The sequence below is a fragment of the Xenopus tropicalis genome, chromosome 4, assembly GCF_000004195.4.
Source record: "Xenopus tropicalis strain Nigerian chromosome 4, UCB_Xtro_10.0, whole genome shotgun sequence".
In the NCBI taxonomy this organism is placed as follows: domain Eukaryota; kingdom Metazoa; phylum Chordata; class Amphibia; order Anura; family Pipidae; genus Xenopus; species Xenopus tropicalis.
The window spans coordinates 52,077,936-52,209,031 of record NC_030680.2 but is presented as its reverse complement, the minus strand read 5'-3'; the positions used below and the strand labels follow the sequence as shown (position 1 = coordinate 52,209,031).

Below are 131,096 nucleotides of genomic sequence, written 5' to 3'. Positions count from 1 at the left end.
GGGGCCTGGATGAGTTCTTGAACAAGCATAGTATCCAAGGCTATTGTGATACTAATATCTACAGTTAGTATTAATGATTGTATATATAGTTATGTATGTGTTGGTATAGATTGGTAAGTATGGGTTGTGTGTGCTGGGTTAACTTGGAAGGGTTGAACTTGATGGTCTTTTTTCATCCCTATGTAACTATGTAAACAACAAATATGTTTTAACCCTAATTGACTGGGTTTTAGGAATATCTAGGAGAGCAAATAGGCACTGTCCCCACATCTCCCACTAACTAGCCTTATGGAACCACTAGTGTAGGTTAATATATTGGCAATAGGCAGCTAAATCTACATTAATCTACATTAGAGAGTGTGGTTCACTGAAAATCGAAATGGAGCAACAGAATAATTTAATTGTTGCCAAAGAAGATGTATATGCTGTTTTCAAATGCAAAACTCAGCTGCCTTCAGCTTGTGAGCTCTGTGGACAGTTTGCTTACAAAAATTCCTTTTTTCCATTCAAAAGGTTGGAGCAGGTGTTGGCAAAACAAAACTAACCTTGTTTATTTTACATGCAATTTATCAACCTCCTGTGGGAAACACTATAGCTGTACTAATATTTGCCCACAATCATGCAAAGTTGGTTGGACTAATAAAAATATTTTCAGAAGTATGTTTTTTTAAGACAAAAAAGACACCAACTAATGTAACAACATGTAATGAGAGCAAAAAACACTTATTTCTTATCTCATTTGTACACTGTTTTTCATGGTTAGAGGGTATAGGGTTTTAGCTGCAGAAGGCAGGTATTGATGGGCAGAAGCAGGAGGCAGATGTCTGAGGATAATATGGGTTTGGTTGCGGTGTGCTGCTGACAAAGCCCAGCATCTCCCCATCTCGCCATGTGCTTTTGCAGTGATTATGCTAAATTTTGATGAGTCACTTTTGAGAGGACAGCAGTATGGGATTTCTTCTCTCTGGTCTGGTGACTTGTCTAATTGCTGCTTTATTCAAGGTCCTATTGTTAGGGGCTACCTGACAGCCAGTTAGTGCACAGGTAGTATCAGCGGTCTCTCCACTGGCTGAAATATGCTGATGGAAAAAACATTATGGCAAGATTCAATTAAATGACAAAAGCTCTCCTAATAGAATTCCATATTTTCCCATAGATTCACATGCAGTTCAATGAGAAAAACTTATATCATGGTTTATTACATGAAAAAACCTGGAACTGAATGTTTTGTTCTGTTCAAATTGAATTTTGCCCATCAGATTTCATATGATAAACCATAAAATAATTTGTTTATATTCTAGAGCTGCATTGGTGTTGTTTCGGCTATTCCTTTACATAACCTTTGACATTTCTCATACTGTTGTTTCTTAATTTTTGTGTTCCCATTTTCTCCTGAAAGGCACTGCATACACTGTGTAACATTATGTAAAGAAAATAACAGGCATGCATATTGGCCCAGATTCAATTTGATGAGATAAACTTATCCCATGGTATATCACATGAATACTCCATTGAGGTCTGGGGGGAAATCTGGAATACAATTAGAAGTTCTTCTTATCAAAGTGAATCTGGCCCATTGTACTACACTTTGCAACGGTGCTAATAACACTAGGATATAGGCTTTACTAGATTTGGTAAAATCCCTGCATGACCAGTTATAGTTTTGCAATAAAGCTATTTATAACTCCAAGTTATTTCCTGTTTGTTATTTTATTTCTAAAGTAAAAACTTTTGATTGGTAGAAGTTTTAAGATTTCAATTATTCTCCTTTCTTAAGTTTTTATGTATTAAGCCCTAAACTCACATTTTGATAAATCTTGTATTAAACCCCATATGTAGAAGCTCTGGAGCACCTATCTTTAAAAATAAGTATGTTAGAATTTACACAAAGGGGCAGATTTATCAAAATGTGAGATAAGAGCTCTCCACAGAAAAATTCACCTACTTTCTATTCATTACTATGGGATTTTGGAAGAAGGAATATATAAGGTAGTAATTCTCAAAAATCTGTACCATTTGTAAATTCTGGAGTTCTTAGCATTCTTGTAGGAGGGGGGAAAAGGAGAGTGGAGAGAGGGGAGAACTGTGCAGACTCGGGGGCCACGGGAATTAAGGATTTTTCTGAGAGAGGAAGTCAGACACCCGAACAACATGTTTACAAAAAAGGATACAAGAAATCCCGTGTTTCTTTAGAGGACTCAGTGAAGCATTTCTGTAAATGCTTATGGCTGTATTTACATAGACCTTTCTGATAAAGCTTACTTAGTTTCTACCTCTCCTTCTCCTTTAAATCACACTAAATTGACACACTAAATCCTTTCTCCAATTAATGGAATATATGTGTTATTGATTAGTATTTAAAACAGTAATTTCCTACACATAACTAAATTAAGCACTAACGCCCAACTGCTTAGAATTACAGTTATGCAACAACAAATAATTTGTAACATGCTCAAGTGCTATATAAAATCAGTGAGAAAAAAGTCACTTAATTTAAAGTTTGCACAAAAAAGCTGAAGCAATTCACTACAATAAAGTGCCACAGTACTTAAAAGGTGCAAATTCAAATAGAGTTGATAGTGCATCCATATTCCATTAACTCGTTTAAGCTCTCATTCTACTCACAGACTTGAGATAATTGCAGTGCATATCATATACGTTTTCCAAGAACCTTTGTTCCCCTTATAGATACTTTAAAAAGGTGCGCATCAAACACAGCCGAATCTTTACTTCAGAGTCAGTGCGGTTATATTAGCAGAGCTACCGGAGGAATCCGGTCCCCCTCTAATCTGCCCCAGCAGACCCAGATGCGGTTCGGGTTGTGTGCCTCCAACTGACATCTATCCAGCACCAACGCATTTCGCCCAATACGGCTTTCTGAAGGTAATCGACGTCATCCTGATCCAAGCCTCTTTATAGTCTCTACTAAAATTCTTTAAAGGAGAACTAAATCTAAGATGAATAAGGTTACAAATGCCATATTTTACAGTATATACTAATCTGACTGCACCAGCCTAAAGTTTCAGTATCTCTATAGTAGTAATGATATAGGTCACAGTAGCTTCCCATCTTGGATTCTGTTAGAACTGTCCCGGACAGTGCACATGCTCAGTGTGCTCTGAGCAGCTGCTGAGGGGGAGAGAGGAGAAGGAAGGAAGAGAGGAGCAAATGGAGCAGACTTGTGCCGTGCCCTAAAGGATTTTTCTGAGAGAAGGAACTGATACCGAAGAACATGTGTATACAAAAGAATAAAATAAATCCTGTGTTTCTTTTGATAGAGGACTCAGTGCAGCTTTTCTGTGAGTGCCTTTCTGATAAAGCTTACTTAGTTTTAAAGGGATACTGTCATGATTTTTATAGTATACTTATGATTTCTAAATTATACTTTTTACATAGCAAATAATTCACTCTACCATTTAAAATTTTATTCTTGAACCGACAAATGTATTTTTTAGCTGTAGTATTGGTGTGTAGGCAGCCATCTCAGTGCATTGTGCCTGAAAGAGCCGTCGCTACTCATTAGAACTGCTTTCAGGTAACCTATTGTTCCTCCCACTCCCATGTAACTGGAGGAGTCACAAGCCAGACTTGTATTTCTTACTATTGAGTGCTGTTCTGATATCCACTGGGAGCTGCTATCTTGCTCCCTTCCCATTGTTCTGCTGATTGACTGCTGGAAAGGGGGTGATATCACTCCAACTTGCAGCTCAGCAGTAAAGTGTGACTGAAGTTTATCAGAGCACAGGTCACATGGCTGTGGCACCCTGGGAAATGAAGAATATGGCTAGCCCCCATGTGAAATTTCAAAATGAAATATAAAAAAAATCTGGTTTCATTTTTGAAAAATGGATTTCAATGCAGGATTCTGCTAGAGAAGCTCTATTAACTGCGTTTTGAAAAAAAAAACATGTTTTCCCATGACAGTATTCCTTTAACCTTTCCTTCTCCTTTAAGACACACTAAGGGGTAGATTTACTAAAATTCTTAACACTTTTCATTTATTTTAAAATTCGAATAAACTTGTTTCCAAAAATGTCTTACATTTACTAAAAAATCTGAAATGAAAATGTCAGCGTGGAGAAAGTCACAGAAAAGTTGCAATTTATTGAACAAAAAACCCAAAACCTCTAAAGTTTTGATGCAAAGGATGGATCCTTCAGAGAAGAGAAGGAACATCTGCCATCTAACTTCTACATGATCACGGCAAGTTTTAACTAGCAGTTACTGGCCCCTTAGGTGCCAGTCCTTGGTTCTTTGCTTTTTAACTAGTTTATTAATGACCTGGAGTGAGTGGAGAGACGTGCAACTAAACTGGTCAAGGGGATGGAAGATTTAAGCTATGAGGTTAGACTGTTGAGGTTGAGGTTCTTTTCTCTGGAAAAGAGGCGCTTGCGAGGGGACATGATTACTCTGTACAAATACATTAGAGGGGATTATAGGCAGATAGGGGGTGCTTTTATCCAATAGAAACAATCAACGCACCAGAGGCCACCCCTTTAGATTGGAGGGGTGAGGGCAGTGAGGTTGTGGAATGCCCTTCCTAGTGATGTTGCAATGGCAGATTCTGTTAATGCCTTTAAGAGGGGCCTGGATGAGTTTTTGAACAAGAATAGTATCCAAGGCTATTGTGATACTAATATCTACAGTTAGGGGCACATTTACTAATCCAGAAATCCGAATCACGAATGGGAAAAAATCGGATTGGAAACTTGCGAAAATTGCGACTTTTTCGTAATTTTTGCGATTTTTTCGTCGCCGTCACGACTTTTTCGTAAATTGACGCGACTTTTTCGTAGCCGTTACGACTTGCGCGAATTGTCATGACTTTTTCGTAGCCGTTACGATTTGCTCGTATCTTGTCGCGACTTTTTCGTATTGAGCGCTCGTAAACGGCGGGCAAACCTTTCAGACTTTGCATGATTTTGGAAGCCTCCCATAGGACTCAATGGCACTCTGCAGCTCCAACCTGGCCTAAGGAAAGTCACGATACTGAAGCTTGAAGGAATCCGAAACTTTCGTACTCAGCGCGACGGCTACGAAAAAGTTGCGACAATTCGTGCAAGTCATAATGGCTACAAAAAAGTTGCGACAATTTACGAAAAAACTGCAAAATACCAACCATTACGAAAAAAACGCATTTGGACGCTTTTCGGACGTTCGTGGATTAGTAAATGTACCCCTTAGTATTGATGTCGGTATATATGGTTTATGTATGTGAGTGTATAGATAGGTAAGTATAGGTTGTGTGTGCTGGGTTTACATGGAAGGGTTGAACTTGATGGACACTTGATGGTCTTTTTTCAACCCTAACCCTGTAACATTTTTTTTTAAATATAAATAAACACATTTTCACAAAAATCTTGCATTTACTGTCACACAAAAGACCAGTGATAGAAATCCAAAACCTCTAAAGTTCTCTCCTCCATGAAAGGGACATCTGCCATTGAATTCTACATGATCTCGGCAAGTTTGAGCTGGCGAATTGTCAGATTCTGATTTTTAGCCATTTTGACACATAGTAATCTGAGAAAAATCACATTTTTTTTTTCTGCAACTTTTAGTGCTAAAAATCTGAATCACAAAAAAAAAATCTGACAGTAAATGGGTATTCTGATACATATCTCACATTTTCTGTACTGCATGTTATAAAATCTTTTATTTCAAACTCCTGTTTACTCAAGTTTGACCTAAATGTTTTCTTGTTATCTCTATGCCTTACAATCTCCACATTTCAAAAAAGCCCTTAAATAGGGGACCATTAAATGTATCCCCATCTCTAGTATCTGTCTTTACATAACTACTAGTTTAATTGCTAGGAGTTTTTACATAGCTACTAGTTAATAGGCTGTTCAGATTGTTAGCTCTTCTCCATGTCTCTCAAATACTCACCTCCCAATATTACGTCCCAGTGTTTCCTCAAAATATTCCTTATTTCGTATAAACATTATACTGGGAAACAAAGGTTATCATATTTCTTTCTGATCTTATCATACAGGATTATAATTACACCTGGCAGACAGATAGCTGTTGCTATCAACCTCTTTAAAATATGTTTTAGTGCAAATCCTATTACCCACATAGTTCTAAATCTAACATATTAAAATATTTCTGACTGTAATTTGCAGTAAATTTTAAATTCATATTAACCAAAAAGGTGTCTAGGCTTTCTTTATCCCCTTTCCAAAACAATATGATATCATCTTTCTCTCCTTGCATTCAAGTGCTGGTTTGTTGCAGTATAGAATTTTGAAGTTTTGAGGAGAACTTTATAACTGGCTTTCGTGTGAATTTTTGTACCCTTATATTTTATTACCTGTACTTTACACCACAACAGGGGTGTAACTTTGAGGGTGTAACAAAAATCTACAGAACACCATGAACAAATGTGAGTCACCCATGGCCCCCACAATGCCCCCCTCACAAAATACCCGTGCCTCCCCCCTCCAGGCCCCTGCACCCCCAGCCCCTCCCCCATGCCTCTGTGCAACTTTACATCTTTATATGTTTCCATGGATATTATACCAATTTTACTTGCAGCTTTACTCATGCTTGAAAAAGATATAAAAAACAAAAAGCAATTTTAAAAGAATTCAGTCCTATGTGTTCTGCCCTTCTCCCTTGTGGGTCACTCATGCTAGAAGATTCTATATAGAAGTGGCAACAGCTTCTTAAGTAATGTTATCACATACTATACGCTGAGCTGTCATAAACAAACAATTTAGCACTCATGGTGAGAAAACAAAGTTTATTGAATTTAAGCCATTTGCAAAACAATAAATAAAAATAACAGCATAGTGCAAATATGTCCAAGTAGTGCATCAGATTCAAGTTTAGTGTACATGAGATGTCAGGTGCAGCTACTACATGTGCAGCTCTCAGGCACAAATACTGTGTGTAAATTGCTCTCATGAACATCAGTAGCTGCACCCTGTGAGCCGTCCCTGGGTTTAACATTTTGTAAGATTCATGATACACAGCATATTTGATTTCTTTTTTTATCATACATACTAAATAGCTTGGTTCCAAGACAATAATGTGCATCTGATCGCCAGGGAATGTCATAAAGGATTTGTGTGATTGTAGAGGTATGGAATCCGTTATCCGGAAACCCCCTATCCAGAAAGTTCTGAATTACAGGAAGGCCATCTCCCATAGACTCCATTATAAGCAAATAATTCTGTGTTTAAAACTTTTTCTTTTTATTTGTAATAATAAAACCTTGTACATGATTCCATCTAAGATATAGTTAACCCTTACTGGAAGCAAAATAATCATATTCGGTTTAATTCATCTTCAAATGATTAATTAGTAGACTTAAGGTATGGAGAGACCCCTTATCTAGTGATGAGCAATTTTTTTTCATTTTTTTAAATTAGAATTATTTGTTTATAATGGAGTCTATGGGAAATGGTCTTCCAATAATTTGGAACTTTATGGATAATGGGTTTCCAGGTAATGGATCCCACACCTGTATAATAAATGAGTTCTCACTTAGTCAGAACTTGTCTAAATAATCTAACTATTACAGTGTTTGTGTGAGGGTGCATTTATATGTAAATATAAATTACTGTTACTAGGCCTTTTAATACTTGATTCTGATAAAATACATCTGCATGGATACATACTGTAGGAAACCTTACAACCATGGACATTTTTCCAGAGGGGCAGATATAAATATATATGTATATATATATATCCTCAATAAGTAGACAAAAATAAATAAATAGAATTATAGCATTCCAAGAAACCATAGTGGCCCATGGCAGGTTATTCAATACATTCAATGGACCCCCTACATTTCTTCATTGGGGTTTGCATATGTAAAAGAGAAAACTCATAACGGCATTATTAAAAATTAATAAGCGCTTGTGGGCGGAACTAATTACTGCCACAAGGCAAAAAAACCTGTGCAAGGGATTGCAGGCCTCTATACCTAACTTGGGAAAGGTTTGTTCTCATTAATTGACCTGAAGAATACCTGAATCCTTTTCTTCTCATACATTCATATATGTGCATGTACTGCACTTATATATTCCCTCCACCCTTATAACTGAAAATTATCCTACTGCAAAATAGTAGGAACATTATTAGTAAAAACACTTCAAATCAAAAGTATAACCCCCATAGTGTGCATTTAATGTCATTAGTGTGCTCTGAAGGGTCATTCACACCAGCATGCACAGTGCTGCCACTTTGGATACAAAATATCCTAGTTAATTTGTGATAACATATGTAAAGGTAATTGTGGAGAAACAATAGCTTTAAAGGTGACATACTGCTACTGTAAATGACACCTGCACATTTGGGAGCTGCTAATTCTTAAGATTTGATAGTTAAAGTACTGCTGGCTGAGAATTGCTTGTAAACACAGTGCTGGTACTTGTGTGATAAATAAAACAGGGGTAGGGGGCTTATTATATTTACCACTCTATTCCCTGACTAGCATCATTGAATCCTTTAAGTCTGAAGTTCCCATTTATGCTTCCCATACTCCTCCCTGTCAAAGACACGGTGGCTGAAATGAGCCACAGAATGGAAAAAACAAGAGGAAATAAGTAAATCAAATTTTGGAATTCTGTTCTCTGATCAGCAACACTGCAGCAAAGGAGACCATTCAGCAGAAGACGCGGATCTGTCTAATTTACCTTACACTAAGTGGCCCCAATCAATGCATGCAGTCATAATGTCCATAATAAACACATTGTTGATATATCACAAAGACAAAAAACAAAAGCTTCTGTATGGACCATTACAGAACTATTTGAGAATATGCAAGCAATTAAATGTAAGAAAAGGGTGGAGAGCCATGCAGATCTTGTTGAACTGGACTCCCTGTTGGGGTCTCAACAAAAGATGAATGGACATCCTAAAAAAGTCTTTACAAAGAATTATATATCTATCTATCCTGTATAAGCATCAGATTTTTAATTTCAGTTTATGTATTATGATTTCATTTTTTAATCATAAAATAGAACTGCAAATAAAAGAACATTCTTATAAAAATACACAATAATTACTAAGGAAATCTATACATATATATAATAATTGTAATAAATATTGCACTTGTATACCATAAATTAAATACGCAGCAATATTCTAAACACCAAGCAGCGCTTATTTCCCTTAAATAGTTTCTGTTTTTCAATCCATACGCAGCTCTTTGCTCAGGATCAAGATCAGGTTTAACAGGGATTGCAATATGTACATACAGCAAAGTTCTCCCTTCTATAGACATGGTAAAATTTGAATAGGGTTTACTGCCTCTGAACATGACTTTCTATAAATCCAGCCCTGTGTATTAACTATACATTGCAGCAGATATATTTTTTTACTATTTAAACTTGCAGTTCATGAAGGCATAGTGTAAAAGTGAAACATATACATGTATAAGTAAAAATGTATCACTCGTTTTGCTCATCTGGCTGCTGCAAGTTGAGGGAAGCCTCATCCACAAGGGCCCCTGAAGAGAGGTAGGACACAGCATTTTCTTCAGCAGCAAATAGGGAAGAGGATGCTGCCATATTAGCCATTTCATCTATAACGAATAGACCTAAGTTATCACTATTTCCCTTGCAAGAAAAAAATACAACATTACAACATTATGAACTCATTGAATGCATAAAATTCAGCATGTAGCATTCACAAAAACACAAAATAATGCAACTATGCTATGCAGTTTTGGATGTTAAGGTAGCCACGCTTGTTTGGTGAGGTCACCAAATAGGCAGATAGGCTAATTCGATCGGTTGGCCCATTAAAATGGCGGGTATATGGGCCATTGGGCAGAGGACGGCATCAACGAACTGATGCAGATGAATGTTTTCTAAACTTGCTTTCTACATTTTCTTGCTTTCTACGGTCTGTAGGTCTTGGTAATATTGTTTGCACATATATATAAGAAACTGGCTGAAGGATTGTGTGCAAAAAAAAGGGGCACATAGGAACCAATATGTAGATAAGTTCACCAAGTAGACAAAGTTGTCTGGGTGAACCAGCCCCAAACCCACAGCATGGGGAGCATCAAATTGCAGGCATCAACGAACTGATGCAGTTCCCAATCCAATAGGATAATTAAACCTGCCCGATTTGCCAATTTTATGCCAGATATCAGTCTGGTAGCCCATACATGGGCAGATAAGCTGCAGAATCGGTTTGAAGGGTCCAAATCAGCAGCTGAAATCTGCCCATGTATGCCCACCTTTACCCTACAATTGTAGACTAAATTACCCACCTGCTGCTTATAAATATATTGTATGAAAGTGTTTGGTGAATTTACTTGTTGGGCTCACAGCTCAGAACAGTTAGTTTAATCCAAACTATGAGTAGGATTTTAGAACTGTCCCCTTTTCCACCGTTACTTGGCTGATGATGATGTCTTGGCAAAAAACAATTACCCTCCTGAGTTACCTGGACAAGGGATGTTAAACTGTGTATTCAGACTCTTTGGTGGATGCTCAGAAACACTTTTCTCTAGATTTATGGCAAGCTGCTGCAACTGAAACAAAAATCATATTGTCAAAAATACACATTGTGAGGAGCATGCCCTGTGTCTGTGCCCGTCACTCTGCATCTACGCTGAGACATTTGTTGGCCACCTTTCATACTCGGAGAATGCCATTACCACAGATTGTTGTTCTGCAGTGACAAACCAGCTAAACCGTAAACAAACAACAATTACCTCCAAAAGCTTGAAAACCTGCACTGTTTCGAAACCCCTAAAGTTGTAGCCAAATAAGAAATATCTAGGGAAAGTTCATATTTTATAGTATATCCGGCACTACAGTAACTGAATTTCTAATTCTGAGGAGGTTCTTACCGGTGACAAATTTGTGTCCACATTTGGAAGACTCCACTCACTCACACACAGGCCAGAGCTGAACACCTGCAAAAATGTATTTATATGTTTTATTATGAGAACATTAGTATGTAGTGTCAGCCCTCCTATTCAAGAAATCAGGGGTGGTGCAACACTTGGAGAAAGATTAGGCTACAAGTAAGGGCCATGGCAGATGAGGAGATTAGTCGCCTGCGACAAGGGAGATTTGTCGCGGGCGACTAATCTCCTCATCTGCCATGGTCCTTACTTGTAATCTCCCCAATATGCCATCCCACCGGCTTGAATGTAAATCGCCGGTGGGATGGGTATATGATTTGTCGCGGGCGACTAATCTCCCCGTCTGCCACAGCCCTAAGCATGCTATGTTACTCTTCTTTGGTAACATGAAAAAGTAGTTGCTACTAGTAGCTCAGTGTGTCTTCACCCTAAGACTGGGCTGCTGAACATGCCTATCTGTATATAAATGCACACTATAGATAAATATTTTAATATGTAGCCTTATATCTTTTCTGCGAGGGAAGTATGCTTCCTGTTTCTTAAACATATGTCCTTGCACTGCTCCAGAAAAAAGGGAGCTGAACATTTAAATTATTTTAATATATATGCATATAGGTTTTGCTTCAGAACTGTGGTTGAATGACACATGGACATGGACCTCAAATAAACGCCAATACCCTAGAGCAGCATGTTTGTTTACCCAGACTGACATCAGAGTAAGATCTGATTAGATTTTTATGGAGATGGGCTGATAGGTTGACTGTTTAGTTAAGAGACACCACTGTGTTTGGGCATTGTTTGGACACTGATATAAATGTTAAAAAGGCTAGTGGTTTGCAAATCTTCAAAACAATAAATCACTATATTCTGAATCAACATAAAATATATCACACAAGGATAATGATCTTAGGCAATACCCGTTAAATTATACATATGTTTAACTCAGGAATTTGTATTTAATGTCATTTAAATAACACTGTAGAAACGTCTTCATATTTATACCAACCCCCCTAAAAGCGCCCTCAAGGTAATCCCCTGATGCACTAAATCAGTGCTGTCCAACTGGCGGCCTGCGACCCCCCTCTGTGTGGCCCCCCACCTATCTGGCTGCTTTGATGGCTTACCTTTGTGTAAGCTTTAAATGGTATCAGTACTGGCCCCCTGCATGGTTAACACCTCAGATTTAGGCTGTAAACCCCCTGTATTATTTAAAAATGTAATCCACCTCAGACTGTAGGAGCAGTAGAAACCCACAAATAAACCCTGCACACTATAAAAAGAACATATACTGTGGTGGTACTGCAATTAAAAAGTTTAATATATAGTTATTGTGCAGACTGTAGGAGCAGTGCCAGCATTGCGTCACCGTAGGTCTGTGTGTGCCATACTCTGCCTGCCCTATGCTGCCTGTATGTGCCATACACACAGGCAGCATAGGACAGGCACAAACAGGCAGGGTAGGGCAGGTAGAGTATGGCACACACAGGCAGGGTGGGCAGGCAGAGTATGGAACACACAGGCAGGGTAGGGAAGGCAGAGTATGGCACACACAGGCAGGGTAGGGAAGGCAGAGTATGGCACACACAGGCAGGAGAGGGAAGGCAGAGTATGGCACACACAGGCAGGGTATGGCACACACAGGCAGGGTAGGGCAGGCAGAGTATGGCACACACAGGCAGGGTAGGGCAGGCAGAGTATGGCACACACAGGCAGGGTAGGGAAGGCAGAGTATGGCACACACAGGCTGGCTAGGCAAGGCAGAGTATGGCAGGTTTTTGCTGTACTACCATTAATATGGCTATGGTCATGCGATAACATGGGTGTGGTTTCAAAAAGGGGAGTGGTCAAAACTAGCTTCCATTATCGGCCCTCCACCACGGAGGCTGGAAAAATTCCACAGAAGTTGGACAGCACTGCACTAATTGTATACTTACATCTAGTACAGCAGCAGAGTCCATGTTGTATTGCTGACTCCTTAGCAGTAGTTGCAATCCCTCCAAACTGACATCAGATCCATCCAATGAGTCTGACAGCCCAGACCTAATAACAGAGAAAAGACTGGAGGGTTGAAGAGAAATTCAAAATGCCAGAACCATTCTCTCCTATATAAAACATGCCTTGTGTAATTAAGGTTTCTTTCATCTCTCCATATGAATGTATTTTATTTTGTTTACAATGAGGTAAAATCTTCCCACTGTTCAAGGAAGTACTTGCATATCACATTGCACCAAGGTTATTGTTTACTAGTGTTTTGGTCACTGATTTCTATAGCAGTCTATAAAAGTTTGACCTTCTGCAGGTTGACATCTGTAGTCGGAAAGGTTGCTTTGAAGAATGGCATTATAAGTACTGCAGAAAGCATGGCTTTATAAAGTATTGTGGGAAATAGGTGTAATCTCTTATTATGAAGAAGTAAGGAGACATTTGGACAGTAGAGATGAAACAGATGTGATATTTTGCCAAAGCTTCTGAAACAATGCTGCACAAAATGAATGTTTTCTAAACTTGCTTTCTACATTTTCTTGCTTTCTACGGTCTGTAGGTCTTGGTAATGTTGTTTGCACATATATATAAGAAAATGGCTGAAGGATTGTGTGCAAAAAAAAAAAGGGGCACATAGGAACCAATATGTAGATAAGTTCACCAAGTAGACAAAGTTGTCTGGGTGAACCAGCCCCAAACCCACAGCATGGGGAGCATCAAATTGCAGGCAACAGCAGCATGGGCATGGACACTCCAAGGTTTTGAACTCCAGTACTTAATAGAGAAGGTCCAAAGAAGAGCCACTAAGCTGCTACAGGGTATGGAGGGTCTCAGTTATGAAGAAAGGCTTGCCAACTTGGGATCATTTACAGTGGAGAAAAGGAGCTTAATGTGGGATATGATAACTATGTATAAATATACATAGGGACCATACAATAAATTCTCTGATGCTTTATCTACCAGTAGATATTCCAGCAGACACAGGAATATCTACTGAGCTTAGAAGGAGGTAGGTTCTATCTTTTTTAGAAGTTGTGGAATTCTCTCACTGAGGCGATTGTACTGGCAGATACATTAGATAGCTCCAAAAAAGGGTGGTAGACACTTTTACAAGGAGAAAATGCAGGGATGCTGAAATTAACTTTTAGAAAATGTTGATTGAGAGACTGATCTGATTGCAATCTTGGAGCCAGGAAGGTATTTTTTCCCCCTCTGAGACAAATAACTCTGCTCCTTCCATACCCAAGTTCAGAACTATAAAATCCTTTACCTACTTTGGTATATTCCTCTCGGGACTACTCTGTCACTGCCATGTAGATTCTCCAAATACATTTTCATTACAGCATTGCATTTCAGTTTTCAAACCTTTGTAATGGCTTACTTGTTAGTCTATATTATGTTCCTTTTGGATAAAATCACCCATTTAGAAAGCTCCATACCCAACTATGTGCAGCCAATGACTAAAAGGTTTACCTAGTCACTCACCTCTCCTGTGAATTCCTTCTATTCTGTCCCTCCATCTGCTGGGATGTTGACATCTGTGGTGGGCTGCAGTTTTCCTTTCCTTCCAATATAGACTGAACCATTGCAACTGGGAGAACAGGTGGATCTGTGCAAATGCTACAATTGTTCAGAGATACATCCTGCCCTGCTGACCCATTGATGCTGGGACTGATGGGCTCCTCCTTTATCATGAGTAAGCACTTACCCCTGTACAAAATAAAACCATCAACCCCATTATACAGATCATTTTGTTATTACATTGGCCACTAAAGTTTTCAGTACTTTCATCACCTTACATATGTCACATACAGACCCTCCTCCAAGTGCTCTGGCTGCTTTGCCGGCACACTGGGAGCCATCTACATGCAGGGCATGAAGTACTCCAGCATAGGGCTGCTGTGCATAAAAAGGGAATGGGAGGGCCACCTGCATATGGACCCATCTACTGATGATGGTTCAGTGGAAGTTCTGAGTCACAATCTCTGAGAGACTTTGCTGAAATTACCAGGGAGTAAACAGTATTTTTTAAGTAAAAAAGTATGATGTCTGAGTTACTGAGGGCCACTGTGTGCTGATGGGACTCATTGCAGCTACTCCTGGTGCTATGCCCTGTGTTGTCAGCATGGGGGAAAAATATGGTGGGCCCTGTCAACCCAGACCAAATCGAATCTCTGCCGAAAAGTAGTTAGGCAAAGCAGTTACAGAGGTGCACAGGGGATGAGGGTCTGTAACTTTTAAAAACTGTACATGATCCTCCTGAATGACATGCAGTATGCCTATAGAATGCCCATGTCCCATTGATTCTCTGTTATTCAGCACAGGCATTAAGAGACAGTTGCAACTCATTATGCTCTATAAACATTATTTTACACTTTGCTTGCCATGTTTTAACTGAGCCCTACTATGGTCAAATATACTTTGTACTTAAATACAAACACATTCATAAATGTTGTTACCTTGCTCCATCTGAAGAGAGTGATCCATTAACTGCGTTAGTGGGTGGAGCATCTGTCACATCTGATATAATTGGACCAGCACTAAGGGCAGGGCTGTTCAGAGCTGTTGTAGATCCCATTGTTTGCTGCAGAAGAAGGAATGTGAGTGCATCACCGCAAGCGCAGGCCATACACACAGCTACACTTTGCAAACAATTTTCCTTCTAAGCTGCCATGCATTGTCATGATTTATTTATATAGCACCAGCAAGTTACACAGTGCTTTACATTCATCAAGAACAAACAGGGGTCTTACAATAATTTAACAAACCAATGTTACAGAATAAAAAATGTGATTAGAGGGTTCAGCTTTAAAAAGGGTTAAAGAGTTAAGGAATATTTGAAACATAAGAAAGGTTAAATCAGTTGGTGATTTAATATGACAAGTTGATTTCTAAACAATCAAGATGAAAGGAATATAATTCTATAAACGGGCAGGTCTTTAGGGAGAATTTGAAGGTGCAGAAGAAAAGGTAGAGTCTGGTCATGACAGGGAGTTCCAGAGGCAGACAGAAGCATAAGAACAGTGTTATTGAGTATTGAGTGGCGTATGTCAGAGGCAGGACTTGCAAAAAATTTGTGTCGGTAAGATAAAGTCGTATATGAGCTAGCTAGCAGAAAGGCAGTCTGTTACTTGGGTAAGGGCAGATGCAGAATATGTCAGGAGTAGACAGGTAGATATGGATATATTCAGGATAGAGTGGCACTGAAGTCTGAAAGACTGAATATGTTTTTCCAGAGTAGTAGTATACAGTAGTGAGAATGGCAGAGGGCCAAGCCAGAGCATTGAGGAACTCCAGCAGAGAGAGGAAATAAGGGGGAGGTTGAGTTGAGAGAAAACAACTTTAAATAAGTGATCAGAAAGATAAAATTTGAACCAAAAAAAGAGCAGTGTCAAGAATGCCAGCTGAGTACAAAATATCTATGAAAATAGGTGTCAAGGAATTGAGATAGATGAATATGGAATAGTGAATTAGCCTTTGCAGAGAAAAGACCATTGGTTACTTAGTAAGTATAGTTTCTGTTGAGTGTGTTGGGTGAAAGCCAGATTGCAGGTCATTAACAATGAAGTTGTGAGTGAGATGATACATAAGGTGGTTGTAAAAAGGCTTTCCAACAATTTGAAGGCAAAAGGAAGCGGGTAGATTATTGCTGGGGAAGGCAGAAATAATGGGGATGGTTTTTCAAGCACGAGCATAATTAGTGCTTGTTTGTATAAAGATAGAAAAGTACCAACACACACAAGTTATGACACTAGCACACACAGCAAATGATGGAACAGAGATAATGTTTTGCATTATAAATAGTAACCCTTTGCTCTGGTAAAAAAGTTTTAAATAGTGTGTACAAAAGGTAATTTTGTGCACGCTGTCTAGAAGAAATTAGAGGAGACTGAAAACAAGTCTTATATATATAACGATCCCTTATAACGATCCCTTATTATGTATCTTTCTTGTTTCTGCATTTTAGGGGTCTGCAGATTGAAACTCTTTCTACACGTATGGGATCTGTTATGTGGAAACCCAATATCCAGAAAGACTTATAGACTCAGTTCTAATAAAATAATATTTTTTAAATGAGTTTCCTTTTCCTCTGTAATAATAAAATGGTACCTTGTACTTTTGTCCTAACTAAGATATTATTTAATGTTTAAACTAATTTAGTGGAAAACCCCAGGTCCCAAGCATTCTTGATAATAGGTCCCATACCTGTAGTAATTTTCTGTACAGGTAATGGCGTCCATGTAACACACAATACATACTACTCTCAAATCAGTTTTAATAACTATACAACTTCACTTTTGTCTCTTTATGTTTGTTTACTTTATGTTGAACAATGTCTCTCTTATCAGGATTGCTTATTGTTTTGCAATGTTTTAGGAACTGTGTCTGCCTTACTTACTGCTTTGTACAGTATAAAGTATTGGTGCATTATGGTCACTGTCAGTTTGATTTGTTTGTATATATATGTGTATAGGGCTTTTTATACAATATTCCCATCAAACTGACTCAACCTTTTTGCCCAAAGTATCAAATGTCAATATTAGGTAACAATATCCAAACGTATGTTTTTTTCCATAGCACTCCACCCCTTTTGTTTGGACTAAAGCAATTTAGATATTGTGTACAAATTCCTGTAGAGTAACTAAAGTTCCAGAGACATAGAAAAGAGGCTGGCATGTGTTCTAGCCTTTGTAAGCATGTACTGTTGTCAATGTCTACAATGACAATAAGAATTTTAGTAATTTGAAGTGTACAAAAGTTATGCAACAGTTATGAAGGCTCTTAAAAAACAACATGATAGAATAAAGAAGTCCACATACGTAAGCAGAGTAAGAATGCTAAAAATTAAAAAAAAAAAAAAAAAAAAAGAAATAATAAAGACCAAGTTGTTTAAAATATGTCCCAGTAAAGGCTAATTTAAAGGTAGCCATCCTCTTTAAAATGCAAAACTATAAAACAAGCGTAAAGTATTTTCCTGCTGATAATTTTAATGTATTGTAAAAATTATATTTTGGCTAACTAGAGATTATCACACAGATTTCTGGAGTTCTAGGGGCAAATTTATCGAAATGTGAGTTTAGAGCTTAATACATAAAAACCTGGCCATGTTCTATTCATTCCTATGGGATTTTTAGAAGTGTAATCAATGTATAATCAATGGGTGAACTCTAACTTTCATTCAATGATAACAAACGTTTCCAAACATTTTTCTGTGGTGAGCTCTAATCTCACATTTTGATAAATCTGCCTCTTAGTGTTACAGGTATGAAATGTCTTATCCAGAAACCAGTTATCCAGAAATCTCTAAATTACAGAAAGCCTATCTCCCATTGAGTGCATTTTAAACAAATTCTAATTTGATTCTAAATGATTTTCTTTTTCTCTCTAATAATAAAACTGTACCTTGTACTCAAAGGTAAGTTGCATGGATCCATATTGGTGGCAAAACAATCCTATTGAGTTTATTTAATGTTTGAATGGTTTTTAGCAGACTTATAGAGATCCAAATTACAGAAAGATCCCTTATCTGGAAAACCCCAGGTTCCCAGCTATATAACAGATATATAACTTTTTCATGTAGTGTGAATATAATTTGTATTAATAAATACGTTACCAAAAGAATTCTTGATGGAATATTTTGCTCAGTATAATTGCATGAACAAGAGGCTAGTCAGACTGCCATCTTAAAAAATTGAAACCAGCCACATCTGTGTTATTTTGATACAAACGTACTTCAGCCTCTCAAGTATCTGGTCTTACCGACTGGATGTAATAAGGATCAGGAAGAGCATCTACTGGCAGGTGACGACTGAATTTAGACTGTGGGAGGGTAGAGTTTCCATCATCCAACATTAGTGGCCTATGAAAGGAATAGACAATTAAATATTACTTTCCTCTGGCCTGTATGTGAGCTTAAGTGATATGAATGGAATGAAAGAAAAAAGGTATTGATCTCTGTGTGGCTGCTTATGATATTAATAAGGATTGACTATAAAAGCACAATCCAAAACTAAAAGCTCCTGCAACCAGAAAGGCTTCTTGTTAGAGTCCTACAGAACCAACTAGCGCAATGCCAAGGCCATTAGTTACTTTCACCTCTGCTGAGACTAGTTTTTCTCAGATTCAAATAGAGATTATGTAACTACCATAACTACTTTATCCATCAAGTTTTAATACCCTTTCCCAACATGCAGTTACAATTACTTGTTTCTACAGGTGTAATTGCTTCTATCCATAATTATTCATATGTTTACTTAAAGCACTCATCTTTAGTTGATAAAGGCGCAGCTAAGTGGGATATTAGCACCTCACATCAATTACTTTTACAGATTTTCCCCTTTACATTAGACTCTAAGGGGCACATTTACTAAAACTCTAACATTTCTCATTTTTTTATTTTTAAAAATTCGACTAAACTCCCTTTCTCAAATGTCTGACTTTTTTAGTTTAGATTGTTTTTGTAAACACCATTTGTAAATGGTCATTGGTCATGTGACACTAAAGGCTGATTATAAACTGATAATATCACTAAGCATTAAGAAACTATTCAATAAAAGTAAAATGCTTGAGTGGAAGGGAACAAAAACTATTATTGCATGTTGTTATTGAGCCTCTGGCAAGCCAAGACAGGTATGAACACAACTCCAGACCAGTACCCAGTTTTAGGGTGTTTTGCACCTGGACAGTTTACATATTTTCAGCTTGCATGCGAAGAGTATACCATTGGGGGAGAAAGAATTATATGATAATGCAGTTCTGTGTAATGCACAGTACATTGTTCAGCACTGAAAACACATTTTAGCCCAGAGAACAATCGGTATAAAATTATGTACTGACCCATATTATTTCCCTAAGCCTAATCCTGGATATAATAACTGCCTTTCCAGTAAAGGATACAGTTTAGCTTATAAACAGATCTGATATGTAATAAGCCTGTCCTTTTAGGTTTTGATATGAGATGGCAAGTATTTCTGTACCACTCTTTTATTCTCCCTCCCCCTTTTTGTGCCCACACAATAGTCCTGAGAGCTGAGCGGACACTTTACACAGAAAGTCCGAAAGTCACTAGTCAGCAGGTCTGACTCAGCAGCTACATTCAATAACAGTCACTAGGGCGACCAGGTCAGATGATCCACACCCAGGCCTCGCTGAGCTTGTGATTTTTTTTTTTGAGAAAAAGGTTTTGTGTTGCACTCCCATTTTCAGGCACTCACATCTTTCGCTTTATCCCAGCACTGGTGGGTCCTGGAGGTAACTGTCCAAATAGAAACTGGATTAACTGTAAGGGGAAAACATAGAATAAGAATCAGGTGTTTGATACAGAAAACACATTCTGTAAGCCGTGACCTCTAAGCTATCATGCCTATTTAATGATGTAAAGAAACAATGACTCCCTAGGCAGAAGTGCAGCAGGTAACACATACCTACATGTAGTTGATCTCCATGCTTTTTATTGACAAACCTGTTTATTGTTCTCCGCATGTTAAACAGCAAATAAAAAAATAAATGTATGCACAGGGAAAGTTTAGACAACTTCAGATGGAGTATTTTTGCTCCTTTGGATCAGCTAGAAATAAGGTAGAATATATGTGTGCAAGGGCGAATAGCATAGTAACATAGTTATTATGAGGCTTATCTGCACATATTTCCAACCTCAATAATTGTTGATGTGTTGCTGTAAGGTTCCATAACATTGCCCACTGAATAATGTCTTTAAAACCATGCTTTTATCAGCCACAGCCACATCTGTATTTAGTCTATGCAATGTCCACCTGAAATTGCTAATTCTGATACTTTGACCCAAGTGAACCTGATTTTTCAACACTACCAACAATAAGAAAAAAGTAGGTTCAGTAATATAGTACACTTTTTAGGCAATCAATCAACAGCAATATATAATAATAACATAGTAGTATATAGCAATAGAGAATACAACTAAGAATGAAAAAATATGGTCAATAGCAACTTAACTGTGGGATGATTGGAAAGGAAATTCCGCTGATGTGGTTTAGGTTTTTTATATGCTATTTGATGAAGGACTGTATGTGTCTATATCATTTTTCTACTTGATTACCCAAGGAGTGTGCCTTAATTAAGTAAGCCGTCCTCCTTACATAAACACATAGAATAGGCTTCCAGCAAATGTGCTTGAAATTAAAACAGTATATAGATTCAATAAGTGCACAGTCCTGTCATAAGAAAAAAAGCTGCATTATATATATATATGAAGGAGATTAGCTGAAATAAGGTAATATACTTTTCTGCATGAAATTGTAGTTGTCTGTGTATGCATCGCCATTCAGTCATAAGGAACATCTGTAGTCCATTCCTAAAATATTTTAGACTTCATGAGGGGCAAAGCAAAGCATTTTTTTCTATTTTCTATGCGCATGTGGGGCTCTTCAGGGTGTCCGCAACTTTGGTCCACTCAGGCAGACAAGGCTGTAGCTGGGCCATGATGGTGTTTAAAAAGGGCTTACTGCAGTCACTATGTTGATTAGTTGTACAGAAATTTCTGATATTTTAAAACTAAAACAGTCAACAGTTCATTTGTGTGCAAAATCAAAAGGATGTAGTAATACAGGCTGGAAAAAGTTACAATGCCTTGTTGGGACGTGGTCTCATAATAAAGGAGCCCCTGTATATTTTACAGAGGAGTCTTACGGGGCAGGATTTATTAGGCATAGATCATTTGGGAGTGATACTGCACTAAATTGACAGAGTTACAGAAGTGGGGCCCTTTGGGACCTTTGTTGGCAATTTTGTTGTGGTAATGCCATATTAAACCATTTGCTAGAAAATATTAATCCATAATGAACAACAAATCTCTTAAAGGGGACATACCGTGTAAAAAAAACAAAAATGTGCATTAAAAAAAATTGTGTTTTGCGCAGATTTATTCCCTCCTAAAACCCTGCTAGTCCCGCCCATCAGTTCCACTTTCTGCTGCCTCCTTTCCCTGGCTGTTCAGAGGTTCTGGCAGCACTCAGCCCACTGCTCTGTAGAATAGGAACTAATTACCAGTTAGTCTGACCCAATAGGGAAATAAAGCCTGTCTTTGCTTGAGTGAAGGCAGAGCTGTGATTGGCAATCCACCTCCTACTGTGATTGGCAGGCACTGTTAGGACACAGCCACCCCTTATTTGAAACATTGACAGGGACCATATTGAATCTATGGGGAGCTCCATATATTAATTACTACTTCCTACAAGAATGGGGAAATTTTGGTTATGCTATATGTCTCCCTTAACACTAATAATAAATCTCTTTTACAAGTACTATGTAAACAAAATACTACAGTATAATCTATCTTTGTACCTTCCCAATTATGCAGCCTGTCCTCACCCTATAATACAAACATGAGCAATATAATAAAAGGGCCTGACCCTTTCACCACCTCTCCTTAATCCAAGTGAGTTTCTTGCATCCTCAGTTATAATATTAACATGGTTGTGTACACCACATCCAATGTATAAAATAAAAATCTGTGTAAACACCTTGGACTATTTGCCATATATTCATATAAAACAATGTATATTAAAACAAAGAAAGTCTGTTCATTGATAGCCTGAAACAATGTGTCTGATCCAACTATTTTTTCCCCATAAAACTGACTTCTTATAATCCTAAAAAAAAGGATTCTAGTTGTGTGTTTTTTTTGTTCTTCTTTACACGTAATATCCCTGTTAAACATATAGTAGATTGTGCACTTGAAGTAGGGTAAGGTAAAAACGAACCTAATATTTTGTCAAATGGTCATGGGCATCATTTACACAACAGTAAACTAGATTATAGATCCATACACATATACAGTTGGGATTGCTGGGATGCTTACCTTGTTTATTATCTTCTGCTGTTGCAAGTGGTTCTGTCTGAGAGAGACAACCTCACGCCACAGCACCTCATTCTGCCTGACAATTTCAGAAATTTAGAAAGAGACTGATTAATAACAGACAGGAAACATAAAGGAAATACAAGCACAGCCAATGATCAACAGATTAAGAAAATGAAGTACAATATTGCAGAAAAGACAACCAATTAACTATACTAGTTAGATATGGAATTGCTTTGGGCCAGTACAGTCCAATAATCTGCTGAGTCTGGGAGTTGTCTCTCTATGTAAGGGACACCTTATTATTATTACTTGTTTTAAATAGTGCCAAAATTTTCAGCAGCATGTACAATTACAAATTATATATATATATATATATATATATATATATATATATATATATATATATATATATATATATATATATATATATATATATATATATATATATATATATACTTGAACAGAAGGACCGCTTCACACAGGACTTATGAAGAAATATCGTTTTATTCACGCATCACAAATGGAGACTGACGTTTCGGCCGGACTCCCAGCCTTTCTCAAAGTAACATTTTGTGTAAATTGGACACCTAAATACATTCAGTGGCGGGAAACAAAGTGATGACGTAGGATGTGACGTGTATCCACGTCACATCCACGTGGATACACGTCACATCCTACGTCATCACTTTGTTTCCCGCCACTGAATGTATTTAGGTGTCCAATTTACACAATATGTTACTTTGAGAAAGGCTGGGAGTCCGGCCGAAACGTCAGTCTCCATTTGTGATGCGTGAATAAAACGATATTTCTTCATAAGTCCTGTGTGAAGCGGTCCTTCTGTTCAAGTATCTATACGGTTGTGATTTGGACTGCACCCAGGCCACTGATCCTCTACATTATTGTGAGTGCCGTTCCTTCTACAGTAATCTATATATATATATATATATATATATATATTATTTACATCTGTCCATCTTATAATTTAAGGTCCTTATAGCATTCGCACACTATTATTAATAGTGTGGGAAGAAACCAGAGTTTCTAGAGGAAAATTCTTTCTGGATCATTCTATCACTCGTAAATAAGGGCTGTATAGATTTAGCTTGTAAGGGCTCTGGCACATGGGGAGATTAGTCGCCCGCGACAAATCTCCCTGTTCGCGGACGACTAATCTCTTCACTGAAATCGCGCCGCCGTGTATGCCATTCCACCGGCGCTTTACATTTTCGCTGGTGGGATGGCATTTCGGGGAGATTAGTCACCCGCGAACAGGGAGATTTGTCTCAGGCGACTAATGTCCCCATGTGCCAGAGCCCTTAAGAGTGCTTGGAATCACATAATTATTTGGTGAAAGAGAATATTATCTGTGCTGAGATTCTAATCTAATGGAAATCCCCTCTGAAGTTCAGCTGATCACACTACAGAAAGATCCACACAGGATTTTTCTATGTGTACGATACATAAGGATCTTTGCATTAAGCTGGTACAAATTATATATATATATACACACTTTGTAAAATGGTGGATCATAAAAACCATAAAGTCGCTATGTAGGTATTACTCACTGCTTCATGTCTTGCATCTGACACTCGCTACTCTCCTGTTGTCCTCGTAGGGTTTGAAGTTCATACAGAAGCCTGTTGACATCCTCATGCCTAAGTTTTGTCTCTTCATTTTTTACTACAGAAACCTTAGAGCAGCAATAAGATAAACTATACTTACAAGATATGGTCATGCAGGGAGTATTATTAGTAATTATTTCTTCAGGTTTCATTTTCTACATATTTGCCTTGAAGCAACTCACAGCTACATCAAAGGGATAATTTTATAATAACATATAGAAAGTGAAACACACATAAACTTGATAAATAAAAATTAAGATATTATACTGTAGCTCGACACAGTGAGATAAGGAGCAACAGCAGTTCATTTAAATCCTCAAAATACTGCTTTCATTGCCTTATACCAATGAATTTTTGCATTGGAGTATTCTTCAGAGTCTAAAAAATGCATAACATTAGACTAGAGCTAAACCACCTACAGATGCAGAGTGCAAACGCAGACCCTTATGGGAAAAAAAAATGTGGTAAAAGGAAAAAAATAAAGAATAGAATTCTGTATAGAGAAGGAGCTCACCTAAACCTTGGACTAAGGTTTTAGTGAGCTCTTTCTCTTTAGGGAATTCTTGAATTTTTTATGACTGTTACCTAGAATGACTGGAATATGGCTCCTTTATATTTTTATTTAATGTAGTTATATAAAATTAGATTTAAAAAATTAGATTTAAAGATAATCCCCAACATGATATAATACAATGAAATATGCCATGTAAGGTTTTTTCAGAGAGTTTTTTATCAAGCTTAGCAAGAACTGTCTTTGGAGCTGAAGCCCTACCTTTCTTTTGATGTGTTCTAGCAGGTGCTCATGTCCCTGAAGGAAGTACAAATGCTGAAATTCAGTATCATCACGTTCTGGCTTCACCAGGCCACCCTGCTCAATGTTCACCACTTTCCTGAATCCATCTACAACAGAAACAATAATAATAATAATAATAAATAATCCCTCTATAAAATGATATTATGGGTCTTGACATAGTTAGTGGGCATAGTACATATGTTCATATGTGGAATAAAAGCACAGGAGGACAATACAGGTATAGGATCTGTTATCACAAAGTTCATGAAGCAACATTAGTTCAATTAAATTATTTCATTGTGAAATCACATGAACAACACGTAAAAAAAATTCCTGTGTTACCTTTCAGGAGTCTGGAGATCATGATCATATTATTAAAGAGGCTACAAAATGACCCAGGCGTATGGATACCTTGAGGTGTACAGCTTTAAGACTGGCCAGCCTGGCAAAGAAAGTAGGAAGGTGTGCTTCACCAAGGAAAAGCTCCCTGCAGTATCTCTTATTTGGTTCCAAAGGCAGTTGCTGCTACTGCTGCTCTCTACCAGTGGTACAAATAATGTTGGTACTTTAGAGCCAAACACAGTAAGCAGGTAAAAACCTTCTATGCTTAGTATAACCCAGGAATTCCTAGGCAAAGATAATTTAATGTTATCTTTGTGGACTTTCCGTATGCAAACACAGAGGTTTGTGGCTAGCGAATATGACCTAACAGAACAGGCTTTTACTGCAAGGGAAATCATTAGCACATTAAAAGAAAGCAGAGGAAGCAAGGTGAAATAACTATACATTCACCTCTTTTTTTCTCATAGGGAAATAAAAATTAAGGGTACTGTGTGCCCTTAAAATTCAGACTGTTGTACTCAGGGCTAAAAATGTCTACTACCAGTGTGTCTTGGAATTGCAGATCTGCATACTTACACATGTTCAGCTGTCTTACAAAACTGGCCATGTTGTTGTGCTTGAAATACTTGGGTAACACCTCTTTGGCAAACCTGCCCTGGTCAAACACATGGAAACTGGTCCCATTCTGGAGAGAACAGAAACAAAGACAAGTTGAATCTGGGAAGAATATGGCTGCTAAAAGAAGGGAAATTAAGAATCAGAAATAATTAGAAAGTGAGAAGGAGGAAGTAAGAATGTTATAAAAGAAAAAACATAACTGAATCTGCATGCTCCATTTGTTGAAAAAGAAAACAGCATTTTTATTTTTGCAATAAAACTTAGCTACTCTATTTTTTCCTTAAAAATGTTATATACTTTCTAGATAATGGGCCTTATATGCACTTTAAATTGTCCATGAATCCTACAAGTGTCAATTGTAGTTTGTCATGCATAAATTCTCTAACCTGCCCTAAGGTGTCAACAACAGTGTTTGTTTTGTAGATATCCTCACCCTAACATAGGAGCATCAGTAAATAGTTAATCTGACAGACTGATCTCTGCTGATGGTTTACGCACAAAGTCAGTGAATGTCCATAAAAAATGCACTATTTCTGACGCCGAGGGCTAGTTTAAACAAATTATGCTGAAGTTTACTGTTTACTAAACAAAATTAAGCAGGTTTAAGTCAGGTGAAAGGTTAAGAACTGCAGCAGTAATTGTAGATCATAAATGTAACTCTCATTGACATAGTAGGTCAAAAATTGATGTTTGTGCCTTTTTTCTTGACAAATAGGTATATGCCTAATTATATATATTGATATGGATACACATTATGTTAATTATTTCTATATCTATAAACAATGATGTCTATGTCGCTCCCCTCTTACCCACTCCACACTTACCTTTTCCACATTGGAGCAAGTCCTGGGGTGGGCTCTTAAAGTTACCAGAGGCAGCTTTTTGCCGGCCCTGGTATCTAGCTGCTCTCTGCCGTCTGAGGCAAGGTTCTATTTATAAGCCCTGTCTATAACTCATACAGTGGTGTAACATCAGCAGTCCCCCCAGCAAAAAATTTTGTGGAGGGGCCTGCACATCTGCCTGCCTGCCCAGGGCCATATCTATATATAGGCCCTGGGCAGGCAAAGGGCGGCAGCCTTAGGAGGGTTGGCCCTCAGGTGCCTAAATAATTGATCCTTTATTCTTAAAAAAAAAAAAAAACCCTCCCCAGCCACTGCCAGATACTAAATGGTCAAACTGGCCAGGTAGCATTTGTCTGCAGCTGGGGAGGGGCACAGGGTGGAATTAGGTCAGGTGCCTAGGTTCGCACCAGACCTAAATACAGCCTTGCACCCACCCACTAGTGTCCCCTGCTACCTGGCCACTCATGCCAAAGTAAGGGAGCAGCTGGGGAGGGTGAATTTTTAAAAACTACAGGGAAAGCAGATCCCATGGTCCAGGTCCCCTTTCCCTGGGCCCTACCACGGGGTCTGCTTCCTCTATAGTTACGCCACTGAACTCATGTTGAATAAGAGGGTATAATATCCATTTAACATCTCTGTATTAGCAGTTGCAGCAATTTCTATCACAAAGAATTTATATAGCTGCTAGTGATGCATGAGTTGGAATTTCTCTAACCCACACCCACCCTAGCTTGAAATACAATGCCTGAGTCTGGGCAACCAACAATATATTTAACCCTGCAAACTATGTATATATTGCTTTACCTTTCAGAGTGGGGGTGCTTTAATATAGTATATTTTGCAATTTGTATTACACTGATCAAACCTGAGCACCTTTGTAAATGAGGCCCAATATTCTTGGTCATTGTCTGGTGTACCCTCACATTGAATACTGCAATAATACACATAAATAATTTGTAATGAATGTGTATGCATTTAATTTTAACAGATGTTAGTGTTTTTCTGCCTTTACACACATGCTATCACATAATCTCTACATATAAAATTAGCACCCATAGAGAATACCAACATCTCATTCAAAAACCAGAGCTGCTATAACAGCTTCTAATCTTGTAGGCAAGGTTCTTACTAGATTTTAAAACACTGTTGGTGGGATTTGCTTCCATTTCACAACAAGAGCGTTGGCCAGCTGGTGCACTGATATTGGGAATCAGCCCTGGCATGCCTCGGCATTCAAGTTCATCCCATAGATGTACAGTAAGGTTAAGGTCAGGACTCTTTAAAGGTCAGTCATGTTCTTCAATTCCTATTTCAGCAAACCTATTCTGCATGGACAGTGCTTTCTAAGTAAGAGTATTCCCCAACTGTTACAGAAATAAGCATGGAATTGCCAAGAATGGCATAGTATGCTGTAGGTTCATGTTTTTAGTAGAGCCAAAGGACCTTACCAAACAATAAAAAATAGTGCAACATCATTATTCCTCCAACACCAAGCTGAACAGTCCGCATTACGCATTCAGGCAGGTAGTGCTGCAGATAAAGAAAATGTAGCCCTAAACTTCCAGCATTTCTTAAACCTGTGTCCCCAGACTTTGCTGAATTACATACCCCAGCATGACTTTCCCATTTAATTATACAGGTATTGAATCTGTTATTTGGAAACCTGTTATCCAGAAAGCTCTGAATTAAAGACATTTTATTTAAATAATTCTAATTTTTTAAAATGATTTCCCTTTGTGGAGCTGAAGAAAATTTGTAACAGGAGCAGGGAGCTGGCTTGTGCTTTTCAGCCCATAGAGACACGCTGGATAAGATGGCGGCGCCGTTCACTGAAACAAGTATGTAAGTTCTAGTATGTGTATCTCTGTAAATCTTTCATTAGGCAAGCCAGGAATATAGCGATTTTACACAGCAATAGTAGTACTATTTAATAGTGTGCTTAATAGATTTTGCCTTTCCTTCTTCTTTAAATAGTGCCTTGTACTGTTTTCCTTTTTGTTCTTATTGGAGGCAAAACAATCCTATTCGGTTTATGTAATGTTTAAAAGATTTTTTAGTAGACTTAAGGTATACATATCCAAATTACAGAAGGGCCCCTTATCCAGAAAACCCCAGGTCCCAAGCATTCAGGGATAACAGATCCAATACCTGTAGGAAATGCTAGTTGTACTGCAGGATCTGAAAAGCCAACAGTACACTCCTCTCAGAGCCTTCACCTTATTCCCCCATACTAGCATCATTTGAGAAATGTGAGCTAAAGCAAAGGCTAATGTAAGCAAAATCTGAATTCAGGCTAATGGCAGACAGGTTATTTGCTCTGTTGGCATATATACATATATAAGTTGATCCACTGCCTTACACTCCCTAAATGTAGGCATTTAAACAATTCATGGTAACTTAAAAAGCCAATTTATTTTTATACAGGAATACTGCTCTTTTAGCAGATACCACAATTGAGACAGTAGCCACAGAAATGGCAATCTCTGTATAGTAGTACAAAGGTTTTTCCAAATAGCGGGTCAGATATTCTACATACAAATAAGCTCCATTATATTAGTCTAAAGTAATTAAAAAGACCCAGCAGATTGCTGCAATGCCGTAAATAAAAATTAGCCCAGTATGCTGACTTTTATATGTGCCTCTAGATTTCACTTTTGAAATCTGGCAACTTTAATATAGTTAAGTTTAAGCAGTGTTCTTAAAGGCTAATTTGAATAATTGGCTCCAAATATTTTTTTCAAGAACACTGCTTAGAAAATCTATGTGGATACATTGGATCCATATACATAGTATACCAAGAATTCAATTGGGATAGTTGTGTAATTTCACACAATTCCATGGCCAGTAGTTACAAATGACTATTAAGATTCACAGAGCATAAGTAGTTTCTCGAGCACAAGGTAAACAAAATAAGAAAAACTGAGAGCACCAAGGGCAACTTCAGAATCATGGATTTTAATTCTCATAGGGTGGCTTTGCTTTTGGGCTGGTATACTAAGCACAAATGTCAGTTAAACAAAAATATTAAATAATTTGTATACAATACACTGTATCATTAAGTTGCAATGTTGAAAACTGTGTGTTATATTTAGAAACTCTAATATCTCTAAAGTCATTTAAATGACTAGGCTGTGTTACAGCCATGGGTGTAGTTATTTAAGTGGGAATAGGGCTGTAGGTCCCACATATGGATATAGCAAAGGATATAACAAGCGACTATTTAGAATACAAAAGTGTTATATAAACAGGTTTCATGGCTTCCTACGCACTGTGCACAACACAGATCAAGATGGAAAAAGAGACACAGTGGGGACACAATGGGAGCTGAAGATTTCACAGTTACGCCACTTAAAGGGTTAATCTCACAAATTATCTGTGTGTCCCCTATGCCTAGAGTGCCACCTAGTGAGCCATGTTTTTTTAAAACAACTTCTCAGATTTAACTTTGGTGATGTGAAAGAATTCCACTATTTTTTGCAAACCCCACTATCTAATGGGCAGTCATTTTGATAAACAAAGCAAACGTTTAATGTGTCTAAACTAAAGTGTGGCAAAACAGCACTTGTAATAATAAAGTGTTTCCTGAGTTTTGTGTTCAGCCTATTATATTGTGGGGCTTTGGCTTGAGTTATTGATACAAGTGAAAGCTTTATGATTGTTAATCTCTCACATTAAAAACATGTTTTTGGGGACTTTTAGTTTAAGCCCTACTTTGTTGTCCATTTTGCCTGGCACACTGTTATCTTATGATAAAGTTACTTCTGTATGTAAACAGCCCTTTAATAGCCCCCCTGCCACAACTTCCATACATATCCAGTACAGCAAAAAAAAAAAAATGACTAACCGCAGTTCTCACCTTAATTTGTGATAATACTAGACCCCCCACTGCTTTGGGCCTCCCTAGCTCCACAGGTGTGAAGCTCTGTATTAAATAACAACAATATAAGGATGAATTATATTAGTTATACAACAAAAACACAAACACATATATATGTATATGAGTTTAAGTGGGATACACATTATTGGGAGGTGCTACCAGTAGGATACACTTCAAGAGGGCCTATACTATTCATGCAATGGTATTAAGAAATTCAAGAATTAAGACGAGATAGTGGAATGCTATTTATTCCTAATATTAGAATTAACCCATGAAAAACTTTACATTTGTATAACTTCTGAATAGTATATGATATTTACTCACATATGATATTCACTCAGAGACAGCCATCCACACAATGTACCCGGGGTGCCTATAATGTTAACTGACATGCCCCCATTATCCCTAGTGTGAAAATACTGTAGAAACGTCAACAAATGGTAGGTAACTAATCAAGACCAGCACACTACTGCCAATGAGCTTTTACTGAGCTGTAAGTCCCACAATCTGCCAAGGGGGATGTAATTCAACAACAGAAAACTTTGGGAAATAAAACAACGTAAAGCATAACTGGCCTCAGACGTCCCCTAGTAATGATTACTGTAAATGAGCACATACAGTACATATACAGTATATTCTTTTTAAAAGAGTGCTGACAAACATACACACACAAGCATTTTCTTTATTAGTATCTTTAATTCAGGCACCAGCCGATTAAAATTATATTTACTCTGCGCTCCATGTACATTCATAATTATGAAAGAACCAAATACAAAACTATAACTGTGTGTACTTTGCCATTACAACTTTCAGCTCATGGGGGAAAAAAGAGACATATTTCCTATGTACATTTTATATAATTAAGTATATCCTGCCTTCTAGGCTCACTTATTAGTACTCACCACACTCCAGCAGATAAGATGGTTGGTTTCAGGATCCTCCACTAGTGTCCACAGTTTGGTAAGGAAGGCTGGCACATTGTTACAGTACCCATCCATTGCCAAGGAGCTGGCAGATTCCTGCATGGTGATGGGTGTTTGTTACTCACACTTCATCCCTCTGAGGTGGTTCACTTGTGGGGATAACAAAATGGGACCCATGTACAAGAGGTCACAGTGTCACAATGACAGCAAGTGCAGATGATTCACACAACCAGGTCACACTGTTAACCACTCAGCACTAAATTGTAAGCATCAAACCCCCACCCCCAGGCACTAAATAATATCCAGAGTGAGGTGGCGAGCACAAAGCACTGAATAAACATGCAACATCATGCGGAGAGTGCACAGCACCAGTTACAATAGCTACGAAACAACCAAAGTATGTCACACAGGAATGTATTTCTTTTCTGAAAAAGCAACTTGCCCTTTTAAGCTCCATGACAATATATCTATTTATGTGATGTTTAAATGTAACAACATTTACAACATTTGGGCAACAAGACTGTGTTGGAAGTACTGGCAAGGAAAAAGGTTTAAAAACACATACTAGTATAATATATATTAGTATCAGAGCACATTTCCTCTCACAGCAGTAGGCTCAGTACTGTGAAATGCAGCGTATTTTACTAGACACAAAAAAAAAACAAGAGTTAAAGGAGACCTAAGTAAACTTACCATTATTTAAATATCTTAAAAAAACTGCCCCAGATGCCATGACCATGCAATGGGGCAATACACATGACAAATTTGCCAGATATTGGTCTGATTCAGCTCCCACACACAGTTTAATTGCTCAAAATCAAAGTTTTTGGCAATTCCCATTGTTTTCTTTCCAATGATCCTATTTAAGAAAGGTTATAATAATGTTTACTACTTCCACATCAATACAGTGCTTGAATTATAAAATGTTTGTAAAATACAGTTATTTCAATAGCATTTATACAAGACTGACAAGAAGATGAAGTGGTAAAACTATAAGTGATTTGCTCAAAAAATGTTCTTTATTCTCCCAAAGAAAATGATGTGTGCGTATGAGATACTTTATGGCAGTGAACCCCAACCAGTGACTTGTGAGCAACATGTTGCTCACCAACCTTCAGATGTTGCTCCCAATGGCCTCAAAGCTGGTTTTCATATTTGAATTTCAGACAAAATTTGGAGGAAGAAGACCATGTGTAATTGTCAAGCAGAGCCTCCTGTAGTCTGCCAGTCATCACTGTGCTATCAAATAACCAATCACAGCCCTTATTGGCCATCCCCTAGGAAATGTTTTCATGCTTGAGTTGCTCCCCAACAAAAATGTAAATGTTGCTCACAGGTTAAAAAGTTTGGGGCCCCTGCCTTATGGGAATGATCAGAAATATTTCATGCAACACACTGTATAAATACATTTGGAAAAATCAGAAAAATCGACAACATTTCAGAAATTGTACTAATTCATTTATTTATGGTCATTCATTATTTATTTTATTTTTTTTACATCTGCTGGTGTAAAATACTACTACCCAGTTTCTAGGCTTGGTGCCCCATCAATCAAGCAACAACCGAATGACAGAGAGGAACTTAACAGAAAATGTAGTCACTTCTAGGAATGAATGGCTGAATGGAAAGTGAAAGTAATTAACTGCCCTGCACTATGCCTGACGCATAGAGGAGGGAAAGGCAATATATGACTGAAAGTTGAGCTTTTTAAATATGTTTATAGCAGGTATGGATGTTTTAGTAAGAAAACAAATTTGTGTTTCATGTTTAATTTGCAAAGGTCTTTTATTATACAGCTTTTTATTTGTGGGTGACATGTCCTTTTTAATACATAGCAATCAGGGGGTCTTACCATAGTTTAATGAACAAGGGTTACAGAATAGGATTAGGTGGGATGGTCTGTGTCATTCTGCAAAGGAATCCAATTTGAACCAAAACAGTAATAATTCCAAACACCAGTTGAGAGCTCTTTATAAAAGGCATCATCAAACTTTCAATAAACTTTTGGTCAAGCCAAATGACAGCACGACCACTCATCCATACCCAAAAGTCAAACAGTGCAAGCTAGCAATAATATGAGTTGCAGGTTGCTAAATCATTTATGTGGCTGGAAACAGAACCAGGACATGTGACTCAAGCTCATGCCAAGAGGATAAAAATGATGTACTCTTGTGAAGAGCATCGTAGTCATGCTAGACGATGGCTGCCATCAATTGGTCACTTTATGTAAAACAAAGACAAAAAAACACAAGTAACCCTTTCCAATAATTAATTTGACATTTTATACATCTGTGTATACTTTACTTTTAAAGGGTAATGCCAAAGCAAACAGAAGTGTTCAGAGCAAAATAAAAACAAAAACTAAGGAGTGATGAGAAATCCAAACAGCCCAAAGCAGATTAATATCCACTGAACAGATTCAATTACATAAAACAAGCTTGCAAATAATAAGAAAGAAGCAAGGGGTGTGACTTTCCGGTGCCTGATCAGAAACCAATTCTCTTTTTTTTCAGCCTACAATGACGGGAAGAAGGGTTTTCCTTTCCTCCTAATTAACTCACTATTATGGTCTGAAAATGCCTTTGTATATGGTTTTTTAAAATCACCAGGATGGTAGAATGGGGGTGGATGAATAGCAAGTTACCTTGTTACAAAACAGGAGCAGGTTTCCCAAAAAAAGGTTCTATATGGGTGTATGCCCACCAGATTTGCAAGTGTTACAAAATTCATATGTACAATAAACATCAAAGATCAATACTCTCCTACCTGAGTCAGGCATGAAACACTACTTCTGGTTTGTTCCATCTTAATTGCTGTATTGCTCCTTTGATGGTCCGTATTATGGTACTAAAGTCAGATTTTACAGTCCTCTTCCTCTGCTCATTGGGTGTGCCCTTTCCAGTAGGGATTCTGGGAACTTTATTCAAGTACAGAAGCATTTATTGCTTCTTGTGTGTTACAGTCAGTGAGTGGATACACAAAGAGCAACTGCAGAGCAGCTTTCCAACAAAAACCCAACTAGGATGATATGGCTTGTAATGGCATACCGTTTTATTAGAGAGGTTAATGAACTACATGCTTAAAAAAAAATTAGTGTTACAATTTAAAAAAAAAAACGTTATTAGACATTTAAAAACATGAAAACACACAACAATATATTATGAATATTCAAATTCAAGTATGGGATCCCTTAATCAGAAACTTGTTATACAGAAAGCCCTGAATTACATAGAGTTCATTATAGGCGTGATGAGCTCTAATCTCGAATTTTAATGTCAAAAGATAATATTTACTGATATATACAGTATATATTTCAGTATGGTAAGATTCTTTAATAGGCCACTTATTATGATAAAAACTATCTGTTGGTTAAGTATTCATTCTGGGGGTAGTTTTCCTTTAAACAGCTAGTTATAGCCAGGAAATTGCAATGACTCTTAAGTGCCCTGTTAAGTGCAACAAATAATTAAAACCCGTTGATATTTCCTAATAACTGAATACGCAAAAACTATTTTCACAACAACCCTTATTATTGAACTCATGTTAAAAACAGGATAACCTGCCCCTCAGCAAGTACAACAAAAAGTAAGGAAAGACAATTTTTATGGAACTACTTAACATTAGTCGTAGAGGACTCCTCTCCTTTTGTTTGTTTTCGAATTCAGATTCTTGCCATCTGCTCTAACCATTTCCACTGTATCTGCTATTCTGCTGGTCTAGTGGCTCAAGGACTACAGTAGATTCCTAAGAATGCTCACCAGCCACCCCTGAGGAGCCACAGACAGTTGGGGGCCTCCAACACAAGCTTAATTATTACAGAGGCATGGCCAAAGTCTCTTGTATATTACCATATTCTGAATTTTAAGTTACACTTGCTTTTATTAAACTGAAAGAACCCAGGGTCAGACTCAATCCCTGCTGGAGCTCCACAGGCTGCAGATCACTCTACGCCAAGGTGCTGATAAGCATGCTCGGCAGAGGGGTTCAGGCAGGTGACAGGGGCCCTGCGGGGGAGGGGGGCAGGGGCCCCTTGGGTGGCAGCCCTGGTCATACTAAAAGGCCATACTAAAAGTTAAACTGATGGTGAACCACCCCTTTAATGCTCTTTGTGAGAAGACAATTCCTCATAAGTCTTTGCCAAGTAATCATAAGCCTACAAAAATACAATAATTCAGATATATCCCTAACCAAGTTCTGAAGTTAACACATCCCTAGCTGTAAACCCCAATACACTATGTAAGTGCTAAGTGCAATCACAAAACGGTCCATTTTAAACCAATCTGATAGAGGTAAAGTGCTTTGCATTCCATATAGAAATTTATGTTGTAAATGTTACCAATTCTATTTTCAAATTTGATCAAAGCATGCACAGTGTATTTAAATATAAGCTATATGTTTCTTATTTAAGGAACCCTGTAAATTGAGCAACTGTGAAACTTCATTCACTGCAGAGTCAAATGGATTATCGTAAAGTTGGCTTCCAAGGATGCTTCTCTTTGATTACCTTTAGGGTATATTTTTTCAAATGAGGACAACAAGTTAGAAAAGCTTGGATCACTTCTTGCTTTACCACACAGTAGCAGTGAACCTCCTCAAGCCGACTACACTTGCCAGCCAAGTCAATTAGAGCAGAATCTAGTTCACTAGAGGAAGTGGTCTGTATCACAAACTTCTGCAATGTCTGTGAATAATGGCTGCTTACAAATCTAATTTCATTCATCATTTCATTAAACGTATTGAGCTGCAACGTATCGACAGGAATGCTTGGTTTTAAAATATGTGGAATTTTACGGGCAGGGATAGTGTGATCAAATGCCATATTGACATGAAGAGAGGGATGTCGGCAGCGAAGGTCTCTCCAAACCTCATCAGAGATTGCTAAGATATGCTTGTCCATACGTTCACAGAAAAGATCTAGGCAATTAAATGGGGGCCTGTGAGGCTTCATTATGTCCTTAAAAACATCTTCATTCAAAGAACAGTAAAAAGCACCAAGAACACATAATTTAGGACAAACCTCCAAAACCTCTTTAATGGCACTGGTAGAGATTTTGCAAACCAGTGTGCCATTGTTGATATATAAGCTCCGCAAGTTTGGGCTGCTAGTAGCAATGCATCTAACAAAATCATCAGTGAGAGTAAATGGAACGTTCCGGAAATCAACATGATGCAGGTCTATCGGACTGTCTCTGCACAAATTAGCAATACTCGTCAAGATCTCCGGGCCTGAATAAAAAAATGGGTTTTCTCCACAGCAAACAATATTCAAGCTCTCCAGTTTGCAGCTCTCCTTACATAAACAGTCAAAAATCTCTATAACTTTCATACGGTTTGTCTCCTTAGATTGGTTAAACACAAGCTTCAGATGTTTAATTTGACCTACATACTGGCGTAGTCCTTCCAGTAACAGCAAGTCTTTGTCAGATACCAGTCTGTTAAGAAAGAAAGAATGAAATGACATGATCAAGACAATGCTTTCTCTATTCTATCAACTGGTAATAAAGTTTTCTAAAAATATAACTAATGTTTATTATATTGTTTCTTACTTTAACCATGATATAGTTTAGCAATTTGATATAAAGGCATGTCCATGCTGGCCACTTAATTAAACCCCTCAGTAGCCTATATCAGCTATGTATCATAGGTGAGACAAGTGCTACTCCACTATGACATGATAATTAATTGTTTTGGTATTAAATGTAAGGCTGGTCCCATGTTAGTTATATATGATAAGGTTATGCTGTGAGTTATGCTGCATCTACTATCAAGATGCAGGCCCTGCCTGTAGCATATCCACCTTGTGTTATACCATGATGCCATCTCTGTGAGTTAATACATGATGTAACTAGTTAGTACTGTAATACAACCCCTTTGTTTTATATCATAAATCTGACCATAAGAGAAGGTGAAATTCAGCACTCTTGCTTAGGGTACCAAAGGTTTTTGCTCCAGCATGCACATCACTTTGTGGTGTAATTCACGTTTGCCCTTATCTGCAATTTTTATATAGGAAAAGTCTGCTAAACAAGCAATTACCTGATTTCTGTGTAGTGCCAAACAGGACTTGATGCCATCGCAATTGCCCACAACTGGCACACTTGTGATACTACAAATCTGTCATTCAAAGACAGGTGATAAAAAATAATTGCAAGAATTTCCTGAGGCATATGTTTCCAGAGGCCAGACATTGTTGTTCCGTTATCTGTATAAGGTTATTCTGTGTGAGAAAAAAGGAATATTGAAAATACTCCATAAAAATACTATAACAGGAGCACACAGTAAAACTTTGAACTGGGGAGAGGGGGAATACTGCTTGTGCCATAAACACACAGACTTTGACCACTAGTTATTATTAGCCATTAATATATATTATATTTGACCTAACTGGCAACTAAGTTACCATAAATCCATGTTAGTGCAAAACAATTCTATTATTTTATTTTTTTTGAAAACTGAAAGTTCTATGTAGCTTTAAAGGTCATCTAAAGCTTATTTTAGTGGGGAGTGCCAAAATGTTAGGCTACCCCTGTGAAATAAAGCAAAGTCTTTTCTCCGTGCCAGAGCACTAGTTTAGAGAAAATTGCATCAGCCTGTGTGTTACGATCTGTATTGCAGTAACTATTTGGTGAGAAGTAGAACCCCAGTCGAGTCTGAACTTTACCGACATCCTTTTGGGAGACCCTGAAATTTCTGCTGGGGTACTGACTGGAAATCTGAACACTGTTGAGAATTAGGGCACAATAAGTACAATAAGGGGCACATTCATTAAAGTACGACAGGTCCAATAACAAAAAATTTATATTTTTTCTAAAGTTTACAACTTTTGCATATTTTCTGTGATATGTTTGTTAATATGCATGGCTTTTTCGTACTTTGCGACAATTTGTGCGACAAAAACGTATTTGTCGTAACGAGTAAGCTTCCGAATTCATTCAAGCTTCGGTATCGTGGCTTTACTTTGGCCAGGTTGGAGCTGCAGAGTCCTATGGAAGGCTTCCAAAATCATGCACTGAAGGTTCAGAGTCAGAAAGGTTTTCACGCTGTTTACAATCGTTCAGATACGAACATTTCGTAAGTTTTGGATCGTACCACGATATTTTCGTCTAAGCACAACGCAACTTTTCACAAAATTATCGTACATCAGAAATTTGAGTATTTAATGCGAATTTTCGCAAAAAATTAACATACATCAGAAATTTGAGTATTTAATGTGAGTTTTTACAAATCGTACTCGTAATTTGTACTTTAATGAATCTGGCCCTAAGTGTTTAACAGAGCTGTAATCAAAGTCAGGCAAAAAGTATGGGGAGTCGCAAACACAAAAACCAGGTAGGCAGGCAGGAAATAGGTTTCAGCTGGGTACTTTGTACTAGTGCCTGATTTTGACTACAACTCTGTTTAACCCTTACTGTACTGTGCTTTGGATCACTTTTAGTAGTATTCAGGTTCCCAGTCTCATACACCTCTCCTCCCGCTCCACAAGTGCTGCCCCTCTCTGCCAATCCTTGCACTGGCTACCTGTCATGTACAGGATTCAGTTCAAGATTCTTGTACTCACCTTCAAAGCACTCACTGGTGCTGCATCACTCTATTTAACCACCCTAACCACCCTACACCCACAGATGTTACCTTCGCACTACACACAACCTCCTTCTCTCCTCCTCACTCATCACCTCCTCTCACTCTCGCATCCAGAACTTCTCATGCGCTGCACCCATCCTCTGGAATGCCCTTCCCTGTCCCATTAGGCACTGCCAGACTTTCGAAGCCTCTAAACGGTCTCTTAAAACTCACCTTTTGACTCAAGCCTATAACATAAACCCTCCTAAACATTTCCTAACCACTGGTTTTCACCTCTTACTCCGCACTTACTGTCGCTTTACACACCTACATGAATTCCAACGCCATGCTATTTACCCCTCCCTTTCAGAATGTAAGCTCTTTTGCGAGCAGGGCCCTCCCCCTAGTGTCTCAGATCCTCGTCCAATGTAACTGCAAACCATTTTTGTGAATTGTTTGTATGTATGTATGTATGTATGTATGTATGTATGTATGTATGTATGTATATGTATGTATATCTTTATTTATAAAGTGCTACTTATGTACGCAGCGCTGTACAGTAGAATACATTAATACAAACGGGATTATTAAGATAATAATAGATACATACAAAGTACAACAATAAATACAAGATAAATACAGTTGCAATAAGTTAAGAGTCAAAGACACAAGAGGATGAAGGTCCCTGCCCCATAGAGCTTACAATCTATATAGTATATGTACATGTTAACTGTTATATCTTTTGTACCCCTCTATTCTGCTGCATAAATTGATGGAGCTATATAAATAATAATTGTAACCCCGTAGTATTGCCGCACCTACAGTATGCGCAGGGTTTAACATGTAAAGGTAAGAAAACGACTAAGCACGTTTTTTACTGTCCAGTTCAGTTTTGTCTGAAAAGGAACCTCAGGTTTTGGAAGTGAAATAAGCTTTAGATGCCCTTTAAGATATGGTCCCAATCTAGCAAACATTCTAGATCTCATACCGGTATAATTGTAAATATAAAAAAGGAAAGTGCTAAAACCAGAAATCTGTCTTATCCCAGAAGTTTATGAAAGATTTAGATTTGTTAGAAAGGAATCCAAACCCTAAGCATCATATAAGCTGCATGTCCACAAAGCTTGTAAAGAACACAAAGCCATTTACAGAAAACTGACATTCCATCTGAAACTGATGTCACCCTCTGCAGTAGGTTGCCAAGAAAATTCAGGAACACAATGCAATCAGCTGGATTTTTTTTAGACGTGTCCCTGAATTTTCAAGTGATCTGGTCACCCTACTCTGCAGAAGCACAACCTGCACTAATAAGAAAAAAACAGCAGTGGGTACATAGGTCATAGGGTGGGGCTTCAACCAGATTCTGAAGCTCAATAGAAAGACAAATGATATTTACAAAAAAACTTTAAAAAAAAAAACTCTATTTAAAAAAATCTCTATTTAAATAAATGCACTTTATATGCTTTATTTACTTCCAATATGCAGAACTGATAAAGCATGTATACAGATACATCTTCCACAGGCATTCAAAGTAAGTCACTCCAGCTTATTTAATAGGCGGGGTGCAGTAGTAATACTACATATAGGCATATATCCTTCATTTAGCCACATAACTTGCAGCAAACTGATTTAGAAATTCTGTATACCATATATGATTATTGCTGAGCTCCACAACGCACTCCGGCTGCTTACCTCGGAACACAAGCAACTTCTCTTCCGGAAACATTGGCTCACTCTCTCCTGTAAACTTCGATTGGCTGCTAGGAGTCAGATGATTTTAAAGGCCTATCGGTAGTGAGAAAAGTCTACAGCAGGAAGATAATGTGTTAGTGCTGTGATCTGTGTCTGTCACAGTACCTCAGCTGCTTTGTATTGTGTTATTGCTTATAAACGCACTGTTTACAGTCAGGTGTTGGATTGCACTGTTGTGTTGCAGTAAAACAGATATTATTAAATAATGTCTGCTCTATCCCTTGCCTTTAAGTTCTATAACATGGTTGCCACATGACCAGTTTATAGTTATTTGGCATACAATACACAAAGTAAATACTGGAAGTTGTAGTTCCCATACAAGAAATGTGGACACTTGCACTTTGAAGAGACAAACTTCTAACTAACATAAGAGGGAGCTGCCATATTCAGGGTCTGACTGGGGGGTGCCTCAGGGGCCCCGCACCACCTACCCAAGGGACCCCCACCTAGGGTTTCCACCTCTGCCGGCTTTCTTCGCTGGGGAGAGGGGGCAGGGAAAAGGTGGGCTGTGACATCGCAGTGAACCATGACACCAGGGGACGCGCTGATAGGCTTTTTCCGATAGCTATGTCAATGCCAGTGAGTCCTGCTTGGTTTTTCTTATTTGGGAAACCGTGCAGGTTTTGACCCAGACAGCCCTGCCAAAAACCTGCCTGTCCCGGTCAAAATCGGACAGGTGGCAACCCCATTATCTACAGAGTGCTATTCTGAGACAATTTTCAATTGGTGGTCATTTTTTATTATTTGTGGTTTTTGAATTATTTAGCTTTTTGTTCAGCAGCATTCCCCTTCGGAATTTCCTCCACTATCTGGTTGCTAGGGTCCAAATTACCTTAGCAAACAGGGGGTGGTTGAAATGAGAGGCTGGTCTATGAATAAGAGAGGGCTAGAATAGAAAAATAAGCAATAAAAAGTAACAATAAAACTGTAGCCTCACAGAACAATAGTTTGGCTGCCGGGGTCAGTGACCCCCATTTTAAAGCTGCAAACAGAAGACGGAGGCAAGTCATTATATATATATATATATATAAATACTATAAAAAATAAATAATAAAGACCAGTTGAAAGGTTGATTAGAATGGGCCATTCTATAACATACTTAAAGCTAACTGCACTCAGGAATTGCTGTAACAGTGCTGCAAATATATATATTTGCTCCCACCTAAAAATCCTGGTAATCATCACTCGCTGGATCCATCACAGTCCGTCGGTAAGCCAGGTTATTTTCTTGGCGCGCATTATATTAATGCCCAGCAGGGTGTCTATTACACTGCTGATCAAAGGGGAAAAAATTTGAATAAAAAAGAAATAAAATAAATATTGGTCCATATATGTATATACAGTGGCCCCGAGTGTATCTGTGTGAATATGTGTCTATATTTGTGTATATGTGTGTGTATATATGAGTATGAGTGTTTGAGAGTATATATGTAAGTTTATGTATATATGTAAATGTATATGTGTGAGTGTATATATTTAAGTGTATGTGTGTGTATATATGTTAGTGTATACTGTATGTGTGAGTGTATGTATATGAATGTATGTGTATGAGTGTATATGTGTGAGTGTAACACTTACAACTTTTTAGAGGTCACATTTAACTCCCCCACAGTGGGGTCCTTTCTAGTATTGAGTACCCCCCCCCCCCAAGGAGCAATTCAATTACCAAGAAAGGGGGCTGCAACCTGGGACCAAATGATTATAGGTAGCACTCAGTCTTAATTCATTAAAATTCCTTTATTGTCACAATGCGTGCAGCAGCAACTTTTCAAGCCTAAGGGCTCTGGTACACGGGGAGATTAGTCGCCCGCGAGCAGGGAGTTTTGCCGCGGGCGACTAATCTCCCCGTGTACCAGAGCCCTAATTGGCTCTTTATCAAGCTAACAATCAAGTGTACATGTGCTCCTTATATCCTGTATAACACAGCACCACCTAGTGTTCAATTAATATATAATACAAACATACAATGTTGCAAAAACACGTGTTAAAAATAGTAATAACATGATATCCAGTCAAATCTAACTGTTTCTAATTATCTGTGATACAATCAAGGTGTCCAACTGTAAATGCTGTATAATACATTCACATATATACTGTGGAGAATAAAACCATTGATTAAAATTGAATAAATTTACCTAAAAACAGGAGACAAATCATATTCCATGTTCAAACCATTGGGAACTAAACTGTCTAGTTTTCGGATCCACCAGGCTCCTTAATTTGGGAACCATGACCCTTTTCTAAAAAATGCTTGGCCACTGGTTGATCCATTTTCTTACATTTAATCGCTGACTTATGTTTCCTAATCCTATCACTGGCCATCCTACATAAACTAGACCACAAGGGCATTTAATTGCATATATTACAGACATCAAAGTACATGAAAAATGTCCAAAGATAGGAATAGGGACCCCACTTCTAGGATAAAATATAACTTCCCCTTCTGTACATTAGAGCAACAGTTACAAACACAACAGGGAAAGGTCCCATTTTCTTGCATCTTCCTCTGTAAAAATACTGAACACTTCTACTTTTCTATGTCACGTCTTTGTTTTAGTACCACATCCTCAGGATAATTTCTAGATGTAAATTTTTTTTGTCATCTAATCCAATCTCACCCGTACCAGAATACTATCAGACACAATTATCTCTTCTTCAGAAAATTGAGATTTCAGTAGAGTCTGGAATGGGTGAAAAGAGGAGAAGGGAAGTAAGGTATTTCTATTTGCTCTTTAGTAAACAAATCAGATTATAATTTATTCCACTCCACCTATACCCTTGTATGCAAGAAAGCAATCTCTTGTGAATCTACATGGAGCATAAACTTGATAAAAGGGCAGACTGCATTAATTCACCAAAAAAGTGCCCCCTCCCAATCACAAAAATATTATCAATTTAATCAATACATCTCAAACAAGGATTTTTGAAAAACAAACTTGTAAAAACAAATTTTTCCTCAAATTTACCCATGAAGATATTTGCACAGGAGGGGGCCACGTTCGACCCCATTGCCGTTCCTTTGATCTGTAAATAAAACTCATCAGTAAACATAAAATAACACTAATTCTAAATAATTTATAATACAGTTGCAGCCTGGGGGACAGTTTGGGATCAGTGGGGACTACAGAGGAGCCTACACTTGGGACCCAAACAAACAGGGGCACAAGCAAAGGCTAGAAAGGCCTCCATTTTGGCTAATGGACCCATATAGGGAGGCAGCTGCGTGTTACCCCATTTTTCTAATGCCAAAACCCGATGCCATGTTTCCCCCCTTTCTGTCTAGGCAGTAATTCATTATTATTGGATGCCCTGAGATGAAATGGGGCTGAAATCCTTGCAATATGTTTTTCAACAGGCTATAATTAAACTAAATATTAATTACTGAAGAGATGTTGCTGAACACAAGATTGATGCACTTTAGCAACACCCTGCTGTGCCAGCGTATGAGCCGACCAAAAATCATTGGAAAAGTTCTATACTGAGCGTCCACTGAACTGGCTCAGGGGATACCTGAGAGCCAGGGGCAAGATGGCAGCGCCCAATCAGGACACAACTATATCAGGCCAGTGTGTAGCCTTTTAAAGAAGAGAAGACCAAGCCCCCAGTAGGACATAACAACAGATGATATTATGTTTTATGTCCTTTAATGTGACATTAGATATGTCAGTGGGTGTCTCCCTAATGAATGTCTGTGCTACTGGGCAGCAGCTTTGGGGGGCAAGGGAAGGACTGTGCAAGCTGTAATATAGAGTCTAATAAAGATACATGTGTCACATGTTTATTCCAGTTTGTTATTACAGTATATTATATTCCATTTTCTGCTTGCCAAAAGCATGCCAGGAATCAGAACCACTGTTGTAGCACCAAAGCCAGCTGGACCTGCTGGGCCATTCATAGCACAGAAGGTATCTGCACAGCAGCAGCTGATCTGTATGTCTTTAAGATTTTGAGGCGCCTATTTGGAGTGCATTAGGGGCCAGAAAACAGGTGAAATTAGGATGGTGCTGTACGATCTGTGGATGGCAAGGGATTGCATCAAAATAACAAAATGGTGGCGATTCCTTCTCAAGGCCGAGTTCTGAGGGGACTATAAATATATCAAAGCCCACCTAAAAGGCTTCTACGAAGACCTAGAGGCTGTCAACAAGGCTATACTGATGTGGAACAATGAGAGATATTAAGGTGCAATATAAAATCCATCCTTCTCTCTCTTCTCTTCTTTCTATGCTGTTTGCTCAAATGGAAATATTCCCTAAATTATGGCTATTTTGTAATGAATAGAGTTAGGGGCTGATATATTGAAATCAGTTGCAATTCTGAGATTTTGTACGATGAGAGAATAGAATAAAAAATAAGAAAAAAAATACCATAGTTTCCCCCCAAAAAATTGCGCTTGTGCAAATGGCTTTAAAATACCCAAAAAACTGTGATTTGCAACTTTCTTTGCAATCATAGAAAGTTATGGGAAAAGTTGCAACAACACTTTATTTTAATTTTACTTCAGCGCCCAATTAGAGATAAGTGTACCCCTAAGTGTTTTAGGGTTTCTCCAGAGATATCACCTGCTAAGGCAAAGATAAGTTATTTTGTTTGGTTCTTGCAGGTGGGCCCTTCTGAACATATTGAAAAAGGCACTTGCTGACAGCACCACCACCAATTTCATGGGTACCAAGTACAGATGAACCTGTCTGGGTACCCTCATTAGCAGAATTCAACCAACCTAATTCCACTAGCTGTGCCTTCACTACTGCCCAACACATTCCATCGCGGTGCTTCCCCTTCCAGCCACCACTATTCCACCTGCAGTGCCCCTAAAATCCATTATATGGTTTTATACACAGCATCATCATTAAATCACTAGGTAGAAATTACATTCTTTTTCCCTCCACCTCAGACTGCAGAAGTAGGGGTCTGCAGGCTGCCTGGGGTCCAACTGAATGTAAAGGAATGCAGTATTCACTCAGCAGCTTAATGATGGGAATTTTTCCCTCTAGTAAAGCACAAGTAAAGGCCCAAGCTTATCAGAGGTTTTTTGCCTTCCTTAGGATCAATAAAAATACACAATTTATTATGTTTATCAACAATAAAGCTGTGACTTACACAGTTTACACCTCCAAGCAGCACTGTGTGTCTTTATTTTCACAGGGGTAACACATATAAGGGGAGGAGGAAAAGTCCTTCTGCGGGTATGGCTGCAGCAGCTCTCCCGGGGTGGATGAAATGAAAGGCTGGTATAGGAGTAGAAAAATAAAACAGTGCCCTAAACATTACCATGCATCCTTATGTTTGCATGTCATCATTTTAACTGGAAAGAATGAATTCAGTCTGAAATACTGTTTTTAATAACAGACAAGTTTTTTTTCCAAATATTTTAGCACTCATCTTAGTGCTTAACTAGGAAGGGCATTTTGATACATAAATAAATTGGATTGGGACAGGGTTCTCTTTATCTCTTGTTTCTGTTATTGGTTATTATTTTTGTATGTAAATCTGTATGTACAGCGCTGTGGTGCTTTATAAATACACGATGATGATGATGATGATAATATCGTTCAGATGATAAATCTGTGCTTAAGAGGTACTGTACTCCCACACTGCCAAAAACAAGATTTCTTTCTTGCAGTTCAGGGGCTACAGCCAAGACAAACAGCTGTTTTCTATCACAGTAAACAAGTAGGGTTTTTGCAGAGGAGTTTGGTAATGATGCATTTTTTTATCTTGCTAAATACATAAAGTACATTCTTTGATACAAGGGAGTTTATGCTGGCTTCTGCGTTGGTGTACTATGTTCCAGAGTGTAAAAGAGAGGAGCACAGTGCAATCACTCCTTTTGTTCCAGTCTAATCCAGGTTTATATCATATAATAAAGTTACATCAAAGGGAAAATGTAGAGAAAATGTTTATATTACATCATAATATGGCACCAAATACTGTTATATTTTGCATCCATTACTGTGTTGTAATGTTTTCAAAAAAGTTCTCCTGGGAGTTAAGATCTGCTCAGGAATCCCCTTATAAAATTGTGTTAGTTTTTTTGTTCCACAATGAACTGATGCATTGGAGAAAAGGTTGCAATTCTATTTAAAATACTTTTGGTCTGGATCCTCCTGCACAATGCAGAACTCTTGAACTGGCATCCTGTCTCCAACCTCCCAGCAGCTCCTCTCACAAGTGAAAACAAGGACTGTTCCAAACTCCAACAGCACATCTAAAACATAAACAACAATCACATATGGAGTCTCTAATGTACACACTCAAAAATAAATTTACCTGATTTACCTGTTCCAGCATCCTGAAGCAGACTAACAAGAGCTGGCATTAGTTGGAACTCAAACACTCTGCGGCCTCCACACTGTGTACATGGTTGGGGTTCTGAGGCAGCATCAGGGGGGCTTATGTAAAGAGGGGTACCATTCCATGAATATCTGGAAGAGAGAGCAATGTTTTTAACAAAGAAAACACTTCAGCATATGTGAAATAATAACTATATAAATGTAACAAGTTCCTCTGATAAAATGAAAGTGGTTTTATTTTACTGGACAGGACCACAAGTACCCACAATGTGGAAGCTTATCTCCCAGGTCCCGTTTTCATATTGTCTGTCCTCTATCCCAAATCATGAACACAGAGCAGGACACCCAAATACCAGTACTTTAGGTCCCAAGCATTCCATATAATTAATTCTTATGATTTATTATATAGTGGAATGCTTGGGACCTAAAGTTTTTCAGATTATGTTTTTTTGTTATTTGGTTAACCATAACTTAAGTTTATTTAAAAAATCATCTTAAGTTAACATTAAACAAGGACAAATCAACTCGAATTTGCTGCTTGGTGCCAATGTGTTAAACACCCCCATATATACAATGCTTACTTTAAACTGAAGAGTTTGTTTTTGCTAATAATGGACTCTGGTAGATATTACTCCCATAATTTCTAGATATCAGGTTTCCACATAAGAGATCCTATATTTATACTTGGGAAGTTCCAACACTGCCTCTTAAGGCTAGAGTAAAAACCTAGTAAAAGGGATTAATTACATGGGAAGAGGCAAATGCTATTAGCAAGCCTGGATATTAAATAATATTATATACATTTATTAAGCATTGTTAAGGCATACAAGTGGTCACCCATTTTGTACAGTTAGAAGATTTGATTCCCTCTGTACAAAAATAATTTATTTTAAGGAGTGTTAGTTTGGAAGACTACTATTTTTGGATTGATAATAGATTTTACCTACAACTGTGCAGAACTACCACGAGGAACGAGAATCACACCCACCTACACTAATTTATGTTTAGGATATTGGGAGTCACAATATATATAGCTCCATTGCTGGGCGCGGGTCTCATACTGTAGGAAAGGTTTATCAATTATGTCACCATTGTTTGGAAAGGCAGAGAACAGGAACTTAGGAAAACAATTGATTTCCAAAATGATTAAACCAAAATGACAGGAACCTAGAGTTTACAGTGACTATTAGCAAAAATAGCATAACATACTTAGGATTTAGATATCTATATTAAAAATATGCAATTACATTATAAAACACATTTTAAGAAATAGATGAGTGTAATAATGTAGTGGCAGTTAGTAATTATCATCCACTTACTAGAATTAAAAAGAATTGCTCGGAAGAGACAGTATTTGAATAACAAAGGGACTTAATTTTGGATAGATTTACCAAAAGAGGTTTCACAAAGAGCAAAACAGAAAATAGAAAGTGAATCCCTTTGCCCCATTTTTTACTATCCCAATGGGGATTTTATTCACCCCAACGGTGAATAAAATCAAAAACATTATACAGAAACATTGCAAGGAGATGACATACTAAAAAATGTCATCCCAAAGAAACCTCTAAGTGTATTTCAAATATAACTAAGGCAGAATATACAATTAAACAATGCATTAAATGTACAATAAAAAATACTGCCTAGAGTGTCCATGTGGACTACATTAAGTGGGAAAAACAAACAGACCCCTCAGAGACAAAATAAAAAAACTGAAAAAGGTTTTGAGAAACACAGTTTCTAAACATTTTAAAACTCATCATGGCAAAAATCCAAACTGTTTAAAGTTCTGATGAATAGAGAAAGCAAAAAAAACAGGTAGAAAGGGAAATAAGGAGAAATAGAGAGACGCTGCCCATGTTTTTTTCTGCTGAATTTTAATGCAGTCAAAGGGAAATGTGCTGACTGAGCACTGAACTTGTCAATAAAGAGATATACCTATAGAGACTTTTTGGATTTAAGGAACAAGGAAAGGGGTAGAACCCTGCCTCTGATAAAGCCTGAATCCAAGTTAACCATTTTGGTGGAGCCTGTCTGCTTGTATTCTGTAAATTGAAGGGAAGTGAGAAACATATCCTACACAGCCTTTTCATTTTAGACAATTTGGGTGAGCATTAAAGCTATAAATACTGCACAATATTACTCCTATTGCTCTCTTGCAGCTGAAAGTGCTGTAATTTTCTATATATTACCACATGGGTTATAATATAGGTCATAAAAACTACTAAATGAAAAGTTCCCGGAGTAAAATGCTAATTTATATATTTTGTATAGATAATCATGATTAAGTCTAGATGGGTTAAGCGCATTCTGTATCTAAGATAATTTACAATAATAATCTTACTTGTGGTGGCCTGTGGGATCAAATGTGCTCCCCTTTCCCCAGTAACTGGTTCAAATACAGGTCACATGTTACCTGAGAATCTGCTGTCTGCATGTGGAGATCTTCTTCAGAAACTTGTAGAATAGAATATCACTGTTCGGCAAGTCACACTTCTCATACTTTTCAGATTCTCCTTTTCCCACACAGCTGCATGAGAAAAAAGAAGTTTGAGAATATTTGTATAATGTGAGAGAGAGGCCTAAGGTTGGAAAGCCTACAAAGTACATTTTAATGTTCAAATACAGAGCAATATTCAAATACTGCAGTATGAACCTGTGATCTACCAAGATAGATGCTATTGGGTTCTGAAACTGACTAAAGTGAGCCCCTCAGTAAAGCTCAATAGAGCTTCCTAAGGTTGCTGCTGTAAGGTTGTCCTGCCATTAATACTTAACGTATGAAAATGTATAACTTACATTGTGATTAGACAACTTTTTTTACAGGACGTCTGTAGTTGTAGTAGTGTGGTAAAATATATAATCTAAATTTGGTGCCAGATGTTTACTATTTGGAAACACTAACCAGTATTCATTGATGTTGAAACTGCCTTGAAAACATTTTTTGACTCATGGCTATCTTATATCATTTTACCAAATAACAAATCCTACACTGAAATGCATTCTCTGTAATGTTTTTATTTTACGGTTTTAAAGATAAGTGGCAGCCATACTTGGTGCACATACCTTTCTGGTTCATCTGATAGGCGCCCCTCTCTTTGCTCATACTCTTTCAGAAGTCTTTGAGCATGATTAAGATCACCTTTCCAAGTGCATTCCTCCTCTTCAGCAACAGCTATATAATAAGAGGGAAACACAGTTTCAGCTGTCTGAACACCATCCATTTTATCAGACAAGGTTAGGTGCTCAAGCTGAAACGAGAAGTCTGTGTGAGTAGGTGCTGCAGGGTTGTTTGTAGCCTGGAAATTAGCAGTTATAGGTGAAATCCGAACTACAGGCTCCTCATCTTCTAGGCCCCAATTATCTGCATCTTCACACCAATCAGTAGGTACAGCATTATCCTTCTGCAAGGACAGAGAACAAGATATATGTACTGCTGAAAATGATGAGAGTTAGATATGGACAGAAAGAAAGGTGGACAGTTAGAAGCATGCTAAATTCCATGTCATTTAATCAACCATTTCCAAAAGAGGCAACTCTAATTTCAGGGAAATCATAAACTCCCTCTGAATTAGGGAAAGAAGGAATATATCAATCCATTAACACAATCAGAAAGAAAACTGACCATTCAATAAAAACCAGCAGATGTCCCCAACCCAACCCTACATTTTAACAACAAAAAATGTGGCTTATAACAAAGAATGTTGCTTATAAAAGTACCTGTGGAACGGTGGTTTCTTTCATTTGTGGGCCATGACCTTCAAGACTCTGTGATCTTAATGCCACCCAGCTAGAGTGAAAGATAATGAATTGTGCAGAGAAAAATGACAGTGTTCTGTTCCTTAGTCCTTTAGTCAAGTGTATTAAGACAATGGCCACCTACCATGGGATGACCAGACATTTTGTAATAAATCTAGACAGGTTTTTTAAAAGTTTGTTTTAAAGGATATGTAAACCCTGAAAAAAATTAAAGGGAGAACTATAACCTTAAAGATTGCAGGTCTTTATAAAAATATGTAACACAAAACAGCCCATATGTAAACCCCTGCTTCATCTAAATAAACTATTTAGATACTTTAATAGTATGTACCATTAGATAAGCCTAAATAAAAAAAACAGCCATTTTCAGTGTTGATGGCTGCTCCCTGGCTCATCCAATTCACAGTGCACACAAACAAACCAAGGGCACACATGCATGTTAGATCTGATCAGCCAATTAATGGACAAAGTTCTGTCTTCTTCACTCTTCTACCTGTTACAGTTAGAGCTGCATTATTTCTGGTCATATGATCTCTGTGGGAGCATGCAGACCTGTACAAGGTGGCTCAATATAAAAGAGCAATATTACAAATAAATTACATTTATTGTTTTCCAAGAAATAGATAGTTTTAGACTATTTTAAATTTGCTAAAATAATGAATTTTGTAATACCACCACAGTCCAACTGCCTAAACTAAAAAGTGTTGTGTTGTTGCTTTGCTTAAAAATGAAGAAAGAAATGTATTTTGGTATTTCTCTAGTCATTAGTAAGCAGAGCAACATCAGAAAACCTTTCATGTTTTTCCTGACTCCTGTATATGGAACAGCATACCCAGCACAGATTTACCTCTCACGTTTACCCCAGCACAGATTTACCTCTCACGTTTACCCCAGCATGGCTTCCTGGAACAGGCAAACACATGAACAACACGATGGAATGGTGAGCCTTCCATTGGGCAGTACACCTGGACAACATGGCATAGAACTGCAGAACACAGACCACAGGATGGTAATAGCTTTCTCACAGAAGGGAGGGCATCCTGTTAAACACACCAATAGATTCTACATATTATACACTACTACAAACTAAAACAAATTACTTCAGGTAGAAAAATAAAATATCTGGGGCACCAGAAAGGGACAAGTGTTTACAATGCATTTTCCTTTCTAAATATATATAATTTCACTTTTGCAGATTGTTAGTGCCTCACTCCCAACATAAACACATTGTGAGTACAGAGTGTATATAAAAAACATTCTTTACAAACAAATATGCCTTTCAAGCAGGCCTTACTAAATTCACAATTCTAACTGTATTTTCACATACAGATACGCAAATCTTATCACAAAGAAATGCTCAGAAAGTAATTTGCAGGTAATCTAGCAATATGAACTATAAAGAATAAGAATATCCTTTTAAACTTAAATGTCCTTTTATTTTCCCGGTACGATCCCACAATTAAATCCACTACATCAAGAAATGAACAGAATAAACCATTTCCATACAAGTTAAAGGACAAGCAAATGTGATATGTGTGTCACTGAATATAACTGATAAGCTTATATTGGGCTGCAATACTATTCCTGCCACATTGTGCTGCCAGCTGTGCCGAAGTCCTTGCAATCCTAGCACATGTGCAGTGCAGTAAGATTTGGACTTTAAAATCCAATTTTACTCTACTGAGCATGCTCACTATCCGGACAGTGCATATATTTTTAAAATTTCGGAAATGATGGCAGGCTGGGGCAGCAGGATTAGTACACAATTCAGTGGACAGGAGAGCCAGCCCAGGTCTAACATTAGCACTTTTATTTACTAGAGGGTGCCTAAAACATTGGCACCCCCTCTAGTGAATATCACTATAATTGTCCTTTATCCAAATACAGTTATGGGATTACCATTATCCAGAAGGATCTGAATTACAGGAAGGCCATCTCCCACAGACTCCATTTTAATCAAATAATTTAATCAAATTTATTTGAATAATAATTCAAATTAATCCCTATTGGAGGCAAAACAATACTATTGGGTTTAATTCGTGTTTAAATTATTTTTTTAGTAGATTTAAGGTATGAAGAGCCAAATTACAGAAAGATCTTTAATCCAGAAAACTATACCTATTCAAACAAATTGCAGCATTGCAATTTAATGTAAAACCCAGTGCATCCGCTGCCCACAGCACTACTAGCAGCATGGTTTTAATAGACATAATCTCTTTAAATTAATACATCTGCCTGGTGTGCTATCCTCTCATCTTTGGGGCAAAGGGTGGCTTGATCAATTATACAGTAATTAAAAATGAGAGGGTAGTCTCTGCTTCTGAAGAAGACCTTATACCCCAACAAGGGAGCTGGTAAAAAGAATAACTGGACATTCAGTATAACCAAAAATTTTAAGATACCAGAAAGCCATAGGAAGGATGTTTCCCTAATACTGACAGTGTTGCAATAACCATATACTGTACATGTTGTCCTGCAAATTACAATTATTTTCTTTTGCAGCTCTCTTTTTCTGGAGGTCCAGCTGTCTTTCTAAGCTTAACTCTTTATATCTGAGACAAATTGGCTTCTTACACCCAGTTAGCATTATGTCATTAAAGCACATTGTGGTTTTTGCATACAACACTATGTTGACACACGTATTTCTTTTCTCCTTCTACTCACAGGCAGACCACCTATTTTGCTCACATCCCATGAAGAGGCATCACTTTCTTGCAAAGCATCCTTAAACCCAAGAAGAACACGTGCAGATGGAGGAGCCTGTGCCATATCATTAATGTGGTGCTTCTAGTCCAATACTATTCACAAACCTGCAGGTGGAACCTAAAGAAAAACAGCACAATTGGGCCTCGGATTAAAAGAAATGCCTACATTTTACCATCATTACAACATACTTAAATTTTAAAACACACCAGATACCAGATCACTTCAAAATTCTAATAAATGCTTGTTGCAGGCATTTATTAGAATTTTCAAGTGATCTATTATCCTTACGGGGGCGATTCTGCACCCTTGGCCACCCTAAAGGTGCCCATACACTATAACATCCGCTCGCTTGGCGATGTCGCCAAGCGAGCGGATCTTCACGGATATCGGGTAGCAAGGGACTTGAAAAAAAAATAATCCGATCGTTTGGCCCTGGGGCCAAACGATCGGATTACATTAGATCTTATGGGGCAGTCGGTTTGGGGACCGCATCAACGAGCCGATGCGGTCCCCGATCCGACCGGATTTTCTAACCTGGCCGATCAAGATCTGGCCAGATATCGGTCGGCCAGGCAGCTCTGTTCTGCCCATACACGGGCCGATTAGCTGCCGAATCGGTCCAAGGGACCGATATCGGCAGCTATAGTCGGCCCGTGTATGGGCACCGGGGCTTCCTGATGACACCCCGTCACTACAATAGAACGTTCTGCACTAGAAGAGCTAAACCGCTCTTCTTCCACCGCTCACCTATAGAGGTAATGGCGGAACCACGTTGGCACTGGCTTAACACAGGGTTAAGCCATGAGAGATTCCTTCTGACAGTGGGAACACGGAAATGGCTATAAGCAGTCAATTTATAGGGCCTGTGGGTAAATCTGCACACACAGAATTTACTCCTTAGCACACATATTGGCGCATCATACACAACTGTGAAGAATGCAACTTTGCGCACTGCAATCTGCAAAAAGTAGAGTAAAACATTACTGGTGATGTTGCTTTTCACAGACAATCAGATACTTTGCTTCGGTTTTCTAACTGTTGAAATCTAATTGCTGATTGGGCAACATCACTGGTAATGATTCACTCCACTTTTTACACAGCACGATAAATATACCCCTAAGTTTTGAGCTTACTGTCTGACTTCGAAACAGTTTCCCTGTAGCCTAGGCTGCCCACTACCATAACCTGAGGAATTTGCTTGTCATGTCATTGGACCAGCGGGCACTTTTACAAGCTGTCAAAATGAACCAACTCAGAAAAAGACAAGAATAGACAACTCAAGACAGGGGGTCACTAACAGAAGAAGAAAACGGCCCCCAAAGTCTCTTACTGCAGTATTTCACTGGTAACCAGTCAATACTAGCATGATGTCAAGTTGTCAGGGAACAGCGAATCTATGCCAGGGTGCCCTTATCCCTGACAATTGGGCATCATGCGAACAGCGGACTGTCATGCTGTACTAGATAGGAGACACTTACGGGGAAACACATATTTTTGAACAAGATTTAAAACCACTTTTCAGCGGTGGCGGAAGCTATAGCCATATACACTACACGCACTACCTAACATTTCCCAGCATCCTAACTAGTTACCTTTTTTTTTTTTTTTTTTTAATTTCCTGCACGGGGTAGTCAGACGAGTTCCTCCCCAAACACGTGTTCTCTAGAGCCGGCCATACTAAGAGAAGTGTATGCAACCTAGCCGACTCCTGATTGGCTAAGTTCCGACCAAGCGCCACACAGCTGATCATTTTATTGACAGCTGCTCGACCAATCAGCAAAGGGCCATTGTTTGGCAAGCGTGTGTGATAAATGGGTTTAAACGCAGCTATTCAAAACTGGGTCAGGTTGGGAGTGTAATTAACATTTTTTGCTGCTGATGCTTGAACTGAAAGGCATATCTTGTAGCAAGAGTACCGTGTCGTAGAACGTTTAGGTCCTTCACTTCCTGCCCTAGTCCATGGTAGTGCATGGGTTAAAGGGGCGGCCGCGCTAGGTGTGCGAGAATTGCGCAGTGCCGGAAGCACTGTGGCAGTGCCAGGAACTGCTGTCAGGTACATTTTTCTTGCATTTTTCAGGGGGGCGTACAGTATCGTACCGCAGATTGTTAAGTGTCACAGTTTCTAAAACTTTCTTCTCGCCGGGGTAAGAGGTACCTGCTGGCTGTCATTCTGTTTATGTGGTGCTCGATTGAGCTGACCGCTTATAAAACTACAGTCATTCTAACTGGGTTTCGGTGAAATGATTCTGAACTGCCGGAAGACGTGTAGTACAGCAGTCAAAGTAATGCCGAGCTTTGCAATAATATTAATCTAGATCGGGCTAGTCTAAGTTGTTTTCTATTTAGAGGGCCATATATTGTGTATGGCACATATTTGTGGGAAGTAGTGTAAGAAAGAAAGGACCTGGTAGTCATAAAATGCCTTTTGATGCCTATAGATTCAATTCCTAGGCTCACAGTTGGGCAGCCCTGCTTTGGATTACTACTAGTTCCTACAAATTATACAGATTATTCAAAAATACTGTCAGACCAAGGATGACATTATGCCAGTTGTCTTGTTGCCTGTTTTTGTTTTTATCACTTTTTCTAAATTTAGTTTTTGGCTTTAGGGATTTTATTTTACAGTAATTTAAGTAGTATGCCCTCCAGTGTACATGAAGTGCTTCAACTGAGGGTCTGTAATGGCACATGGGTATTTTTATGAAATGGGATCTACCATTTTAAAGGAGAAGGTATAAATGTTTTCAGTAGCACTTCAGTCAAGTGTTTTTCTTCACTGTGGATCCCGGTGAGTGAGTGTTAGAGGGCATAACCAGATACATTTTTATCAATTGAATATAGCCTACCAGATCCAAAAGTAGACTCTGTTTTTGGGGAATCTATGGTATAACGGTGTCAGTATTAGAATTTATGAACACCACCAGGTATGTATGTATTTATGTATGTATATCTTTATTTATAAAGCGCTATGGTATATGAAGTTATCAGATATCTGCATAGTGCAAGGGATTTATCTGCTTGGGGGGTCATAAAGAAACAGAGCCAATTTACCTTTATTCATCTTCAAACCATACAAGTAGCCAAACTTTTTACTTATTGTATGATCAACTTACTTGTCAGCAACACAAACTTTTTACCACTTTTAAAAAACAGATCTAGTGCTGCAGGCAAAGGGTGGTAGGTAGTACTATTCAGGACCTCCCCTACATCCACAATATGCCCACCTCCCGTGTGTATTCCTAGTTTTTCTACGTCTCAAGTCATTGTTGGCGTCCAAGTGCTCCTTGTGTAAGCAGGAAAAGCTTGAAATTGTTTGTTTGTCATTGTTTCCAGATACATATACAACCAAACTGTATTATGCATCATGATCATATTGCATTAGTTGTCGTGATAAGGATTATATTATAAAAAAAAAAAACATAATACATGTCTTTCAGGACCTAGAGATATGGCAGCTGGATCTAGTATGTGGGTTGGGAGTGTGTACCTCTATATAAAGTCAGATGAGGTTTCCCTTCCCAGAAAATATACAGACCAAAAGGCACTGATCTATGAAGCACTTAGGAGTGCAATATCAGGCAAGTATAACAGTGTGTTTGAAAAGTGAAAGTCATGAAAATGTATTTTCTAATGTACCTGATTCAAACTTTCAAATCTGTCTTTATAGTTTCCTTTTCCTCAAGACTGTAAGAGTCTTACTGTTTAACCAACTGGAATCTTTACTTTTTGATCTGTTTTACATATTTATGTTATTATGAAGGTGTGGATCTTGTCTTTCTTTTTGGATTTCTATTTGCTATTACTGCCTTTTGAATACACACAACCAACACTCTGCACACCCTTTAAATATAATACATAGGAGGTGGTGAGATTATTACAAGCAGTTTTTATTGAAGGTTTAAAAGGATACAATAGTGCAGTATTAATCTCCAATGGCAAAAAAATCCAACAGTGCAAAGTGTTAATACACACCATCAGTAGGAGTTCAATGAAAAGAAAGCGGTTACCTTTGGATAAAGTGAGAATCACCCCAGCATTTCAGCACAAGCCTTTGTCTAGGGGAATTGTATTGGTGCAGCACATCAGAAGGGTATATATACCACAATATTTTAAAGAAAATTCTTTCCAAATGCCAATTCCTGCGTGCTTGCATCATGTGACTTTGCTTAAGCCGACACGTTAGCAGAAGTTACTCGGCTCCTGTGCATAAACATTAACATCACTTCACTGAAAACATGGCAGTTACCCTCCTGTGTGTGGAATTTACAATGCATATTGCTCACTGCTTGTACACAACCCAGGTTACCATGGCAGCTTCACATATAACCAGAATTCACTATCTTACTTACTGCAACAGGTGGTTTCCAAATCTTATAAAAGTAAACAACCATGGCTACCCTGGGTTTGTTATGAGGTTGACAGACAGATTTTACCCATATCACTCATGCCACTTCTAAGCCAAATCAAATACATATATTCAAATGGTGAATTATAAAGTGTATACATTCATATTCAAAAAAATCTATTCAAAGTGCTATCTTAACTTAATAAAAATGCATCTTAATCTAAACAAAGTGTATCTTAACTTAGTAACAATACATCCAAGGTACAACAACTTCATCTTCAGGGTGTATTATCATAAACTGCATATCTAAGTGCCATCCATAATTCAGATGTAGCCAGTATATCCCAACCACATAAAGTGCTATTATTGTATGTTCAGAGGATACCTTTATATATTGCGACCAAAACAATATATAAAGGTATCCTCTGTCTGGGGCGCAAACACACCAATGCAATAATACTTCAGAAATTAGCACTTATATGGTTTTACCCCAGACTAAAGTTACCAGTCAATAGTTTTCCAAGGAGTACATTACACTGAAGTTTTATCCCTTTTCAGAATTTCCATTTATAAGGTCCCCTTTGCAGAATAATTTCTTACAACACCTATTTACCTCAATACATTGCCTTTGGCCTGTCTGGATCCTCTTCCATTGCTTTCTCTCTATTAAACTGGAAGTCTGCAACCATGGCAACATTACCTTGGCCCACTGTCCTGTTCAGCTTTCCTCTTTAAATTTCACCAATTCCTGGCACACTCAGACCTGTGTGTTTGCTTTAGAGCTTGACTTTCTGCCTCATATCTAAACAGAATCTACCGGAGGCTGCAGAGATTCCATTGAAATCCTTAAGATTCATTCTAGTGACCAGCAGCTTATCCTGTACCTAAAATTCTGCGGCCTGGAACCATGCCAGATATTTCTGAAGGATTATAAGGAACGCAAGCTGCAGATGCAGATCCAGAACAAATTGGAGAATTGTTTTTCTGTGGCACAGCTTCCTATTTTTACAGAACTCAAAATTGATACAGGAGAAATGGACAGTTTACTGGAGAAGGAAGAGCAGTGCCTTAAATATATTAGCCAAATGAAGGTAATATCTAGTCAGAGGCAGTTTTGCCACGTGCTACACCATGCCAATATATCTGTTTCAATGACTGGAGGTGTAATGGAGTTATATAATCCATATTCAATTAAATTGATTAAATGTAAACAGTTTATAATTAATATGTTCCAAAAAAGAAGTATATGCTATAGAGCTTTGTGTGTGGCGCATGTTTTTCCTTGGAAATATATATTTTCTATTTTTTTTCCATATATTTGGGCTTATGTCATAGGACAGGTAAAGGACCTGTTTTTCAGAATGGTCTGGACCTGGGGTTTTCCGCATAATGGATCTTTCTGTAATTTTGTTCTTTAAGTCTTCTAAAAAAATAACTAAACCCAATAGGACTGTTTTGCCTCAATTAGGATTATGTATAACTTAGTTGGGATCACATATAATGTACTGTTAACACAGAAATGTGAATTATTTGCTAAGATGAGTTCTTTCTGTAATTTGGAGCTTTCTGAATAACTGATCTCATACCAGTAAGTATAGGAGGGCCCAAGAAGAGTTCTTTTTTGGAAATTTTTAACCGTGTCATTGCAAATAAGGTAAAAATATTAGTATCAATGTACATGCCTGCACTAACTCCTTAGCAATGCTACTGTGCTTGTTAATAACTGCAGTAAGTAATGAGGCTACCTCATAAATAGCTCTAAATCCCAAAGCACAGCAACTCTGAAAGTTCTTGGTAGCCCACATATAAAAAAAACCCTGATACTTAGAGTAAAAGATTAGAAAAGGTTGTGCTTTAAAATAACCAAAAATCCTGTAGATCTTGCTACAGGCATCAACACAGAGTACAAAATCTGCAAGCCTGAGTGACACTCACTGTGCATGAGGTGCATTTTAAGCTTTAAAATGACTCAATATCTTTTTCCTGACTTATCCAGCCTACTATCCAGAAGGATGATGAATTTGCTGAGATTGATGAACGGTTAAAGAGCCTTAAATTGGTTCCACCTTCTGCCCTAGACAGTGATTTGTCTTCACAGAACTCCAGTCAATGCTCCCTACCACTTTCGCTCCATTCCAATAGGAATTCCCATATTGAAGGCAGCACTTTTTATTTTCAAGGCGAGGAGTTTGGTGAGTTTGATGCGTGTATGTGACAAAAAGCTCATGAACTCTACTATAACCTTAATTCAGTTCCGATATGGTTGTTAGACTTTGGGTTTGAAAATCGAAACATCAGGCCGTTGCTTACTCCCTTTAGGTGGCTGTACCTTGTAAGATACACTCTTTTGATGAGATTGCCAAACAAGCAGATCTTTTCCGGATATTGACCGGATACAGGCCATCGAGACAAGGGTGAATCAACGCTGCTCACTCCAAAGGGATTTTTAAACCTACCCAATTGACATCTGCCCAATTTCCAGCCAGATATCAGTTGAGTAGGCACAGTAGGTAATCGGGGCAACCCTGACATACCTGGCCTAAAATTGGGCAGATCTTAATCAGGCAGATTTGATTTTCCTGCAGATTGGGGACCACATCAGCTCTTATTTTTTTCTTGTATACTAACTGTTTACTATAACTGGTTACAATATGCAACATCACAGTTTTAATACCACTGACTTTTTTTTTTAGTGGACAGGCCTTTGACTTCTACTCATATCCAGCACTTCGCCAAATCAGTGGGCAGGAATTGGAAGCTTGTGGGAAGGTCATTAGGAAAAACCTGTCGTGCATTGAATGACACAGCCATTGAAAATCTGGCATATGAATTCGACAGAGAAGGTCGCTACGAGCAAGCATATCAGTTGCTGCGTCTTTTTAAAGACAGTGAGGGAAAGAAAGCAACTGTACAAAGACTTGTGCAAGCTCTGGAGGAAAATGGCTTGAACAGCATAGCCTTTGATCTGTTATCTCTGAATGAAAATGGACTTGAATAGTGGAACTAAAAATAACATGGCACCCAAGAGCTGGCTACAGGGTGAGCTTTGAAAGAGAACAAGCAGCTTTGCACCTGGATAATATGTGTAGTTTCCTTCAAAATTATATTCTACATTGAGAACAATGATGTTTACCCAAAAAGTCCCAATGTTCCATTAACCTCGACCTATAGAAGGGTAATGTACAGGTGTTGTAATTACAAGCAGCGCTATCAGGTTTGTGACATCCATACGATTTCCAAGGTATCAGACTTTGGGGACATTGCTGAATGTATAAGGGTCTTTACAGGAGCTTATGACCCCGTTGAACTTAAAAGAATTTGTCAGTATGTGACTTACTATATGTGTGTCATTTTCTGTCAGTTCTGGTTTTACAACATAGGATTAGTGATAAGCGAATCTGTCCAGTTTGGTTTTTAAACGTGCTTTTTTTTTTTGTGGCCATTGAGGTCTATGGGTTTTTTTGTGGCGAAACCTGGCAAAAAATTTCACTCATCACTACATAAGATCTTATTTCAGGTTGGGTACTGGGGCATTCATTGTGATTTTGTGGATAAATACAACAGATGTGTGCATTCACATCAAACCTATATTGCCTCAAGGTGTTATAACCTTTTAACAGTAGAACTTTTACTTTTTTAAAGAGCAGATGTAATATTTGCACCCTTCAATTCATTTTCATCACAAGCTGCTCTTGGCTCCTGCTTTGGGGCTATAGTAAACCAAGCAGGACAATTTAGGTTTCCTAAATTTACAAACATATTTATTTGGCTCTAAGTTCTGGAAATACATAAAAATAAATACATTTAAATAATTAAACAAATACTAATTGACACAGGTTCAAGATTGGTATTTAGGTTTACTTTTCATTCCACGTGTAGAAATAGGTGTCTTCTAGCATACTTAGTATACATACATTCATAGTGCAGTGTCCATTATGTTAATTTTTTATTTGTATGATCAAAAGCCAAAACCTGGTGCAATAAATATTAAAGGGATATATGACCTTATAAGAAAATGTATTTCTTATAAAGCCCTTGTTTTGATTTCTGCACATTTTGCCATGTGCCAACAGACACGACCTGTGCAGCTACACTGTGTGGTATTTTCTTTATTCATTGCAGATGGATGTCTCCTCACCAAAAGTATACAGCCCCCTTCTCCTCCTCCTCATCTCTGCTGATTTTGCGGTGAGTGGCCTAGGGGCTCACAAAAAATGGGGGTGAGATATTTTTAAAATATATAAGAACCAGTGGGCTACCACTATGAAGCTGGCACCCTAGGCACACGCCCTCTAATGCCTAAATAGAAAATGCAACCCTGCAATTCTCCACTTTTCATCTTGGATACCTACTTCCTGGCATGCATATATTATATTTGAAATGGACACTTGTTGGAGGGTCTAAAATTTACAATGTGACAAAAGGTACCTGCAGTTCAAGTGCTGGTATATGCTGTATCTACCTGTGATCACACTATAAATGCTGCAGTAAAACAAATGCCCAACCATACCCCCTGGATTTTCACCTCTGAAGCCAATGGTCCCCACTGGGGATCCAGACTGAATCTTGATTTGGGTGACATTTGTTAAATGACATTGTTTACATAGAAAATAATTCACTCTACCATTTAAAATGTTATTCTTAAACCAACAAATGTATTTTTTTTAGTTGTAATATTGGTGCGTAGGCAGTGCATTGAGCTACACATTAGAACTGCTTTCAGATAACCTATTGTTTCTCTTACTCCCATGTAACTGGAGGAGTCCCAACCCGGACTTTACTTTTTACTGTTTAGCGTGTTTCTGATATTTACCACTTTTAGCAATACAGTTGTCAGGGAGCTGTTATTTTGCTACTTTCCCATTGTTCTGCTGATTGGATGCTACGTGGGTAAGGGAGGGAGGGTGATATCACTCCAAATTGCAGTGCTGCAGTAAAGAGAGACTAAAGTTTATCACATCACAAGTCACATGACTGGCATTCTGGGAAATAAAGGATATGGCTAGCCCCATATGAAATTTCAAACTTAAATAACTTGAATAACAGATTTCAGTGCAGGATTTTGCTGGAGAAGCTCTATTAACTGATGGGTTTTGGAAAAAAATATGTTTTTCTATGACAGTATTCATTTAAAAGAGAAGGTAGCAGCTGCCATTTTAGCTTGGCGTGATGTCACTTTCTTCTACACTCTTGTGTCTCTGGCTGGTGTGTAGCTCTGGGTTCAGATTACAGCAGGGAGAGGAGGGGCAAAGGGGGAAGAGGGAGAGAGAGGCAAGTTGTCCAAGCTCATGCCAAGGAGGTTTGAACTGAAAGAAGGAAATCTGATACAGAATTCCATGTGTACACAAAATATAAGCAAATGAATGCCATGTTTCTTTTGACAGAGTACTCAGGACCTTATTACTGTGTGTTTGTTGTTGTATATACATAGCCCTTTCTGATAAAGCAATCTTACTTTTAACTTTTCCTTCACCTTTAATATCCAAGTCCAATGAGTAGATTGCCTTAGAGGATCTTCTGCACGTCAATTTTGATCCTTTATGGTTTTTGAAAAGATTCGCAAACCAAACATTATTGCACTTTAAATATTTAAGAATAATATTAATGTTTAAGAATGTGTTTTTTCTGCACTTTCGTATATAATAATATAAGACAGCTGATTAGAAATGCCTTCAAATGAACAGGAAAGCCCTTTTTTCTCTTAGAGAATAGTGGACAGAAGGAAAAAAATCACGAAGGAAGAGCATCTACAGAAATACCCTGGGCTGGTGCAGGTTTCTGCTAACAAGAGAACAAGTTTGGGGTATCGGGTAAGCAGTTATAATCACTGCGGGGTGCCTAACATTAGTTCTCCTTTAAAGGAGAAGGAAAATGTTAGGCACCCGCAGTGATTGTAATCACTTACCTTATGCACCGGGTTGGTGCTCCTTTTAGGCGAAAATTGCACCAGCCCGGAGTAACATAGTAAGTTAGGTTGAAAAAAGACATACATCTATCACGTTCAACTATAATGCTTATATATAACCTGCCTAACGTCTAGTTGATCCAGAGGAAGGCAAAAAACCCAGTCTGAAACCTCTCTAATTTGCCGCAGAGGGGAAAAAAATTCCTTCCTGACTCCAAGGTGGCAATCGGACCAGTCCCTGGATCAACTTGTACTAAGAGCTATCTCCCATAAGCCTGTTTCCCTTCACTTGCTAAGTAGCCATCCAACCCCTTCTTAAAGGACAAGGAAAGGCAAAGTCACTTGGTGCCAAAATGTTGGAGCTGAGGCAACAGTGCAGCTATTGAGTGGGACTTGGCCCACTGGCTCCTCTACTGTATACACAGAAGAAAAGAACTGGTTAAGCACCTCTGCCTTTTCTGCATCCGCTGTAACCATATTGTTACTATAACTCAGTGGGGCCACACCCTCAACCTGCATCTTTTTACTATTAATATACTTTTTGGGGTTAGTCTTGGCCTCGGCCGCAATGCGCTCCTCATTTTCTATCTTTGTCTTCCGGATTGCTGTTTTACAACACTTGTTATAGTGTTTATATTCATTAAATGCATCTACTGTCCCCTCTGACTTATATTTCTTAAAAGCTTTCCTTTTTTCCCCTATTAACTTCTTTACCTCAGGGTTAAGCCACATAACACTTCTACTTTTTCTTATTAATGGAATAAATTGAGAACAGTAATGATTTAATATCATTTTAAATGACAACCATTTCTGCTTTTATCAGAAAACATAATGCCCCAATGTATGCCCTGAAGTGCTGCCCTTATGGGGGTAAAATTTGCTTTTCTAAAATTCAGTGTCTTTGTTGCCCCCGTGTAAATTTGTTTCCTGCACCAAACATCAAATGAAATAACATTATGGTCACTGTTACCCAGGGGTTCAACCACTTGCACATTTGCTATACGTTCTGGGTCATTAGAGATCACTAGATCTAGTATAGCATGGTTCCTGGTTGGCTCCTCATAACTGTGACATAAAGTTGTCATGCAGCAAGTTTATAAACTTGTTCCCATTTACTGTCCTGGCAGTACTATTGCCCCAGTCAATATCAGGGTAATTAAAATCTCCCATTATTATCACTTGCCTAGGGGGTCTATAGCATACCCCTACAATTAATTTGGTAGATTCTTTACTATCTGTGAGAAGCTCAACCCATAAGGATTCAGCTCCCTCTGTTACCCCCACCACTTCCTTCTTAATATTTGCTTTTAATTCCTGCTTAACGAACAGACACACTCCTCCAACTTTTCTATTGCCCCTGTCCCTCCGAAATAATGTATAACTCCCAATATTAACTGCCCAGTCATGCAACCAAGTTTCAGCAATGCCAATCACATCATATTTCCGCTCCAACGCTAGTACCTCCAGCTATCCCATTTTACCAGTCAGACTCCTTGCATTAGTAAACATACATTTAATACTGGTACCGGCGTGAGAATGCAGCGTAAACAACTTCCCTGCCATTATCAGTACCCTGAAGCAAGTCTCTTCCCCCATTTTCCCTTACTATGCCCACTACCTCATCTATCCGGTCTACCACAGAATTACCCGCTGCACCCTCCCCCCCCACTTCTAGTTTAAAATCTCCTCCAACCCTCTAGCCATCTTTTCCCCCAAAGCAGCTGCACCATCATCATTGAGGTTCAGCCCATCCCTGGCAAAGAGCCTGTAGCCGATTGAGAAATCAGCCCAGTTCTCCAGAAACCCAAAGCCCTCCTCCCTGCATCTCTCAGCCACGCATTAATCTCCCTAAGCTCCCGCTGCCTTCTTACGTTGCTCGTGGCACAGGTAATATCTCTGAGAAAATTACCTTTGAAGTCCTCACCCTCAACTTTTCACCTAGTTTTTTAAAATCGTTCTTGAGGACCTCCCCCCCCCTCTAACTTTGTCATTGGTACCTACGTGTACCAAGACCGCCCCTCCCAACAATTTGTCCACTCGTTCCACCACATGCCGAACCCTAGCACCAGGCAAGCTACACACAGTTCGGCATGTAGGGTCTTTGCAACAAATTACCCTATCCACCTTTCTAATAATTGAATCCCCTACAACTATAGCCTGCGAACAAGCAACCCTAGGGCCGAACATGCAGTTGTTATAGTTCCAGCAATGGTAGGGGTTAATCTTACCTGCACCTCTCCCCCAATAAGCAACAGGAAAAACCTTTTTATAGACCCTGCCTTGCTTTGCTGCTTGCCTGAGCAAACAGGTTCTGTTTAGCGTTTGTGCTTTAGTTAGAAAATAGTGTTATGAAATCTGTCTGACCCTGCTAATTCCTAATCCTCTGGTATTGTGTTGTTGTTGATTCCTGTGCATGATTTTGGTATGTTTCCTGACTATCCGCTTAGTCTCATCCCTTTGGGCTGTGTGTCTTTGATTTCTGTGTTTGAGCCGGCTAGGCTTCTTAAACTGCTCTGTTGTGTGGCCTGACTGACACTGTCCCCCACAGACTGCTCTCACATCTGAACAGGTGCTGCCTTTCTGAGTTACTGCTACTTATTATCTGTGCCTGCGCAGTTCTCTAGCCTGTAGTACTCATTACAGGGGTGTATTCAGTGTAAGTACCCTACAGCCGGTTCTTGGGTGACACAGCCACTGGGGTCTATAACACCCTTTATGTGATACCTAACAACAGTAGAGTGAAAAAGTTGGCTTTTTGTTGAAGTTCGCTTTCTACTCTACTGCACAAGCAATACGAAGACAGAAAAAAGAAGAGCATTGCTGTCTAGCAACTACCCCGGGCTGGTGCAGTTTTATGTGATTAATCATTAGGGGGCCCTAACATTTTGGCACCCCCCATTAAATGTACCTTTCCTTCTCCTTTAAAAGGCATTCACCTTTAACTCTTATTATTTCATTTTCTATTCAGTGACTCTCCAGTTTAAAATTTCAACAGGTATCTGGTTTCTATAGTTAAAATTAACTTAGTGACCAGAGTGTGGTTTGAATAACCCACTGCTATATAAATAGAAAAGGACCTGAATGAAAACAGTAATACAAAGTAACAATAAAAATAAAATTGTAGCCTCACAGAGCAATAGGTTTTTTGGCTTCTGGTGCCACTAGCCCCCATTTGAACGCTGGAACAAAGAAGGCAAATTATACAAAAACTGTAAAAAAAATAAATAATGAAGACCAGTTGAAAAGTTGCTTAGAATTGGCTATTCTATAACATACAAAATGATGGTGAACTATCCCTTTAAGATTATATGATACATTCAGTTGATTAAGATTCAACCTTTGTGCCTGCCATAACTGTAACATGTCTGTGACCTCTGGTGGAGAATACAGCTTACATCTTTCTAAATAAACACACCTTATATAAAAAGGGATTACTGTAAATTTACAACTATCATTTTAATGGTTTTGTAAATGTAAATTGAGATACATTTCTTCCTTTGTAAAGTGCCTTTCCTACATATTGATTTGTCTTATATATAAAGCTTTTATCTGGTAATGTTCATTATGGCTAGAAACCTCCAATTTCCAATTGTGGTATCTGGTTTTATAAACTAAAATATTTTATCTTTATAATATTGCATAATATATACCAGTGATTTATAGCTGTGACGTTGTTGCATGATGTCACTTTTAGTACCAGATAGAGCAGAAACAGTATGGCCGGCCAACAATTTGAAAAAGCCTGTTGTAGACAGGGATACCAAAGGATATATCTGTTGAAAGGTAAAAAAAAAACAAAAAACAAAACCTCGCTTTTGGAAAATAGCTAATTTTGAGGGATTCTAACAGAATTCCTAAACTTAGTGAAATTACCCTTCCAGTTGAATGTGCATATGAAGTAGAGAATGATTGCTATCTCCAGACACTACTGCATGTCCAGTCCTGCTGAAAGACCTCTGGGCAAAAACACTTCCTTTCCTGTAGTAGAGGCTGTGGAATGCACAGGCTGAAACCAATCCAGATGTGCTTATTTGGCAGTCTGAGTCAAGCACACACACAGAGCACAAGACACAGAAACCTAAAAAGGCTCAATACAAGCATGAAATATATTGGGATTGTATTGAATTCCTCTACTTTGCTACAAGATTGTCTCTATCTCTGGTGCCCTGTCTGACAGATGAACTGCCCAGTATTCTGCAACTTTCCTTGGCTGCACAGCACTCCTTTTGCTGCTCCAGGAGGGGGAAGGATTTCATGTTTGTTGCCACATCATTCCCAGCACTGGTTCCACTTTCAGAGTCTAACAGCTCTCCATGGCTCGGTTCCGTCTCTAAGACAGTTTGTATGTGGGAAATCCATGAAATTAGAGACAAAAGGATTTGGGAATAAGTAGAACTGTGAGGGTAAGTGATAAACCTTCCCTGGTAGGATTTGTGAGGTGGAGTAAGGGTTGTCTTTATGTCGGGAAACAAAGAGCAATAAATGCACGCATCTGTCATTGATTCATTTCCATCTTTCACTATAAATGGAAAGAATAACTGATCTCATTGCATTAGTGAATATTAGATCCAGCTGATGCACTGTCAGCCCCAGAATCTTTTGTTACAAATGCCCTATTGGTTTGTTGTTTGTTAGTAGGCTCAAGTTTTACAACAAAAGTATATACATTAATGAAGGCTCAAAAGTAATGTATGCTTTGCCCTGGACTATTCTGCCTTTTCCCCTTTGGAAGTGAGAAAACCTTACTGGTCCATTCTATCATCTTTCTATTGCATGTTATTCTTGTAAATTCTATTAAACCAGAATAAATGAATATATAGGAAATGTCTTGGAGGTTCAGCCTAACATTTTCTTTTTTGCAGCTGCAATATCCACACTCATTCTGTGAGTTGCTGACAGGTTTACCCTTCCCTTACTGGCTGATTCCAGCATGAGCTAGCGATTTCTAATGCACTACTGAGAAACAGACTGGCTGTAAACCACCGCAGTTTGGTAGATTTTATAACAGCCATAACCGGCAAACATCATTATACAAAAAGTTTAGTTTCCCAACAGGAACAGTGCCAGCCATACCGTGGCTAACAGCAGAATAGAATAACTTCTTCTGTTACCAAAATATGAATAGGAGAACACCTAAATTGAAAGTTAAGTGTTGAAAATGACAACAACAATAAAATTGTAGCCTCACAGAGCAATAGTTTTTGGGCTGCTCAGGCCAGTGGCCCCCATTTGGATGGGTCAGAAGAAAAAAGCAAATTATACACAACCTATAAAAAATAATGAATAATAATTATTGGCCATATGCTGCCTGTGTGTGCCATACTCTGCCTGTCCTATGCTGCCTGTATGTGCCATACTCTGCCTGCCCTTAGCTGCCTGTGTGTGCCATACTCTGCCTGCCCCATGCTGCCTGTGTGTGCCATACTCTGCCTGCCCTATGCTGCCAGTGTGTGCCATACTCTGCCTGCCCTTAGCTGCCTGTGTGTGCCATACTCTGCCTGCCCTATGCTAACCATTTCTTTATAGTGTTCTGACATCTTTTCACTCTAAGTATGCTATTGCATTTTGGAAGCCTTTACATTAAAAAATTATAGAAAACAGAATTTGCCATACCCAGGAATGCTATAAATATATTCAGTATCTTATTAAGGCCAAATCCAAAATGTAACTTGATCTTTTATGTTTCAATTCGATTATGGATATATTGTTTATATAATATTTATCTGAATATATGTTTTAAGCATGTCCTTTTTTTTTTTTTTTTGAACTATGTTTTTATTTATTTTCCAAAAAGAAAAAGGAAAGACATTATAAAATCAAGGTAACGGTACAGTATCCATTTTTAAAGTTGAGTCAGTACATATGTTCATAGTGATCATGGTAGATATATGTGTTAAATGGCACTGTGAGATAAAATACATATTTTTATTCTTACATTTGTTTTTGCCACGGGTTCCACTTATCTTTCTATCTTAGGTCTGCTAGGTAATCATGGTTAACCTTAAATTCTGTAATTTTATTGGTAGCTGCCCTGTACTCGTGCTGCAGTTCAGCATTTATGTCCTTTTAAGTCTGTTCTAATCCTAATTATTCCACTCCATTTTGGATCTTTACTAATGTTGCTAAAACATGTTTATGAAAATGGCCAGTTATACAGCCAAATCTGTGGACAAAAAAAACAAGGCTGCTGTGTCTTGCTTGGAGCTCTTGATAACAGCCCACACACAAACATCAACCCGCCCTAGAACGTCACCCATTTCCACTCATTTTCAATATTTATAACCAAACATTTTCACTCCTCCACATACATTTTCTGTTTGATTGATAGGCCCAGGAGATGTTCCTATTAGGCAGAACTGGAAAGGAAATAAGGACATAAACTGATACCACCTCACCCACACCAAACGCAACTCAACATGGCAAAGTCACATAATTTTCTGCCATTGGACCTCTAATTTACTGATTTAGTTCATTGCAGCAATTCTGAATAGTGACAGACCTAAATTGTAGTTTGCTGTTAGGGGTATTTGGACAGATTTTATAATGACATTACTAGATGATAGGACTGGTAAAGACTTGTTTTTCCCATAGGGACTTATGATCACATGATTCTCAGGGCAAGCTGTACAAACAGATGCTTCTATTATTAGTTAAATATGAGAAATAAAACAGGAAATTCCAGATAGCAATAGAAGACAGCAATACTGAGCACTCTGCTGCTGGGGAGTAACTGAATGGTGTTAACTTTGCCTGCCTGTAACTCACAATTACAGTAAAACCAACGGGGCTCATTTATTAAAAGTGGGCAAACTTGAACCTGGGCAGTAACTGATAGCAACCAATCTTTGATTAGATTTTTCAGCCAGCTGCCGGTAGAACAATAAAAGCAAACTTCTTATTGGTTGCCATGGGTTACTGCCCAGGTGCAAATTTGCCCAGTTTATAAATGAGCCCCAATGAGTCAAGTAACAACAGGCATGCCAGTGTATTTCCTAAATGTGACTGATTGTATTCTCAATGAAAAGGAAACATATGCTGTAATTTAATTCTACCAAAGGACTATGTATGGAATGGAGACTCGGGCCATCGGCTAGTATCCAGTAAATGCCAAATACCGAGGTCTTCTACTTAAGCGGGGAAGATATGCATTCTTACAATTATTATTTGGGTAGTTTGGAATTTAAATTACATTTTTCCTTTTGGTTTTGAAGAAGAGGTGGAGAAGGTGATATTTTATAGTAGAAAAGGTGTTGCCAGAGGCTTGGGGCAGCCTGGATGCTTATGTCTGCAGGCACTGTTAGTCAAAGCATTTGCCCTCACAAACCAGTTAGAAGGGGAACAGGAAGATAGGTTTGTTGCTTTGGGGTAATTAGGATGATGTTATAGAACTACCCAGAATCCTTACAAAAGCGATAAGATATGTGAGGCAGTTATAGTTATACAACATCTCCTGTGACAGACTGTGCCGTTTATATGATGATCTACACCTAATTGTGTCTGGATGGGAACCATATTTCCATTATGAACACACCCCTTTTGACTTAATGAAGAACACACTGTTACACTGTTTATTAAGCAATCAAACCTAGGAATGACTCCAATATCCATTAAATCTGAAGAATTCCACCAATATAATTTAACAGATTGTAAAAAAAACACATAATAAGAACATTTCCTAAAATTTGTAGTTTGCCTCTTACTTGTGTTTGTAAGTAAAAATGTAGGTTTTTTTATGGTTTTACTACAGACCTTGGCTGTCCATCACTTTATAAGGGGGACATGTCAAATACCAGCCTTCCTGTGTCTGCTCTTTTCCTCCCCTACCAAATTGGCATTAAAGGACCAGTTTTTTTCCCCATTTATCATTTGTATCTCTTGACTGTACAAATAAGAAATTACTATTTTTTTTATACAAGACAGGCATTTAATGACCATTTAAGAACTTCTCATTCTGTTCTAGAGAGCTTATCTGCTATCTGCAATGTAACTTGTGCGTTTTCTTTTTCAGATTGAATGGCTGCCGTCATGGCTACTCAGTTGCTTATTTATATAGATTATATTTTCTATTCTAAATCACACCAGTTTTACCAATGCAGGGCAACACTACATTAGATTTGAATTACTTTAAAACACATTTTTTATGTTACTGTTCCTTTTAGATATCATTTTTACTACTATTAAAATATAATTTACAGAGACCTTTGAACCTTACTTGTTCAGCATTTGGCTAGGTTGCCACTTAATTCATCACAAGGCTATATGATGTGTCAGTTACCCAGTTATAGTAACACAAAAGTCCAGGACAAGAGTATTTATGCATTCACCTCAGATCTCACCCATCCACTGTTTAGGACACCCCTCTGGGGAATATCTAACTCGCAGTAACAATGTATACCTAGTAACCAAGCAAGGAAGATATCTACCAATGGTCAACATAATCCAAATAAACATGACTTGGGTTGGAAATATTACTGCACCAGTAAAAATATTAATGCAGCTCAGGGTTAATGCTTACCAATAGCTTTCCTCTCACTAATTTTTCCTGTTATTATTCCACAAATATTTTTTATCAGATTTTGTGGGACAGATTTAATCTGATCCTCCATGCAACAGCATGAGATTTTGTATGATTCTATGAAATCTGATCTTCATCGCCCATCTAGGAAAGTGTTTGCGACACTCACATTCTGATGGTAATTTTAATGGTTTCTGAGCTGCCATGTAGTAATTATCAGCCTTATATTGTGACATTTATATTCTATATATATATATATATATATATATATACTGTATATTTATATATTGTGCATGAGTCCCTTAGCTCAGTAACTGACAGCAGCACAGCACAGATCATGTTCAGGGAATCAGCAGAAAAGAAGATTGGGAGCTACTGGGGCATATTCAGAGGCACAGATCTTCCTTGTGGGTTGTGGTTGCCTTCGCAATCACATTAGATCTTTTATACATTGATTGAAACTATTATTATTAAAGCCTGAATCTAACCTTGTATGTGCCTTGGGGTTATTCAGTTTGTACAGCACTGGTCAAATCTCATGGATTTAGAGGTACTGGATACAAAATATTAGTATAACACTAATATTTCATAGGGCTTGTAACAATTATAAGGTACCAGAAGACAACATCTGATTTGTTTTCTCAAAAAGCATATTGCAAAATTACAAGGCACACCAGAAAACAGCCCTACATATATTGCCCAGTGCTAAATAAAAAAAAAAAAAATGTCTTACCAAAGGCTCCTGATAGCAAAGACGCAGGTGTCCATAGATAGTGGGTGGGAATCATTTAGTCAATTAACTGATTCTTGTAGAAGAATACCCGAGAAAAACCTCCAGAGGATGCTGGGAACAGGAGTTCATTAACAACTAGTTAATTACACATGACTGTTAGGCAGTCTCTCCTAGGCAAAATCCCCAATAATTGTTATTATTATTAACATGTATTTATAAAGTGCCAACATATTCTGCAGCACCGTACATACAAAACTACATACAGATTAACATACAAAGCAACCAGTTACCGTTAACCAAGAGGTGAAGAGGGCCCTGCCCCAAAGATCTTACATTATTGCTAGTATAGTCTAGATATGGCGTTTATAATCTGGATCTTCACCAAATGTTTTTTTTCTTGCAGCCTGGGTGCATATGTACACAGATACCTGGCTAAAGCCCAGTGGTGCATTTGTTGAGCAACTGGGAAAAATGTACAAATCCTACAGGGAGGACTTTACATGATACACATTCACTATTCAGGTTATATAGACTGCTGCCTTTCCAGCATATGGTTTTCAGGGAAACAGAGGAACACTGCAAGCAACCCTGTGAGGCAGTGGCAATTTAATAGCACATATCTTACCTTGGTTCAAAGACACCTGAGTTAAGGGTAGGGTATTAGTCTTTTACAAAGCAGTTAGTGGGAGCAGTTGGGGTAGGGGTAGTTTACCTTTAAGTTGACTGAATGTTAAAGTCCTATTCTTAGCAGTGTTTTTATTGGTCTTTTTTTATAGTTTTTCAAAATGGGGGTCACTGACTTCCGCAAAACTGTTGCTCCGTAAAAATATATTATAATAATAATAATATTGAGTAATATATAATTACTCAATTTGCATCATACTAAAACTCAAATAAAGATGATCTTCCCCTTTAACATTATTATTATAATCATGAAAATTATTGTCTGAATATAAACGTCAGAAGTTTCTTTTGTTAATTCGTATTTATTATTATTTAATCCTGTAAATAAGAGCAAATAAGCAAGTCTCTTATACCTAAGCAATGGTCAGCACAGTATAAAGACTTGTTTGTAAAATAAATGCATTGACATCCATTACACAGAGCAGCTCTTCATAGAAACAGCACTTCCCACATGTGCTTTACAATGACTGAATGGTTGCACATCCCTCAAGCACAGTAACATTGCTTTTAAATCCCAGGAAGTGCTGCTGGCCTGCCCCTTAGATCTCTATGCAAGCCTCCATACTCTGCTGGATCTCAGCTATGGTAATGCTTCTGACTTTAAACCTGCAGTGGCTATAATACTTTTCAGAGAACTGCAGGAGGTCAAATGTAGTTATAATAATGGAATCAAATGTCTGGTTGCCAATAGCTACTACACTGGAGCAAATCTAAACCATGTTAGTAGGTGTGCCTTCATTTCTATTGTATACCCTGCTCAAGTAATAAAACCTTTCTATTTTTGCATTTTCATTTTGCTCACAATTCTTTAAATCCTAGGAGTGCTGTATATATATATATATATATATATATATATATATATAAAATGTTTTTCATTGTAGTAGTATTATAATGGCATAAATCATAGACAAATGAATATCTGAGCAGCACTTAGAAGATATTGACTGATAACACAAAATGATGATATATTCAGGTTTGTATGTTGATTTTGTTTTAGATGGGATCGCACTTGTTGCTCCATGAATCAAGGAGTCTTTAATCCTTGGCAATTTCTGTAAACAATGAGAGTTCGAATAAAGGGAGATGTCCTCTGCACCCTTCTCCTAGTGATCGTTCTCTGTACCTTACTGTACAGTCTGATGAGACCAACCAATAAACAAGAAACTGCTTACTATAAGAAAAGCAAAGAATCAAAGAGCCTGATAAAGATTGGGAAAAGTTACTTGGACAAACAAACAAAAGGTTACGTGGACAAACCTAAAAGCATGGGTAAGGCCAAACTTCTCTCTGATGATTATAAGGTGAGCAACAAGGAACCCAAGGCTTCAATTTCATCGCCAACAACAGAGCCTCCCTTTGACTTCCAACTGTACCTCAGGAGTAAAGATTTTCGAAACTTTAGTCTCATGATTAACCAACCAAATAAATGCAAGAGATCCACAATGGATCCATTTCTTCTTATTGCTGTAAAATCCATAGTAGAAGAATTTGACCGTCGTGAAAGTGTACGGAAAACCTGGGGTCGGGAAGGTATGATTAGTGGGGTAAGGGTTCAAAGAGTGTTTCTTTTAGGAACTCCAAAGAATAAGACTGCCGTGTCCATGTGGGAATCCCTTATGCATCAGGAGAGTCACTACTACAAAGACATTTTGTTATGGGATTTCGTCGATACTTTCTTCAACCTTACCTTAAAAGAGATCCATTTTCTTAGCTGGGCAGAAGAGTTTTGTGGAAATGTTAAATTTATCTTTAAAGGGGATGCTGATGTTTTTGTCAATGTAGAAAACTTGATCAATTATTTGCAAAACCAAAATGCCTCAGAAGACTTATTTGTTGGAGATATTATAAATCAAGCAAGACCAATACGCTCCAAAAAAAGCAAATACTACATTCCAGAAACAATGTATGGTCTTGGGTTGTACCCACCCTATGCAGGAGGGGGAGGATTTTTGATGTCAGGGATCACAATGAAAAAGTTGTCCCACGCCTGCCAAGAAGTAGAGCTTTTCCCTATTGATGATGTATTTCTGGGCATGTGCTTGCAAAGAATAAACCTTAAACCAGTTATGCATGAAGGTTTTAAAACTTTTGGAATCACCAAGCCCTCAGCTGCTCCTCATATGGAGACATTTAATCCCTGCTTCTACAGAGACCTTATGGTTGTGCACAGCCTGAAGCCAGCAGAGATATGGCTGATGTGGAATCTCCTCCATGGCCAGCAGTTACCCTGCTCCCAAAAACAAAGGATTAAAAAACCATTTCATTGGAAGAAAGCAAAACAGAGGGTGAAAGCTGTCACCAGCTGACTTGCAACAACTGCAAGAGAGTCATGCACTAGCCAAACATTTGGCCAAACATTACAAGGCACAGTTAACAGGTTTTGTTTTTTTTTAATAAAGGAGAACCTCTTTTAGACAGTTTCATAACACACAAAAGTGTTGCTCTAAAGCATTTTTCAAAAACATATACAACCTTTTGAAAATATTTAGTTCTTCCATATAAAAAACACTATACATCTAAGCAGGTCAGTCAGTGCTTAGTTTTCTCAGGGTGCGTAAATATATCATATTGGATCAAATATGCACAATGCTTAGAACCTTGGGTTTTCTAGAAACAGGGTCTTTCAGTGATATGGAGCACTATGCTTAAAGGGGAACTCCACCCTAACACAACTTGAGCTTTTTGAAAAGTAAACATAATTCCAAGCAACTTTGCAATAAACGTCAGTTAAATAATATGCAGCCTTTTATGATTGTTTAATGTAATAATATGGTTTGGAACAGTTCTAAGTCCCTAAGTCCGGCCCCCTGTTCTCCTGCTGATCTAGCTGACTACTTTGAGACTCAAATAAAATGTAACACTAATCGACTGTCCTCAGCCTGCATCCTCCAAATCCGCACAATTCCCTGTACATGTGATGTCAATAAGGAAAGAAACATCACAGTGCAATGCATTGTGGGTTATGTAGTTCCTGCATGCTGTCTGTAAGATATGGAGACATTTTTACAATCTGTGACATCAATGTTTAAGTCCCTCCTCCTCAGGATTTCAAAAGATGCAGAAAATTAAGAACTGGTTTGCAGCTGGATTTCAGCATATAAAAGTTGAATTTATTCATACATTTTGAAGGAACAGATTACAGTAATAGGTATATTAGGGGTTTCTGTGTTGTGTGGGGCTCTTTAAATGTTGGTTCAGAAACCGGAGTTCCCCTTCAAGGGTAATGGCATACATGGAGATTAGTTACCTACGATAAATCTTCTTCTTCTTCTGAAGGTCACCTTTAACTTTTAGTATGTTATAGAATCACCAAATCTTAGCAACCTTTAAATTGGTCCTCATTTTTTTATTCTGTGTAGTTTTTGAATTACTTGCCTTCTTCTGACTCTTTTAAGCTTTTAAATGGGGGTCAGTGAGCCCCCCCCCCCCCCCAGCAGCCCAAACACCAACTGCTCCATGAGGCTACAATTTTTTTACTTTTTATCTTTCTATTGATACTTCTGTCTCTCATTCAAATCACTGCCTGGTTACTAGGGTAATTTAGACAATAGCAACCATAGAGGTGCTGAAATTCCAAACTAGAAAGTTGCTGCACAAAAAGCTGAATAATTAAAAAAAATGACTGATTGCAAATGGTCTCAGAGTATCTCTCTCTTCTCCACACTAAAAGTTAATTTTAAGGAGAACAACCCCTTTAAGGAAAATAAGACATTGGAACAGTGTAATAACCCATAGAATTATTTTGTTTTTAATGTGGATTTATGCTAACTTAGTTCCGATCAAGTTAGTCTGAAATGAAGACTTGCTAGTTTAATTAGAACTTGATGGGGTTTCCAGATAACAAATCCCATTGTTACATTACAGGCCTCAGTTTTGAAGTTGTATCACTCGTGGTATCCCCCAGATACAAAACCTCAACAAATCTATGTGAAATTGTTCAAAGTGCTCATCTAAGCGCTTTTGCAATTTCTTTTTTTTCTAATGTTCAAGATATTCCCAAAAAACATTTTCTTGCAGCATCAGTACACTCTATACGTATAAGTTACGATAGCCTGATTGTGCTTGTCTGCACAGTATTAAGCTAAAAAGCTTGGAGGAAAGGGTGCCCTGTACAAACCCCGTACAAACAAAAAAAAATAAATAGGCCAAAGGCACAGTATTTTGAAGTGGCTAAAAAGAATCCGCATAACCAGCATGATTTTTACCTAATGCAGAAACTTTCAGTCCCTAACCACGGGCTGCTTAACCCTAGGCTCTCCAGATATTGAAGAATTAGATGATGCATATAGCATATAATTACATGTGCTGCAAGTCATCGTGCAACAACATCTGGGAACCAGACATTAGAAATGAATGCCATAAGCAATGTTGAAACTATTAAGGAAGATAAATATAATCCGCCAAGAATTTTGTAGGATCTTTTCCCAAAAGCATTCCATCAATTTAGAAGAAAAGGTTAAAAAATGTACTTTGCTGCAACCATATAGATGTTTAAGACACAGCATTAATAGAGAATAAAGCCATGAAACCCCAGCCCCCACCACACCAGGTATTAACCAAACATCAACAATAACTGTTTGCAAGTCTTTGGCTTCAGGTTCTGTTCACCGCAATCGCTGACATGAAGCACATGCAGTTGTAGCGCGGTCTAGATCAGCATCAGCTGCCCCTGTGGGGAGCCTGCAATGAAGGGCACTGAATCAATTGAAAATAACACTGACCAATCCTGCTGCACTACTTTAGCCAGGAAAAGCAAATGTAGCTGCTAAAGAGTGTCACGTGGTTTGGGAGGGGAGGTGTCCTCTGGAGGGGGCAAGGGTTGTTCACATGGTTTAGTTCTCCTAATATTTTAACATACTAGTAAATGTAGTATGCCAACTTATAGATCCAGCTTCACTCCTATTAGTAGTACAATGGCTAATCATGAAGCAAATTTATCAGTAAACATACAATTGGCTACACTTCACCAAAGGAGAACTCCAAAGTCCCATCCAAGTGAATGGAGCTGTGAAGTTCTATCTTGGCAAAGCTCCCTTTTAATCATTATGTTCCCTAGTTCTTCTCAGTCTCACCACCAAACTGGAGAACTAAAGCAGCTTGTGCTGTGACTGCAGACAGAAGAGAAGAAAGGGAAATCCATTCGGTGAAAGCCAGTAGTGCCATTGTCTGTCCCACTCTGAATGATACAAGTGGTCCCGTCGTACAGTCAGGCCGAGTGCCTTATTCTTACCAAAGCTAAGCACTTGCAACTTCCTGCCTCAGAGATTTTCCCAGTTATCCTCCAGAATGTTCATATGGTCTAAAAGCCTGTGAATATATAGAATCTGTTTCTTATTCTATCCTCTGTGATCTTTGTGCATATCCCATGATTATTGGGTATCTCTCTACAGTTTGGGGAGAGCTGATTGTGTGCCCACATGTCTGTGTGCAAATTGAAGACAAAGTCATGCAGTAAAAGGGAGAAAACTCTTCGAGAATCCGATAGGTGACCTAGCATAATTTGTATTAAATACGGCCAAATGCTATACAATTTGTAAGCATGAATTATAAAGATTTATATCACCAAAGGTTAATTCAGTTGTCAATTAAAGGGGAGTTCACCTTTAAGTTAACTTTTAATATGCTATAGAATGGCCATTTCTAAGCAACTTTTCAATTGGTCTTCATTTTTTTTAATCTTTTATAGTTTTTGAATTATATACCTCCTTCTTCTGCCTCTTTTCAGCTTTCAAATGGGGGTCACTGACCCCAGCAGAAAAAACTATTGTTCTGTGAGGCTACAGTTTTATTGTTTAACTTTCTATTCAGGCCCTCTCCTATTCATATATCAGTCACTCTCTCAAACCACTCCCTGGTTACTAATATAAATTGGACCCTAGCAACCAGATAGCTGCTGAAACTCCAAACTGGAGAACAGAAATAATTAAAAAACTACAAATAATAAAAAATGAAGACCAACTGCAAATTGTCTCATAATATTACTCTCTACATCAGGGCTGTCCAACTGGCGACCCGCGGGCCAACCCCCCTCTGTGTGGCCCCCCCACCTGTCTGGCTGCTTTGATGGCTTACCTTTGTGGAAGATTTAAGTGGTATCAGTACTGAGATTAAATGTTCCATTGTTCCCCTATTCACACCTTAGCCAGACAGTAGAAGCAGTGCCAGCATTGTGTCAGTGTATGCTGTCTGTGTGTGCCATACACACAGGCAGCATAGGGCAGAGAGATTATGGCACACATAGGCAGGGTAGGGCAGGCAGAGTATGTGCCATACTCTGCCTGCACTATGCTGCCTGTGTCCCATACTCTACCTGCTCTATGCTGCCTGTGTCCCATACTCTACCTGCCCTGTGTTGCCTGTGTGTGCCATACTCTGTCTGCCCTACCCTGCCTGTGTGTGCCATACTCTACCTGCCCTATGTTGCCTGTGTGTGCCATACTCTGCCTGCCCTATGCTGCCTGTGGGAGGTCAACCTGGCAGGGGTTTGTTCTGCGAGTTTATTAGCAGTTGGAAATAGCCAATAAATGGTCCCTAAGGTGTGTAATTATGTGCTGGGGGTTGCTGTGCTATACACAGGGGAAGAGGAGGCATAGGGATTTAAGGTTGTGTCTTAATATGACATAATATAATTCTTTCAGATATGAATGAAGGGTGATATCCCTACAGTGAGCACCAAGCATTTGGGGTTTTGCTGCGCTACCACCAATAATGTAGGTATAGTCTTAAAAGCTCTTGTGATAACACGGGTGTGGTTTCGAGTGGGTGTGGTTTAAAAGGGGGAGTGGTCAAACTGGCTTCGATTATCGGCCCTCTACCGCGTTGTACCTAATTCTGGCCCTTGGTACCACAGAAGTTAGACAGCGCTGCTCTACATCATACTAAAAGTTAACTCAAAGGTGAACAATCCCTTTAAGCAAAAACTACATTTGGTGCTTTTGCATGTCCTTAAAGGGGAACTGTTGAAAAAATAAAAATGTAATATAAGCTTCATCTCATGGAAATAGGAATCTTTCCAAATATAATCAATTACAATTTTGTCATGTTTCTAAAATATTTAAGTTACTCTTCACTATCACTCTCTCAGCAATCTATCTCTATTTATTTCAGTATAATGATATTCAGTTTTCCTTACAGTTCCCCTTTAATGAGCATAACAAGATACTTTAAAATTTTATTATAAGAAGCCTAAATTGTGAATGTAAAATATATATTTCATACAACAGTGTGGGCATAGGCAGATTTTCAATAAGACTAGGGGAGGCTAAGCCTGCTTGGCACGTTAAAAAACAAAACAAACAAAAAAAAAAAACCTCACTCTGTTTCTGCACTGTCCTGGAAATCTTCTGTTCCTGCAAGCCCGTTCTGCTGTGCTCTGATTGGATCTTTCTTATTGTGGATTCTCCAATCAGAGCACAGCTTTCTTGACAGACAGTAAAATTGACCAATCAAAGCACAGATGCAGACAGGGCTCGGGAGATATTACAAACTGAAGGCAGTGCAGAAGTGAAGACTGAAAAGAAGAATCTGCAGACTGTGAACTTTACCTGAGAACCAACTCTGAACTTTTGCTGCAGATTTCATCCCACTCCCACAGGTACTATACAGTTCTGAAGGCTGAATCACTAGCTGACATTAAATTGTTTTTTGCCTGACCTGACATTTACAATAATTTATAATCTATCACCTGTCCTAACAGATGGATGGTAAGTTAACTCTTTCCCCCTGAAAAAGCTCATTGTGCCTTTATATACTTGTTTTTTTCACTTACTATTTTTTTTACTTTTGTCATTGTCTAGTTAGTTCAGTGGGGCCAATATTGTGTATCCGTGCCCGTGTTATAGTGCCAGGGCCTGAATATCTGCCATCAGTACCTACTGCGCCTCACTGCATATAATGTGCTGGTTTTGTAAATACAGACTGCATCTCACTGTATATAATGTGCCTGGGGTGTCAGTACCCACTGCTATAAAACTAACGTAAACACATCTAAAGGGGTGGTTCACTTTTAAGTTAACTTTTAGTATGTTATAAAATGGCCTATTCCTAGCAACTTTGCAACTGGTCTTCCTAATTAATTTTTTTTTTTTATAGTTTTTGAATAATTTGCCTTTCTCTTCTGCCTCGTTCCAGATTTCAAATGGGGGCCAAAAATTATTTATATTATTAAATTAAATTATTTTATTTTATTTTTTATTACTTATTTTTCCATGCAGGCCCCTTAACTATTCATATTCCCATCTCTTGTTTAAACCACTACCTGGTTGCTATGGTAAATAAGACCATAGCAACCAGATAGCTGCTAAATTACCAAATGAAGAGTAGAGATGTAGCGAACTGTTCGCCGGCGAACTAATTTGCGCGAACATCGGGTGTTCGCAAGTTCGCGAACTTTTCGCTAATGTTCGCAATTTGGATTCGCGTGGCGTTTTTCCGCTGCGTTTTTTCTCGGCCTAAAAACGCCGCACAAGCCACGCATGGCGTTTTTCAGCAAATCCCATTTCCATGGTGCTAATAGTGCGAAATAGCAAAAAACGCCGCATATTTCCGCTAGGTCTGCCAGCTGCCTTTGCGGTTTTACGCAACGCTGTGTCAACAAAGTATTTTTCAGATAAATTTTTGCCCTTGATCCCCCTCCTGCATGCCACTGTCCAGGTCATGGCACCCTTTAAACAACTTTAAAATCAGTTTTCTGGCCAGAAATGGCTTTTCTAGGTTTTAAAGTTCGCCTTCCCCTTGAAGTCTATGGGGTTCGCAAAGTTCGCAAATATTCACACTTTTTGGAGTAAGTCCGCGAACGCATTCGCAAACTTTTTTTTTTGAGGTTCGCTACATCCCTAATGAAGAGCTGCTGAACAAAAAGCTAAATAACTGTAAAACCATTAAAAATAAAAGAGGACCAATTGTCTCAGAATATCAGTCTACATTATATTAAAAGTGAATTTAAAGGTGAACTACCCCTTTAAGCTAAACGATCACAAACACTAATGTTTGCAGATCCCCTCACAGAAGTGCATGTATGAATACTTTTATATCCTAAGCATTTTAGGGTAAAAAAAAAAAAAAAAAACTCCCCCACCTGCACTTTTGTACAGAATCCTTGGAAGTCAGTGGGAACCGCAAGAGGTAGTCGGGAGGTTAACTTTTCGTATGTTTTGCGATTTTTTCGGATTCTGTACGGATTTTTCGTTACCAATACGATTTTTGCGTAAAAACGCGAGTTTTTCGTATCCATTACGAAAGAATCCGAAAAAATCGCAAAACATACGAAAAAATCGCAAAGTACCGATCATTACGAAAAAAACGCAATCGGACTCCATTCGACCCGTTCGTGGGTAAGTAAATCAGCCCCTAAGTCTCACATTAGCTGTAGGTCAGTCTATGTATGGCCCATTTTTAGCCTCCCCAAACAAAAAAGTCACCCTCCGCCTATTAGTGTGGGGAATAAAAAAAACATACACACACACACACACACATGATGGGAAGAGTGAAATACACCCATACAGAGAAGCTTCAGACATGCATAAAGTGTAGCAACAATTCACTCACATACAAAAAAAATTTTTCAAGACCTGTGACAAAGGGTCTCCCTTTATTGGCCTATAGGTACACATGCTGTTTAGGGCTACAGATTCCAAGAGAATCCTTATAAAACCAACAAAATAATATGAACAAAAAGGCAGGATAACAAACATCTTAAAACAGCGTTTCTTTAACCGGCACTGCACAAAACAGCACCCCTTAATGGATACCGTACACTTGGCTGAACAGCTCCAATATTAATCCATAAATATACAGTTAGGCTTCTGTCTTTTCAGGCAAGGCAGCCCCAGAGAACAGCAGGCTGTGCTTTTCCTGTGCAACCAGTTAGCTGGGCAGGTAATGTCATATGACCTATAGGACATAATACTATAAGGGATGAGCAATGTAAACAAAACAAAGAAAAGCAGCAATTTCACCATAAGAGGAGTCTACCCGAGGCCTGCAAAGTAAGTGGACAATAAGCCACAGGACAATGTGCAGCAGAGAAGATGCAGCTTTAGCTGCAGAATCCCTTCAGCTGCCATGGCAAGGTGACATTGTAGAAACGTTCAGTACTAGTCCACTAGCAGGTATAACAGGAACACAATTTTTGATAGGAGGAAGACAGAAATTAGTGAATTGCCCTCATCACATTATCCTGGGGGTTGGTCCTGGTGCTCTCCTCTATTGTTTTCCTGTTGGTTCTGTCTCCCTACTAGTTGATATCCCCTTAACACAAGTTACTTGTACAAAAATGTCCGTATATACAAAGTTCTGTACACAATATTTGGGAAACATAATAAATTTGTCCATGTATCACAAGTTGCTACACCAAAATATTACAAGTGGGGTATGTTATTGTTTCACTGCCTGTCTACCACCACACTTGTATGGCTACAAGACATACAGGATTTTCCACTATAACCATATATCTTAACCAGCTTAAGCTCTTAACCAGAGAAAGGTAGTCACAAATTCCAGTAAATTACACAGAGTTTTCTGGGAACAAACATTCATGGCTTAAAAGGCCAAGGATGCATTGCTCAGCGCACAGACATCCATTTTATTAGCAATATTCTGTGTCTCACGTGGCTGAATGGCCATTCATCTCTTATGCTCACATTGCTGCAGGACCTATCCCTCAGTCGTATTCCCATGAGATTCAGATTGCAGAGCAATGCATTATACTGCGCCTTTTAGTCACTGCTCTATTTCAGCTGGAAAAAAAAAAAAAATATTCCATGCGCTGAGCTGGTCTTTGGCTGCTGTATAGAATGGAGAATAACATTATCCCACTAAAATGAATGCATTTTTGGGGAATTTGGCCTCAAATGAAACACTGTAGCAATAGGTATAAGACTTTTGACAAAAAATCCAGTACAATTTTAAAGTGATAGACAAAGGAGGCACATATTCGTTTACAATTTAAATTAAAATGTTTAGTTTAAATTGTTGACTTTACCTTGAAACAAAACCATTTTAAAGAAGCAAGAAATCATGGAAATCATATTGAAAGTGATTAAAAGAGGAAAAAAGGACGCTGAAAGAGAATAATGATTTAACAAAACAGAGATGATTTGAGTTGTTCAGAGAAAAAAAACTAAAATAAAATTATTATGTAGCTCAAGTAATTATTAGTGCAGGAAAAAGGGGAAATCGTCCCTGTCACATAAATATTTCTCGCAGCGTTATGTCTTCTGGGTCCACGTTCGAAGACTTCCCAGTGGACAAGATGACTGATCAAGTAAAGTGTATGTAGTGCAAATGGTGCGACCAAGTAACAAGCAAGTTCATCTTTGTGCTCACATCTCAGAGGTAACCTGCAGAAAATGGCATGCTTACATGAAGTAGAAAAACACTCGCAGGATACTTCTGCAGTGAGGATAACTAATACAGGGTACACCCCTCACAGGGTACTCACATTCACCAGAACCATATGCCTGGGTCCCTACTCTTTACAATGTCTGTAGTGCCCTATGGCTACAATAGGAGTGAGACAGACACATTTACTAATGTTACTAAAGAAGTTTCACTGCTGCAGCAGCACGCAACATCATGCTGAAATTCCCAAACCAGTCCATGCCATTTCTGCTTCATATCACATACACTTGTCTATTCCTGCCAATAAAATAAGTGAAAAAGTGAAGGGCTTGTACGTTTATTCACAGAAGCAGGAGAAATGGATGTTTAATAAGAAATGACAGCAATATGTTGTGCTCTGCAGAAGGAATAGCCAAATTGTTTTTCTCCTGTTAGTGCTGAAAAACAACAACTCCCAGGATCCTCAACCAGATTCTGTCAATTGTAGTGCTGCAACAGCTGGGGAGCAAAAAGATGCCTGCCCCGTTTTACTGCATGGCAAGAAACGTATTATTTCTCTGCAGAAGATATGCAAGGATTCTGCATGTGTTCTCAGTTTTTGGTCACACGATGTGTGTATGTATCTATATATACACACATAAATATATATATATACACATATATTATATATATATATATATATATATATATATATATATATATATATATATATATAAAATATATATACACACATATATATTATATATAATGTATATACACACACACATACAAGCAGGCCAGTTGCATGTAAAGTTGTAAATTATCCAAAGCCACAAAAATCATAATGTGTTTACATCATACATGTATATATAATAGCATACAGATATGACTCAGGTGAACAGAGTAACATTAAAATGCAGGCTCCTCGCTTCCTGCTTCTGTCTCACACATGTGCTTGTGCTTATTGATGCAGCATACAGCGCTCTGCCAGCCAGGACTTCTCACATCATTAGGCTTGAGGAACACTGATGACACTGACTCTTAGGAGGCCTTTTGCAGTACAGAGAAACATGGAAGGGAAGTTGAAGATACCCACAATCGAGTAGCACCCCCTGTTATGCCAACAGCAGACACAGCATGGTAATTCAAGCTGTGCTTTGTGTGGGTATCAGGGTGCAAATCAAGGCACACTGGACTATAATTCCCCACTAACTGTTTCAGGTTTATTGGCTTGGCTCGGAAGGTTTCTGCTGCCCACCGGATCTTGTGGCTCCATACAGAGTAACAGATGCTATGTGATTATTCTGCATCACCTAAAACACAAAGGCAGATAAATCAGGAAGTGCAGGAGACCATTCAGCTATGGTTTTTACCCACAATGCAGTATTTTCTTCAGAATTCCAATGCAATAGTGTGTGCCACAACTTATTTCTATGTTGGTAAATTGCATTTTCTCAGTTTATGTGAATAGTGTTACTTTTGGTATGCAAAAGTCAATAAAGGAATTAGTGTGCAATTCACTGGGTGCAAGTCATTTGTGTGTGTAGTCTCAACATGCTTATGGAACACTAAAAGGCTCCTCAAGGCATGTATTAATTCCAGAGATAAGTTGCTCTATGGACACAGTACTTTGCACTATAAGCATATTTGATCACAAGCAACTGAGACAGTGTATTGGCATTATACACAGTTTTTAAAAGAGTAGGAAAGGTACATACAGAAACATATATTTCTCCCTGATTCTGTATCACAAGCAGCTGAACTTCACGTCTGTCTGCTGCTGCCTAGTCTAGTGTTAAGCTGGCCATACATGTTAACATTTTTAAATTTAGTTATTGTAGGACCAGGCTTATCCTGAAATGATCGTTTAAAAGTAAAATTTGTCCATCGACAAAAATGACCATTTCAAGCGATATCATCTAGATGAAGCTACGGAACTACCTGCTTAGTCCCGCAAACAATTGGACAATGGGAAAATGCCATTGCTAATGCCGAAAATTTTCAAACCTGCCCAATCAATTTTCCGACCAATGTCGCATAAAAAATTGGTAGATGTGCGATAACCTTACGATAATTTGACGGATTTGTCGGATTTCAGTGAAATTGGTCATTAGGGAAAGAAAAATCTTAATTTGTATGCCCACCTACAAACTACCTTTCTGAGCTCTCTTTCTCTCTCTGACTCTGAAGATGGTCCAAGAGGTGTCTACTGCACATACTTGCTGCCTGTGCTCAATTGGAAATCAATCAGGCAAGTGCAGTAGACACCTCTTTGACCATCTGCACAGTCAAAATGAGAAGGAAAGCTCAGAAAAGAAAAGTATGCCTTGTCCTATCAATACTGGAGTGCAAGCACTAACTCCAGTCTAGGCAGATGGAAATGATGTGGCAACTAGCCTTCACAAAGCCCTTGAAATCCCTTCAGCTTCTATGTAATTATGCATTTACTTTTAAGGGCCAGTAGCACCAAATTTAACACAGAATACTTTAACTTTACTTGCGAAATGCCTCACAGGAAGTCAGCTTTGCATCAATTACCTAAAGCACCTAAGCTTTTTATCAATGTCTGTGTTTATATTTATGCTCACAACATTACTCCTAAAGCTGTCCAAAGAAAGAGAAACATAAATTTAAACTGCATATGCTAATAAAAAGCTTAGGTGCTTTAGAATATCAGTGCAAAGCTTACTTCTGTTTCAGTGCACAGAGGAATTCAAGTTGCCTGTCGCCTTTCTCCAACGGATCACTTTGCAAGTCATGCAAGATTTATGGGGAAAAAAAAAAAAAATCCAAGGGGAAGTAAGCCTTACCTATCATGTATTAAAAAATGATGGTGTTACTGTTCCTTTAGGGTTAAGACACATGGAGCTAGTAGTAGCAGCTACTTCGTATGGCTACAGTTCTTAGTATTGTCTATGGTAGGGTACTTTCTGGCATTTAGTAGCCATGACAAGTAGCAGCTACTAGGTAGCTCCATGTGTCTTTGTCCTTAAGGTTTTGATGGGAATCAATAGATCATTGTACACCCCCATAAAAAAAAATCTGGGCAATAATGTTGTTTTTTGAGTTGCAAGCTTCTTTGTAAATCTGAGACATACAGACCTCAAAAATCATCCTCTGGAGGCCAAAGCAAAAAGTGGATCCAAAAGGGTTTGTGTTGTTTGGAGAAGATGACCTAAAATTGAAACACATTTTTAATAACAAGTTTACAAATTGTTAAATAGAGTTAATGGATTATTTGCTACTTATTTCAATTCAGTCAAAGTTATAAGTGGCACACAAACCATATTCAGGATCTCCCCAGTCTAACTAATCTGTAAATCAGTTTGAGTCTTTTATTAACTAAATAAATTTTCTTAAGCCTTTCCTCATTACATAAATAAAAACTGATGATTTAATGTTCTTTCTCTCAGTATAATAGCATCAGTATTACATGTTACAGACAGTAGTACAGGATGCTCCTTTCTTTTTATGGACATTATGCTTTGGGATTAAAGAGGAAATACTTTTATAAAATATAAATAAAATATAAGTAATAAAATAAAAAGACTAGGTTTTGGCCTGCTCAGAACACTTATTATTTAAAGGTACCAATGAAGCCTGTAACATTACTTGCCTTAGCTAAGCCACTGACCAGTGCAGAGCAGTTTTCTTAAATAATAATCCATTGTCTGTTGAATGTTCATGGAGAATTCCTCTGCAAAAATGCGTTGTCTCCCACCCGGAGGGTGACTTTTTTGTTTGGGGAGGCTAAAGCTGGGCCATACATAGACTGACTAAAAGCTAATGTGAGATTTAGTTGGGAAGTTCATTTTTACGCCAGCAGCAAATCCGCTACCTCTTCTGGTTCCCACTGACTTCCAAGGATATTGTGCAAAAGTGCAGGTGGAAGTGCTTTTTTTTACCTTAAAATGCTTAATATATAAGTATTTATACCTGCACTTCTGTGAAGGGTTCTATATTGATTTGTGTTTGTGATCAGTTAGTTTAAATGTGTTTTAGTTAGTTTTATGGAGAGAAAGGCAGTAGGTCCCCAGCACATTATATACAGTCAAATGCATGAGGGCCCCACTGTAGTTGGTGAGGTTCTTAGGTTAAGTTTACAGCCTGCAGATCCTTCTCATCATTTCTGCACTGCCTTCAGTTTGTAATATCACCCCAGCCCTGCCCATATCTGTGCCAGAGCTTCAAGGAATGCAAGAAGATTCCCCGATGATAAAGGTTCCAGAGCAGTGCAGAAAAAGAATGGACCAAATATTTCTAGACAAAATCACTCCTTAAACAGTGTACAAATCTGGGTACATATTAACCCCAGAAAGCTTTAAATCTGTTTTGCTTTTCAAAATATACCATGTAAAATGTAAATACAAAATTTAAATCGCTGGTGGGATGGCATACGTGGCAGCGCGATTTCAGTGAAATCGCACTGCCGTGTATGCCATCCCACCAGCGATTTACATTTTCGCAGGTGGGATGGCATTTCGGGGAGATTAGTCGCCCGCGAACAGGGAGATTTGTCGCGGGCGACTAATTTCCCTGTGTACCAGAGCCCTTAAATAGCTACCCCATGCCTACACATGTAGCTTTGTTTATATAAAAAAAGGGATCCCCAACTTTTTATACCAGTGAGCCACATTCAAATGGAAAAAGTTTTCGGTTTGCAACAGAAGCATGAAAAAGTTCCTGGAGATGCCAATGAGAGCTATGAAATTGGCTATTTGATAGCCCCTATGTTGACTGGAAGCCTACAGAACATGTTGCTTACGAGCCACTGTTTGTAGATCACTGATATAACTATAGTAGTCTTTCAGAGGCGAACACACCAGTTGGAGGGCAAGAGTACATTATATTGTAATTAATTTTATACACTTTCATTTTTGAGGTAAAAGCAGTTTCTGAAATTTTCTCATCTTTTACCTGTGAAGTACAACTGGCTTCTCCACTGGGTGGCCAAGGAACTCCTGAATAGTGTCCCACTGAAATCAAATCACAACTTGTCAGTAGAACCAATAGCAGACTTAGAAAAAAAAAAGGTATTTATCAAATCAAACCCCAGCTGATCTCATTTCCTTCATATATTCAATAAATATTTTTTGATCTTATCCAGATCTAGTATCCCCAGTGCAAGAACTATTAGTTTTTGCTGCTTAAAAATTGCACAACAACTTATTTATAGTGATTTTTAAGGTAACATCAGTAGTTCCAAACTTCTTTAGGTTGTGACATGAAAGTGATGCAACTGATATAGGCAACTTCTGTATGGCAGTAAGGATCTGTGCATCAGATTACTAGTAAGATTTTGAAAGGAAAGTATAGGCATGGACATATATGCATCATATGCAGTATGACTAAACTCTTGACTCTCACTTATTTACACAAATGTATAAACACTGATGCTCGGTTTCTGTTCTATCTTCGCAGCATATTTGCCAACAATACACACATAAGTAACAATCTGGAGGGCTTGTCACTCAGTCCTACACAATCAGAAATACAGTGCAATTATTTTAACTTAATAGCATCCTTGGAAGGCTGCAAAGTCTAGATATTCTGTCCCAGACTTGCGTAAAACATGTCCATTTACAGCTTACCCAGATAACAATTACTACATAAAAAATCCCTCCTGGTACCTACATTGTGAACAGCATTCATTTGTAGGCATTACGTTAAATGAGTGTATATACCCAAAAGGATTATTTTGGAGCAGGTGAATTCTAACCTTGCTGTATGTGGAACAGATTTCTGTTTGGGTTTCTGAATTATCTGTGCAAAGAAAAAAAAAGGCTGGTGTTATTACCTCTTAAATGGTAGAAACATAAAAGGTAAATCCACATTCAACCCATCAAGTGCCATAGATAATAGAGTATGCCAGCACCATAGAGTCCATGTTTCAGGGTTTGATTTTCCCCTCTGGGGAAAAAGCTTGTATTTTGTAATGATTTTTAATGATTTACCTCCTAGCTCTTTGAAGCTTACAATTTAAACTGCAATCTAGTTGTCAGGCCCTGCATCCAAAAATACCTGATGCTCTGTAAGGTAAATGTCATATGTATCGATTTGTCGCTTGCAAGAGATCACCTCTCCCGCAAATTACAAGGGATCCAAAAAAAACTTTTTATCCAGATTAATTGGGTAGCCATAGTTAGAACACTTCAAAGGTGGTGATGCATCCTAATCACAGGTTAGTGTGGAAAAGGATGTTTTCCTGTGTTTAAGCTTGATTGCCACATGTAAAGTGCTTTACATGCAGCTCTCCCCATTCTGCTCAATTAAATTGTATTTTCTGACTCTTTCATGTCTGCGGGAGCTACATCTGTCATTGCCCTAAGGCTCCTCATGCAACTTAATTTTATATTCAAACCATTACCTTACTGCTAGAGCACGTGGGACCCTAGCTAACAGGTGGCCATAAGAGAAAACAAAAATATGTAATTCTTCCATTACAGGACACAAAACTTAATAATGATGCAGTATAGTAAAAGGTGCTTTGTTTGCTCCAGGACTGGTAACCCAGAGTGACAAGATATTTGCTTCTAAATATTAGACTTGGAATAATCTTTGTGCCTATAATTACTTTCCCACCAACTGTTGGAAGGGCGGTTCCTTAATTGGGAAAGCATTTTGGCTTTGCTCTCCTGACTTTCAGCTGTCTTACATCACAGTTATCTGGCTGACAGTTAAGCAAATAGTGCAAAGTACAACTGCATTCCCAATCTAGATAAACGACAAAACAAACATGGTTAAAACTAGCCTAAGGGCTCTGGCACATGGGGAGATTAGTCGCCCGCGACAAATCTCCCTGTTCACGGGCGACTAATCTCCCCGAGTTGCCATCAGTTGCCATCCCACTGGCGACAATGTAAGTCGCCGGTGGGATGGCACACGCGGCGGCGCGATTTCGGCAAATCGCCGAAAATGCCTCACGAGGCAACTTCGGCGATTTGCCGAAATCGCCTGTGCAGCATGTGCCATCCCACCGGCGACTTAAATTGTCGCCGGTGGGATGGCAATTCGGGGAGATTAGTCGCCAAGCTAAGAAGCCAACACTAAGGGACACATTTACTTAGCAATTTTGAGAAAAAGTCGCTTTTTCTTTTTTTTACTTAAATATTTTAGATATTTTTGAGACTTCCGAATAGGTTTTTACCAGTACTCAATTTTTCCAGTAGTTTGTTTTTTTGAAAAAATTTTTAGCCGCGTGCAGCAAATTTGAACCCATATGCTAATTAGGATTCGGGTTTGGTTCGGGGTTCAGCCGAACCCAAAAAAGTGGGTTCGGTGCATCCCTACCATTGAGTCTTATGAAGGCTTAGAATAGTGGAGGAATAGAATAGTCAGTGACAGTTAATCCCCTAGTTGTTTTTTGTTTCACCCAGTTTCACATGAAATTAAAACACAATATTGTTTTCCAGGGAGTGCCAATGCTCCTAAAATGGTTGCTGGAGAAACTCCTGTTTGGGAAAAATAAAGAGGATTCATGGAAACAAACATCCACTTATACTCAAATTTTTCCTCCAAACAATTCAAGAATTATCGTGACATTTTATAAATACAATGATTACAGAGTTTAATTCGAATTTATACCATGACGAGTTTATACATCTTTCAAGGCCAGAAAAAAATGAATTTTAATTTAATTGTGAGTATAAAGGCAAACAGATTCACCAAAGGTGCTTTATACAGCAGAACAATGGCTTCAGCCCTATAACCTTATGTCTTTGTTTGTTACATTATTCATATTTCCCATTTTCCAAGTGCTAAAACTATAACAATCACAGTAATTTTAACTTGGTCCTTGTTTCAGTTCATGGCAAAAAACTAACCTCGCTTTACTGTTAAAGGGATATGGAAATCACAACGATGGTAGCTGTGGAAACAGAAAGTGAGCTTGTTATTTCACCGACTACATACATCATTAGTTTTATGCCTAGTTGTTTGCAACCAAAGGGGTTTATAAAATTTCAACACATAATTAACATAAACACGTACAAAAATTCACTCGATCTTCTGCCTTATGCCTCTGTATGGTGACTAAACTCCTGGGTGCGTTGTTTGCTACATAAAATGGCACTTAGGGAGGTCATTAATTATAAAATACTAACAGTATAGTACTACTATCCCAATAATATATGAACTATACTCATATAACAGAACAGTCAATAATATCTCTTTTTATTTGCATTTAAAAGATGGTTGCCTTTATTTTTTATGCATTTATTTGCTACTAATTTTTTGGCTGGGATTTTAAATAATTTTTTAAATCTTTTAGTTATGATTTTAGGTGGTACTAGGATATTACAATCTATTAGACAGTGGCAAATAATTGATAATGCTTTATTTATTATTAAATCTGTGTCTAGAAGATTAAGCCTTTTAAGATATTTATCAGGCAAATCAATAAAGAAACAACAAGTTATATATTAACTGCTGGTGTGAAGTGTAATGAAATACTTTTAGATGTCTCTCTAATAATGTTATTGTGAATCATTTGATTGTAGGGTATAGTGTTGTAAGTATTCTTTCAATACTTATTATAGATGCAAACTATTTTTTATAAAGATAAAGCTATATTGTTTCACACCCCTAGGGTAACAACCCACGGAACAATTGAGTCGCCTGTGATAGATCTCTGCTACCGTGGTCGACACACTGCTCCGAAAAGGTGTGACTTTGGTTAGTGAAGCGTTGCCAAGGGCTTTCTACTGGCAACTCCTACTGTTGCCAGTGGAAAGCCTTTTCAGAGCGGTTTGTCGCCCGTGATAGCAGAGACAACCGCTCGTTGGTTCTTGCCCTTAGATGTAACCATGGAGTGCCATGACCTTTATAAAGCCTGCGGTCTTGTGGCTTTACATTGCCATGTATTTTTTGTATCTTACAACAGAGAGATAGATCATTACTCCATGTACACATACAATACTATTTAAGATTAGTTCTGTAACCTAATCTTAAACCATGTCACATGCTTTAGCATTCTTCAGATCGACTTACATGTTGAAGTTGTAATGTCCAGGATAATTTGTGTGCAAGACAAACTTCTTGACCCTGTGTGTGTTTGCATCAAAAAGAATATCCTGCAAACATTAGATATATGCAAAGAATCAGTGCCTGCTGAGCTCTCAGTCATATTGCATGATAACAGAACATAGCCCCCCATTGAACTGAATAGCCAGGTTTATTACCATGCTAGTATAGTGGCCAGACTTACCACTCCCATGGTAAAGTAGTTGTAATAATAATCATTGCACTTAGAAGGAACCTGTTTGTGAGGAGATGGGGAATGGATTTTCATCTGTAATCACAAGAAAATAGAATTTAAAAAGAGAATAAGTACTCATTGGTCACTTCTCTTCCACTTATAATGAGATTTTTAGTCAGTATAATGCTCAGTGGTGAGTTTTCTTGCATCTATAATTATGTTTTCCGACAACTTCTATAGCAAAACTAGGGGCGCAGTGAGACACTAACCTCTCTACTGTGATCCTTACCTTGTCTTCTGACTTGTAGAATACTTTATGAGGTGCCCCTAGAGTGCTCAGCACATCTTGGCAAGAATCTCCAAAGTGTATACATCGTTCTGAAACTCTTAACTTAGCATCTCCCATCACACCTGGGCCACAGCCTATTGAGCAGAGTAGAAAGACATGGACTTAAAACAGATTTTAAAAAAAACAAAAAACAAAACTTTGTCTCTATATTTTACCTAAACATCTAAACATATATCCTCCTTGCCATCCACCTAACTGTTGCAGAAGGGCTTGTAGTCACCATCTTGAAAAAATCTTTCCATCCAGCACAGATATGAGGCCATCCACCATGAGTGAAGGCTATAAAAGGTCAATTATGTCATGTACCTCCACACTAATATCTAACTCAATAGGACAGGCCTTTATTATGGAGGTCTGTGCATGCTGTGCAAGGGTGAGCCCTTCTGGAGTGGAGGCTGATGTCTGACCATGCTAAACATAGGCACAGCATTTTTGACTGGGAAACCAATGCATGGGGACAAAAAAGCAAGGCAAAGTACATTACATCATGATTTGGTATGGTCTGTGGCTAGCCATTTAATGGTCTATGGCTAGCCATTTAATCACAAGAGCTTTAAACATAAGTGGCTCTCATTTACCAACATTTGTGATCATTATTCGACCTGCACTTGACTGACTATGTGAACTACTGATAAATTGCCATGGTTACTGCTCGGATGCCAAGGTCAAGAATGTCTAAACAGCACAGCAATATATTAATATGTTTAAAATATGCATACCAAAGCAAAAAATGGTCCTTATGGAAAAACTATAAAGATAAATTATGAGGGAATATAAGATTAAGTAAAGGGTTTTTGAAAGTTTGTACTGAAACTATATGGGTTAATATATATATATGTGTTCCTTTTTTTTTTTTTTCTTTCTTCTACACTCTTGCTTTGCTCTCTTTCTTTCCCCCTCTCCTCCTTTCTCCCAAGCGTGCTCTGCAAAGAGCATAAGTTATGGTTCATACATAGGTGTTTAGCCTTAAGTTACTTACTATAACGATAACCTTGTCAGAGGCTACTTCTATATCATGTTGTTGGTTGTTTGTGATGATAAAACAATAAAAATTGTCAAATTTTAAAAAAAAAAATATGCATACCAGTACTAAGTAGGCGAAGTCGTAGCCCCAATGGTCCAGATTCATCACGAAGAACATCAACACTCTCTGTGTATACATTGCCATGGTAACAGCCAAGTGGCATACTGGGAGCCCTGCAAAGGAAAAAGCAAAGATAGGAATGGAAAACAACTAAAGTTTGAACTAAGCACAAGATATTATTTATTCCACTAACTGCAACTTACTTTGTGTCCTGGAGACTATTTCCGCTGTAGATGAACATTCGTTTCACCATGGCCCCATGTGGGATTTGGAGGGAAGCTAATCCATGGGCAAAGTTTGGCTTCATTAAAAAAAGAAAATAAATGAATCAAATCAACCAATAGTAACATCTGCTTACATGTGATCTAGAACCATCTATGTTCAAACCTCACTAATAAAACTCTGCTAATCATTTTAATTTTCATTTAAGCCAAATCATGCCTATTTTTGCAGTACTATCACAGCTAGTAACAACATGGTTCTACTCTTTGATCTGGCAGAAAAAGGTAGTCTAACCTCATACTTTGGAGCTTCTGTCCAGGAATCCAATTGGAAAGAGAAAGAGAGACCACGAAAATTGAGGTGGAACAGTTGCTCTGCAGAATTGTATACTAAAACAAGAAAGAAGTATAAATACCAAGACTAGTATATCAATCCCAAAACTGGCAAAATTGTACCATCTTACCTCCTGGGTGTGTTGCTCCAAATGACTGATCTATTTGTTCTATGGTAGGTGCGATGGCTTGTGAATTGAAGTGAACACCACTGTGAATGCGAAAGGAGAAGAAAAAAAAGTGGTGATAAAATAAATATCACAAACCATATGCCACTCAAATTCAGGGAAGCACCAAATCCATAATTTTTTGTGTCATCTGTGAACAATTTTTTTTTTTTTTTTACCAGACACAACTTTACCAAATCCTGCATAAAGCACCACAAATTGATCAACTTCCAAATCAAATCCTACATTTGGTGCATTCCTATCAACATTTGTTACACAGTTTTGCAAACTGTTATTTAAGCATTCCCATTCTGATCCAAACCATAAGGTGACTCTTACCAGTATTTTAATTTTACTTTGGTCAAATCATAGACTTCTATCACCTAGACAAAAAGGGAAAGTTGTGTATTAAAATGTTGGAAAAACCTTTTGTATGCTTCTTCGATTCTGCATTTGTAAATAACAACTCACCTTTAGTCTCTGATTAAAGGCATCAAACAGCAGTTTAATTCCATCCTGAGTCAGGCTAAGGATGAGGTCATGGTTTAAAGGACACTGTAAAACAGATAGGGAACTTATAAGGGTATAAAGACATATCACAACAGTTAATTACAAAGTCACAAAGTCATCTGTACTTCAGTATTTCCAAAATTTTTCTACTAAAAGCGCCAAGATATAGTCAAGTACACCCTTCGAATTTGCAGGAGGGTTGGCATTCAGTACTAATAGGTACCAAATGGCTTTGCAGGGTAATGAATAGTTTTCAAAAGTAAGTTAAATGACACTCTTCTATAAAAGCTGTAAAAAGTATATATTTAATAAGAGAAAATAAGATTTATTTAATCTGTTTCAGGGGCAATAAATCCAATAAAGGGAGCTTGGCCATGCAGTACAGTTGTTTGTTACAATTAAATTCCTTAGTATTTGTTGGACTTAACAGGGCAATTGAAAGCACTTTTGATTCAGGATGTACGTCAATATCGAAAAATAATTTTGGGTGGGATAAGGTTGATAAAATAATCCCTTATTAAAGATAAAGTAGAACACATGGTTTATGCAAGCCCTATGTATTGAGCACTTGCTGAACAAAATGTAGATGACAAAGAAAAGAAAAAAACTACATCAGGTAAATGAGAACAGCTCACTGTATTGAATATACTCCTCCAGTTGCTTAAATACTGGTGGGGAGCAAGGGGGTAACATTACTGAGAGGTCATCAGCACAGCGGTGATGCTGTCAGGAGACATGTCTGGTAAGGAGGAAAAAAGGCAAGCATATCTGGACCAGGGCCCACAGAACACTAGTTATGTTGCTGTACTCCTACATTGTACATTGTAGTATTTGAGCTTTATAATAATAGTATTTCTCATAGGAATACTATTAAACACTACTTGGATACTTGGAATTAAGTTCAATATTCCATTGCACATAACTTGGTATACCATACTCCTGCCAGTGGTCCAAATTTAGGCAGAATAGTTCTGATGCCCAAACAGGCAAGGTTTACTGGAAAATGGATGGGGTATGGGGCAGACTGTGTTACAATTTGGATGCAACTGCGTATGGCCAGGAAAGCATTTATTTACCTTTCACAAATGAGTCTTCCTTTGTGGAACAGTAGGGATATATGATTGATTAATGTTTACTAGCTTTATGACCGATACGTATATAAGGGATAAGCAGCAGGTGTCACAAGAGGCTCCTTTTATAACAGGATGACTATGACAGGACTATATTTATCTGAAAGTACTTTATATATACAGTGGTGTGAAAAACTATTTGCCCCCTTCCTGATTTCTTATTCTTTTGCATGTTTGTCACACAAAATGTTTCTGATCATCAAACACATTTAACTATTAGTCAAAGATAACACAAGTAAACACAAAATGCAGTTTTTAAATGAGGGTTATTATTATTTAGGGAGAAAAAAAATCCAAACCTACATGGCCCTGTGTGAAAAAGTAATTGCCCCCTGAACCTAATAACTGGTTGGGCCACCCTAAGCAGCAATAACTGCAATCGAGCGTTTGCGATAACTTGCAACGAGTCTTTTACAGCGCTCTGGAGGAATTTTGGCCCACTCATCTTTGCAGAATTGTTGTAATTCAGCTTTATTTGAGGGTTTTCTAGCATGAACCACCTTTTTAAGGTCATGCCACAACATCTCCATAGGATTCAGGTCAGGACTTTGACTAGGCCACTCCAAAGTCTTCATTTTGTTTTTCTTCAGCCATTCAGAGGTGGATTTGCTGGTGTGTTTTGGGTCATTATCCTGCTGCAGCACCCAAGATCGCTTCAGCTTGAGTTGACGAACAGATGGCCGGACATTCTCCTTCAGGATTTTTGGTAGACAGTAGAATTCATGGTTCCATCTATCACAGCAAGCCTTCCAGGTCCTGAAGCAGCAAAACAACCCCAGACCATCACACTACCACCACCATATTTTACTGTTGGTAGGATGTTCTTTTTCTGAAATGCTGTGTTACTTTTACGCCAGATGTAACGGGACACGCACCTTCCAAAAAGTTCAACTTTTGTCTCGTCGGTCCACAAGGTATTTTCCCAAAAGTTTTGGCAATCATTGAGATGTTTTTTAGCAAAATTGAGACGAGCCATAATGTTCTTTTTGCTTAAAAGTGGTTTGCGCCTTGGAAATCTGCCATGCAGGCCATTTTTGCCCAGTCTCTTTCTTATGGTGGAGTCATGAACACTGACCTTAATTGAGGCAAGTGAGGCCTGCAGTTCTTTAGATGTTGTCCTGGGGTCTTTTGTGGCCTCTCGGATGAGTTGTCCCTGCGCTCTTGGGGTAATTTTGGTCGGCCGGCCACTCCTGGGAAGGTTCACCACTGTTCCATGTTTTTGCCATTTGTGGATAATGGCTCTCACTGTGGTTCGCTGGAGTCCCAAAGATTTAGAAATGGCTTTATAACCTTTACCAGACTGATAGATCTCAATTACTTTTGTTCTCATTTGTTCCTGAATTTCTTTGGATCTTGGCATGATATCTAGCTTTTGAGGTGCTTTTGGTCTACTTCTCTGTGTCAGGTAGCTCCTAGTGATTTCTTGATTGAAACAGGTGTGGCAGTAATCAGGCCTGGTGGTGACTACAGAAATTGAACTCAGGTGTGATAAACCACAGTTAAGTTATTTTTTAACAAAGGGGGCAATCAATTTTTCACACAGGGCCATGTAGATTTGGAGTTTTTTTTCTCCCTTAATAACGTAAACCTTCATTTAAAAACTGCATTTTGTGTTCAATTATGTTATCTTTGACTAATAGTTAACAGTTTTTGATGAGCAGAAACATTTAAGTGTGACAAACATGCAAAAGAATAAGAAATCAGGAAGGGGGCAAATAGTTTTTCACACCACTGTATTCTAAATACAGAGCTGCTATCAGACTAATCTCTAACTTCTAGCTAGAACAGCCAGGCCTGGCTGTCCTGCACTAGCTTGTATTAGCTGGGGGGCCCCACTGCTGTCAGAGAGCTGAAGACTTGGGAAAGGAGGGCAGGAGCTCGGGTGCCTGCATTTTTTCCTCCTACACAGCTTTCTCTATGGTTTTTGGTTCCCTGTTAAGCCCCGGTAAAGCTGTATGGTGATTGGGAGGGAAGTTTAAACTTCACTCGCCCAATCCCTGTGCAGCTTTATTGGGACTAAAACTTCAGCAACAAATGAGCAATAAGGAAGGCTGTGTAGGGGAAAGAACCTGCAGGCACCGCTCACCCTTTCCAAGTCTGCAGCTCAGTGACAGCAGGGGAAACCTTGTCCAAGGCCAAATTTTTTGGTACTACGCACTTGTGTTCATGCAGGGCCCTATATAACTAACTTGTATGTGGGCCTCAAACTTCCTGATGGTGGCCCTGGGTATGATGGTCATCATGTATTAATAACGCACCAATATATTCTGCAGTGCTGTACAAAAGCCTGGGATAGATATATCTATATCTATATATCCCAAATATTTACCAATACAGGAGGTAAAGCTTGTAATCTAAGTTTTTGGCCAAAATGCATTGATTTACCTGATCGCTATAAAGGATCTGAACATTTCTGATGGTCCTGCAATTCTTTTGGAGGATGGCTACTCCCTGAGCAAAGGGCATTCCTGTAACCAAGATGGAAAAAAAGTCAGTTACAAAACAAAGGCAAACATACTGGCTGCTCCTTTTACTGTCTAATTGAAGATTAAACCTAAAAAGTAAAAAAAAAAATAATAATTAACCCTCAGCAACTTTCCACTATACATCAAACATGTCCAGTTATAGTGAGGTTATTTAAAAATGAAGGAAGTGAAAGTAGTACTTGTTTATTCCTTTCAGTACTGACTCTCAAATCCAAAACAATGCAGCAAAAGTTTGTTCTCCTACACGTCTTTTCAGCAATTAAGAGCCCCAGCCCGGGTCTGGCGTTAGTTATTATATTTACTGGGGGGACCTAACAACTTGCCACCTCTTAGTGATTAAAGGGGTGGTTCACCTGTAAGTTAACTTTTAGTATGTTATAGAATGGCCAATTCTAAGCAACTTTTCAACTGGTCTTCATTATTTACTTGGTATAATTTTCATATTATTTGCCACCTTCTTCTGGCTCTTTTCAGCAAACAAGCAAGCAGCCAAAAAACGATACTGACACTAATAAACTACTCTTCAAAATATGAATGTACATTAAAAGTTCCCTATAGATCATGTTGATCATAGATTTGCTTTTGTAAGTAATTGTTTCTTGAAGTCCCTAAACCTGACTGTTTTGCCAGCCTGACTATCCCTTCTCAACCTGTCAGTTATAGCTTCTAATGCTAATGGACTCCTGCTGCACAAATATGGCAGCCCCCTTATAGAGCAACATGGGGGATCTGATATGTAATGTAAAATACTTTTAAGGCAAAATTATAAATTGCATGCAGGGACTATGTTATGATAGATGTAAAAAGGTTTAATTTCTGGTGTCAGTATCTCTTTAAGGCTACAATTTTATTGTTATAGTTAGTTTTTATAACTTATCTTCAAACCCTCTCCTATGCATATACCAGTCTCTCATCCAAACCAGTCCCTGGTTGCTAAGGTGACTTGGACCGTAGCAACCAAATAGCTGCTGAAACTCTAAACTGGGGAGTTGCTAAACTGAAAATGAAATAACTAAAAAGAATATCGCTCTCTACATCATACTAAAAGTTAACTAAAAGATGAACAACCCCATTTTCTCCTTTGGTTCAGGAATAACTGAACTGGTTCTAACTCTTCCAGCCAGCGATCTACAGGAAATTAAATTTGCTTGAGCTCCACAAAGTAGAGCAATTAGACAACAAGCCAAGCACTAAACTGGACCACAAAGTGCAGTCACCAAACCAAACATCAACACAAGTACATCAGCACAAGTGCTTTTAGGCACGTAGAATCATTACGAACATTTCTCAGTGGTTCAACAGTGGCCACTGTATGGCCAGCTTTACTTGGCTGCCAAATTGACCACTCTTGTGGTGATCGAAACGCGTAGATGGTATGCTGAAATAATGATTTTCTTCTAGTGGTTTTGCATAAAGTGATCTGACAATTTAGCCCAGGCATCAGCCACAGTTGACTCACCACCTAGTTGGCAAAACTGGCCAAAGATTAACTTGCAAGGGAATGTTTGGGTGCATGACTAGCTTTAGTCTGGCTAACTCAGAACAAAACAGCAAAGTACAATTTGTGTTACAGGGTTATGCAATAAAACAGCCTTACCAAGGTTCAGTAACTCAATAACAACAATTCATCAGATAGCATTTACTGGTCACCTAATTAAAAATGACCATCTTATTGGCAGCTTTGGGTTACTGCACAGAGGCAAGCTTAGTGACTTTAATTACATATGGGGGTTAGTGCCCTACTTTCTTAAAGGGGTTATTCACCTTTGAGTTAACTTTCAGTATGATTTAGAGAGCAATATTCTGTGATAATCTGCAATTGATGAACATTTTTATTATTTGCAGCTATTTCAATTTTTGTTTAGCAGCTCTCCAGTTTGCAGTTTCAGCAGCCATCTGGTTGCTAGGTTTAGCCTCAGGCTGCCTTAGGACAGCAAGGACCCCTGAGAAGTTGTTGCACACCCTTCCCTTGCCCTACACATGGGAATGCAGTGATCAATGTGGAGGAAATCGGAAGCAGTGCCAGAATAGGGTATCTGGGCCCACTGAGGATAGTTACCTCCCATGAACCCTTCACCCCATCTGGCACCACCCGTTGCCACCACACAACCTAACTTCCTCCATCACCATTCTTTTGCACCCCACAAGCTGCAAACACCCTGCCACCACCATTCCCCCTGGAGATGAGCCTAGGGTGACTGGGACCACAGATATTTTTCTTGTACCCTGGTGGGTCAGTCCAGCCTTGATCAGAAGGGACTGTGATGTGGTCAGTGCAGTGGTGATCAGAAATGGACAACAAAGGAAAGCATCAGTGGGGGTCAAAGAGGACTGGAGAGTGTCCAATGTGGTGGTATTAAAAGATGCATGGCAGGGGAAGGCAAAGGGCTAGGAACAATAGGCTTGAAAAAATAAGCATTGAAAACTATGATGATGATGTGGTACGTCGGGTTGTGCCAGCGCAGCATCATGCAAAAATAAAATTTGCTAAAATTGTTTGAGCAGATTTCAGGAAACAAGGACTACATGTGCTAAAAAAACATAAGATGACAGGAAATATTTAATATATGTAGATATTTTGTCTGTTTGTCTTTTTTTCTTCTTCTTTATAGTCATTGGTACCTCTGCATGGCTGCTTTCTCTACAGTGCTCTGTTCCTCAGAGCTCAGCTAGTCTACAATGATAATAACTTACTATAAACAGCCTTCTCTCCAGCACTTCAATGAACAAACCACAAAAACATTTTTATATTGTGTAGCAAACCAATATTCTGTAAAAAGCTCATGAATATGTATCTCTTAACAAAGCATCTTTAAATATGCACAACCATTAAAAAACCCTTGTATAATCTAGCACTATCTATTAACTTCTATTATTATTCACAGCCCTCACCTAGTGTAAATTCCCATTGCTGGTTTCCTAAAGATCTCTCTGGTACAACCTCCAGATCCAGCATTGGCTCAAGGCAGGGAGTCTCCAGGGATCAGCTGAGGTCCCGTATGTCACCAAGGAGAAAACTGTCAGGGAAACAGAGCAACAGAAGTTCATTATGTGTCTATAATGATTCTGCTTTACAGGTACAAAATAAAACAATTATATGCGCGTATCTCCTTTTTCACAACAAAACATTTTCTGCACTAGTGGCAGCAATGCAGATGTGAATAAATTCACTTCTACACACTGTCAGATTCTACACATTTTATATAAAAGCTTTTTACTAGGTTCTTTTTTTCAGATTTTGTTGTGTATACACAATATACAACAGAGCAAGGTAACTTAAAAGGAACAAAAAAAAAAAATAGTGATGTAGAGGCAGGAAGAGTTAAAATCCTTTTTTCTGTAAAGTCTTGTGCTTACCAGCAAATCTACAAAATATAGAGCAGTATCCTTCCCACAGAGTATGTCAGCTGTGTGGTCAGGGCACTTGGAGTTAACAGTGTGTTGGAAATTATGTTTTCTGGCAGTTCGGCAGCAAACTGCTTATTTTTATTAACTATATACAAGTTTCTGAAGCAAACACAAAATTTTGTACCAGCGAGGGTACATCATAATTAAATGCAGAAAAAACCCTTTGAATATTTTTGGTGTTACTGGTCCTTTAATCAACTGCCAAACAGTATAGTGGCACAGTGGCTTGCTGTGTGTTTTTCTGACAGGGAGTGCACTGCGTGTAATATGCACAAATATTTGTCAGAACCTGCTCAATGGTAGATTAAGGAAGACATCCTCTACTGACAAAATAGTTTGTTGTATTTTTTCAGAAAATCTGTAGGAGTATTGTAACTTTATGCTACTATGTATTTGTAAGCTTGTATGTAACTAAACGTGTCTGTATACACAATAGATTAGATTCTGTTTGACCAGTAATATATGGATATCATGTTATTAATAGCTCTGTTCCACATGATGGCTTTGCCATCTTTCACTTATAAGTTCACGTCAGCCTATAAAGTGCATAATGACATTAATTAGGAGTGTTATGTTTTCAGTAACGGTGTCAGATCTTACAGAGAGAGAGACAATTTATATTCACTATAATAAGGTTACATTTACAATAGAACATTTACACAAATGACATACTGTACTGAATAACAGAGCCAGCTCATTTATGTTTCAAACGCATAACACCACCCATATCTGCAAACTGGACCTTACTTTATTCTAGCACTTTATGCACATAACTGTACAGGGCTCTTAACATACGGACCTCAAACTGTGGCCATACTACAACACCCAGCATTCCCTGTCAATCTTGGGTAGGTTTGAGATAAATATATATATATATATATATATATATATATATACATATATACAGCGTCAACTAAAGCCCTTTGACAGATTACAGACACCCCCACCCCCTATAGACAAATACATTCCCTTTTTTTACGCAGCCCATGTACTCACCGGTGTAAGTGGATACTATGCGGGTACAAATGTGGCAGCTCCTGCTATACAATGCTGCTATTCAGTCTGTACACAGAACCTGCTCTTCTGTCTATTCTCGCAGCGCACAGGCTGCTTTTTGTGGCTTTCACCCCTCTGTTTTCTTTTCTCCTAGTCGCTGCCGTAAAACTTCCGGTTTCTACAAGCAGCTGCCGTAAAGTGAGTTGCGCCCTCCTCCAAGTGTCATGCAGAGAGAAGGGGGGAGTGACTAGGATCCCGGTAGCAAAGAAAGAAGGAATGGCGGACTGTTTACAGAAGAGGGCAGCCTGCGAAGAAGGCATGAAGACTCAATGGAGAAGACTTGGAGGAGGAAAGGGAAAGAGACAAAGAAACCACGGAAAAGAGAGGGGTGAATCTTTTGTTAAAGGGGCACAGTCATCAAAAAATGAAAAACTGCTTCACTGTAAACTTTGTGTGGTGTTAGATAAACGGAATTGCTTTGGAAAATATATTTAGCGAAGAAAGTGTTCATGTTTTACTTTTAAAGGCAGCAGTTCTGTCAGGCGTTATGGCTGATAAACCGGCTAGCGTCCTGACAGGTCTTATTTGCTTGTGTATGATTTCTGCCTCACCGTTTTAAACTAGATAGTCAAAAGCCTGCTCTGTAGTGGCTAATTAGCAATGCAGTTGCATTAATAGCTTCATAAAGGATGAAAATATAGGGGCTAGAACAAATATCAAACATCTGTTGGTCTGAGTGGTTTGTTGTGACAAATTCCAATGTAGAAAGAAAGCTACATATTCTCTTATATATATGTAGCCCACTTTATGAGATTCTATGGCACTACCCGTTGGAGCACAATACTTTGGCGCTACAGGAGTCCTGAGCCCCCGCTTACTATGGGGGTTTACAGGGATTTCTCCCTTTAATGGCATGCCTCCACCCAGGGATGGTGTTGTGGAACTGTAATCCACCCCATGGGAAACGATCAGGATGCTAGGCCCCTTTGGGACCCACGTACTCCCGATGTGATGTACTCACTCTTTGAGTTATTCCTTACCAGCGTAGTAGTGGTCCTCTGGGCTAGGTAGATATTCACAGCAGACACAGTTGTATATGAAATGAATGCTATGATTTATTCAGGCAGAAACCTCTCCAGGAGCGGCATATCATTTATACACACGGCAGGGCATATACTCCTTACTTCTCATTGAGAACCTTTTCCTGTTGGTACTACCTCATGGGTTTCCCAGATGTGCTCCCATCTAGGTGCTATCCCCGGTACTATTGGCAAGACCCTCCCTTATGGAGTTCTCCCAGTACCCATGCTAGGACGTTACACCACAAGGACCCACACCGGTACTATCGTATGGCACCCACATATCCGGCCTCCTGGACTAGCGGGGACTTGTTCCACCTATCTAGCCACTTTGTGCCCTGCACTCCAGCAGATGTAATGCTGGGGGGTCTTAACCCCACTACCACTCCTGGAGGGGCAATATCCGCCCATTCTAGCTTGGTGTTCTACATGACACTCCTAGAATGTCCTATCACAAGAAACTACTATCTAGTAACTGAGCCCTGGTAGCTATACTACCCAGGCTCAAGATGGCTCACAGCACATGGCTGCAACCCTTTATATGGGCCTATGCACCACCCGGTGGCCATAACCCGAACTACAGGTATACTCCCTGTTAACTATGTAGAACCCAGCCATCCCAGTGTCCCTGTTAACTAGCACCAACCAGTGGCCTAGTCTAGGGGTGTCTGTCCTAAGGGCCCATTTTTGGTAAACCCCTACATATATATATATATACCAAGTGAAAGATACCACACTCACAGGACTTACTTGAGAGAATTAGTGTTTTTTTATTCACAACATAGCACTGACGTTTCGGCTGTCTCCACAGCCTTTTTCAAAGTGAACAAAAAATACAAAGCACTCAACATTCAAATGCTACGTGCGATACCTCTCTGGATTCTTTATTTCACCCTATTCTTTTCCCTATATATTTGGCTCTTTGCATATTTACACTACTCCTCTTGTAGGACATTGTCCCCACTATATATACTTTTATTTTTTATTTGTGATATACACTTTTTGGTTACGTACACATTTGGGAGGGCTTACTGTTGGAATGTATGACGTCATCAGTAGCTTTTGGCGCCATAATGGGTTTAAATGTTGAGTGCTTTGTATTTTTTGTTCACTTTGAAAAAGGCTGTGGAGACAGCCGAAACGTCAGTGCTATGTTGTGAATAAAAAACCACTAATTTTCTCAAGTAAGTCCTGTGAGTGCGGTATCTTTCACTTGGTACACATCTCGATTTGTTAATACTGCACCCGGGCATCCAGCGACTTTTAAACGTGAGTGCCGGTTTCCTAAAAGACTGTATATATATATATATATATATATATATATATATATATTTATTACAGTGGTTTTCAAAAGTATTCGGCCCCCTTGAACTTTTCCACATTTTGTCACATTACAGCTACAAACATGAATCATTTTTATTGGAATTCCACGTGAAAGACCAATACAAAGTGGTGTACACGTGAGAAGTGGAACGAAAATCATACATGATTCCAAACATTTTTAACAAATAAATAACTGCAAAGTGGGGTGTGCGTAATTATTCAGCCCCCTTTGGTCTGAGTGCAGTCAGTTGCCCATAGACATTGCCTGATGAGTGCTAATGACTAAATAGAGTGCACCTGTCTGTAATCTAATGTTAGTACAAATACAGCTGAGAGGTTGTCTAAGAGAATATTGGGAGGAACAACACCATGAAGTCTAAAGAACACCCCAGACAGGTCAGGGATAAAGTTATTGAGAAATTTAAAGCAGGCTTAGGCTACAAAAAGATTTCCAAGCCTTGAACATCCCACGGAGCACTGTTCCACCGATCATTCAGAAATGGAAGGAGTATGGCACAACTGTAAACCTACCAAGACAAGGCCGTCCACCTAAACTCACAGGCCAAACAAGGAGAGCACTGATCAGAAATGCAGCCAAGAGGCCCATGGTGACTCTGGACGAGCTGCAGAGATCTACAGCTCAGGTGGGGGAATCTGTCCATAAGACAACTATTAGTCGTGCACTGCACAAAGTTGGCCTTTATGGAAGAGTGGCAAGAAGATAGCCATTGTTAACAGAAAACCATAAGAAGTCCCGTTTGCAGTTTGCCACAAGCCATGTGGGGGACACAGCAAACACGTGGAAGAAGGTGCTCTGGTCAGATGAGACCAAAATGGAACTTTTTGGGCAAAATGCAAAACGCTATGTGTGGCGGAAAACTAACACTGCACATCACTCTGAACACACCATCCCCACGGTCACATATGGTGGTGGCAGCATCATGCTCTGGGGGTGCTTCTCTTCAGCAGGGACAGGGAAGCTGCTCAGAGTTGATGGGAAGATGGATGGAGCCAAATACAAGGCAATCTTGGAAGAAAACCTCTTGGAGTCTGCAAAAGACTTGAGACTGGGGCGGAGGTTCACCTTCCAGCAGGACAACAACCCTAAACATAAAGCCAGGGCAACAATGGAATGGTTTAAAACAAAACATATCCATGTGTTAGAATGGCCCAGTCAAAGTCCAGATCTAAATCCAATTGAGAATCTGTGGCAAAAAAACTGCTGTTCACAAACGCTGTTCATCTAATCTGACTGAGCTGGAGCTGTTTTGCAAAGAAGAATGGGCAAGGATTTCAGTCTCTAGATGGGCAAAGCTGGTAGAGACATACCCTAAAAGACTAGCAGCTGTAATTGCAGCAAAAGGTGGTTCTACAAAGTATTGACTCAGGGGGCTGAATAATTACGCACACCCCACTTTGCAGTTATTTCTTTGTAAAAAATGTTTGGAATCATGTATGATTTTCGTTCCACTTCTCACGTGTACACCACTTTGTATTGGTCTTTCACGTGGAATTCCAGTCAAATTGATTCATGTTTGTGGCTGTGACATGCCTACCCCCCAGTTGGTGAGTGATATAACAGGGTGTTCGCTATGACAGCAAATTGTTTATTGAGTGCCTGTTAAAGCATTGATCCACCTTATTGGATACACTGCTATATATATATTGATGCCTTGGGAAATGCTGAGTAGGCAAGTGTTTATCGTGGCAGCATGCAATACACAAGACATATAAGCTGAAACACTGGAAATGCTGTTTCTGTAACTGTATACATGGAAGCTAAATGCATCACAGTACCCAATACACACACATGTACTGTACTGTCATGTACTGTATATGGATCACTTGGAAGTATATCTCACACTCAGTATGTGCACATCTTGGTACCAGGTTATGTAAAATGATGTGCTAGTAAAATAATTCACAGATTTATACTACTGTAGGCTACATTGTGTGGCATGCATATTGGCTGTGCTTCAATGTACCTGATTGGTGAACCGGAAACCTGATGAACAAGGAGCTCTATGTATCAAGAAGATGATTTTTAAAAGTTCAGAAAAAGGATCATGTATACTGTATAGGCATGGTTCATACTGTGTTTTATATTAATTCACAGAATTGGTAAAGGAGGCATTTTCTTCCTTTACAAATCTGTGTTTATATGAACGTAATTTACCATACTGCTTACCTGTAGAATTAATATTCAAGACACCTATAGTGACAATCTTATTAATTTAAGACAGCAATAGAAAAAATAAAAAACTTGGCAGCTTCCGTTCATTTATTAATGCAAATGTGCAAAGTTTTTGGGAGGCTACATCACTTTTGCTCTGCTTCTGGATTTCACAAGTATTTAGTAGTGGGCTGAAAGCTTAAGATCAGCGGTTCTCAATCTGTGGGTCGGGACTCCTTTGGGGGTCGAGCAGGGGTCGCCTAAGACCATCGGAAAACACATATTTCCGATGGTCTTAGGAATAATTTTATGGCTGGGGGTCACCACAACATGAGGAACTGTATTAAAAGGTTGCGGCATTAGGAAGGTTGAGAACCACTGCTTTAGATATTTTTTCTCAATAGGCAGCTGACAGTTGATCTCCCTAATCTACCACTGTAGGCGCATGCCAGCAGGTGCCTATACAGAACATCTGGCATGGTATCATGTTTTACCCCTTGATGTACTGGCCCCATGGTTATTTCATCTATTAAATGTAGCTCCAGCAAAATATTGCCATCCAGCAAAAGGGGGTATAGATTCAAAAGCAAGTAATTTTCCATGTTACAAATCACAGTTAAGGACCCATCTAGAATATGTAGTGCAGTACATAATTTTAAAAAATACAGGTATAGGATCTATTGGGGTTTTCTGGATGAGGGGTCTTTTGGATCACTATACCTTAAGTCTGCTAAAAAATCATTTAAACATTATATAAACCTAACAGGATTATTTTACCACCAATATGAGTTAATAGAGCTTAGTTACTATCAAGTAAACGTTATATATAGCGCCTTCCCTCTGCTATTTGCAGAGCTACAACTCCAGAAGGAAGTGAATTCCAGGTGGAAGAAGGTGGAACTTCTACAACAATATATAGTAGTATAAATCACATTACGCTGCATTCAGCCCAACTGCACTGGTTAGTTCCACCTAGGTACACAACAGAGGGCCCCAAGTCAGTCAACACATTGTATTTCGAGCTGAAGGGTGCCACCTGCATCTCTCAGGCTGCTGTTAAACTTCAACACTCAACAACTCTACTTTATCAAGGAGAGCTTTTTATAATAACACATAATGTCAGCACCTGATATATAAATGCATTATAAAAACATTTAAAGAGAAGCAAACAGCATGTGACTAATCAAGCTGGAACTAATAAAAGGACAAAAATACTACTGTGGACTGTGCCAAAACATAAGAGGCTTTATGAGGTGATATTCAGACAATAAAACTTAACTTCTCCTAACAGAATAAATACAGAGGAGCTCAGAATTGGGTTTGTGTGTTCCCTTGGTGCAGATTTCACTATGATTTCCCGAAGTCGCCAGAAGTTTCCGCTAAAGGCAACTTCGGGAGACTTCAGGAAATCGTAGTGACGCACATTCTTGTCGGTGGGATGGCATTGCAGGGAGATTAGTCGCCTGCAGCAACAAAGATTTCATGTGGGGCGACTAATCTACCCGTCTGCCACCGCCTTTAGGGTGATGGCACACTGGGAGATTTGTCGTGCGTAGTTAAATCTGAGCTACCACGGGCAACAAATCTCCCCCAAAATGCTTTCCAGTGAAAACCTCAGACAGCAAAGCTTTGTGTATGTTTTCCCACCAGCAATTCACTTTATTGCTGGTGGGAAAGAATTCTGAGGAGATTTGTTGTCTGTGGAAGCCCAGATTTAACAGCAGGCTACAAATCTTTCTGCGTGCCATTACCCTTAGTTAGTTAGTCATGGCTTGCAGATAAAGTAATAAGCAGCTACTTGATATGTTTAATTCTTTTTAAATTGGTGTTTTAAAACTTGCTATATAGTACAATGAAACCTATTATAGAAAGCCACAAGTAGCAATAACTAATGCCCTTGTGTGCTAAAAGCCTTTTTCACCACTGAATGCTCCCACTAGTTCATCACAGCTTGAATATTTTCTCACACGGTCCTTTAGCATTATTTCCAGGGCATACAATTTATAAACCCTGGCAAATGTGTCTCAATGCAATTAAAAGGGAGTAAAGAGGGAAGTCCAATCAGGGACTTCTTGTAGATCATGACAGTGTTCTGGGTGGAATGGGGCATGGCAAGGATTACACTGCCACTGAATACAATCTTAGCGGTATGGTAATAAATAAGATGGCATTCATCCCTTTCACTTCTGCATAGCTTCACTGAAATCCTTTCTCCTTTATAACCTCAGATTCCAGAAACCCTCCATTTCTAAAATATGCTGGCTAGTAGGCAGTTTATACAGGTGACTTTATCAGCCTTATTTTTTTGCCACATCAAATTAAAATTCCATCCTGCAGTCATTTTGTATAAACTGTTTAAATAAAGCCCCAAAGGGAGTGCATGAAATCAGCAAAGCTGCCTAAATTTGCAAGATCAGTTAAAATTTGTAGAAAGTAGTATCTGTACAATTGCCAAAATAAACTTATATCATATACAGATCAAGTAAAACACTTGTGTAATCAGGTGCTTAGCATGTACTCAGCTAACCTTGGTCAGAGTCACTGATTTCATCTTGGCATTTCATAAATCTAAAAATGGAAAAGGTATAAAAGTAGAGAATCTGCAACTTTAGGAAGATTTATACTTTGTTTTGCCTGGTGGAAGAATTTTTTGTGCCTGAGTTCTATTTACTTCTCTTTCCTGGTAAGGAAGGCACAGTATATTTTGCTTCAAATTTGCTGGACCTAAAGTGGACAAAATGATTATTATTATCCAGACTTTGCACAGTGGAATAGAAAAATCATGAAACAACCTGATAATTCAGGCTTAAAATCCATGTCCTACGACCATACTGAATAAAGTGTTTTCACAGTCTGGCTGATATTTTATTTTCCATGCTACGGTCAGTCATCTCTCCAGAAGTGGGCTAGTCCTCTGTCAGATTGAACTGGAGTGCTGGGGAATAGTTACTAATGTAATTTAGTTGCCTAAAGATACAATTTTCCTTAAAAGAAGGAAGTCTCCTCACAGAAGAAAAGGATTTAATAAAGGAGAAGTCCTTCACAGCCTGATTCACAGTGGAATTGAAGGAGCCGCAGGGCCTTTTGCAAAGTAAGATGGGTAAAAATTGGCTTCAAATTTGACCAAATCCTTCAGTAGCTTCTGTAAAGTGGAGTTAGGAGAGATAAAAAGTTAAAATTCACTTGGGGGTGCCAAATGTTAGGCACCCCCAACGACTACAAACACTTAAATTATTTGACTACATAACACTTAAACAGGCTTGCACCATAACACTTAAACACTTGCACCAGCCCAGGATACTTTTGCTCTGTTCTTCTTTTCTTTGCACAGTGTGTGCAAATGCAGTAGAATAAAGAGCTGAACTTTAAGCAAAAAGTCAGCCATTTCACTCTATTGGGCTTGCATTTGCCTGGGGCCATACAAGAATGGAAAGGAAACAATGAACACTCAATGAATGCTCATACAGAAGTGGTGCAGTTTTCTGCTAACAGGAGCATTGGCACAGGGTATCAGCTATGCTTTTATGAGCTAACATTTGGTGCATCCCCCAAGTAAGTTTAACTTTCCTGCTCCTTTAAAGAGGCAATATTTGAAACTGTGTCCAGTTCCTTTTGAGTACTTGGCATCACCACAAATCTACACACATTATGCAGCGCTAAATGTCCCTAATGTCACATTACCTGCCACCAAAATGAGGTTATCAAATATATGAATGTGTCAAGACATGAAATGGAGACTTAATTGTAAACCAGCTATTTATGCAATAGCAGTACTTTATTAAAACCAGGTAACAGTTCTGTATCTGAATGATACAGTTCCCACAGTGACAAAATAAATCACTTACAAGAGTAAATGTTATATAAGTAAGGCTTAACATCAAACAATGCATAGTATGTATTTGGATTTTTATTTCTAAAGAATAGCAACACTAATATAGTACTGGGAAAAGTAACTTCAGAATAATACAGCTTAGAGTTCTAACATTATTCACATCTGTAAGTTATATAAACTCATTACACTTTTAAAACTTTAGGCGCTTGATTTTTATGTTAATGTAAAACATCTTATAGGGATGTTATATGTAACACACTGCTTGACCTGCAGGGGTGGTAGAGAGCTTTTACAAAATTGTTGCCATTTTCCCCACACTAAATGGCAGATTTATCAAAATGAGAGTTTAGAGATTAATAGGTAAAAAACTCACCCACTTTCGATTCATACCTTTTTCAGAAGCATATTTTTCAATAGGTGAAAGTTTGATCGTGCCATTTGATAAATACGCTTTTAAAAATCCAATAGGAATGAATATAAGTGGGTGAGTTTTTTATATTTTAATCTCTAAACTCTCATTTTGATAAATCTGCCCCTACATGTCCCCAATTTTTCAAAAAAACTATACAAAAGAGAGTGAGCGAGAAAGGGAGAGAGAATTTTATTTATATTCAGGTATATGCTTTTTTCCCAACTTTTTTTTTAAATAAATAAATTCCTGACGAAAGGACCTACATCTATCCATCTCTTTCACTTAGAGGTAAGAAAAAATGGGCATTATAACTATTTCATAGAGAATATACCTTGCACTCATGATTGGATGTTAATAGTTTTGGTTTTGTAATATTATTCTGAATATAAAGTTATTTCCACCAGTACACTTTTATAATGTTCCTGTTTTGACATGGTGACAGATAATAAAAGGGTGTTTAAACAATAATATCAAACTACTAGCCTATGAAAGTGTATTTTTAGTGTGCTTATAACTGCTCAAGACTTAATAAAAAAATTAATCTCAGACTGATCTATTAAATAGAAAATAAAAGCACATAACAGAAAGCAACAATAACTTGAAGATAAAATTTCACAAAAGACATCCAGTTACGGTAAGTCCGATTTTTCTGTATAAAAATGGGTGTAGATTGCTCTGTAACTGTAATACTGTAATAATATCACGTGGGGATCCAAAGCTTCTCATTTTAAATTGTGCAGTGCATTTCTGTGTAACCTGACACCAATCATTTAAACTATACATCTTCCAGGGATATCCAGAGTAACTCCCATCAGCTTAAAGCAACACGCAGAACAGGAAAAACAATATTAAAAAAGTTGACCTAATTTATATAGTAAACTTTAAATCATGACCTACTGTTGCACACATAGTGCACCAAGAGGTCTATGTGAACCGTTTGTAAAAAGCACAAGCAGCATGCTTACAGAAATGGGGCAAAAGGCATAAAGGTCCACAGTGAACCAAAGGCAAGGGGGCTGCAAATGAAATAGTCCTACTCTCCTTGTTTATCAGGTGGTACAGTGAGCATGGAGACACAGGCTTAACGCAGCTTTAGGTCATCCCCGCCACCCAGACCAGAACTGGGATCCTGCTGTCGCCGAGCCTACATGAAAACAGAATACTGTTAAAAGGTTAAAACAAAGGCAAACTCAGTGAACAAGAGGTAAACAGCAATTTAAATTAAAAAAAGGATACTTTTGACATTGATATACTTACATAAACGTATTTTAGGGTATGTTTTTTCTAGCTTATATTAAAATTTACTGCTGACAGCCATACAAAATACTCCAGTTAGTTGGCTGTAACCTGTCACCATAAGAAATAGTTCCAAATTGTTTTCTATTGTGTTTGTTAAGCAAAATAAACTTAACTTAAACTATATAAATATTATTTAAATCTTGTTTTCTTCAGGCCTGGAATTTACAATCCCAGCAAGCAGACAGGTGCCATTTTGTAGACACTGTTATTAAGGCAAGCTTTGTATCATGCCAAATTTTGTCTATGTGCCAGAATGGGGGACCTGATGCACATGTACATGCACTGGCTACACAATTAAGATGGTGAGGAGGGAGAGGGAATAAGAGGAGTGCAGTGACATCTAGGAAATGGCAAGTGGAAACACCTCTATGCCCAAGGCATAGAGGTAGGGCAGGCAAAATATGATTGACAGCTAGAATTTTGAAATGCCTTTATAATGGGTATGGCTGCGTTATTTAAAAAGCATTTGGGATTCCTGTTTAATCAGAAAAGGACCTTTATTATCCAGCATTTTACGTCTGGAACCTTCATTGTAGGTTCCTGCATTAACCAACATTTAGCAAAAGACTTCCCTACAACTGTAGAGAAAGGTTTTAAGTTAAATATAAAGGCAACAGAAATCTCACCAGCCCACCTTATCTGAAACTCTTATTACAAAAGTGATATATGAGATATATGTGATATGTCCCTTGACAGCTGTGAAGGAGCGTGTGTTAATAAGACATGTACAAATAGATGTGGAGAATACATAACCCAAGTAATTTTTATATACAGCTCATTAAACAAAATTAGTAATCATTTTATCATGGGTACTGACCAGTTATGGGCAGCGTGGTCGTAAAACTCTCACCTCCATTTCCTCCCGGTGAGAGCGGTCCCTGTCTTCAAACTCACGTGTTCTCCTTCGAGCCTCTTCAAAGGCCTGCTGGGCCAAAGCATCTTCGTGCTGGGAAAAAAAGAGAAGAAATGTTAAGCTCTAAACAAGAAAAGAAGATCAAAAGAAGTAGGTAAAAAACAAGCAACACAAACCAGAAGTAGAAAGGAACAGAAGTACTAAGATGTTGTGAAAGAATGGGTGTGAGGAAGATAGTGCCCTTTATCATACCATATCTCTAGAAAAGGGAAACATTTCTGTTGCAGACGTCTGGATGTCACAAGGTAGTGGTCTGAGGCAAATGCTGCCAGTATAAAATCTGTTTAATTTATGCAAAAGACTGTATGTGTGTGTGTGTTTGGGTGGGCAAAACTGCAATTACTCATTTGGAAGAACAGAAGTTGTCAGACCCTCTAACAATACAAATGGCTGATTTCTATGAGTTTGTCTTTAAAAAAATGACAAAGATTCAGTCATTAACTGAGCTGTAGCTCAGAATAATCCTTGTGATAGCAGTCATCTTCTGGGAAAACAATCTACTACATGCCGTGGGTAAATGGTACAGACTGCCCACACAGTGATAGACTTCATGTATGTATCAGTTTGCCTGCAGCAAAAAACCCTAAGCTTTCCCCAATGTTATAAGTAATAACATTATAACAAACAGGACCAATCATTACAGGCCAGGCAGTACCACAATCTAGGTTCATAATCATAGACTGGCCTCTGATTCTCAAACCCAGACAGAATAGCTGGCATGATAGTGGATCTTGCCACTGTAATACAAGCTACCCATTTACCTGTGCTCTATCATCATCAAATTCAAGGCAGCCCATCCCATCCAGTCGCTGAAGATCAATCCATCCTTTCCACAGGACACAGACACCATTCAGAATCATTGGAGCTTTCAAATGAACCTGCAAATGAGCCATAGTTTTTGTGAGTAACTAAATATATATTTTAATATTCATGCCAAACAAGAAAGGACTTTTACAAAATGACAGTTAATCCATAGTAAAATTTGATCTATTTTAAAATTGAAAAAAATAATCCAAAATTACATATGTGTGTGGCAAAAGTAGATTAACCTTTTGAATTTATGTAGTGTGACATTCTGACTGCCTGTACACGTTATTATGGGAGAATTTAGCTATGGTAGGCAGGTAAGCAGAAGATCTGAAGCATATAGACAGGGACACCACTTCTTCCGGCAAAAACACATGTTTATCTTAGGAAGAACAGTCAGTTCATAAATAGTTCATGGTTATGATTTGTCCCTTCTTGTCAGAGTTCTCTACCAGGGTAACTTCCACACTCTGGAACCTTTACGGGGTTTCTCACCATCCCCACTGACTCAGGCTTCACCTTAAGCCTTGCTGACTCTTCTCAGCTCTCATACGATTGGTCACGACTCCCTCTGCTCCTTGCAGTGGCAGGAGGCATCCCAGCTCCTCTGGGAGTTCCTATAACAGGCAGGCAGCCTTCCTGCCCTGTGCCCTGCTCTGAGAGTGACCTCCACCTCCACTTTAACCCCCTACTGTGTAATCCCACAGCCCTTTTATTTGCTGCTCACCTGCAGCCTAATCAGGCAGCTCCCTACAGCTGGCCAACTGAAAACATTAACTGGAGTTTGTAATGGAAGGTCTTTCCTCACAGTGGATATAAATAGTCTACACACCCCTGGTAAAATGTCAGGTTCCTGTGCTGTACAAAAATGAGACAAAGATAAATCATTTCAGAACTTTTTCCACCTTTAGGGCTCTGGCACACGGGGAGATTAGTCGCCCGCGGCAAAACTCCCTGTTAGCGGGCGACTAATCTCCCCGAGTTGCCTACCCCTGCCATCCCACTGGCAAACATGCCATTGCATTTACAAACTAGGCATATGAATTGGATAAAAAAGTGTGTAAGTCGCCGGCGGGATGGCAGACGTGGTGGGGCGATTTGCGCGAAATCGCCCCGCCGCGTCTGCCATCCCGTCGGCGACTTACACACTTTTTTATCCAATTCATATGCCTAGTTTGTAAATGCAAAGCTGCATATATATGTACATATATAGTTATATCTTACTGTCTGACCTTTCATGCATATATGCACAAGATCATCTGGTCAGACAGCACTGTAATCCCTTTGATTTCCACTGAGTGAATCTGTTTAAACAAAAATGCTATCTACCAGTGCCAGAGTTCCTCCTACTTCCATTCATACATGAGATGGCCTAACCTAAACATACCACAGAGCAGTTAGTACTGCATTACACAGGAAGATGTGGCAGCACCGATAAGCAAGATAATAACTTAGAGAACGTTTGCTCCAAATGAGAATTAAGGAAGAAACTTATTAGCAAAAGTTTTACAATAATGTTTAAATAAGAATAAGATGATTTTGTAAGAAGCCCCTGCAGACCTGCATATTACCACAAAATATTACATGACTTTATGTAATGACTTAAAATGTTGAAGACTTTATTTCGAACAAATTGGCACCCGGCAGTGTGAAAAGCATTCCTTGTCCTTTACACCTCAGTTCTCTTATTAAGCCAGGAGGGCCAACATATTTAACATAGATTTGGTAAAATGCCATATGGCATGGGATGGGCAGGACTGAATAGTATCAAAATAGCATAACAAATTACTTGGGTTTAAAGTATAAAAATATAAAAAAAATGTTCTTAATGATGTGCAAGTTATATGGCTCCTGCACCATCTAGGACAGTGATCCCCAACCAGTGGTCCGTGAGCAACTGGTTGGATGTTTCTCCCAGTGGCCTCAAAGTAGGTGCTTATTTTTGAATTTCTGGCTTGGAGGCCCATTTTGGTTGCATTAAACCCAGTGTAAAGCCAAACAGAGCCTTCTACAGGCTGCCAGTCCATATAGGGGCTACCAAATAGCCAATTATAGCTCTTATATGCACCCCCAGGAACTTTTTTCATGCTTGTGTTGCTCCCCAACACCTTTTCCATTTAAATGTGGCTCACAGGTATAAAAGGTTTGGTTACAGCAGCCTGAAAGACCGATTTTCTATGAAAGGGTCTGTCAAGTGTCATATGTAGCTTTTCTTTCACCCTGTTTATTATCTTGCATTGGACCACCATAGGTGCCAGATGAACAAGCTCTAAATGCTAAGTAGTGCACTCACAATGTGCAATTTTTTTTCCAACTTTTTTGCATCTTTATAACAGACATATTTTAGAGAAAGAGATAGGAAAGGAATAGAAGGGGGAGAAGAGGGTTGAAGAAAGAGGGTTAGGTAGGTAAGAGGAGCAGAAAGCTGAGTGTCTGTGGCACAGGAATTACAGACACAAGAAATCTTTTTTCAGAGAGTCAGTGCAGCGTTTCTGTGAGTGCTTATGGCTGTATTTACATAGACCTTTCTGATAAAGCTTACTTAGTTTTTACCTTTCTTTCTCCTTTAAGATGCAGGTTGCGAATAATGTAGCGGTCCATTAGAGATAGCCAACTAATATGAATTCACGTTGATGATTAAGTTAGTTGCTTTGATGACAGGTCCTTATTGGGTTAAGTTTCCTTGATTTTCACACTAGGTGGTCCACGGGGTCCAAATTGACCACAAATTTTAATCAAGAATTTAATAGCGCGCTACATTTTTTTATGTCTATATACTGATGTTTCTACCTTGCTTCTAATAGTTTTTTTTCTCCAAAAATCCTTTTGCTAGAACCACTTAATTTATTATGGGTAAAGACAGGAGAGAGAAACAAACCCTGACAAAAGAGTGGAGCTACACACACATACACACACACACACACACACAAATATATACTAATGTTGTACTGTGTAACTTGCTGGTACCATATAAATGAATGCTGATAAAGATCATTTGTGCATACACTTAAAACGGACTATGGCATATCAATATCATTCCTGAAGATGCCCCATATGAATGTTTTAAATAACATATACAGGTACACACCTCACTCAGGAAGGTTTAAAGCGGACCTGTCACCATAAGAAATAATTCCAAATTATTTTCTATATTGTTAGTTGAGCAAAATAAACTTTACTTACTCTATATAAATAATATAAATCTTGTTTCCTTCCATCTTGGAATTACTCAAAGCAAGCAGGCAGGCACCGTTTTGTGGAAACTGTTATTAAGGCAAGCTTTGTATCATGCCAAAATCTTGTTTATGTGATAGAATGGGGGACCTGATGCCCAGGCCCATGCACTGGCTACACAGTTAGATAAGGAGGAGGGAGGGGAGAAGTGAGATGTGCAGTGACATCTAGGAAGTGCTGAATGGAAAGCTAAAGTTACTGTCTGCCCCGCCTCTATGCCTAAGGCATAGAGGTGGGGCAAGCAATATATGATTGACAGCTGTGATTTTTAAATGCCTTTATAATGGGTTTGGATGTGTTAATATAAAAATGAATTTGGGTTTCATGTTTAATTTGAACAGGACTTTTATTATACAGATTTTCATGTCTGGGTGACAGGTCCACTTTAAAGATTGCCTTAACATGTAGTGTTTAAGCTGTGGTCACATTAGTCCCTACCTTTTGTTCACTATTTAAAGGGCTGAAAGACATCTGAATACAATTTTTGTACAAGATACCTTAAAACCAATAAGTCATTAATCATAGTCTTTGGAAAGCCTGCATGATGAGGGAAAGCCAAGTTTGGGGCTGATGTCTATGAGTACATTTCTCTATGCAGGCTGACTCAGGAAGAGGATGTTGTGTGATCTGCTTCACTCAGGACGTGGCTTCAGCTCACACATTATACATGCAGTTTACAGGATTAAGCTTCCTGTCTAGGCCTTGAGAGAGACTGCGAACATCTAACCAACACACAGACAAAAGCCACACACAATTACTGCCCCACTAGTAAGGTCATTTAATATAAATAATCATTGTGCATTACAGACATACAAATAATGGTTGAGGAATGACAATGCACCACTTAATAAAATATCAATTTTGACACAAAAACGTGTGTATGGTAAAAGGTTGGATAAGCAGACACTGTTAGATAAAGCTACAGCCATATATTCATACCCTTCTGTACGAGAAAGCATGTACCATACACAAAACAAAACACCACCCTACACAAGAGAGAACCCAATCTGTAACCATATGACAGGAACTCAAATAGGCACACAATGGGCAAATGCATGCTGATAAAAATCCTGGTTAAATGTTCCTTTACTCAAAGATTTGTCACCCGCATTAAAAATTTGCTATCGGGGCGACAAATCTCCCTAAAAACGCCTTGCACTTTGCTAACATTATAATCACTGCATGTAAATAACATTACTAGCAGTAATTCCGCTTAATTGCAGGAAAATGCGAAAGCAGGCATTTTCCTGCAATTAAGCGAATCACTGTAATGTAATTTACTTGCAATGGTTACAATGTTAGCGAAGGGCAAGGAATTTTTAGGGAGATTTGTTGCCCGCAGTAGCAAATTTTTAACACGGACAACAAAACTCCCCTTGTGACATTTCCCTTACTTTAATTTTGATGGGCAGTGAGGTTATTTAATGAATCCTCTTGGATGGAGACCCCTGCCAAGATTCTGGAATAACACACTAACCTGAAAAGTGCACCTCCAGTGTATAAGATTTTGTTTACAAGTGGTTTGTAGGCACAACTCACCGTAGAGACCTGTACTGCAGGTTCAGGCAAGCACCACATGTTTGTTGAAAGTATCTTTATGTTTAATTATTCAATAGAAAATAAGAATGAGTGAGCAGGGTTTATGTACCCAGAAGGGATGAAATAAGTTCAAGATAGGGTTAACTGGTATGTTAATGACAATCATCATTTGTCATTCAGTACAGTGCTGCATACATACAAGTAGCGCTATATAAATAAATATATACAAACATTCATTCACTCATGACGAGAGTCAGAAAAGCTCACCCAAGAAAGGTAAAACTATGTTTCCAGAAAAGAAGTATGCAGAAAGGACTAAGAATTTTCCAAAGTAAAGATGGAGATTCATATTAATTACAGGCTAAAAAGCCAATATTCCTTAATGTTCTCCTCAAAATACTGCAAAAGCCTGTATAAAATAAATTGGTTGTACACTATGTAATATCCAGAAAGCTGAATTACAAGAAGTCCATCTCCCTCAGAGCCAGTTTTAAGCAAATTAATTTTTTTAAAAATGATTTTATGATTCACATTCAGAAAAGAAGAAGTACCTTGCACTAGACCGTAATTAGCAAAAATCCATACTGGATATATATTCAGTGGAATAAAGGAATGGTAATCCCATACCAGTGTAAGGAATTTAAAAGTATTTGCTTTTACCCTTTGATACAATGTACAATTAAAGGGACGGCTCACCTTCAAAACAAAATTGTTTATAACTAAACAAGTATTTTTCCAATATATTTGCATTACCAAAAATAAATGGTTTAGGAAATATCAGACTTCTGAAAGATATTCCCAGTCCTCCTAAGCATGTCTTACGTCACACACAGTTTCTGCAGGGCTTGCTTTAACCGGTGATGTCCCCTATATATTTTTTATTCACTAGACTTTCAGTAGACTGCATCAGCGGTTAAAGCAAGCCCTGCAAAAACTGCCAGCGAACCCCTGCTCCGGGAAGATATTTCAGAAGGTTTATTGTGGTGTGCTGGAAATTTGCGAGCTGATACTTCCTAAACCATTTATTTTTAGTAATGCAAATATAATGTAAAGATACTTTTATTTTGAAGGCAATCCCCCCTTTAACAGAACATTCATATACAGGTATAGGACCCGTTATCCAGAATGCTCAGGACGAAGGGTATTCTGGATAAGGGGTCTTTCCGTAATTTGGATCTTCATACCTTAAGTCTACTAAAACATCAATAAAACATGAATTATACCCAACAGGATCATTTTGCATCCAGTAAGGATTAATTTATCTTAGTTGGGATCAAATACAAAGCACTGTTTATTTTTACAGAGGAAAAGGAAATCAATTTTAAAAATCTGAATTATTTGATTAAAATGGAGTCTATGGGAGACAGGCTTTCCATAATTTGGAGCTTTCTGGATACCGGGTTTCCGAATAATGGATCCCAAACCTGTAGAAAATTTTCATTTTTTAGTTAACTATCTGTTTAACCTGAAAAAGTGCCACAGATAACGATAACGGTCAAGGAGTGAAGCAATTCATTCACTTTACACTTACTTATGGGCCCAGCTTAAAGGGGTAATTCACCCCTCTAAGTAAATTGTACATTATAGAATGTTCTCTTCTTCACAACTTTTTGACTGGTCTTCATTCCTTATAGTTTAATTAATCGCCTTCCTCTTCTTGCTCTTTCAAATAGGGGTCACTAACCCATGCATCCAAATGATTAGTCTGCGATTCTACAATTTTATTGTTACTTTTTATTACTAATCTTTCTATTCAGACCCTCTCCTATGCATATTCCAGTCTCCCACTCCAACCATAGCCTGGTTGGAATCCAAACTGGATAGCAACTAAAAAAAATGGTAATTAATCCAAAAACGATAGAAAAAAAAACTGAAGACCAACCAATATCTACGTCAAACAAAGTAAATCTACACTTCTGAAAATGCCACACAGAATGTTCTAAATCAAATGGATACCTCTATGGTTCGGGGTACTCAGATAAAACATACCAAATACAAACAAGTTACAAGAGAGGATAAAGAGACAGAGATTGCTCAAATATATGGCCTACACTGACCCAAAATAATTATAACATGAAAAATAAAATGAAAAATGATAACAGCACTCATGGGATATTTTTAGGAACCATATATGGGATATAACTCCAGTTGTTTGCATTTACACCATACTGACCAGTTCTTCACACAACAGAGACAAAACATTGAGAAAATTTACAGCAACACTGTGTTTCCAGTTCCTGCCTTGTCATATAGAAAACAGACATCTTACCACAAAACACAAATGAAACTTGCTTTTTCAGGCTAAAAAAATTCAGCTATTTTCAACATTTGTTTATGGGTATTGCCTGTGGGAAAACATTTGCTTTAATTTTTTTTTTAAAATAAGCCTGTATATGACTTAAAAAGTATATACAAAATTAAAAAACAAACATTATTTTATATTAATTATCATCATTTATTTTTACACAGCTTTTTTACAATACCCAAGACATTGTAGGCTACAGGGCTGTGGGCTAGAGTTGTGTATTTTGCAATTTGATCCAAAGCATCACTTCAAACACAATTGTACTTGTGTTTTGACATATTCAGTGCAAGTTGCATATAGGATTAAAGGTTGCATTGCATCACTACATGCATTCAAAACAGTGTTTGCATCTGATTTGCTGGGCATAAGTCTGGTGCTTTTGCAACACACTGTGGGAATCTGGAAGCTAGTGATGGGTTGACCTGCAACCCACATTTACCCTTTGGTCAGACGGGTTAGGGTTAAATTTGGACAACCATTGTGGGTTTGGGTTGGGTAAGACTGGGGATGTACATTTGTCCTCTGCTCCCGAAGTTTCCCTGTCTTGAAACCTAAGGCGCACACTGAAGTAAAGAAAGATTTTGCAAATTAGGGTCGGTAAAGGTTAAGATGTGGTTAGGGTCAGGTGCTGGTTGAGTTTTTCCTGACCCACACATCACCAGAAGGAGCTACTGCCAGGTCCAGAATGTCAGTAGCTCCAAATATGCTTCCCAGCGTCAATAGGCACACTTGCTCACAATTTATCAAAGAGCTGGGATGGACTTAATTTGCACCTATATGAAAGCTCAGGAGTGTGTTTGGACTCAATTACCTTCATTAGGCACAGATCCTTTCATAAATGACCCCTATTATCCAAACACTATAATATTTAATATGTCCAAATGCAGTATTTTACAATAAATCAAATGGCTAAATTATACACTGCAGTCATTACATTTTTTTTTTAATTCTAGTATTCAAAAATGTATGTGGTTCTAGCTAAAGCACTGCTTAACATGGGCATACACAGCCAAGTCATAGGAATGCTACAAAAAGCAATTTTCTGGAAGAGGTTTATTTTTAGAATAACATGTTTAAAAAACCTATATAAAAAAAATCCAGCTCTTATATTGAAAAAAAAACAAAAAAATTAAACTTGTTAGCTTCTTAGCTGTGAAATAAAAATACTAAAATCAGTCCCAGCCCTGGGGGGGGGGGGGGGGGGGGCATCTGCATAAATAAAAATGTCACTATGGCAACTTCTATAAAATCGGGAGGACCTTCTACAGTGGTGAAATTCCCAGGAAACCAGAGGCAACACAACCACACAGGGAAACACTACAAGTAAACCAAATGACAGTCAGACTGTAGTTAATGCAAAGAACCCAAAGCAATTTTAACATTTTATTTTCAGAGCTTTTCCCTGAAGGAGAAGTAGTTACAATGAAATGCCCAGTTTGCCACAGGCAGGAGACAAATTATGAGCCAATGACTTACTTGCAGTGAGCAGTACCACAGGCTCACACAAACCTGGCACACTCCAAACAGAAAAGCCATTTAGCATGGGCTGCTTGCCAAGGTCTGTAGGATCACTGAGGAATTCAGCGGGTGCAGAATCAGAGAAGAATTTGAGATGGAGTTTCTATAGTTGGATAGCAGCCCAGGGGCGGGTAACTGTTAACCAGTGTAATGCTGCTCTCCCTTACATTTAAACACCAATTTATTCTTCTTCTCCCATTCATCATTGTTATCCTTATATCCCCTAATTTTAAGTGTGTGTAAACAAGCATTGTTTTTGTTTCTAGAAATCCATGCACTAAGGAACTATAATCAGGACAAGGTTTCTGAAAGTAAACATGTTGCTCTCAAACTATTCATATTAAAGAGGTTAGTACAGAGTTGCTCACAAGTCAAGTTGGGGATCAGTGTTTTAGAGTATTTATTGATTTCTTACCTTCCCAGGCTCCCGTTCAAAGTCCACATATTCACGGGTGGGTGCTTGCCGTGGTTCCCCCTGCCAGTTTGCTGGAAAGAACTGCAGTGATAGGTTGGTACCCGTAGCAACAAATGCCTTTAAAAGGAAATCAGCAGAGTACAACAAATGTGACTTTCATTCATTTGTTTTTCATAGCAATATTCATTCTAGTATAGTCTAAATTGAGAAGGTGAAATTCTGATCATCAGAAAATCAGAAAATAATCAATAGTTTCTGTTCAGCCATGGCAGACTTTTTTGAACCTGATGATGCTGGAAATGGTCATAAGAATTTAAATAAAGATGATAAAGATATTGCTAAAATTGAAAAAGCCCAAAGAAAGACTAGGATAAAAAGTACCTATATTATGGTTAGATCTCACTGTACCGGCCCAGTTGTGAAGCAGCACTATGAATATGAATGGTTTTCATAACATGCAGCCACCAGTTTTTTTTTTCCTCTGTGTACATAATGCTCATCTTCCTTGCACATTCTGAGTGGCTTTGAGCTAATTTACCATGGTACTGGCTTCCGTAGCAAGATAAACTCAGAAAGTAGTGTTTGGTCTAAGAAACAAAATATACAAGCTACTTTTAAGCCTATAAACTGTGTATTGTGTGGACTTAAAAAAAAAACCGATACGATTTTTCCATACAATATACATGCTGCATTGCCCATTAATAAGTAGTTAGTTCAGCTGAAGAACTGATATGCAAAATAGCCACACAGAACAGGGTCCAAATATTTTCCCTTGGTGGTGCTGGTCATTAGTCTGCTCATACACTAATCAAATATTACCATCCCTGTCATAAATTCCAAACAAAACTGTTGCCAAGAAACCAATGCAACATACAGTACACATCTGAATAGGTTTACCAACCAAGCATTAGTATTTAAAAGTACCAAAAAGTAATCAATGTAGGGGCAACATCAACAGTTAGTTCAGTTTGCATATTTTACCAGGTTGTCAAGCACTACATGATTTTAATTTTTTCTCAGGTAGATGTTATGGTTAAAAAATATGAGTTGTGAATGGTGGCCCTCCAGTTAGACTTTATTTAGCCAAACCATAGGTTCACAGTTATCTACCATTGCACCATATGCACAGTGTATGGCGTTTCAGCATATGAGAAAGAGAAATTAGCCACAGCTCCTCTTCACTCACTACCCAGTGTTTCAACTGTATAGCTGTCAGCCCCAGTGAATGGTTCAATAATAAGTGACCTATTAAAGAATCCTACCAACTTAGCATATGCATATCCTAAAATACTGCCCTTTTCCATTTTTTACCTTCAGCCACCATTTTGCGATGCTCTGTGTGCTCCCTGAGAGATCACCTGACAGGAAATAATGCAGCTCTAACTGTAACAGGAAAAAGTGTGGGAGTAAGACAGAACTTGTCCATTATTTGCCCTTGGTTTGTTTGCGAGCACCAAGAATCTTTTGAACCAAAGGGTGGCCTTAGTATTTAAAATAACAATTTTTTATTTTAGGATTATCCAGTGGCACAGAAAGTTTATTAAGATGAAGCAAAGCAGTTTTAAGCAATATATTTTAACAGATACGTGCTATGTTCAGGGGTAGAGTTTCCCTTTAAAGCAAGTGCTATATGGTCATGGACTCATGGCGTGATGCCCAGAAAAATATTAAGTGCAAGTTTAGCAGCATTGCCAACAGGTGCAAGTTCTTTTGAGCTAGTGGTGGGCTTAATACTTTTTCGCCTTTTTGTGGTGGGGAATTTGGAAGTTCTGGGAGGGAAAAAAGACCTCTACATTAAGATCAATTTCACCTATTTTATGCAACTATTACTTTGCCCCTTTTTATAAAATAAACCAGTAACCCTAATTTCCACACAACCAGACATCTTGCCATGTTCCCTATTTAATAAGCAACCCAGGCCCATTTACCATAAAAAGGCGCTGGGAACATAGAAAGAGCTAAGATCAGGATTTAACTTTGGAATCACTGATCCTCACTGTCATTAGCTTGTCTGCATCATGATTAGTAGGTTTATTTGTATGTAGTTTACTCACAAGCACTGTGAATAAACTACATAATGTCAAGCCTTAGCCAAAGTCACACTTTAAGATATTGATACAATATCAGACAGAACTAACACTTTAAATCTCTATCACAGTATCACTTAAGCATGTCGACCTACATAATCCATGCATTGTGCTGTACTTACTATTTCGGAGCGTCCATCCCTGCAAGCATTCTGGAAACGTGCTTGTCGTTCTTCATGAGGCCGATCTCGAAAACCTGTGTATTTAATCTGAAATGTATCAAGAATTAGAAATATATTTAAAAAAAAAAAATTTTTTTATAGAGATAATGCCCTTACATCATTAACACCAAAGGCATAGTTCTCTCACTTCCTTATCTATCAGCTGACAAGGGGCATTAGCAGATTAAATGTTCAGACATATGAAAGGCATTTTTATAAACATATTTTAATTTTTTTTATACTTAGATATTACTGTGTTATGTCAATACTCTTGGCAATACTCTTTCTTAAAAAATGCACCATCCTGGAGTGCTTTTTCTCTGAGCACCATCACATTGTTCCAGTGTCCCAGGCATCCTCTGTGCCTGTTGAAGCTGGGCACATGCACAGTACAGTAATCAGCAAAGATGTAACCTTCAAATTGTAGACTTCAAAACAGTCTTTGCACCTAAAAACTCACGTAAGGGCGAAGACACAAGGAGCGATTAGTCGCCACGACTTGTAATTAAGTTGTAACTAATTACCCCGCATGTCTTCGCCCTCACATGCTCAAAGGACCCAAACATACACGCACTTCCCTACTATTCCTGTAGGTTCCAGCCTGGTTTCACACTTGCATCCTCCCTGTCACCTGTTATTGGATGTTGTTATAATGTCTGTTGCTCCATAGCAACCCCCTTGACAATGTTAACTCCCATTAAGATAGATTACCCAACTATTGGTCCTCTGTGACCATATCAAGAGCAACCAATCACTTTTTGTACTAGCATCTTCCAACAGGATAAAAGGTGTATGGCACTGTTGCTTGATAATACAAACTGTGTGCGAAGGAACATTAAACCCCTACATAGAACATTTGCTACGCACTGTGCCCCACATGCCACTGCAGGCCCAGTATTTTTCAGACCCAAACCAGACTACACATCACTATAATTATTTCTCAAATTGCTCAACAATATCAGCATTACTGAATCATAAAGCTTTCCTTGGGCCAGCCAATACAAAAAGTGCTGCACAGAAGTCTTCATTAAGTATAGTTAATATGTGTTCCTGGCACTGATTTGATATTTGGCTCATTTGTCCCGAATACAAATTCTGCATGAGTTCTTCATTATTCCCTTAGCTCCCAAGTTAACCCTTACTGTCACTATTCTCTTGTCCCAAACACAGCAAATTCGCATGTTCATCGTTCTGTCACGGAAACCTTCTCTTTCATAGCCCCACTCCTACACTCGATAGGCCAGTTCGTGTCATCCTTCCCGGACGACCCCAGTTCTTCTGTCACAGCAGTGATAGTCAGACTGCCAGTCAGCCACTTGGGCAGCAATTCGCAGTATCTCCGAGACACTGAAGCTCCTTTCCGTCTGGGACCCCACACGTGTTACCCTCCACCCTATAGCTTCCGTCCCTTATTTTTCTTTTAATTGCCCCATAAAAACTCCCCCCTTGCTTTCATCCCTCACCTCACTTCTTCCGCCCAAGGTCTTTTTCTCCTCCCAGAACCCCATTCTTCCTCAGCACATTACAGGACTGCCTCTCCTGGGTACCCTTCCCGGCTCTCCGCCCTTACCTCACTCTCCCGATTTAGTTTCCGAAAAAACTCCTCGTTCTCGAATTTAGCTCTCTGGTCCGGGACAACCCGCGGCATCTTCTCACCCGCAGGGTCACCGCAAAACGCCCCACCGTAACACCCCTAAGTCTCTTGCCTTCTTCTCTGCGCTGCTAGACCCCGCCCCTTTCCTGCTTGGCTCAAAACCCCACCCACTCAATCACGTCCCCTAGGCACCGCCCGCCAGTCCACACCCACTAAACATCAGTGCCGCTGTATGCCAATGATAGGCTGCTGTAAGTTTGTCACGTGACAGCTCTAACTCCAAGGTACCTGAAAATGGCATATTAGAGAAGTGCTTTGTTCTAAAGCTTAGCGTTTTATTTTAGGCTGTGAAAAATCCTCACTGAATGGCTGTTCTTTTTCAAACATATACAATTTGATCACACAATAATATATTGCGCAATCCTAAAATTCGGGCTTTGGATAAAGATTTGCTAGGAAGTGGTACTTAAATAGTTACCTCAATTTGCTAGTAACTAGAATACAATCTTATGATAATTAATAGGAACGTGAATTGAGTTTTAGTTTGTATAATAGTGTCCAGACCTTGAAAATTGTGAAATGGTCTCCTCTTCATTTGTAATGTGTTGGTATGTATAGTTTACGGTCCCTAGATTAGCCCCAGAATGCTGCAATGCAGCATTTCCCCCTGAATTTCAGCATTTTTGGGGTCACGGGGGGGGGGTTGATATATTAAAATTGATACAATTGTACTTTGATGCAAATTGGACACAATTGTGCTGAAAATTTTCTAAATTTGGTCGGTGTAATTTCCTGTGTAAAAGATGTGTGTGTCCAATACTTTTGTTGCATTTGCAAAGTGCAGGAAGCATGGGAGCCCTGGATCTACCTGTCCAGGATTTCATATGTCAAGAGATACAGCAATGTTTGGTTGTAAGGGTAGGTTCATTATCAACTTTTATTATGCTTTAAAATAAAAAACAGTCCCCTTAGGGCACCATCTGTCCCTGCATTAGAGGTAGGAGCTGAGGCGGGACTGGTTACGCATTTTAGTCTTTTTTGTTTAAAGAGAATTCTCCCATCTGGCTACAAAACAGGCCTCTCATATAAACCACTGCTCAGCTTCTGTATAAAAATGAATTCGGAAACTAGTACTGGGGAATAGGAAATTAGCATGGTGCTTGTGCATCAAAAGGAGGAGGAGACTGTTGTAGACATGATGTACTAAATGCCTGATAGTACTTAATATTGCCAGGATTTGTACCCACTGAATGGCCAGGTGTAAAGTGAATTCATCCAGGGAAGTTCA

The 131,096-nt window shown here is 38.5% G+C and overlaps 7 protein-coding genes across 23 annotated transcripts; 2 read left to right on the top strand and 5 right to left on the bottom strand.

The window, feature by feature from the left end:
- Positions 1 to 6,731: 6,731 nt before the first annotated feature.
- On the bottom strand, positions 6,732 to 31,914 carry hsf4 (heat shock transcription factor 4). The gene is made up of 13 exons (XM_002937174.5): positions 31,649 to 31,914; positions 25,986 to 26,094; positions 25,047 to 25,174; positions 24,218 to 24,342; positions 22,653 to 22,728; positions 20,032 to 20,096; positions 18,578 to 18,677; positions 15,277 to 15,401; positions 14,303 to 14,527; positions 12,769 to 12,874; positions 10,817 to 10,882; positions 10,408 to 10,495; positions 6,732 to 9,535 (listed from the first exon to the last, which is right to left on the bottom strand). Exons 1-13 carry the CDS (start codon positions 31,769 to 31,771, stop codon positions 9,402 to 9,404), a joined length of 1,470 nt encoding a protein of 489 aa, XP_002937220.3. The 5' UTR covers positions 31,772 to 31,914; the 3' UTR covers positions 6,732 to 9,401.
- A 2,774-nt stretch (positions 31,915 to 34,688) lies between these two features.
- Positions 34,689 to 41,030, bottom strand: fbxl8 (F-box and leucine-rich repeat protein 8). 3 transcript variants are annotated; one of them, XM_012960651.3, is made up of 3 exons: positions 40,922 to 41,030; positions 37,706 to 37,886; positions 34,689 to 37,101 (listed from the first exon to the last, which is right to left on the bottom strand). In XM_012960651.3, exons 2-3 carry the CDS (start codon positions 37,855 to 37,857, stop codon positions 36,132 to 36,134), a joined length of 1,122 nt encoding a protein of 373 aa, XP_012816105.1. In that variant the 5' UTR covers positions 37,858 to 37,886; positions 40,922 to 41,030; the 3' UTR covers positions 34,689 to 36,131.
- Positions 41,031 to 44,391: 3,361 nt separating this feature from the next.
- On the bottom strand, positions 44,392 to 73,253 carry pdcd2l (programmed cell death 2-like). 6 transcript variants are annotated; one of them, XM_031900021.1, is made up of 8 exons: positions 73,235 to 73,253; positions 53,695 to 53,853; positions 51,907 to 52,070; positions 50,992 to 51,061; positions 50,338 to 50,675; positions 49,688 to 49,801; positions 47,261 to 47,406; positions 44,392 to 47,189 (listed from the first exon to the last, which is right to left on the bottom strand). In XM_031900021.1, exons 2-8 carry the CDS (start codon positions 53,797 to 53,799, stop codon positions 47,059 to 47,061), a joined length of 1,068 nt encoding a protein of 355 aa, XP_031755881.1. In that variant the 5' UTR covers positions 53,800 to 53,853; positions 73,235 to 73,253; the 3' UTR covers positions 44,392 to 47,058.
- tradd (TNFRSF1A-associated via death domain) lies at positions 55,564 to 62,174 on the top strand. Of its 3 annotated transcripts, none has more exons than XM_004913534.4 (5): positions 55,564 to 55,789; positions 57,174 to 57,314; positions 58,892 to 59,172; positions 60,078 to 60,273; positions 60,775 to 62,087. In XM_004913534.4, exons 2-5 carry the CDS (start codon positions 57,185 to 57,187, stop codon positions 61,077 to 61,079), a joined length of 912 nt encoding a protein of 303 aa, XP_004913591.1. In that variant the 5' UTR covers positions 55,564 to 55,789; positions 57,174 to 57,184; the 3' UTR covers positions 61,080 to 62,087. The 3 variants fall into 3 exon arrangements, with proteins under 3 accessions (XP_004913591.1, XP_002937214.1, XP_012817698.1); XM_002937168.5 differs by lacking the exon at positions 55,564 to 55,789 and adding an exon at positions 55,794 to 55,880 and having other exon boundaries at positions 60,775 to 62,174; XM_012962244.3 differs by lacking the exon at positions 55,564 to 55,789 and adding an exon at positions 55,901 to 56,018 and having other exon boundaries at positions 60,775 to 62,174.
- Positions 65,849 to 76,641, top strand: b3gnt9 (UDP-GlcNAc:betaGal beta-1,3-N-acetylglucosaminyltransferase 9). Of its 3 annotated transcripts, none has more exons than XM_012962243.3 (2): positions 65,849 to 65,873; positions 74,916 to 76,641. In XM_012962243.3, the coding sequence occupies exon 2, from the start codon at positions 74,980 to 74,982 to the stop codon at positions 76,222 to 76,224; it is 1,245 nt and encodes a 414-aa protein (XP_012817697.2). In that variant the 5' UTR covers positions 65,849 to 65,873; positions 74,916 to 74,979; the 3' UTR covers positions 76,225 to 76,641. The 3 variants fall into 3 exon arrangements, with proteins under 3 accessions (XP_012817697.2, XP_002937219.2, XP_031756632.1); XM_002937173.5 differs by lacking the exon at positions 65,849 to 65,873 and adding an exon at positions 66,108 to 68,389; XM_031900772.1 differs by lacking the exon at positions 65,849 to 65,873 and adding an exon at positions 72,118 to 72,679.
- Positions 76,642 to 86,079: 9,438 nt separating this feature from the next.
- On the bottom strand, positions 86,080 to 105,624 carry c16orf70 (chromosome 16 open reading frame 70). The gene is made up of 17 exons (XM_002937167.5): positions 105,118 to 105,624; positions 103,606 to 103,730; positions 100,613 to 100,695; positions 97,059 to 97,142; positions 96,927 to 96,970; positions 96,552 to 96,631; positions 96,383 to 96,477; positions 96,070 to 96,167; positions 95,867 to 95,979; positions 94,723 to 94,856; positions 94,443 to 94,526; positions 94,226 to 94,308; positions 93,061 to 93,104; positions 90,957 to 91,000; positions 90,155 to 90,213; positions 88,340 to 88,412; positions 86,080 to 86,550 (listed from the first exon to the last, which is right to left on the bottom strand). Exons 2-17 carry the CDS (start codon positions 103,667 to 103,669, stop codon positions 86,461 to 86,463), a joined length of 1,272 nt encoding a protein of 423 aa, XP_002937213.1. The 5' UTR covers positions 103,670 to 103,730; positions 105,118 to 105,624; the 3' UTR covers positions 86,080 to 86,460.
- Positions 105,625 to 113,434: 7,810 nt separating this feature from the next.
- cbfb (core-binding factor subunit beta) lies at positions 113,435 to 129,973 on the bottom strand. Of its 6 annotated transcripts, none has more exons than XM_004913530.4 (6): positions 129,785 to 129,973; positions 128,176 to 128,262; positions 125,967 to 126,083; positions 116,910 to 117,026; positions 116,053 to 116,181; positions 113,435 to 115,098 (listed from the first exon to the last, which is right to left on the bottom strand). In XM_004913530.4, exons 1-5 carry the CDS (start codon positions 129,860 to 129,862, stop codon positions 116,056 to 116,058), a joined length of 525 nt encoding a protein of 174 aa, XP_004913587.1. In that variant the 5' UTR covers positions 129,863 to 129,973; the 3' UTR covers positions 113,435 to 115,098; positions 116,053 to 116,055. The 6 variants fall into 6 exon arrangements, with proteins under 6 accessions (XP_004913587.1, XP_004913586.1, XP_012817696.1 ...); XM_004913529.4 differs by having other exon boundaries at positions 113,435 to 115,080; XM_012962242.3 differs by having other exon boundaries at positions 116,086 to 116,181.
- Positions 129,974 to 131,096: the final 1,123 nt, after the last annotated feature.

Coding starts and splice junctions, on each gene's coding strand:
- b3gnt9 (XM_012962243.3), top strand. CDS start 74,980: ATGAGAGTTCGAATAAAGGGAGATGTCCTCTGCACCCTTCTCCTAGTG.
- hsf4 (XM_002937174.5), bottom strand. CDS start 31,771: ATGCAGGAATCTGCCAGCTCCTTGGCAATGGATGGGTACTGTAACAAT. Junction 26,095..31,648: donor ATCTTATCTGCTGGAGTGTG/GTGAGTACTAAT, acceptor TGTTCTCTCCAG/AATGGGACCAGTTTCCATGT. Junction 10,883..12,768: donor ACTCTGCTGCTGTACTAGAT/GTAAGTATACAA, acceptor ACATTTTTGCAG/GTGTTCAGCTCTGGCCTGTG.
- pdcd2l (XM_031900021.1), bottom strand. CDS start 53,799: ATGGCACAGGCTCCTCCATCTGCACGTGTTCTTCTTGGGTTTAAGGAT. Junction 50,676..50,991: donor AAGAAACCACCGTTCCACAG/GTACTTTTATAA, acceptor CTGTCCTTGCAG/AAGGATAATGCTGTACCTAC. Junction 47,190..47,260: donor GCTTCAGGATGCTGGAACAG/GTAAATCAGGTA, acceptor TTTATGTTTTAG/ATGTGCTGTTGGAGTTTGGA.
- cbfb (XM_002937165.5), bottom strand. CDS start 129,862: ATGCCGCGGGTTGTCCCGGACCAGAGAGCTAAATTCGAGAACGAGGAG. Junction 126,084..128,175: donor GGGATGGACGCTCCGAAATA/GTAAGTACAGCA, acceptor TTCCTTTTAAAG/GCATTTGTTGCTACGGGTAC. Junction 116,182..116,909: donor TTGATGATGATAGAGCACAG/GTAAATGGGTAG, acceptor TTTTTTTCCCAG/CACGAAGATGCTTTGGCCCA.
- fbxl8 (XM_012960651.3), bottom strand. CDS start 37,857: ATGTCTGGCCTCTGGAAACATATGCCTCAGGAAATTCTTGCAATTATT. Junction 37,102..37,705: donor TGGCACTACACAGAAATCAG/GTAATTGCTTGT, acceptor CTTTCTTAACAG/ACTGGTATCTGACAAAGACT.
- tradd (XM_002937168.5), top strand. CDS start 57,185: ATGGCAGCTGGATCTAGTATGTGGGTTGGGAGTGTGTACCTCTATATA. Junction 57,315..58,891: donor ACTTAGGAGTGCAATATCAG/GCAAGTATAACA, acceptor ATATCTAAACAG/AATCTACCGGAGGCTGCAGA. Junction 59,173..60,077: donor AATATATTAGCCAAATGAAG/GTAATATCTAGT, acceptor TGACTTATCCAG/CCTACTATCCAGAAGGATGA.
- c16orf70 (XM_002937167.5), bottom strand. CDS start 103,669: ATGCTGGATCTGGAGGTTGTACCAGAGAGATCTTTAGGAAACCAGCAA. Junction 94,527..94,722: donor TCTACAAGTCAGAAGACAAG/GTAAGGATCACA, acceptor TTGTGATTACAG/ATGAAAATCCATTCCCCATC. Junction 88,413..90,154: donor AAGCCAGTTGTACTTCACAG/GTAAAAGATGAG, acceptor TTTCAATTTTAG/GTCATCTTCTCCAAACAACA.